This window comes from Canis lupus, chromosome 1, assembly GCF_011100685.1.
Source record: "Canis lupus familiaris isolate Mischka breed German Shepherd chromosome 1, alternate assembly UU_Cfam_GSD_1.0, whole genome shotgun sequence".
Taxonomy (NCBI): Eukaryota; Metazoa; Chordata; class Mammalia; order Carnivora; family Canidae; genus Canis; species Canis lupus.
Window position 1 is genome coordinate 70,367,732 of NC_049222.1, and position 144,179 is coordinate 70,511,910.

Here is a 144,179-nt window from a genome sequence, read left to right on the forward strand (position 1 = left end):
TCTACATGTGGTCGTATGTTAAAACCAAAAGAGTTAGTAATTTGGGGAGGGATGTTTTTGAGGCTATGCAAATATCCTGTTTGCCCTTAAAGTTTCATCAGCTAATTTTATTATTCATCAGTGGATCCTGCCTGTAGCAATTATCACTGTGGTGTTGTCATGATGACTTTCTATTCCTTCTCTCCTTCTCCTTCTAAGAATTCATCAGAATTCTCCTGAAAAAAATAGTTTTCCTTCCCCCTTATTTATTTTTTTCAATACTTTATATCAGTTTGGATTCATTCTTTGGGCTGTAACTAATAATCAGGTTATGTATTTTGTTGTTTTGTGATTGGGAGCTCTTTGAAATGGACTCCTCTCTCTTTTGCAATGCCCCCCATCTATATTTTACTTTCTTACTTTCTGGCATTACAAAATGCTCAGTACAAAAAAAACCTTAAAAGGTAAAGTGTGTCTAGGGATTATTGTCTAGGTTGGTGATCTGAATAAGAGGTTGGGGTAAATATGAAAGAAGTAAGGTAAATAGCGATTTTTCTCTTGAAAAGAGAGAAGATTTATTATTTTTTAATCATTTTTTTGGAAATAACTTCAAAGTTATAAAACATTACAAGAATAGTTCAAAGAGTTACCATATACCATTAACTCAGATGCACCTATCACCACCCTGTTTACTCTACTATTTGCTTTATTTATCTACATATTTTTTCTGAACCATTTGAGAATTAGTTGACTCATCATGAGCGTCCACCTCTAGCTAATTCAGTGTGTACTTCCCAAGAACAGATCATTCTCTTCCATAATTATAGCACAGGTGTCAACTTCAAGAAATTTAACACTGATGTGATCCTGTTATTGTCCATATTCCAATTTTGTCCATTGATTCAATATTGACCTTTATAGCACTTTGAAATTTGATTTTTGAACAGCTCAGCTAACTAGATTGATGTTTCTGATCTTGCTGGTCTTCATGTCCAGCTGGGTGCCTAGAGCTCCTCTCCTCTACAAACTGTTGTCTGAATCTTGATAAAAGGCTCCTAACCAAGCCCTCAGGGACTGTTAGGAATTGCTCTTGCATCTTGGGGTAATTATATTCTCTGGTAATAGACATAATTATCCGTATTTTTTTAGGGAAGATGAACTTTCCCCTAAATGAGTGGGGAAAGTGGTTCAAACTGTGGGAGGTGATGACAGGACCTTTGGAATCAGCATAGGTTTAGAGCTCAGCTCTAGCATTTACTGGTTCTGAGATTTTGACAAGAACTTAAACCTTCTAAGCCTGGCTTCTAGTCTGTTATCTGGGAAAATAATACCTACTTCCCAGAGCTATTGATATCATTAAATGAGATAATTTTCAAGATCTCATTAGCAACTGCAAAGCATGATTTATTGCCCACTGTTACTAATGCGTGATGTCAGCACTGGATGAGCAAACAGATGAGGGACTGTGAAATCAGTAGGTCTGGGTTAGATCCCTGACTCTCCCCCTTGTTAGCTCCGGGAGCTCTGGGACAGGAGGAAAGTCATTTAAATTCTCAGATTCACCTCCTCAACCTCAAATAAGGGAATAATAAAACCTACCACTATGTGTTGAGAATTAAATAACATAACATTTGGTGCTGTACTCCATGCAGTTTGTGAATACAAATATAAATGATGGTGATAATGATGAGAGTTTTTCCTTGGGCTAGCTATTACAATAAGTGTCTTGGGTGGTAATCTCATTTAATTCTTAGAACGATTAAGTTTTTTTACATGAGAAACTTAAGTTTTAGAAAGGTTATACAAATTTTCCAAGGTTACGTGGACGCAAAGCCCCTTCTTCACTCATATAATTATTAATTACTTACATAGTAATTGTTGGTGTCAGCCCAATTAATTCAGATAAGCTACACAGAAAATAAAAGGGCTGAATTATTATGGACACATTCCATAAAAACATTTTTTTGTATATATCTATTTTTAGTTAAAATTTCCAGCTACTCAAGAACTCACTCATACTGTCCCAGGTGGCCTTTTATTTCACCTGCACTTTTTCTTAAGACCCAAATATCACACTGTGGGCAAAACTTGAGATGGCTTTGAAGGATATTAATTGGAGGGAAAACTATTGAGACAGATTCAAGACTTAAATTCATTCAAATAACTTGACTGGATATTGGAAGGCAGGTAAAAATAAAAGTGTTTTTTTTTTTTCTTTTGAAAAGATACTACACTGAGGAGAACTTCTTTCACATAATGCTCCAAAATCTCTCTGTGAAGGAGGAGAGGAGAAGTGGGGTCTGAGGGTGGGATGGGAGGAAAAACCCACTGAAACATCTTAGGCCCATAATTAGTTGCTGTTATCTTAGAAACTGGACCTAGAAATATCATTCCTAAAGATATATATTTTCAGTGAAGGCGAAAAAAGACCACCTCAGAGGAAATGGGGTAATGTCTGTGTCCCTCAGCAGCTGCAGAGGCAGAATCTCCAGCTGTTAGAACGAGCATTCGGCAGAATGGTGAGAAGATGACATTTCATTAAGTGCTGATGCAGGAGGGGTTAGTGCACCATGTAGGTGTTTGTTTTAGTCCTCATCATGCCACACATAAAACAGGTAATAGTGAGCACCTCTGACAGGCTTTGAATTTGGCAAGGTTTCAATCCCAGCTCCACCACCATTGATGAAGTTGCCTTGGGCAACAGTGACCTTGGGCAATGGCTTGCCTCTTTGCATCTCTTCTGTCAAATGTGGATAAGAATACCGTGACAACTGAATGCAAGATGTAAAGCCCTTTGAAGAGTGAAGGGTATTCAGTAAGAACTCAATAAAGGGTATAAAACTAAGCCACAAATCATAGGCTAGCAGCCCACTAACCAGGTGGTGAATGTGTGGCATCAAGTTTTACTGGCCCATTGGTTGAGGGAGTCCTGCTCCATCTATGGACTCACTTTTTTTTTATTGTCCCACCAAGGCGGAGTATCCACTGCCAATACCCTAGTATCTATCTTAAAGAAGAGAAATGTATCACTGTACTTGTGTTTTTTAAATCAAAGTAGGATACAAAAAAGATAAGAACAGTGACTCTGATATATATTTTTAAAGGAGGAGAAGCAGATACTATTCCTAAGTGTTGATTATGAAACAAACCAGAATAACTCATTTATGGTAAACTTCTGGTCACTAGAGCAATTTAAATTTTCTGCTCCTGAGTTTTGAACCATTGGGAGTGAAGGACAACACAGCTCTCTGGGTATGAAGAAAAATAAGTTATCCTATATTCTTAGAGAATCTCAGGATTAGAGGGAACCAAAAATAAGCACATGCACTCACTTGAGAGGTCTATTCCTCTCCTTTTTTTAAAGATTTATTTATTTATTCATGAGAGACAGAGAGAGAGAGAGAGAGAGAGAGGCAGAGACACAGGCAGAAGGAGAAGCAGGCTCCATGCAGGAAGCATGATGTGATATTCAATCCTGGGATCACACCTTGAGCAGATGCTCAACTGCTGAGCTACCGAGGCATCCCAGTCTATTCTTTTCCAATCTGCACATACCATGAGAAGAAAGCAGCAAACTGAATTGCAGAAAGGATGAATGTAAAGATCTAAACTTGGGTTTATAAAAAATTCACTTGCACAAGAACAGAATAAAGACACTTGAGTTTGAAAATTTCCTCAGTACAAAATAGAAACTTAATATCAAGGGGGGCACTTGATGGGATGAGCACTTGGTGTTATTCTGTATGTTGGCAAATTGAACACCAATAAAAAATACATTTACAAAAAAAGAAACTTAGTCTCAAAATCTTTAAATGTGACTCAAGAGATTTCAGGTACCTGATGGATTTATGTATCTGCACATTCCTTAGTATTTCTATTTTGTGACTATAAAAGCACCACTGATCTGTCCCACAGGAGATCACACCAGCTTTCTTCTTTCTGGTCCTATTCAGAACGATTTGAGAAAGTGATACCTTTTCACTCTCATTGGAACATCTATTGGGGCAGAACCACATCCACAGAACATATGGTTGGTGGTTTTCTCCACCTAGACCAGTCCATGCTTAGGTTTCCCATCAGTACGCCCAGGGAAAACTGTATTCTTTTTATTTTCTGTTTCCTGCCTTATTTTGATATTCTTAGGCATGTTAGGTGTCCCTCAGTCAATGTGATTATAAGATCTGACTACAAAGATCCCCAAATATAACATCATAAATGATGTAAGAGTGAAACTCATCACCAAGAGCTTCTGCTAAAGGCTTCTCTGTATGCTTTCCAACACTGGACCTTGGACAAGAAGGGAAGCATCTTATCCCTGAGATCTAAAGCTATCTAATTCTGACAGCCCAGCAACAGAAATAAATAAACCTTAATTACATGTTGAGTCAATAAGGAACAAAGTATTTAATGTCATGCATAAACTAAAGACAAGAACTTACTTAGGTGGTGGTTCAAATCTCTCACCAGGGATAGGACAACAGATTGTGAACTCCCTCAGGGCAAGCATGTTCTAGGTTGGTAGATGAACATTTAGGGAATAAAAGGCAATGTATTTGGAACTTTTGTCTTTATTACTACGTTTCATCTCCACTTTATAGATAATAAAACTGGGGGTCAGAGCACATAAAGGGCTTATTGTCCAAAGTCACAATAGTGACAACAATCCTCTGCCCTCCTCAATTCCCAGGCCATCCTGTCTGTCAGGGCATACCATCTAGTCCTGGTGAGTGACAGTCCCTGTGGGACAGTAGTTGTGGTTGGCAGTTGGGATAGTTGTTTTCACACATCCTGTAGTGGATGAGGTGAGACCTGACGAAGAGTTCCAATCCTAGTTGCTTCACGGATAATGGCAAAAGAAAGACTGACCAACAAGGGTGGTATCCCATGCTCAGGTACAGAGGCAGGAAAGGGGCTACAAAGAGGTTAGCAGAAGGAAGCGAGCAGAGAGAAAGTGAAACAGTTCAGGTTGCCCTGTAGAGAAAGCACAGGGAAGAGATTTGAGAAAAGCTAAAAACAAACAAAAAAACAAAACAAACAAACAAAAACAAAAACAAAACAAAACATAGGGCCAAAGCTGCAGGTAGAAAATTCATCTCTTAAGAAGGGCAATGAGGGAACCCTTAAACTGCATCCATATGAAAGTCATCTTTCCTTTTGGCCAGCACAGTTTTCAACTCCTTCTTGAATCAAGTGTCTCTACAGATGATCCCAGTGCCCACCACTCTCTGTCACTTGGGTCCTGTAGCTTCACTCCTATATGACACCTACCTTGGCACTGAGGTATCTAAATTCATGACTCCGCCTTAAGTCCTCCCAAAGGTCACAGCCCCAGAAATGCTTCCTGATCCAAAGGGAACAGGAGATGGAACCAGCATGTATCAGATTCTCCAGAGCCTTCTGCTTGATTTCCTTTGGGCTCACCTTGATTTAATTTACTCTTTCAGTGTATGGACACCACCCTGCTTTCAGCTATTTCTCTTAAAGTAGCTCATAATTATGTAGCTACAGTGCCTTGTAGACTAAATCTTCCTTCCATATCTTCTTCCCAAATAGAATGAATGTGAAATGACATGATTATATGAGTAGTCTGTGTGCCTGCATAGGCTTCTTTTTTTTTTTTTTGGAAAAATTATTTAGAAAAATGTTAATTCTAAATTTCAAGAAAAGAAAATAATTCCAGTGAGCACCTATTTGACTAAACTATCCTTTCTCTGAATATGGAATACCTAATATGAACTTTAAATTCATATTCAATTTGAAATGTTTAGGAGCATTTTGTAATAAGGGAACATATGAATAAGTACTGCATTACTTTTGCTTTACTTAAGTTACAAGTTTGCAAGTTTGTCTGTTCAAAGCAAGCACTATTTTCTTATCAAACATTTATACAGGCAGAGTCACGTGAGGAAGATGAGAAAACTTCAGACACCTCTGCAGCTTCAAACAAATCCATAGGAAACCTAATTGCTACAGAGGATCACACCTAAACTCTAGTTCTATGAATGCTGGTATATATTTTTAACAACTCTTTTAATATTGAATGACTAAGAAGTTATTAGAATTCTTTGCACTAAATTTATTAGCCTGGGGGAGAAAATAAGTGGGAAATACACTCTTAGAAGATGGAGTATGTGCTAGCTCCAAGCTAGAGCTTCAGAACTCAAGTGGGGCTCTGAGAAAACCCAGAGAGGCTTCCTGAGACTACAGAAGGCCTTGAGCACATCCCCTACTCAGAAAGTGCAAAAGTCACGCTCCAGACCATCTGTCAGCATCGGAGGCCTTTGGCAATCCCAGGCCAGGTCTTTTTAGGAAAAAATTAACTTGACAAGTGTCATTTAATTTAATTTAATGAAGAATAACTAAGAACTTATTACATATTTCAAGATATCTAAAACAATAGCAAAACAGTAAGGTCCAGGTTCTTTCCAACCTCCAGCCAGGGCCAAAGCCCTTCTCTGAACAGGTACTTATCAGCAGACAGGAAAGGATCTTTTCTGCTGTCCTTTGCATCTGCCTGCTTGTTAAAGCCACTAAGATCTGGAAAATGGTCAATATTCACATAAGTAAATATTTTTGAGTATTAAACATGTGCACTTTCATGGGACACACATACATGTCACACAAGCTTGTTCTGGATGTGACCGTTTCCAGATATGCCAACCATTTCTTGTGATGAGAATCCCAGGGCCAGAAGTATCCACCTTGAAAATGGACAGACCCAGGTTCAAATTCCCACCACTTTGTGTTCAGTTATGAGGACATAGGCAAATTCTATTTCTCAGTTTCCTCGTCTGAACAATGAGTGTAGATCACCCAGCTCCCAGAGTTGTAGGAAGGATCAAATGTAAGTGTGTATAGAAAGCCTATCACATATTATGTGCTCAATAAATGGTAGAGGTTATTGTTATTCTGTGAGGAAAGACAGAAAGAGCATAACATCTCTCGATTATCTACTTGCCATATACTGTGTTTAGAGCTTCTGCATGTATATTTCACTTTGTGTACATATACACACAACTGTGACATAACTGTTAAGAATCATTTCTTTAAGTTAAAATCATAACTATCACGCAAATATAAAATGAACATGAGTCAAATATTTTATTTAACTTATTAATGAGAAAACTAGTAAGATATTACATTTATTAAAAACAATTAAAAACACGTATGTAGTCTATCAAGAATATTGAAATGAATTTAGAAGTATTTTAAATTGCTTGGTATCCACACAGCTATCAATTTCATTCCCCTAGACAAAATTTATTTGAATCTCTATGTTCAAGAATCATCTGCATTACTATATTCTTTCTATTATTTCAGAGTTGTAAAGCAGCTTGAAGACAATAAAATCAGATCATCTGTAGGGGTTATTAGCACCCTTTAAAATTTTTTTCAGGGATCCCTGGGTGGCGCAGCAGTTTAGCACCTGCCTTTGGCCCAGGGCGTGATCCTGGAGACCCGGGATCGAATCCCACGTCAGGCTCCCGGTGCATGGAGCCTGCTTCTCCCTCTGCCTATGTCTCTGCCTCTCTCTCTCACTGTGTGCCTATCATAAATAAATAAAATAAATTTAAAAAAAAAAATAAAAAATAAAATTTTTTTCATTTCAATTTTTTTTACATTTTCTGACAATCGTTATATTCCCATTTGCAATTGAGGAAACAAAATCATGGTGATCGTGAAATCTGTCTACAATCACAAAAAGTATAAATGGCAGGGGCTGGATTTAAACTCACCTTTTGAGGATACCTGCCTGGGTGGCTCAGCGGTTTAGTGCCTGCCTTAAGCCCATAGTGAGATCCTGGAGTCCTGGGATCGAGTCCCACATCAGGCTCCCTGCATGGAGCCTGCTTCTCCCTCTGCCTGTGTCTCTGCCTCTCTCTCTCTCTCACTCTCTCTGTCTGTCTCTTTCTGTGTGTCTCTCATGAATAAATAAATAAACTCACCTCTCATCACTCCAAAATTAGAGTGGTTTTATTTGAAGAACTGGGATTTGTTTTTTCTTCTATTTTTCAGGGGATGAACAATCAATATATCCGTCGGGAAGTCTTTTGCTGTGAAACTTGTCATGAGCTCAAAAGTTTCTGGGAAAAAGAAATTAGCAAACAGACTTGTTACAGGGAACTGGAGGAAGATCGTCAGGGAAGGAGCGCCCTGAGAAAGTATGTGGATTATTTCTCTACTATTTTTTAAATTGCCTTTCTGTAGAAATATACCAAATGTGAAGATAGGAGACCGAATGATTTTCATTCTTACTGTTGTAAGAATGAAAATATTCAATATGGTATGGTAAAGTCAGGGCAGCCATGAGAAGAAAGGAAGCAAGACCTGGAAGAAGTTTATTATATTCATAGTTCTAGAGAAATGTTCACTGCATACCACGCAGGGCCACAGAGGAAGCACCAGGTCTTGTGCAGTGGCAAAAGAAAGAAGCAAAAAAAAAAAAAAAAAAAAAAAAAAAGACAGAAGCATGGTGAAAATCTAGTCCAGAACTGTTATTGGAGTTTCTGAACAAAAATCAGGGCAGTGTAAACAGTTTAGGATTGGCTAGTTTGAATAATTCCAGAGGGCTTTGGGCTAAGACATGGTTTATAGTTGTATGGCACTTAGCCCTGGGATGATTTAGGAAATGTGAAATATGGCTTCATGTGTGAGTCTTAGGGGTGGTTGGGACCCCCGATTTGGGATTGGTTGACATGTTTACAGCAAGCCTTTTGATATCTCTAAGAAAAGGCAAGTTTTGGGCTTTTCCATGACCAACAAGCTTCTTAAGATGTCAAAACATCATAAATATAGAAAATTCAAGACACAATTAAGTCATCTACTCATTCAGTCTTATCACCACATATACCATGGTTTTTCAACCTTGTACTATCGACAATTAGGGCCGGGGTAGGGAGCTGTCCTGTGCTTGTAAAGTGTTTAACAGCATCCCTCATAACATTACAGTCCAATAGGACTCTCCCCTACCCATTTTGACAATAAAAAATATCTTCTAACATTACCAAGTATTCCTTAGAGGGCAAAGTCACCCCTTATTGAGAACCAGTGACATAGATAAGGATGAGCCTTTTATATATAAATAAAATGAGGTTCTATTATTTATACCTTGATAAACTGAAAAAAAACTTTCCTCGCCTTTCCTCTGTTGCAATCCCCAGGACATGAGGAACACTGAATTTCAGGGTTAGGTCAACAGATATATGTAAGTATAAAAGATCTCACATCTAGGATGATATATATTAATATTCTTGGGGAAAGGAAAATGTGGTCTTCCTCTCTTTGGCAAATAAACTGGTTTTTCTTGCCAAAGGAATCTGCTGAGGGGGAACATATAGTTATGAGAGGTCACATGTGTCAACAGAACTCTGAATAAAAAAGCCTTGCCCTCACAAGTGCAAAACTTTGGAGCAGACAGATCCAGATCAACCCAACTTTTTAGATATTATCTAGTTTCCTCTCTCCCTAAAATGGGAACAACCGAGCTAAGCTGTCTGTTTTGCCAAGATGCCTACTTCAAAGTGGAGTGGCAACTGAGCATTCTGCTAGCCACAAAAACTATGCCTCCATGTTTCTGATCATGCTGAGCTGAAAATAATTGTAATCCACATGTGTTGAACCAATATTAACTTCTAAAAACCCTTTTTTTTTTTTTTAATCTCTGGAGGGGGTATAGCTTCTCTCCATACCCAAAGAAGAGATATGCCACCATTCTAGCTACATTCTTGTTTATCTAGAAAGCAAAATCAGGCCTTCCTACGTGCTAGAATAGTTGCATATTAGAGCATCCAGTCCCGGTGATTCCAGGAGAGTGAGGAAAGTCAGTTGTGTGGTTCCTGCCATCTCCCAGCCTCCATGTCTTGGCCCCACAATCCCACTGGGAGCCAGATCCCAGCATGAACTCTCTGTACATCTTCTAGATGAACAATGTGAGTTAAAAGAATAATTTGTAATATCATTTTATTTTTCTCAAAATATATACACAGTCTATCTATATATACAAGCAAAAGATTAAAAGAAAATGCACTAAGATACGCAGTGATTTTTTTAAAGATTTATTTATTTATTTATTTATTTATTTATTTACTTATTTATTTGAAAGAGAGACAGAAGAGAGAGAGCACAAGCAGGGGGAGCAGGGGGAGGGACAGAAGAAAAAGCAGGCAACCCACTGAGCAAGGAGCCCAACTCTGGGCTCCATCCCAGGACCCTGGGATCATGACCTGAGCTGGAGGCAGACACTTAACTGACTGAGCCACTCAGCGCTCCTAAGAGTGATTATTTTTGACTACTAGAATGGCAGATTTGATGTGTATGAGCCCTCCTAGTATTTCCAAAGTTTCTACAAGGATGTTTTGCCATTTTGTAATTAGGCAAAATAATATTATAAAAAAGGCAACCAAGGGGAATCCCTGGGTGGGTCAGCGGTTTAGTGCCTGCCATCGGCCAAGGGCATGATCTTGGAGTCCCAGGATCGAGTCCCACATCAGGCTCCCTGCATGGAGCCTGCTTCTCCCGCTCCTATGTCCTGTCTCTGTCTCTGTCTCTCTCTCTCTCTCTCTCTCTGGTCTCTCATGAAAAAATAAAATAAAATCTTTAAAAAACAAAGAAAAAGGCAACCAAGGAAGGGGCAAGATTGCAGAAGAATAGAGGGACCTCATTTCATCTGGTCCCTTGAACTTATCTAGATACCTATCGAATCATTCTGAACACCCAAAATTCAAACTGAGATGTAAGAAAAGAATTGCTAGAACTCTACAAGTAGAAAAGTGGCCCCTTTCTGCAAAGTAGGAGGAGGTGCAGAGAAGTGAATCCCAAGAGATATATTGGAAGATACATGGGATGAGGGGTGGGGATCCTCAGTAACTTGGTTCCTGGAAAGTGATATAGTCCCCAAGTGCAAAATAAGGACCCTTAAAAATAGGCTCCAGTGAAAGATATCAATGCCTGAAAGATGTTCAGGTGGTGAAATGGGGCAGAATCCTGGTCGGAACAGTATGGTCTCGGGATCTCTGGAATCACAGAAAGAATGGGGGTGCTTGAACTGGTAGAGTTCCCAAGCATTGGAGCCAGGAAACTGGTTAGGTCTGGGAGGGGGCTCTGAGATCAGTTCACCATAAACTGTGAGCAGTGGTCCCATGGGGTGACTGCTTTCCATGTGAGGACTGTGCAAAGGACAGAAACATAGAGATCCTCTGCCTTCCCCTGAGAGGGGTGGAGCAAGTATGCACATGATAAAGAGCTTCCAGGAATAGACAGAAACTGAAAGAATATGTGACCACCAAACCGACTCTGCAATAAATATTAAGGGGGACCTTGTAATAGAAAGAGGGAGCAAACAGAAACAATCCACAAAAATAGGGACTGAATAGGTAATACGATGACACTAAATTCATATCTTTCAATAGTTACTCTGAGTGTAAATGAGCTAAATGATTGCATCAAAAGACACAGGGTATCAAACTGGATTAAAAAGAAAGACCCATCCATATGCTGTCTACAAGACACACATTTTCAGGATGCCTGGGAGGCTCAGCGGTTGAGCGCCTGCCTTCAGCCCAGGGCGTGATCCTGGAGTCCTGGGACTGAGTCCTGTGTCGGGCTCCCTGCATGGAGCCTGCTTCTCCCTCTGCCTGCATCTCTGCCTCTCTCTGTGTGTGTGTCTCTCATGAATAAATAAATAAAATATTTTTTAAACAAAGACACTCATTTTAGACCTGAAGACAGCTTCAGACTGAAAGCAAGGGGGTGGAGAATCATTTATCTTGCTACTGGATCTCAAAAGAAAGCTGGGGTAGCAATCCTCATACCAGATAAATTAGATTTTAAACCAAAGACTGAAGTAAGAGATGAAGAGGAACACTATATCATACTTAAAGGATCTATCCAGCAAGAAGATCTGACAATTATAAATATTTATGCTCCTAACTTTGGAGCAGCCAATTATATCACCCAGTTAATAACCAAATTAAAGAGATACATTGATAATCATACAATAATAGAAGGTAATGTTAACACCCAACTCAGAGCAATGATAGATCATTTAAGCAGAAGATTAGCAAAGAAACAGGGCTCTGGATGACACACTGGGCCTGATGGACTTCACAGATATATACAGAACATTCCACCCCAAAGCAATAGATCATACATTCTTCTCAAGTACACAAAAACTTTCACCAGAGAAGATCCCATACTGGGTCACAAATCAGGTCTCAACCAATACCAAAAGATTGGGATTATTCCAGGACGCCTGCGTGGCTCAGCGGTTGAGCATGTCTTTGGCGCAGGGCGTGATCCCAGGGTGCTGGGATCAAGTCCCACATCAGGCTTCCTCCATGGAGCCTCCTTCTCCCTCTGCCTGTGTCTCTGCCTCTCTCTATGTCTTTAATGAATGAACTGTTGGTGGGAATGTGAACTGGTGCAGCCACTCTGGAAAACCGTGTGGAGGTTCCTCAAAGAGTTAAAAATAGACCTGCCCTACGACCCAGCAATTGCACTGCTGGGGATTTACCCCAAAGATGCACATGCAATGAAACGCCGGGACACCTGCACCCCGATGTTTCTAGCAGCAATGTCCACAATAGCCAAACTGTGGAAGGAGCCTCGGTGTCCATCGAAAGATGAATGGATAAAGAAGATGTGGTTTATGTATACAATGGAATATTACTCAGCCTTTAGAAATGACAAATACCCACCATTTGCTTCAACGTGGATGGAACTGGAGGGTATTATGCTGAGTGAAATAAGTCAATCGGAGAAGGACAAACATCTCATTCATTTGGGGAATATAAATAATAGTGAAAGGGAATAGAAGGGAAGGGAGAAGAAATGGGTAGGAAATTAGAAAGGGAGACAGAATATAAAGACTCCTAACTCTGGGAAACGAACTAGGAGTGGTAGAAGGGGAGGAGGGCGGGGGGTGGGGGTGATTGGGTGACAGGCACTGAGAGGGGCACTTGACGGGATGAGCACTGGGTGTTATTCTGTATGTTGGCAAATTGAACACCAATAAAAAATAAATTTATTATTTAAAAAAATGAATGAATAGATAAAATCTAAAAAAAAAAGGTTAGGATTATTCCTACATATTTTCAGACCATAGTGCTTTGAAACTTGAACTCAATCACAAGAAGAAATTTGGTAGGAATGCAAACACCTGGAGGTTAAACACCATCCTACTAAAGAATGAATGGGTCAAGATTCATGCAAATGAATGAAAATGAAAACACAACTGTTCAAAACCTTTGATATACAGCAACAACAGTCCTAAAACAGAAGTACACTGCGATACAAGCTTCCCTCAAAAAATTGGAGAAATCTCGAATACACTAAGGAACCTTACACCAAAAAGAGCTGGAGCTATATCAGCAAATAAAGCCCAAACCCCCCAGGATATGAGGATTAATAAAGATTAAAACAGAAATCAATGAAATAGAACAGTAGAAACCAGAACATTAGAACAGATTTATGAAACTAGGAGCTGGTTCATTGAAAGAAGTAACAAGATTGATAAACGCCTAGCTAGACTTATCAAAAACAAAAGGGAAAGAACCCAAATAATAAAATCATGAATGAAAAAGGAGAGATCACAACCAACACCAAGTAAATTCAAACAATTTTAAGAACATATTACGAGCAACTATATGCCACCAAATTAGGCAATCCCAAAGAAATGGATGCATTCCTGGAAACTACCAAAACTCAAAGAGTCAAAGACTGATTAAAATTAATAAAAAATTTAATTAAAAATCAATAAAAGAAAGGACAAGAAGCATATGACCAGGATACCTGGGTGGCTCGCAGGTGGGCATCTGCCTTCAGCTCAGGGTGTGATCCTGGAGTCCCAGGATCGAGTCCCACATCAGGGTCCCTGCATGGAGCCTGCTTCTCCCTCTGCCTGTGTCTCTGCCTCTCTCTCTCTCTCTCTCTCTCTCTGTCTCTGTCTCTCATTAATAAATAAAATAAAATATTATAGAAATGTGTTAATTTGATGAGAAGCAGAGGGCAATGCAAGATTTGATGGGTATAAGATTTATTACGGGAAACACCTGTGAGAGAAAAATGGGGAGGAAGTTATGGTGTGCTAATAAATGTTTAACAATTGGCTCACTGTGGGAAAAAAATGTACATACATACATGTTTATCATAAATTTCACAGGCATAAAGGATGTATAGCACACAATTTATAAATATTAATAAGATATACAGTGCTCTTTATTATACATTCCATAAAGCCAACTGATTTTCATAGTATACTTTTATTGGTTTTTGCCAGCCTCTTTCATCTATAGCCAATCTGTAGTTGAAATTCAACCATAATTTGACAAAATCACACAATGAATAAATACTTAATTACTATTAATTTAACAAATAGGTCAAGGATAGTTTTCTAGTACTGGAAGACAATTTATGTATGTATGTATTTGTTTGTTTCATATTAGCAATGTAATACCTATAGACACACCATACTTCTAAATTTAATCTGCATTATTAAAATTATCTCCATTATTTCATAAGTCTAGATGAGGGGTCAACAAACATTTTCTATAAAGACAAGGTAGTTAATATTGAGGGGAGGAGACATGTGTCTCTGTTGCAACTACTTAACTCTGTCATTGTTGCGTGTAAGCAGCTATAGACAATATGTAATCAAAAGTTAGGACTGTATTTCAATGAAACTTTATTTATTAACACAAGCAGCTTGCCAGATTTGGCCTGAGGGACAATACTCTGTCCAGACAATGAACAAAGCAATAAATCAAGTCATGACTTATAGTGTTTGCCAACATCTGTGTTGTAAATAGTTTATTTCAAGCTTCCAATGAGATATCAGTGAAGATGAGTGGAGAATGCAGTGTACTCCATCATATAATAATTTCAGCATATAAATATAATAAGCCTAAATAACCTGAAGATCATAGATTATTGTAAAATGCAGTAAAATAATTAGAAAGTGATGAATCTCACATAGTTATGACTGTTTTTAATACAATTAGAATCAATGTAATTAATATAACATTAAATTAATCTTATAAATTTAATAGATTAACATAATTTAATTATAACTTTATAATTTACTTTTAATGATGGCCAAATTTAATAACCAGCTTACAAAATTTCTAAAAAAATTGATTTTCCCCACAAACTAAAAGTACACCACTAGGAAGAGCCAGAGGACACAGGTCTGGCCTCCATGAAGGAGAAAGGGAAGGAAGTGGAACAGGGTTAGGCAGCAGGGCAAGCCAGAAAATGTTTTGGTCAGACTAGTGTGAAGTTCTTGAGTCAAAGACAACTGTTAAAGACACTCTGCATCTTGCAGAGATAGGCCTGCATTAGTACCTCTGCTGTGCTCAGTCACTAGTGGAAGGTAGCCCAAGAAAAGTTGGCTTTTTGCAAATGCTTGAGGCAGATGTAGATGGAAAGTAGCTGCAGATGGGAAGTCAGCAAAGCAGCACTATATCCAGGAAAAGTTAAAGACTGTTTAACTAGTGAATGAGTCCACATTATATTAAGGAGTCCATCAAGTTCCATGAAATGCACAGATAGCACTTTATTTAAAAACAAATAGCCATTAGTGAGCTTTAAAAGATCTCAATGACAAAAGTCATGTACATTTGGAGGCAGATTTAGTTATAGAATCTTTCAGAGATGCTTAATAAGGGGAGCTTGTGAGCCTGGAGAGGTTACTTACAAGTTAAAATACAAGATAGATACTTAATAAGCATAATGAAGAAAAATAACTTATGGTTACTTTACTAATAGGTATCAACAGAAGGTCATATAAGCTCAATAAATCAACACTTCTTAAGTAAAGTGTGCAAAAAGACCTGTAAGGCAGCTGTCTGCTTAAAGGAGAGCAGGCACTCCATGTTTTATCTCACCTTTCAAACAAGCAAACTGTATTTTTATGTCCATCACTTTAATATAATTTCAGGTAGAATAAGGATATAACTGTCTTAACATTATTCCGCATATCCCTAATTCTTCTCTCAATACTTCAACTTTCAATCCTTGGTTGCTAATATGCTTAAGCAACAACTATCCCTAACAACAGGCCAATATACCAGATTCTTTCCATCCATCCTTGGGCCTATATTGAGTAGTTTTAAGTGAGAAGCTGCCAAGAACTGAATAGTAATAGGTGCCTAGATCCTCAACATATTTATATGCTCTAAATTACTTGCCCTTAGGAATCCCTCTGAGGAAAATAGAGGAGTATATGAAAAGAGTATTATTATTATTCTATTCATTTTTGAAATACATATGAGTGAAAAATTAAGGTAAGATCCAACTTTTTGGTTTTTTTTATTTTTTAAGAAAATTGCATTGTTTTTCAATTTACGTTTGTTTGTTTGTTTGTTTATTGGAGTTCAATTTGCCAACATATAGGATATCGCACAGCGCTTATCCCGCCAAGTGCCCCCCTCAGTGCCCGTCACCAAGTCACCCCAACCCCCTGCCCACCGTCCTTTCCCCTACCACTTGTTCATTTCCCAGAGTTAGGAGTCTCTAATGCTCTATCACCCTCACTGATAGTTTCACTCATTTTCTCTCTTTCCCCTATACTCCCCTTCACTATTTTTTATATTCCCCAAAAGAATGAGACCACATAATGTTTGTCCTTCTCTGATTGACTTATTTTACTCAGCATAATACCCTCCAGTTCCATCCACGTCGAAGCAAATGGTGGATATTTGTCATTTCTAATGGCTGAGTAATATTCCACTGTATACATATATCACATCTTCTTCATCCATTCATCTCTCGATGGACACCGAGGCTCCTTCCACAGTTTGGCTATTGTGGACATCGCTGCCTATGAACATTGGGGTGGAGGTGTCCTGCCATTTCACTGCATCTGTATCTTTGGGGTAAATCCCTAGAAGTGCATTGCTGGGTCATAGGGCTATCCTATTTTTAACTCTTTGAGGAACCCCTACACAGTTTTTCAGGGTAGATGTACCAGTTCACATTCCCACCAACAGTGTAAGTAGTTCCCCTTTCTCCACATCCTCTCCAACATTTGTCGTTTCCTGTCTTGTTGATTTTCCCCATTCTCACTGGTGTGAGGTGGTATCTCATTGTGGTTTTGATTTGTATTTCCCTGATGGCAAGTGATGCGGAGCATTTTCTCATGTGATTGCTGGCCATGACTATGTCTTCCTCTGTGAAGTTTCTGTTCATGTCTTTTGCCCATTTCATGTTGACTGTATCTTTTGTTGTGCAGAAGCTTTTTATCTTGAGTAAGTCCAAATAATTCATTTTGCTTTTGTTTCCCTTGCGTTCATTGATGTATCTTGCAAGAAGTTGCTGTGGCCAAGTTCAAAAAGGGTGTTGCCTGTGTTCTCCCCTAGGATTTTGATGGAATCTTGTCTCACATTTAGATCTTTCATCCATTTTGAGTTTATCTTTGTGTATGGTGTAAGAAAATGGTCCAGTTTTATTCTTCTGCATGTGGATGTCCAATTTTCCCAGCACCATTTATTAAAGACTGTCTTTTTCCAGTGGATAGTCTTTCCCGACTTATTGAATATTAGTTGAAAATAGAGTTGAGGGCCCATTTCTGAATTCTCTATTCTGTTCCACTGATCTATGGGTCTGTTTTTGTGCCAGTACCATACTGTCTTGATGATCATAGCTTTGTAGTACAACCTGAAATCTGGCATTGTAATGCCCCCAATATGGTTTTCTTATTTATTTATTTATTTATTTATTTATTTATTTATTTATTTATTTATTTATTTAGTTAATTTATTTTTTTAGGTGTTCAATTTGCCAACATATAGAATATCACCCAGTGCTCATCCCATCAAGTGCCCCCGTCAGTGTCCGTCACCCAGTCACCACCAACCCCCGCCCACCTCCCCTTCCACCACCCCTAGTTCATTTCCCAGAGTTAGGAGTCTCTCATGTTCTGTCTCCCTTTCTGATATTTCCTATTTTTTTATAAAATTATTTTTTATTGATGTTCAATTTGCCAACATACAGAATAACACCCAGTGTTCATGCCATCAAGTGCCCACCGCAGAGCCGGTCACCCAGTCACCCTCACCTCCCGCCCACCTCCCCTTCCTCCGCCCCTAGTTCGTTTCCCAGGGTTAGGAGTCTTTCATGTTCTGTCTCCCTTTCTGATATTTCCCACTCATTTTTTCTCCCTTCCCCTTTATTCCCTGACACTATTTTTTATATTCCCCAAATGAATGAGACCATATAATGTTTCTCCTACTCCGACTGACTTATTTCACTCAGCATAATACCCTCCAGTTCCATCCACGTGGAAGCAAATGGTGGGTATTTGTCGTTTCTAATGGCTGAGTAATGCTCCATTCTATACCTATACCACATCTTCTTATCCATTCATCTTTGGATGGACACTGAGGCTCCTTCCACAGTTTGGCTATGGTGGACATTGCTGCTAGAAACATCGGGGTGGGGGGCCCCTGGGTGGCGCAGCGGTTTAGCGCCTGCCTTTGGCCCAGGGCGTGATCCTGGAGACACGGGATCGAATCCCACATCGGGCTCCCGGTGCATGGAGCCTGCTTCTCCCTCTGCCTATGTCTCTGCCTCCTCTCTCTCTCTCTCTCTCTCTCTCTCTCTCTCTCTGTGACTATCATAAATAAATAAATAAAAATTAAAAAAAAAGAAACATCGGGGTGCAGGTGTCCCAGCATTTCATTGCATCTGTATCTTTGGGGTAAATCCCCAGCAGTGCAATTGCTGGGTCTAGGGCAGATCTATTTTTAACTCTTTGAGGAACCTCCACACGGTTTTCCAGAGTGGCTGCACCAGTTCACATTCCCATCAACAGTGCAAATGGGCTCCCCTTTCTACACATCCTCTCTACATTTGTGTTTTTCTGCCTTGTTAACTTTCTCCATTCTGGCTGGTGTGAGGTGGTATCTCATTGTGGTTTTGATTTGTATTTCCCTGATGGTGAGTGATGTGGAGAATTTTCTCATGTGCTTGTTTGCCATGTCTATGTCTTCCTCTGTGAGGTTTCTGCATGTCTTTTGCCCATTTCATGATTGGATTGTTTGCTACTTTGCTGTTGAGTTTAATAAGTTCTTTTTAGATCTTGGAAACTAGTCCTTTATCTGATACTTCATTTGCAAATATCTTCTCCCATTCTGTAGCTTGTCTTTTAGTTTTGTTGACTGTTTCTTTTGCTGTGTAGAAGCTTTTTATCTTGAGTAAGTCCAAATGATTCATTTTGGTTTTGTTTCCCTTGCCTTCATTGATGTATCTTGCAAGAAGTTACTGTGGCCGAGTTAAAATAGGGTATTGCCTGCACTCTCCTCTAGGATTTTGATGGAATCTTGTCTCACATTTAGATCTCTCATCCATTTTTAGTTTATCTTTGTGTACGGTGCAAGAGAGTGGTCTAGTTTCATTCTTCTGCATGTGGATGTCCAATTTTCCCAGCACCATTTATTGAAGAGACTTTCTTCCAGTGGATAGTCTTTCCTCCTTTGTCGAATATTAGTTGACCATAAAGCTGAGGGTCCACTTCTGGATTCTCTATTCCGTTCCATTGATCTATGTGTCTTTTTGTGCCAGTACGACACTGTCTTGATGACCACAACTTTGTAGTACAACCTGAAATCTGGCATTGTGAAGCCCCCAGCTCTGTTTTTTATTTTTAATTCCCCTGGCAATTTGGGGTCTTTTCTGATTCCACACAAATCTTAAAATAATTTGTTCTAACTCTCTGAAGAAAGTCCATGGTATTTTGATTGGGATTGCATTAAATGTGTAAATTGTCCTGGGTAACATTGACATTTTCATGATATTAATTCTTCCAATCCATGAGCCTGGAATATTTTTCTATTTATTTGTGTCTTCCTCAATTTCTTTCAGAAGTGTTCTATAGTTTTTAGGGTATAGTTCCTTTACCTCTTTGGTTTGGTTTATTCCTAGGTATCTTATGCTTTTGGGCGCAATTGTAAATGGGATTGACTCCTTATTTTCTCTTTCTTCAGTCTCATTGTTAGTGTATAGAAATGCCACTGAAAAAAAAATGCCACTGACTTCTGGGCATTGCTTTTGTATCCTGCCACACTGCCGAATTGCTGTATGAGTTCTAGCAATCTTGGGGTGGAGTCTTTTGGGTTTTCTCTGTAGAGTATCATGTCATCGGCGAAGAGGGAGAGTTTGACTTCTTCTTTGCCAATTTGAATGCCTTTTATGTCTTTTTGTTGTCTGATTGCTGAGGCTAGGACTTCCAGTACTATGTTGAATAGCAGTGGTGAGAGTGGACATCCCTGTCTTGTTCCTGATCTTAGGGGAAAGGCTCCCAGTGCTTCCCCATTGAGAATGATATTTGCTGTGGGCTTTTTGTAGATGGATTTTAAGATGTTGAGGAATGTTTCCTCTATCCCTACACTCTGAAGAGTTTTGATCAGGAATGGATGCTGTATTTTATCAAATGCTTTCTCTGCATGTATTGAGAGGATCATATGGTTCTTGTTTTTTCTCTTGCTGATATGATCTATCACATTGATTGCTTTACGAGTGTTAAACCAGCCTTGCATCCTGGGGATAAATCCCATTTAGTCATGATGAATAATCTTCTCAATGTACTGTTGGATCCTATTGGCTAGTATCTTGTTGAGAATTTTTGCATCCATGTTCATCCAGGGATATTGGTCTATAATTCTCCATTTTGGTGGGGTCTTTGTCTGGTTTTAGAATTAATGTGATGCTGGCCTCATAGAACGAGTTTGGAAGTACTCCATCTCTTACTATCTTTCCAAATAGCTCCAGTAGAATAGGTATGATTTCTTCTTTAAACGTTTGATAGAATTCAACCCAGATGGCTGGTAAGCCATCTGGCCCTGGAGTTTTGTGTATTGGGAGGTTTTTAATGACTGCTTCAATTTCCTCCCTGCTTATTGGCCTGTTCAGGTTTTCTATTTCTTCTTGTTCCAGTTTTGGGAATTTGCGGTTTTCCTGAAATGCATCCATTTCTTCTAGATTGCCTAATTTATTGGCGTAAAGCTGCTCATAATAAGTTTTTAAGATCGTTTGTATTTCCTTGGTATTGGTGGTCATCTCTCCTTTCTCATTCATGATTTTATTAATTTGAGTCTTTCCTCTCTTCTTTTTAATAAGACTGGCTAATGTTTTATCTATCTTATTAATTCTTTCAAAGAACCAACTCCTGGTTTTGTTGATGTGTTCCACAGTTCTTCTGGTCTCTATTTCATTGAGTTCTGCTCGAATCTTTATTAACTCACTTCTTCTGCTGGGTGTAGGTTCTATTTGCTGTTTTTTCTCCAGCTCCTTTAGGTGCAAGGTTAGTTTTTGTATTTGAGTTCTTTCCAGTTTTTGGATGGATGCTTGTATTGCGATGTATTTCCCCCTCAGGACTCCTTTTGCTGTATCCAAAGAGTTTGAAAGGTTGTATCTTCATTCTCATTAGTTTCCATGAATCTTTTTAATTCTTCTCTAATTTCCTGGTTGACCCTTTCATCTTTTAGCAGCATGGTCCTTAACCTCCACGTGTTTGAAATCCTTCCATACTTCTTCTTCTGATTTAGTTCTTTTTTTTTTAAGATTGTATTTATTTATTCATGAGAGACACAGAGACAGAGGCAGAGGGAGAAGCAGGCTCCATGCAGGGAGCCTGACGTGGGACTCAATCCCAGGTCCCCAGGATCAGGCCCCGGGCTGAGGGCGGCACTAAACCACTGAACCAGCAGGGCTGCCCATGATTTAGTTCTAATTTCAAAGCATTATGGTCTGAAAATATGCAAGGGATGATCCCAATCTTTTGGTATTGGTTAAGTCCTGATTTGTGACCCAGTATGTGGTCTATTCTGGAGAAAGTTCTATGTGCACTTGAGAAGAATGTGTATTCAGTTGAGTTTGGATTTAAAGTTCTGTAAATATCAGTGAAATCCATCTGGTCCAGTGTATCATTTAAAGCTCTTGTTTCTTTGGAGATGTTGTGCTTAGAATATCTGTCAATTGTAGAAAGTGCTTCATTCAAGTCACCAAGTATAAGTGTATTATTATCTAAGTATGTTTTAACTTTAGTTATTAATTGATTGATATATTTGGCAGCTCTCACATTCGGTACATAAATATTGATGATTGTTAGGTCCTCTTGTTGGATAGATCCTTTAAGTATGATATAGTGTCCCTCTTCATCTCTAACTACAGTCTTTGGGATAAAGTTATTTATCTGATATGAGGATGGCTACCCCTGGTTTCTTTTGAGGACCATTTAAATGGTAAATAGTTCTCCAACGTTTTATTTTCAGGCTGTAGGTGTCCTTATGTCTAAAATGAGTCTCTTGTAGATAGTAGATGGGTCTTGCTTTTTAATCCATTCTGAAACCCTTAGCCTTTTGATGGGGTCCTTAAGCCCATTTACGTTCAGAGTTACTATTGAAAGATATGAATTTAATGTCATCATAATACCTATTCAGTCCTTGTTTTTGTGGATTTTTCCCCTGGACCTCCTCTTTCTATTACAGAGTCCCCCTTAGTATTTCTTGCAGAGCTGGCTTGGGAATTTTCAGTTCCCAAATTTGGTGGTCACATATTCTTTCAGTTCCTACCTATCTTGGAAGCTCTTTATCTCTTCTTCTATTCTCAATGAGAGCCTTGCTGGATAGAGTATTCTTTGCTGCATGTTCTTCTCATTTAGGACCCTGAATATATCCTGCCAGCCCTTTCTGGCCTGCCAGGTCTCTGTGGAGAGGTCTGCTGTTAATCTAATACTTCTCCCCATATAGATTAGGGATCTCTTGTCTCTTGCTACGTTAAGGATTTTCTCTTTATCTTTGGAATTTGCAAGTTTCACTATTAAATGTCGAGGTGTTGAATGGTTTTTATTGATTTTAGGGGGGGATCTCTCCATGTCCTGGATATGAATGCCTGTTTCCCTACCCAAGTTTGGGAAGTTCTCAGCTATGATTTATTCAAATACACTTTTTGGTCCTCTATCCCTTTCAGCGTCCTCTGGAACCCCAATTAAATGTAGATTTTTTGAGATTTTCTGAGGCTGTCATTTATTTCCCTTAACCTTTCCTCATGATCTTTTAATTGTTTTTCTCTTTTTTCTTCAGCTTCCTTTCTTGCCATCAACTTGTCTTCTATGTCACTCACTCGTTCTTCTACCTCATTGATCCTCGTCATTAGGACCTCCCGTTTGGATTGCATCTCATTTAATTGATTTTTAATTTTGGCCTGATTAGATCTAAATTCTGCAATCATGAAGTCTCTTGATTCCTTTATGCTTTTTTCCAGAGCCACCAGTAGCTTTATCATTGTGCTTCTCAATTGGCTTTCTGTAATTGAATTGTAATCCAAATTCTGTAACTGTGGGAAAGAGTACTATTTCTGATTCTTTCTTTTGTGGTGAGTTCTTCTTTCTAGTCATTTTGCTCAGTGTAGAGTGGCTAAAAACAAGTTGTACTGGAAAAAGGAAGGAAAAAAAGAGAAAAAAAGGGAAAAAGAAACAAGGAACAAAAAACAAAAAACAAAGGAGGAGTATCCTCTGGTTCTATATAGTGGAAATCCCTCCACTTCCCCTGGAGATTTCCAGTGCTGCTCAGTCAAGAACTTGCTCTTCCCCTGTCCTTCCATCTGGTCTTCTGGGGGAAGGGCCTGCTGTGCTGATTCTCAGGTGTGTGCACCTGGGGGAGCTACCCCTCCCCCTACCAGGTGCACGGCTCATTAGGAGCTGTTTATCCTGTAAGGCCTCTGTTCCCTGGCATCCTGCTCTCTCCTAGGTACAGGGTCTCACAAGGAGGAACAACAAGACTGGCGGTGGCCAGGTCTCTAGCTCTGGAGTCAGCTCCCGTCGTAACTACCGCAGTCTCCTGGTCCGCGCGGGCTTGGATGCTCCGGGGGTGGGGAGCACTGATCTGCACAGTTCTGGGCCACCCGGTGGCCGGAACGTCCTCACTGTCCTGGGCCCTCCCGGGCTTCACCTGTCCAAAGGGGAGTGCAGGATCCTGGGCTGTGTCCCCCAGCACCCGGGCTCCAGGGTCTGCAGTGCTGGAACCATGTTCCCGGGGCCGTGCAGCCCCATCTGTGCAGAGCCACCACCTGAGCTGCCGCCTGAGCTGCTCCTGAGGCCCCGCCGGGCACATGCTCCAGTCCTTTACCATGCTCTGCCCACGGTGAGTGGCGTACTCTCCTCCGGGGCACAGTTCCTCTGTTAGTGACCCCGGGAACCTGGGAGCTCCTTTCACCCCCTGGGATCCTGCAAGTGCCTTTCCATCCAGGAAGATTGGTAAAGTTCCTGCTTCTCTGGGACTGGGCTTTCCTGTCCTGGATCTCTTGCCGCCCAGCCTTAGCCGGACTCCTCGCGGGGCCCCTCCCCCACTAGATTCTTTTTTATTTTCTTTATTTACTTTTTTTCCCATCTTTCTACCTTGTTAGAAACACAAACTCTTCTCACTGTAGCATTCTAGCTGTTCTCTCTTTAAATCTCAGGCAGAATTCATAGGTTTTCACGGTGATTTGAAAGCTACCTAGGTAAGTTGGTGGGGACAGGTGACATGGGGACCCTACTCTTCCACCATCTTGCCCGCCCCCTGTTTTTTGTTTGTTTGTTTGTTTGTTTGTTTATTTATTTATTTATTCATGAGAGACACACACACAGAGAGGCAGAGACACAGGCAGAGGGAGAAGCAGGCTTCATGCAGGGAGCCTGACTTGGGACTCCATCCAGGGTCTCCAAGATCAGGCCCTGGGCCAAAGGCAGCACTAAACTGCTGAGCCACCCAGGCTGCCCTGGATCCAACTTTTTAAATCCTTTATTGTATATTCTTGTTTTCCTACAGTAAGCATGCATTACTTTGCTTTAGCAATGTTATGAACTGAATTATATCCCCTCAAATTCATGTTAAAGTCCTAACCATCAGTATCTCAGAGTGTGACTGTATTTGGGGATAAGACCTTTAAAAGAGGTGACTTGGTTAAAGTAAGACCTTTAGTGTGAGCCCTAATCCAATCTGAGTGATGTCCTTATAAGAAGAGGAGATTAGGATGCACAAAGGGACACTGGGGATGCACACACACACCCCGAGGAAAGGCCATATGAGAATGAAGCAAGAAGGCCATCTGCAAACAAAGGAGAGAAGCATTAGGAGAAACCAAGTCTACTGACACCTTGATCTTGGATTTCTAGCCTCCAGAGCTGTGAGAAAATACCCTAGTCTGTAGTATTTTGTTATGGGAGCTCTAGCAAACTAATAACATTTACCCAATCATTTCATTTTGATTATTTTTATACTTATGAAATGAACACAAGTGCATATATATATATGTATACATATATTGTATATATTTTTTTAATTCAAGCATCACAGAAGGATATATAATTAGAAGTGAGTATCCTTACTTAGAGTCCTAGACTTGCTCTTTAGGAAAAGCTGACATCAACAGTTTCTTGTGTATCTTTCCCAAAACTTGTGAAGTTTCCCAAAACTTCAATTTGAATAAGCATATAAAAATATATTCTATATTTTTATGCAAAATGAGACTATCGTATCTTCACTAATCTGTGCCTTGTTTTTTTTTTAACTTACCTGGAAGTCTTTCTATATCAGTAAATTCAGTTCTTGTTTAATGTTTTCCATTATAAGAATGTTAACAATTGATTTAACCAATCACACCAAAGAACATTTATATTGTTTTTCACTTTCTGGCTTCACAAGCAATATTGTAATAAGAATATTTGTACGGGGATCCCTGGGTGGCGCAGCGGTTTGGCGCCCGCCTTTGGCCCAGGGCGCGATCCTGGAGACCCGGGATCGAATCCCACATCGGGCTCCCGGTGCATGGAGCCTGCTTCTCCCTCTGTCTGTGTCTCTGCCTCTCTCTCTCTCTGTAACTATCATAAATAAATAAAAATATTTTTAAAAAATTAAAAAAAAGAATATTTGTACATACATTTTTGTATATGTGGATAAGAATTATGGAATAAATTGATAGAAATGAAAATGTTAAGCCAAAAGATAAATTTTTGTTGTTTTTTTTTAAATTTTGGCTTCTTGACTTCTTATCTTGCAAAGATGTTGTTTTAATTTAAACTCCCACCCTGAATAGACAAGTGCCAATTTCCATAGCTGCTCACACTGTGTGTTATCAAACTCTTGATTATTGTCAATCTGACAGGTGAAAAATGACATCTCACTATTTTAAACTGAATTTAATTAATTGTAAGTTTGGTTGAGATCTTTAAAAAAAGATTTTATTTATGTATTTGACAGAGAGAGAGCACAAATAAGCAGTGTGGCGAGGGAGAAGCAGGCTCTCCACTGAGCTGTGAGCCCACTGTGAGGCTTGATTCCAGGACTCTGGAATCATGACCTGTACCAAAGGCAGATGCTTAACTGACTGAGCCACCCAGGGATCTTTTTATATGTATAGGAAACAGTTGGATTTCTTCTTCTGGTGCCAATTTATATCCTCTGTCCATTTTACCATAGATTTTCTTTTTCTTGATTTATAAGCACCATGACTTTCTTTTCATGTATGTATATACAGTTCTATGAGTTTTGACAGATGCTTAAAGTCATGGAATTACCATATAATCAAGCTATAGTATAGTTTTTTTTTTTACTGAAGAATCCCTTCATGATGTTCCTTTGTGATCAATTCCTCTACCAATTTCCAATCCCTGGCCACCACTGATCTGTTATTTATCATTATAGTGCCATATGAAATATATAATATGTAATCTTTTGAGTCTGGCTTTTTTTCACTCAGCAAAATATATTTGGGATTATTTATCGTTGTGCATATCAGTTGTCTATTCCTTATTATGTGGGAAACAAAGGCAGAAGAAAATTATTAATGTTCCTTACTACTGAGAATCTACTGACAAGTCTTTGAAACAGGTAGAGTGACATTCCTCTAGGGACTCAATTGCCTGATGTTGACACTTGCTAAGGATGAAAGGCAATCCTAGCTTGGCCTCCTGATCCTGTAAGCCTACTTCAACATATAAAACTTCCTTTAGAAATTTTCATTTATCACCAAGATACATGTTAGCAATCATCCCCCAAGTATATGACATATCGATATACATCTGAAGGGTCTTCCCAACAATAGCTAGCTCCCCTCAAGGTCCTGGAAATCTTATTTACAAAATTCCTTAGAGACTTACACTATCCCTAACCCCTTCCCAACTTGACAGTATATAATGGGCCATTCCTCACGACCCCATTGCAGCTCTTTCTGTCCATGGGTCCTGTCCCTGTCCTTTAATAAAAACCAATGTTTTGCACCAAAGACATCTCAAGAATTTGCTTGGCCATTGGCTTCAAACCCTAACATCTTTCCTATATCATTTATCGTTGCTGAGTATTAGTCTGTTGTGTGGACGTATCATAATTTGATGATCCACTCCCCACCTGAAGGACATTTAGGTCATTTCCAGTTTTTTATTATGAATTAAACTGTTGTAACGTTTGCATACAAATTTCTGTGGAACATAAGTTTCCATTTTTCTTGAGTCAATACCCAGGACTAAGATTGCTGGGTCATATGGTAAATGCCAAACTATTTTCCCAACTGACTATACCATTTTGCATTTCCATCACAATGTTACTCAGCTTCCTGACCAACATTTGATTTGAGTTTTGTTTTAAGGGTTTTTAAAATTTTGTCAGGGTTTTTTGGGGGAAAAGAGGACTTTTTTGTTTTCTTTTTTGTTTGGGTCATTCTATAAGGTTAGTGTTACCTCATTGTAATTTTAATTTGCATTTTCCTAGTTATGTTAAGCATTACTTTTAGGTGTTCATTTGCCATCTATACAACTTCTTTTGTAAAATGTTCAAACTTTTTGACCATTATATTATTTTCTTATCATTTAGTTTGAACTTTATATATTCTAGAAACAAGTCCCTTAACAGATATGTCATTTGCAAATATATTCTCCACTTATGGCTTGCCTTTTACTCTCTTTTACAGTGTATCACTTCGATAAAGACCCAAATTTTCTTTTTTCTACAAATCATGCTTTTTGTGTTGTCTCTAAGAAACTTTTCCCTAACATAGGGTAAATAATGAAGATATTATTTTGTGGGTTTTTATTTTCTAGAAGTCTTGGTCTTACATTTTATATGTAGGTCCATGATCCATTTGGGGTTAATTTTGTATAAGATATGGGGTATGGATTAAAGTCCATTTTTTAAAAATATGAATGTATGATCCTCCAACACCATTTGTTTAAAAATTCCTTCCTCCATTGAGTTGCATTTGCCTCTCTCATCAACAATCAATTGGCTATATTTGAGTACATTTATTTTTGGACTCTATTCTGTTCCATTGACTTGTTTGTTGTTTCCTTCACCAGTGCCATACTGTCTTGATTATGATAGCTTTATATTAAGTCACAGAATAAAATAATGTGAGTCTTCCAACTTTCTTATTCAAAAGTATCTTTCCTAGGGACATTTGGGTGGCTCAGCGATTGAGCAGTTGAGCATCTGCCTTCCACTCAGGGAGTGATCCTGAGTCCAGGGATTGAGTTCCTATCAGGCTCCCCAAGGGAAGCCTGCTTCTGCCTCTGCCTATATCTCTGTCTCTATGTGTCTCTCATGAATAAATAAATAAAATTGTTTTAAAAATGCCTTGCCACAAAAAATTTAGAGTCAGCTTGTCAACATCTACCAAAAGGTTTTGCTGGGATTTTGTTTGACATTACCTTGAATCCACACATCAGTTTAGGAAGGAACACATTTGTAAAACTATATATTCATAGATGTTGCTCATTTATTGATTTTTTCTTCATTAATTTGTAAAAGCCATGTGTTTTTCTTAAAAATATTTGTTAGGGGGTGGGGAAAAACAACCTCAATTGGACCAGCAGATATGGAGACAAAAGCACTAACCATTTGTATTTTTCCCTCCTCAGGCTCAGGGAAGAATGGAAACAGAGACTGGAGAAAAGGATGCAGATGCTGGACAATCCTAATGATAAGAAAAAGCAGGCAAGCACAGTGGGCTGAGACCCTCCAGCTTCAACCACTTCATTTTTTAAAAAAAATATTTATTTTTTTTTTCAGCTTCAGCAACTTCAAAGATAACAAGCCACCATAGGCACTCTTCTAGGAGAAAAATCTAACACCCAACCTATGTTGATTTACTAAGCAGGACACTCTCTATTTGCTTTCCCATTTGTAAGGGATTTATGTGTGAAATCTCCCCCAGTGCTAATGGGAGTCATTATCCAACTCAATCCCCTCTGCACAGGACAGAGTGACAGCCAATGTGAAAGGGAAGCTCAGGTTATCTAATATAAAAAGCTCTTAGAATTAACACTCCCCAAGTGTCAAAGATCCATGTAGTGTAATTTATTTCCACAATTTCTTTTCATTTTTAAATCTGAATATTGTATCTAAGCTTACCAAAGGCAATGACCTAGGTGGGAATTTGGCTTCCCTAGATCTTCTGGAAAAACAGAGTCAATCTTTTCTTCCCGTATCTGCTTTTTGGTGAATAAAATGCAAATACTTTAAAAAATAAAGCTATTATTATAAAAAGAATAATTTAACAATACATTTGAAAATGAACTGAACTAAGTATCTTTCTCTTCATATGAATTTTTTCTCATAAACATCTTTAATTAGAAATATGAAAACAAGATAATGCTTAATAAACTTGTTTGCTGTGTCCTCAACTGGTATGTGCCCTGTGTTAACTCCTTCATCATGCCTGTCTTGGTTAGCTCTCTGGTACTAGAGCAAGTGTCAGCTCCAGCTACCGCCAGACACATTGTGGAATTTAGCCATCCTCAGTGTAGCCTCTTCTCAGTTCTTGAGCATGACCACAGGCTGGGCAGGTTCTAACAGTCATGGTAACTAGGGTTCTTCTGCCCACAGTTTCCTCTCTGGGGGACAAGAACGGAGAGGGAAGCCCTGAGCACAAAGGAATGCAGATAGCCAGAGAGACCCAGGGGAGATAACTGAGGCAGTTCTGGGAAAGGCATCCATCTCTCACTAACACCCAGTGGTAGCATAAACTGCTTCCCTTGGAAAACTAAAAGGGCTTCTCACAGCTAAGAGAAACATGAGGTAGCCAGAGGGTTGGAGAGGGGATTCCACATCCCCACAGTTATGAGATCCAGACCCCTGCTACAGGTTCTTATTCAATTTAGATACAACATGTAAGCAGTAATCTACAGCTGGGAAAATCTGATCAAAGTTTGGGAAAAGAAGCTAGTAATAAAATACAGTTTTAGTAAGGACAAAGAACCATGGAAATACAGATCAGGTTACCTAACAATATAGAGCAGTTGGGGAAAGTCCCTGCAAAACTGGTGTTTAAGCTGAGCCCTATAAAAATGAGAAAGAGTCCATCCAAGAAAAGAAAAGTCATCAAATGATGACAGAGGGGAATAACACATGTGAAAAGTCAAAGAAGAGCGTGAGAACTGCAGAGCAGAGGGTGACTAAGGATCTACAAGGAAGTAAAAAACTGGGAAATGTGTGTCTGAGGGAGCTGTTTTATAGGGGGTAGAAAGGGGACAGGGGCCTCTAAAGCCCAGGCTAAAGATTCTGGATTGATCCACAGGAGAACAGAAAGCCACTGACACAGATTTTAAGGCAGAAGAATTAACTGATTAGATTTGCATTTTTAATTTTTGCAAATTTTGTGATACACATACACACACAATATAATTTCATAAATCATTATATCATATATGTTGGCATGCTTTTATTACAGTTTTTATTAACCCTGTGGCCCATAACACATGTTAATAACCTGGTGTGAGTCCTCCTATATTTTCTCCATGTTCACATAGCAGTGTACAGACGCACACATTCACACCCACACTTACACATTGATGCAAACATAAATATGCATGCATACTCGCACACACTCTACATCTAAAAGGCTTTGTATGAATATGTTTGTGTGGTAATATTTTACAAAATAAGATCATATGACACTCTTCTACATCTTGCTTTCCTCACTCAACCTTTCTTCATATAAATGCTAGGCCAATCTAACTCTAATTCATGTTTTTAATGGGATCACAGTATACCCTGATGTGGTTGTTCCATAATAAAGCCAACAATTTTTTTAGAGATGGACAGTCACATAATTTTCAGGTTTTGGTCACTCAAACACTGTGGCAACTTTCTTATTCAAAGAGTATTTATTTATTTATTTATTTATTCATTCATTCTATTAGTTCTGTACTAGAAAATAGATTCCCAAAAATTGGAAATAAGAACAAACAATAATGCAGTTCCTACTTTTTAAGTGCTACTAGAATGCTTTCAGAAAGGCTGGTAAAATTCCCATTTGAACAAGCAGTTATTTTGTTGTTGTTGTTTATTTTTTAAAGGTTTATTTATTTATTTATTTATTTATTTATTTATTTATGAGAGACACACAGAGAGAGAGAGAGAGAGGCAGAGACACAGGCAGAGGGAGAACCAGGCGCCATGCAGGGAACCCGACTTGGGACTGGATCCCAGGTCTCCAGGATCACACCCTGGGCTGAAGGTGGCGCTAAACCGCTGAGTCACCCGGGCTGCCCATGAACAAGCAGTTAATAAAGAGTTCATCCCTTCTCCCCATATCACTGCAGGAATAAGCACCATAGCATCATAGCTGTTCTTCTTTTTTTTTTCTAATCTAAGAGATGACATAACTTGGTTTCTTTGATTCTTAGTGATTGGGCTTTCTTTTCATGTGTTTGTTTATTAGCTTAATTTTCTTGTCTGTGAATTACTTAGCTAAACTGACTGCGTGTTTTTTTCTAAGGTTTGACTTTTTATATCAATGTGTATAAACCATTTATACATTGCAAAACCTAATTCCTGGATCATCCTTTGCATTAGGAGTCTGGAGGGTAGGGAGGGCTTGATTAAACACATATTATCAAGTCTGAAAACCTTAAAGCTATTGAGGAAAAAGTAGACATCTTTAAAATATGTAAATATGTAAACATAAAAAGCTTATATGTGGCGAAAGTTACCATAAGCAGTGGCTTTGGCAGTTTTGAAAATTTAAATGATCATTTGTTTGCAATTGGGACAATAGGAGAGGTGGCAGGAGGTGAATTAAGATGTTTCCAAAGTCTACATGGCAAAGAACAGGGTTGAGCAGATAGAGTGGATAGGTCATGCAGGTTGATCAAATGTAGGGTAGCAAGGCATGGAGATTCTAAAAATATAAATGTTCATTTGTTTTATTTAAGATTTTATTTATTTATTTATTTGAGATAGAGAGCACGGATGCACTAGTGAGGGAAGGGGCAAAGGAAAAGGGAGACACATACTCCCCGCTGAGCAGGGAGTCCAAGGTGGAGCTTGATCCCAGGACCCTGAGATCATGACCTGAGCAGAAGGCAGATGTGTAACCAACTGAGCTACCCAGGCACTCCTAAATGTTAATTTATTTTAACTAATGTTTAATTAACGTGGGTTAAGTAAAAAGAATATGAGCCTAAAGAGACATCAAAGCTGTATCTGTTACTGCTGGGAACTCAGAACAGGGCCAGATTCCCTGAGCTATGGTTTTCTCATCTATAGTAATGGGCATACCCCTCTGTTTCTCAAGGTGGTTGGGATTAAATGAGCAGATGTGAAAGCCAATAGACCAGGACCTGGTACAAAGCAAGACCTCATGTGTCACAACTCTCTGCCTCATCCCATCCCTTGCTTTCACTGGACTGGGCTCACAGAAAATGAATGACTTGTATGGGGCAGTAGTCACTAAGTCTGCCTGCTGGTCAGAATCACCCAGAAAACTTTTTTAAATTTATGGATCCCTAGACTTCAATCCCAGAGATTCGAATTCTATTGGTTTGGTTTGGGGCTCAGGAATTTTTGTATTTTAATCATGCTTCTCAGGAGATCCTGATACTTAGGTAGATTTGGGAACAGCTTTCCTAAAGGACACAGGTTCTAGTGGAAAAGACAAAACTGAGCCAGTCACCAGGCTGTACATTAAATCTCCAGAACTTAGTCATCCTGCACAACTGAAATTTTACACTTTTTGACCAATATCTCACTATTTCACCCACCTCACAGCCTCTGGCTACCACTGTAGTTAATAACACTGTATCGTATACTTGGAATTTGCTAAGAGAGTATAAACTTTAAATGTTAACACAGATACATGTGGTTTATGTGAGGTGATGGAAATGTTAATTACCTTGATTGTAGTAACCATTTCACAAAATATGTATGTATCAAAACACATTGTATTTTAAATATATGTAATTTTTATTGGTCAATTATACTTTGGTAAAGGGAGGGAAACTGAGTCAGGGTGGTAAGGCCATAAGAAAAGCATGTGAGGTGCTATAAATGGTCCCACCTCAGGGAGGTGTAAAGGTCTCACAGAAGGGGTGAGATCAGGCCTCGAAGAAGGAATCAACTGTAGTGTCAGCAGGAGGAGTGGAGGGAGGGAAAGGAGAGGTAGGTTGAGGTTAAACGGGAGGCTCTTGAAATGTTAGCTAAGGAGCTTGGACTTTAGCACAAAGGCAATGGAGACTCATCAAACGTTTTAAGCAGGGCAGTAACTTGCTAAGAACTTGTCTTAGTAACTGAGTAAAACAACCCTGGCAGCCATGTGGAGAATGCACTCTACAGATATTAGGGATTGTCTTTGTTAAAACTGTGATTATCCAAACAGCCTGATTTGGAAAATATACCAATGTGATCTTCTACTCGGTCCAAGGTGAGTGGAAGTACAAATAACAGTGTGGTCAAAGTGATGAAAAACACAGCAAATCTGTCTTATGCCCTGTCTCAAGGTCAACACCTTTAAAATTCCAGCCTTTTATTTTAAAATTATTTAGCACTTTTCCTTTAACAATTTTGCCTGAGATATAGACTGAAAAATAACAAAATCTTGAATTGCTCCAATTTAGAGGTGAGTTCAGCTGCTCAGAAGGCTTTACTGAATTGAAACCACAGCTTTATTTATGTCTGGCAATGAGCAGCAATAAAAGGTCCTTTTGTCTATCGGGCAAATGATTCAGCATTAATGAAGGAAGAAATTAGAACAGAACGTGTCCCTTTTTACAAAGTAATTCAAAGGTGAAATTGTGAAGAACTTTTGACTTTCAGTGCAGTGCCCAAGCCCATGCACTGTATGGTACAGACAAGCTGAAATGGTTGTGCCCAGCTAGGAGACACAATGGCACTTAGAGGATTTGCTACTGGACATCTTAAATGGAGAGGAGAAGGGAGGGGGAGAAAGACACTGGTTAGAAAGATTTACTGTCCTAATCATCAAATGAGATGGACAATACCCAAGACTATTGGGTAAATTGGAGGATTACTTTCAGTGCTGGGCCACCACCCCCAGCACCATGAGCACTAAAGCATAGCTAAAGTGCAAAGGAGGCACAGAGCCAGGCCTCCCCAGATGACCATGGGCAAGAGAAGAAGAACAAAGAGGAGCTCCAGCCAATCCCCTCAGCCTCTGCTCGCCAACATGCTCTTTGAAAAATGTACAGATTCTAAAGGAAAACAGTAGAATACTCTCACACCAGGAATCTTATATTAGTTTAGAAAACAATGAGTTTTCTTTGAAAATAGTGAATAATTGCAATTTCTCCAATTACAAAAATATATATGTTTATGATAAGAAATTCAGGAAAGCAAGAAAGCTTACAAAAATTACTCAAAGTCCATCACCCAACAATAAACACTGCTAATATATTTTTTTAAGTTTTTATTTATTTATTCATGAGAGACACAGACAGAGAGAAGCAGATACACAGGAAGAGAGAGAAGCAGGCTCCATGCAAGGAGCTTGATGTGGGACTCGATCCTGGATCCTGGGATCAGGACCAGAGCTGAAGGCAGGTGCTCAACCGCTGAGTCACCCAGGCATCCCTAAACACTGCTAATATTTTGAAAACTATCAATCATCTCCCCTATTCATGTAAACTGAAAAAGATCAATAGTTTTCCAAAAGTGGGCTCTTGTCACAAATAATTTTTGTAAGCTGTTTTTCCACTCAACAATATTCCAGACATGTAAAAAATGATAATTTACAGATCTACATCATTTCTTTGTCAGTTGCACAGTATTTGGATTTGTAGGAGACAAGGGCAGGTCATCCCAAGATAGGCCACTTGGCATGAAAATTATTTTGAGTTAAAAGCAAACAAACCCCAAAGAGTTAAGATAGTGGAATAGGAGACCCTAAATTCATCTGGTCCTTGGAACTCAGCTAGATAATTATGAAATCATTCTGAATACCTGCAAAATCAATTAGAGATCTGAGGGAAAAAAAATGCTTCAATTCTACCAATAGAAAAGCAACCACTTTTTTGAAGGTAGGATGTGCAGAGACTTGAATCAGGGGCAGTATATTGAAGGATACCTCGTGGGGAAGGAGCCCGCTTAAGGAAGCTACTACAAAGTATTGTAAGCAGTGGAAAACAAAATTGGAACTTTTGCGGGGCAGCCCCGGTGGCGCAGTGGTTTAGCACTGTCTGCAGCCCAGGGCGTGATCCTGGAGACCCGGGATCGAGTCCCACATCGGGCTCCCTGCATGGGGCCTGCTTCTCCCTCTGCCTGTGTCTCTGCCTCTCTCTCTCTCTCCCTCTGTGTCTCTCATGAATAAATTTTAAAAAATAAAAAAATTGGAACTTTTGCTGCTGGACATCTTAAATGGAGAGGAGAAGAACAATAACAGAACCAATAACAATAACAGAAAAAATAATTTTAAAAAAACAGAAGGAAAAATAAACAAAACAAAAACAGAGAAAAATCAAGTCAGAAACAAAAGAGTAAAACAAAATACTAGATCCTACTGTATTTCGGTCTGATTGTTAAAAAAGCAGGGATGCCTGAGTGCGATAGAGTTCCCAGGCATTGGAAGGGAAGCTGGCTGAAAACAGCAAATCTAGACACTGGCTTTCTGCTTAGTGTTGCCATAAACTCTGAACCACTGCAACAGTCAAGGGACCACTCTTGGGGCAGAGGTCCAGCAGAAGGCAGAAATGCCAGGAAACCCCCTCTCTCTCCCCCAGGGAGGAACAGCATTGGTCTGTGCCACAGGAGTCCATAAAACTTGGAGACTTGAAACTCAGTCATGCATCTGAGATAAAAATGTTTGTTCATAAAACTCTGAACACAGAGTTTGGTTGGAAACTAGGGAGACATGAGTGATTGACTGCTTTTCTGTAGGGGACCACTGAAGAGTGGGAGGCACAGAATTTGAGATCAGGGCACAACCATTTTCATCCCCCTATCAGTGCTGAATGCCTACAGGGAGCAAAACAGTGCCACATAGTGCAATCCAGAGCTGCTTACACTGAGCCAGGACCCCTGGTAAGGGAAGCATTTCTTCAAGAGTGCAAAGGCACTTGAGAATTAGACCAGCAGACCCCTTCATGACAAAACCAAGAGGAACAACTTGCTACACCAAGTTTACCAATCATAGAGAACTGCAAACGTCAGGTCTTGGGGGAAACAGTATATGGCATCTATGGGGCTTTTTGTTTCTTTTTTTATTCTTTAATCTTTCAGGTTGTTTATTTCAGCTATTTTCTTATTTTTTTAATTATTTTTGTTCTTACTTTTATATATACATTATATATATTTTAATCTTGATTTCCATTCATTGTATTTTATTTTATTTTAACTTTATTTTTGTATATATATATATATATAGAAGTTTTTCATTTTTCCTATTTTGAGATCTAGTTTCTTTTAACAATCAGAGCAAAATACAGCAGGATCTAGTATTTTGTTTTACTCTGTACTTGATTTGATTTCGTTTCTGACTTGATTTTTTTCTGATCTTGTTTTCTTTATTTTTCCTTCTGTCTTTTTTTTTAACTTTTTTTTTTCTGTTACTGTTTTTTTGTGTTCTCTTTTCTCTCTTTTCACCTATTCTTTTCTGGACATGATGATGAGATGGTGAAATACTCCACAATAGAAATATCAAGACATAGCACTCATTGCCAGGGATTTAATCAATATGCATATAACTAAGAAGTCTAAATTAGAATTTGAGATACTACCTTCGCTTGAGATACTACCTTCGCTTGAGAAAAGCATAGAAGACACTATTGAACCACTTACTGTAGAAAGAAAAGAACTAAAATCTAATCAGGTTGAAATTAAAAATGCTATTACTGAGATGCAGTCTAAAATGGAGGCTCTAACAGGATAAATGACACGGAAGAGTGATATAGAAGACAAATGATGAAGAATAAAGAAGTTGAAAAGAAAAGAGAAAGACAACTATCAGGTGATGAAGGGAGACTTCAAGATTTCAGTGACTCCATAAAATGAAACACTATCTGGTTAATAGAGGTCCCAGAAGATAAAGAAAGAGAGAGTGAGAGAGAGAGAGATAGAAAGAGAGGTGCAGAAGGTTTATTTGAACAACTTATAGCTGTAAAATTCCCTAATATGGGGCAGGAAACAGACATTCAAGTTTAAGAGGCACAAAGAACACCCCTCAAAATCAATAAAAATAATCAATACATTGACATATCATAGTGAAGCTTGCAAAATTTAAAGATAAAGAGAAAATCCTTAAAGCCACTAGGTATAAGAGATCCTTAACCTACAAGAGTAGACACATAAGGTTGGCAGAAGACCTGTCCACAGAGACCTGGCAGGCTACAAAGGACTGGCATGATATATTCATTGTGCTAAATGGGAAAAATAAGTAGCCAAGAATACTTTATCTAGTAAAACTATCATTAAGAATGGAAGAAGAGGGCAGCCCCAGTGGCCCAGCGGTTTAGCACTGCTTTCGGCCAGGGGCGTGATCCTAGAGACCGGGGATCGAGTCCCACGTCAGGCTCCCTGCACGGAGCCTACTTCTCCCTCTGTCTGTGTTTCTGCCTACCTCTCTCTCTCTCTCTCTCTCTGTGTCTGTCATAAATAAATAAAAAATCTTAAAAAAGAATGGAAGAAGAGATAAGGAGTTTCTAGGACAAACCAAAACTAAAGAAATTTGCGAACACTAAACCAGCTGTGCAAAATGTATTAAAAGGGATTCTTTGAGCACGAAGAGAGCTCAAAAGTAATGAAGACCAGAAAGGAACAGAGACAATATACAGAAACTATAACTTTACAGGGTAATATAATGGCACAAAGTTCATATCTTTCAATAATTACTCTGAATGTAAATGGATTAACGCACCAATCAAAACACACAGGGTATCATATTGGATTGAAAAAAAAAAAAGACCCATCAACATACCGTCTACCAGAGTCTCATTAGACCCAGACACCTGCAGATTGAAAATGAGGAGTGTAAAATTATTTATCATGCTATTGGACCTCAAAGAAAGCTGAAGTAGCCATTGTGATATCAGACAAATCACATTTTAAACCAAAGACTATAGTAAGAGATGAAGGACATTATGTCATAATAAAAGGATCTATCCAACAAGGAAAACTAACAATTTGTAAGTATTTATGCCTCTAACTTGGGAGCAACCAAATATATAAAATAATTGATAATATTGTTATCAATTATTATATTTAAGAAACATATTGATAATAATACAGTAATACTAGAGGACTTTAACACCACACTACAGCAATAGATAATCAAAGAAAAGAGAAACAAGAAAACAAGGGAAGTTAATGACACACTGGACCAGATGGACTTTACAGATATATTCAGAGCATTCCTTCCTAAAGCAACAGAATATATGTTCTTCTCAAGTGCACAAGGAACATTCTCTAGAATAGATCACATACTGGGTCCCAACTCAGGTCTCAACTGATACCAAAGGACTGAGAATATTCTCTGCATATTTTCAGACTACAATGATTTAAAACTTGAAGTCAATTACAAGAAAAAATTTGGAAGGATCACAAATATATGGGGGTTAAAGAGTATCCTACAAAAAGAATGAATGAGTAAACCACAAAGTTAAAGAAGAATTAAAAATTCATAGAAGCAATGAAAATGAAAACATGACAGTTCAGAACCTTTGGGATGCAGCAAAATATATAGTAATACAGGTCTGTCTCAAAATACAAAACTCAAAACCACAATCTAACCTTATACCTAAAGGAGCTGGAGAAAGAACAGCAAATAAAGCCTAAACCTAGCAAAAGAAAATAAATCAGCAAAACTAGGGGCTAGTTCTTTGAAAAAATTAATAAGATCAATAAACCCATAGTCAAACTTATCAAAAAAAAAAAGAAAAAAAGAAAAGGACCCAAATAAATAAAATCATGAATGAGAGAGGAAAGATACAGCTAACATTGAAGAAATAAAAACAATTATAATAGAATATTATGAGCAATTATATGCCAACAAATTAGGCAATCTGGAAGAAATGGATGCATTCCTAGAAACATATAAAGTACAAAAACTGAAACAGGAAGAAAAAGAAAACCTGAACAGTTCCATACCAGCAAAAAAAAAAAAAAAAAAAAAAAATTGAAGCACTAATCAAAAATCTCCCAATATGAGAGTCCTGAGCTGGATGGGCTCATAGCAGAATTCTACCAATCATTTAAAGAAAAAATATCATCTATTCTTCTTAAACTGTTTCAAAAAATAGAAATAGAAGGAAGGAAAACTCCCAAACTTATTCTATGGAGCCAACATTATGTTGTGCCCCAAACCAGACAAAGACCCCACCAAAAAGGAGAATTATAGGTCTTGGAGAAGATGGCGAAGGAGTAGGGGTCCTCAACTCACCTGGCCCCCCACCAACTTACCTAGATTACTTTCAAACCATCCCGAAAAACTAAGAATTCATCCTGATATTTAAAGAGAGAACAGCTGGAATGCTACAGACAGAGGGGTTTTCACTTCTAACAAGGTAGGAAAGCTGGAAAAAAATAAAAAATAATCTAATGGGGGAGGGGCCCCGCGAGGAGCCCGGCTAAAGCCAGGTGGTGAGAGCCTCTGGGACAGGAAAGCCTAGCCCCGGAGAAGCAGGAACTTTAAAAAATATGCACTGGATTCTTCCTGGATGGAAAGTGCTCAGCAGGGAAATCGAACAGAATCACAGGAGAAGCAGTGGAGCCTCCAGTCTCCCAGATTCACTAATAGAGGAAGCGCACCCTGGAGTAAAGCACACCACACACTGCAGCCGATCTTGGTAAAGGGCTGGAGCGGGCGCCCGGTGGCGCATCCGGGAGAAGCCGGTTGGTCAGGCAGAGGCTCCAGGCGGAGGGGTCTGCACCCTGCTTCTTGAAAGCAGGACATGCGGCCCTGGAGCGTGATTTCAGCAGCACTGGCCTCAGATCCCAGGGCGCTGAGAAGACACAGCTGGTGATCCTGCACTCCCCCTGGGACGGGCGGAGGCAAGGAGGGCACTGGAAAGTGAGGACTTTCCTGCCGCCAGGCGCCCCCAATCTGTGCAGATCAGTGAACCCATACCTCACCCAGAGCATCTAGGCCAGTGCGGACTGGGAGACTGTGGTAGTTACTAGCGGGAAGCTGACTCCATACCTGGGCACCTCGCCGCTGCCTGTATTGTTGTTCCTCCTTGTGTCACAGTGTGCCTGGGACAGTATGGGCTCACGGGTAAACAGCTCTCACTGAGCCCGGTACACGGCAGGGGCGGGGCAGCTCCCCCAGGTACACACCTGAGAATCAGCACAACACACCCTCCCCCAGAAGAGCAGCTGGAAGAACAGGGGAATACCAAGTTCTTGACCAAGCAGCCCTGGAAAGCTCCAGGGGAAGTAAAGGGATTTACAGTACATAGAACCAGAGGGTATCCCTCCTATTTTTTTTTCATCCTTTTTCCAGTACAACTCGTTTTTATATCAGACTGTAAATTTCCAATTTTTTTCTCCTTTCCCACCTTAACTACAATATTTTATCACCTCTTCATTTTTAAGATTCTTCCTTTTTGACTTTCATATTTTTACAATTACAGGTCCTAGATATATTTTCCACTTCTAGATTCCCTTCAACATAGTCAATTTTGAGAGATATACAAGATTTTTTTTGTTTTTAATTTTCTCTGCCTCATTTTGTTCTACAATGGCAAAAGTTAATGCTTTCTAAAACATGAAGAGCATACACCCAGAACCAAGTGGTATACCGAGCTGGCTCATTCTCTGAGATTCCTCATTCCCATTCTGCCCCCCTCTTTTACCTTATTTGTATTTTGGTGGTCAATACTGAAGCCTCTACAAGTATTTCTGATTTATATAAATTTGGGACTGAGCATCCGCTAACATACAGAACTGAATATAATCAGAAACAAGAGGATCACCCTCTAGAAGCCCTCAAGTAGACTACATTCTCCCTCCACTACAACTTTCTCACCGCCACTGACAGTCCCCTCTCCCCATTTTTCTTCTCCTTTCTTTTTCTTCTTTTTTCTTTTCTTTCTTTTTTTTTTTTCTCTTCTTCTTTGGGATTCGTGGCTTTATTTTTTAGTACTTTGTTTTAAAATTTGTTTTTCACTTTAGTGGTCCTTTTGTTTTATTTCTTTCTTATCTTTGTTTTTAATTTTGGGTCTCTGGCTTCTGCAGAATCATCTAGGGTGACATTTACTTACGTTGTCGTTGATATTTTTGATACAGCATGCTATACACCCACTCTGCACTGAGCAAAATGACTAGAAGGAAGAACTCACCCCAAAAGAAAGAATCAGAAATACTACTCTCTCCCAGAGTTACAGAATTTGGATTACATTTAAATGTCACAAAGCAAATTCAGAAACACAATTATAAAGCTACTGGTGGCTCTGGAAAAAAAAACATAAAGGATTCAAGAGACTTCATGACTACAGAATTTAGATCTAATCAGGCCAAAATTAAAAATCAATTAAAGGAGATGCAATCCAAACTGAAGGTCTGAATGACAAGGGTTAATGAGGTAGAAGAAAGATTGAGTGGCATAGAAGGCAAGTTGATGGCAAGGAAGGAAGCTGAGGAAAAAAGAGAAAAACAATGAAAAGACCATGATGAAAGGTTAAGGTAAATAAATGATAGCCTCAGAAGGAAAAATTTATGTTTAATTGGGGTTCCAGAGAGTGCCGAGAGGGACAGAGGGCCAGAAAGCATATCGAAACAAATCATAGTTGAGAACTTCCCTAATTTGGGGAGGGAAACAGGCATTCAGATCCAGGAGATAGAGAAGTTCCCCCTCCCAATCAATAAAAACCACTCAACACCTCGACATTTAATAGTGAACCTTGCAAATTCCAAAGATAAAGAAAAAAATCCTTAAAGCAGCAAGAGACAAGGTATCCCTAACTTATATGGGGATAAATATTAGATTAACAGCAAACCTCTTCAGGCCAGAAAGGGCTGGCAGGATATGTTCAGGGTCCTAAATGAAAAGAACATTCAGCCAAGAATACTCTATCCAGCAAGACTCTCATTCAGAATAGAAGGAGATATAAAGAGCTTCCAGGATAGGCAGAAACTGAAAGAATATGTGACCATCAAACAACCTCTGCAAGAAATATTAATGGGGATCCTGTAAAGAAAGAGGAAGCCCAAAGAAATAACCCACAAAAACAGGGACTGAATAGGTATTATGATCACACTAAATTCATATCTTTCAATGGTAACTCTGAATATGAATGGGCTTCATGATCCCATCAAAAGATGCAGGTTTCAGCCTGGATAAAGAAGCAAGACCCATCAATTTGCTGTCTACAAGAGACTCATTTTAGACCTAAGGACACCTACGGCCTGAAAATGAAAGGTTGGAGAACAATTTACCATTTAAATGGTACTCAAAAGAAAGCTGGGGTAGCCATCCTCATATCAAATAAAGTTTATCCCAAAGACTGTAGTAAGAGATGAAGAGGGACACTATATAATACTTAAAAGATCTGTCCAACAAGAGGACATAACAATCATGAATATTTTTTCCCCTATGTGGGAGCTACCAAGTATAATCAATCAATAATAACCAAAGTTAAGACATACTTAGATAATCATACACTAATAGTAGGAGACTTCAACATGGCACTTTCTGCAAATGACAGATCTCCTAATCACAACATCTCCAAAGAAACAAGGGCCTTAAATGATTCACTGGACCAGATCAATTTCACAGATATATACAAAACTTTGCATCTGGATGCAACTGAATACACATTCTTCTCAAGTGCACATGGAACTTTCTCCAGAAGAGACCACATACTGGGTCACAAATCAGGTCTCAACCAATACCAAAAGACTGAGATTGTCCCTGCATATTTTCAGACTATAATGCTTTGAAACTAGAACTCAATCATAAGAAGAAATTTGGAAGAAACTCAAACACGTGGAGGTTAAAGACCATCCTGCTAAAAGATAAAAGGATCAACCAGGAAATTAGAGAATTAAAAAGATTCAAGGAAACTAATGAAAATGAAGATATAACAGTTCAGAATCTTTGAGATACAACAAAAGTGGTCCTGAGAGGGCAATACATCGCAATACAAGCATCCCGAAAAAAAATGGAAAAAAACTCAAATACACAAGCTAACCTTTCACCTAAAGGAACTGGAGAAAGAACAACAAATAAAACCTACACCCAGCAGAAGAAGAGAGTTAATAAAGATTCGAGCAGAACTAATGAAATGGAGACCAGAAGAACTGTGGAAGAGATCAACAAATCCAGGAGTTTGTTCTTTGAAAGAATTCATAAAATAGATAAATCATTAGCCAGTCTTATTAAAAACAAAAGAGAAAAGACTTAAATTAATAAAACCACGAGTGAAAAAGGAGAGATCACCACCAATATCAAGGAAATAGAAACGATTTTAAAAACATATTATGAGCAGCTATATGCCAACAAATTGGGCAATATAGAAGAAATGGATGCATTTCTGGAAAGCCACAAATTACCAAAACAGAAACAGGAAGAAATAGAAAACCTGAACAGGCTGATAACCAGGGAGGAAATTGAAGCAGTCATCAAAAACCTCCCAAGAACAAAACTCCAGGGCCAAATGGCTTCCCAGGGGAATTCTATCAAATGTTTATTTTTTTTTTAAATTAGCAATGTATAATATTTATTTCCTTGACATTTGTCTTCCTTTTTTTTAATTTATTTTTTATTGGTGTTCAATTTACTAACATACAGAATAACCCCCAGTGCCCGTCACCCATTCACTCCCACCCCCCGCCCTTCTCCCCTTCCACCACCCCTAGTTCGTTTCCCAGAGTTAGCAGTCTTTACGTTCTGTCTCCCTTTCTGATATTTCCCACACATTTCTTCTCCCTCTATCAAATGTTTAAAGAAGAAATCATAACTATTCTACTAAAGCTGTTCCAAAAGATAGAAAGGGATGAAATACTTCCAAACTAATTCTATGAGGCCAGCATCACCTTAATTCCAAACCAGACAAAGACCCCACCAAAATGGAGAATTATAGACCAATATTCCTGATGAACACGGATGCAAAAACTCTCAACAAGATACTAGCCAATAGGATCCAACAGTACATTAAGAAGATTATTCACCATGACCAAGTGGGATTTATCCCCGGGATGCAAGGCTGGTTTAACACTCATAAACAATCAACGTGATAGATCACATCAACAAGGGAAAACACAAGAACCATATGATCCTCTCAATAGATGCAAAAAAAGTATTTGATAAAATATAGCATCCATTCCTGATCCAAACCCTTCAGAGTGTAGGGATAGAGGGGACATTCCTCAGCATCTAAAAAGCCATCTATGAAAAGCCCACAGGTAATACCATTCCCAATGGGGAAAAACTGAGAGCCTTTCCCCTAACAGGAACATGACAGGGATGTCTGCTCTCACCACTGCTATTCAACATATTACTAGAAGTCCTAGCCTCGGCAATCAGACAAAAAAAGAAATAAAAGGCATTCAAATTGGCAAAGTAGAAATTAAACTTTCCCTCTTTGCAGATGACATGGTACTGTATATAGAACACCCCAAGATTGCCAAAACTCATACAGCAATTTGGCAATATGGCAGGTAACAAAATCAATGCCCAGAATTCAGTGTCATTTCTCTACAGTGAGACTGAAGAAAGAGAAATTAAGGAGTGAATTCCATTTACAGTTGCACCGAAACCATAAGAGGTACCTAGTAATAAACCTAACCAAAGGGGTAAAGCATCTATACCCTAAAAACTACAGAACAGGGGCAGCCCGGGTGGCTCAGCGGTTTAGTGCCGCCTTCAGCCCAGGGCCTGATCCTGGAGACCCGGTATCGAGTCCCACGTCGGGCTCCCTGCATGGAGCCTGCTTCTCTCTCTGCCTGTGTCTCTGCCTCTCAATCTCTCTCTGTATGTATCTCATGATTAAATAAATAAATCTTAAAAAAAAAAAAAAACTACAGAACACTTCTCAAAGAAATTGAGGTTTACACAAAGAGATTGAAAAATATCCATGCTCATGGATTGGAAGAATTAATGTTGTGAACATGTCTATGCTACCCAGGGCAATTTACACATTCAATGCAATTCCTATCAAAATACCATGGGCTTTCTTCAGAGAGTTGGAACAAATCATCATAAGATTTGTGTGGAATCAGAAAGACCCCGAATGGCCAGGGGAATATTGAAAAAGATAACCAGAGCCAGGGCATCACAATGTCAGATTTCAAGTTGTACTACAAAGCTGTGATCATCAAGACAGTGTGGTACTAGCACAAAAACAGACCCATAGATCAATGGAACAGAATAGAGAATCCAGAAATGACCCCTCAACTCTATGGTCAACTTTTATTCGACAAAGCAGAAAAGACTATCTACTGGAAAAAGGACAGTCTCTTCAATAAATGTTGCTAACAAAATTGGACAGCCACTTGCAGAAGAATGAAACTAGACCATTCTCTTACACCATACACAAAGATATTCAAAATGGATGAGAGATCTAAATGTGAGACAAGGGCGGTCCGGGTGGCTCAGGGGTTTAGCACCTGCCTTCAGCCCAGGGCGTGACCCTGGAGACCCGGGATAGAGTCCCGCGTCGGGCTCCCCGCATGGAGCCTGCTTCTCCCTCTGCCTCTCTCTCGTCTCTCATGAATAAATAAATAAAATATTAAATAAATAAATAAATAAATAATAAATAAATAAATGTGAGAGAAGAATCCATCAAAATCCTAGTGGAGAAAACAGGCAACACCCATTTTGAACTCGGCCACAGCAACTTCTTGCAAGATACATCTATGAAGGCAAGGGAAACAAAAGCAAAAATGAACTATTGGGACTTAATCAAGATAAAAAGCTTCTGCACAGCAAAAGAAACAGTCAACAAAACTAAAAGACAACCTACAGAATGGGAGTAGATATTTGCAAATGACCTATCAGATAAAGGGCTGGTATCCAAGATCTATAAAGAAGTTATTAAATTCAACAGCAAAGAAACAAACAATCCAATCATGAAATGGGCAGAAGACATGACCAGACATTTCAGAGAAGACATAGACATGGCCAACAAGCATGTGAGAAAGTGTTCCACATCACTTGCCATCTGGGAAAAACAAATGAAAACCACAATGAGATACCACCTCATACCAGGGAGAATGGTGAAAATTAACAAGACAGGAAACAACAAATGTTGCAGAGGATGTGGAGAAAGAGGAACCCTCTTGCATTGTTGGTGGGAATGTGAACTGGTACAGCCACTCGGGAAAACTGTGTGGAGGTTCCTCAAAGAGTTAAAAATAGAGCTACTCTATGTTCCAGCAATTGCACTTCTGGGGATTTACCCCAAAGAGACAGATGCAGTGAAAAACTGAGACACCTGTACCCCAATGTTTATAGCAGCATTGTCCACAATAACCAAACTGTGGAAGGAGCCTTGGTACCCATCGACAGATGAATGGATAAAGAAGATGTGGTCTATATATACAATGGAATATTACTTAGCCATTAGAAATGACGAATACCCCCCATTTGCTTCAACATGGATAGAACTGGAGGGTATTATGCTGAGTGAAGTAAGTCAATCAGAGAAGGACAAACATTATATGATTTCATTCATTCAGGCATTATGAAAAATAGTGAAAGGGATTTAAGGGGAAATGAGAGAAAATGAGTGGGAAAAATCAGAGAGGCTGACAGAACATGAGAAACTCCTAACTCTGGGAAAGAACAAGGGATAGTGGAAAGGGAGGTTGGCGGGGGGATGGGATAACTGGGTCACTGGCATTGCAGAGGGCACTTGATGGGATGAGCACTGGGTATATTATATGTTCGCAAATTGAACTCCATTTAAAAAATATACAGAAAAGGAGAATTATAGACCAATATCCCTGATGAACATGGATGCCAAAATTCTTACCAAGATATTAGCCAATTCGATCCAACAGTACATTACAAGAATTATTCTCCATAACCAAGTTTGATTTATTCTTGGGTTGCAAGTGTGATTCAATATCCAGAAATCAATCAGTGTGATACCCTACATTAATAAAAGAAAGAACAAGAACCATTTGATCCTCTCAACTGATGCAGAAAAGGCATTTGATAAAATACAGCATCATTTCTTGATTAAAAAAAAACACCTCTCATCAAATTAGGGATAGAGGAAACGTAACTCAATATCATAAAAGCTATGTATGAAAGACCCACAGCTAACATCATCATCAGTAGGGAATAACTGAGAGTCTTTCCCCTAAGATCAGGAATACAACAGGGATGTCCACTCTCACCATGTTAGTCAACAGAGTACTAGAAGTCCTAGCCTCAGTAATCAGACAATAAAAATAAAATAAAGGCATCCAAATTGGCAAAGAAGAACTTAAACTCTTACTCTTCATAGATGACATGATACTCTCTGTAGAAAACCCTAAAGATTCCACCCCAAAATTGATAGAAATCATGGAGAAATTCAGCAAAGTGCTAGGGTATAAAATCAATGCACAGAAAACAGTTGCATTTGTATACACTAACAAGGAGACTGAAGAAAGAGAAATTAAGGAGTCCATCCCATTTACCTTTGCACCTCAAAGAGAGCTTACTTTGCTCAATATCGCATTTGAGATTAATCCATATTATTATATGTAGCTGAAATTAATTTATCTTCCCTGGTGATTCTAACCTGCAACCAGGGTTGAGAAATCTGTACCGGTGCTGAGATGGAGGATGGCACCTGCTGCCAGAGAAACATCTACTGCTCCCAAAGAGAAAAGATACTTCAGAGTTGGGCAGAAGAGCCCTCAGCAGATGCCACATTCCCAAGGAATTTTGTGTAACAGGCTAAGATGAGTAGTGGTGGGGGTGCCTCCTCTGAATGACAAGTTGGGAGAAGTTTATTTCTTAAGGCAGCAGAGCTTCTGTACTCACAAGTAATAACTTATGTCCCCTTTAATGCTTGATCTTAGAATTAATTTTTCAGAGAAGGGCATTGGCATCCCTTGAGTTCAACATCATTCTAGATAACAGCCCATATATTGGATGCACAGACATCAGTTGTTGAAAATATGATTTTCATGGGTAGGAAATATCAGAAAGGGAGACAGAACATGAGAGACTCCTAACTCTGGGAAACGAACTAGGGGTGGTGGAAGGGGAGGAGGGCAGGGGGTGGGGGTGACTGGTTGGCGGGCACTGGGGGGGGCACTTGACGGGATGAGCATTGGGTGTTATTCTGTATGTTGGCAAATTGAACACCAATAAAAAATAAATTTATAAAAAAATAAAAAAATTATTATTTAAAAAAAAGAAAATATGATTTTCAGACTTCCAAAGAAATTTTGACTTTTTAATTACTTAAAAAGTTATAAGCTGTTCCAATAAAATAACAATAACCAAAAATGTCAACTTATATATTTATGAGTCTCTCCCAAGACATATGTGCCTCTAGAGACAAAAGACATGAAATGAAATGAAAATAAGAGAAACTGGGATGCCTGGATGGCTCAGCAGTTGAGCATCTGCCTTCCACTCAGGGTGTGATCCTGGGGTCCTGTGATCCAGTCCCACATTGGGCTCCCCATAGGGAGCCTGCTTCTCCCTCTCCCTGTGTCTCTGTCTCTGTGTGTGTGCATGTGTGTGTGTGTCTCTTATGAATAAATAAATAAAATATATTTTTAAAAAAAGAAAGAGAAGAAGAGAAACTGAGTTTACCTGGGCAATGTGGCTCAGAAAAAATCCAGAGGACACCTGGGCAGTGTAGATATGTCTTTGCCCCTGCCATGAGCACAGTTTTTATGTATCTTAATTCAATTCAAGTCTGATATAAATACCTGGAGTTAGCATCAGACTCCACAGGTTAAAGGGCTTGGTCCCCAACAAGATTGTCCCCACTTACGATGCCAGCCACAAATTCATGGATCTCCAGGCCACCTGCACTTCTGACCAAATGACTATTAGTCCAGGAGGTTCTCCTGCTCACCTCTCCACCTTTATTTCATTAATTCACTACATCAATTCACAGAATTCAGGAAGTCACTGTATTTAAAGAGACAATTTTATTATCAAAGACTCAAATCATGGTCAAACAAGTGAAAAGATACATAGGCGAGGTCTGGAAGAGTCATAACACAGAGCTTCCATGCTCTGCCAGGAACCAGGGACAAAGGCCAGGCAAATTCTTTATTATACAACAAGCTTCATACTTTGTGACACAAGGTTGTAGAAGAGGTAAAGCAGGATAGCTACATTGTGAAAACTGAGGTTTGTCTAAGGCAAAAGTCCCATTTGGAATGGGACTTTGTTTTGTTTTGTTTTTAATATTTATGTATTTATTTGAAAGAGAGAGAAAGAGAGACAAAGCCTGTGAGAGCATGGTGGGGAGGGGAAGAGGAGCAGAGAGAAAGAGGATATCAAGCAGATTCCCCACTGAGTGTGGAGCCCAACACAAGGCTTGATCTCAAGCCCCTGAGATCCTGACCTGAGCCAAAATCAGGAGTCAGATGCTTAACCAACTGAGTCACCCAGGCGCCCCTGGAATGGGACTTTAAATAAATCTAATTAAAAATGTTCTTTTTAAACCAAAATATTATTAACTGGCAAGTCTGAAATGTCCTGCCACCCCACAGATTGTAGGCTCATGAGGAAGATCAGTTTAAAGGTTACGGAACTAGCACTGGGTGTTGGCAAATCAAACTTCAATAAAAACAAAAAACAAAAACAAATAATAAAATAAAGGTTATGGAACTGACTAGCACCAATTAAATTTACCAAAGAGTTTATATAAATCTGACTAACAATGTAGCAATTTACAATAAGGAATGTTTTGATTGGGTGATTGAGAATCATTGTACCAGGTTTTTGGCACCTCTTCCACCTACAGCAAAGCCAATATTCAGAGACAAATTAAATAAGAGAATTGTGCTTGGTGACTGTGGGATTGGTACAGGGGCAAAATCCCTTGTATTCTTACCTTTTGACCCTTTTTCCTAAACTCCAGGTGTACAATCACCTTTCTGTTTCATGGTAGAATGTTTCATTAGACATGCTTATAATATTTATTTTTTATATGTAACCTTTATTTACATCATATTGTATTTTCTCAAGGACATATCAAGGTCATCTTAATTGACATGTGTCAACCAAGATTTAACAAGTTTCTCTCAGTACATATTTACCATCAAATTTGAGGGTTTATTTCATACCTTTTTTTAAAGATTTTATTATTTTTTTTCAAGGGAGAGAGATAACGAGAGAGAGCACAGTGGGGGGCAGAGGAAGAAGCAGGCTCCATGCAGGGAGCCCAATGTGGGATTCGATCCCAGGACCCCGCGATCATGCCTTGGGCCTAAGGCAGATGCTCAACTGCTGAGCTACCCAGGCATCCCTTATCTCATACCTTTAATCTACTTTTAAATCAGTTATGACCAGTCACTTCCAGAGCATCAATTTCTGACCTTACCCCAGAATTTGGTCTGTACATCTTTGTACACTAGGAGAGAATTTAGTCTGTGAGTATAATTCAAATTTACCCTTCAAACTGGCCAGTATTTACTTCTTCAGGCATGTGTGACTAATTGTAGGCATTTATTACATGCTTGATTGCCTAGATGGTATGTCCTAAAGCCAGAGCCTTTAAAAACATTGATTTCTCGACACTTGATTGTTCAATTGAAGCCTTACATATCTTTCATAAGTGGGGCATGAAAAAAGAATGGAATTACTTCAGAATGACTCTTAGGAAAAAAAAAAAAAAAAGAATGACTCTTGGACAGTTCCAGGATTATGGAGAGGCCAGAGGCAGGAAAGAGAGCTCAAAAATAAAATGTTACTTCTCCCTGGGGTAGCTCTATCTCCAATGTGTATGTTTTTTATTTTCCAAAATCATTAAATGAAAAAGCAGTTGTTCCACGGACTCAAGCCTATGACCTGACATTACATTTAAATTCAGTTATTGATCACCCAGCATCTGCTTGATATACTGATGTTTCAGAAGCACTCATGATGGTCCCTCCTTGGATCTAAAGGCGCAGAGCTGGACACACAGATGGCATCCCAGCTGTGTATACTCAACCCAATTTTATCTGCCACCCACACCACATATGGTTTAATCAAGACTCTGTCACAAAGCCAATTGTCTTCTTTGAGAGCAGCCATTAGAAGAAGAAATTGTTTTTGTCAGCGGCCCAACTGAGCAGACCACCTACTACATGAGGCAGTCTGGGGGTTCCGTCTGTTTTCTCTTGGGAGTAGTCCTGATGCTTCACATGTCTACTATGTGGCATTTAACAAATATGCCAGGAAACAGCACTGTGCTATGAGCCAAGTAGTAACATGAGAGACTCTGACAGAAATTAGGGTGGACCTCATGAACCCTGAGTCAACACCTATATGGAGAAGCCCCTACACTGGAAGCTGCAAACCTCTAGAGACCAACAAACTCAGCACGTACAAAACAGAACCATGATACACTTCTCCAAACTCCTTCTCTATGTGCATAATTGACACCACTATCCATCAAAAAACATGCAAAACCCTCTGGGATCTCTTCCCTTGACCCTGAGGAATCCATCAAGTTCAGCCATTTGCTCCCCAAATCTCAAATCTATCCACTTGTCTCCATCCCTAATGCCCTAGTTCAAGTGGCACCCATCTCCCTCCTGAAGAACTCTGACACTTTTGAAACTGGTCAGCCTCATCTGCTGCTCCTCCACCTGCTCTCCACCCTAGTCAAGGGTGATTTTTTTAAAGCACAAATACATCACTGCCCTGATGAAAGTAAAGTCTTCCACAATCTCCCATTGGTTTCAGGACACAGATCAATATCCAGCTTTGATGTGGCCTCTGCCTGCAACCCCAGTTTCATCTTGAGCCACATACCACCCCCTAAATCTTGACAAACCAGTCCTACTGGCTTTGATCTCATTTACACTCCCTCTTCCCACTACACATTTTTTTAAATTTTTTTTTAAAGATTTTATTTACTTATTCATGAGAGACACAGAGAAAGAGAGAGGCAGAGACACAGGCAGAGGGAAAAGCAGACTCCATGCAGGGATCCTGATGTGGGACTCAATCCTGGGTCTCCAGGATCACGCCCTGGGCTGAAGGCAGGTGCTAAACCACTGAGCCACCCAGGTATCCCCACTACATATCTCTGCTTGTCATTCTCTCTGCCTGCAGCAGGACCTTCTCAACACCACTCGCCCCTTTATTTTATTATGGTAAAATAGACACAACATAGAATGTGGCATTTTAACCATTTTAAGTGTACAGTTGAATAGCATTAAATACATTTGTGTTGTCATGTAAAAAATGCAGAAGGTGTCACTAGTTTGCATGTCACTCTCATACAGGGACTATGCTGATCTTCTCTATATTGTTCCAGGTTTAAGTCTGTGCCCCTGAAGTGAGTACTCACCCTCTTTTGACTATAAAGGCTAACTCATCCTGCAGATGTTAGTTTCAAGTTACTTTTTCAGGGAAGCTTTCCAAGACCAAGCCCATCCCCTGTCACACAACCCCTCAACTGCACAGTACCCAGCATGAGTAGTTGACTTTGAGTGAGCTCCATGAGGGCAGCACTCAGGCCATAGAGGAGTGTTAGGCACACAGTAGCTCAGTGCATCCTAGTTAAATAAAAAAGTGAATGAATGAAGAAATGGAGAAATGCAATTCTATCCACAGTAAAGATCATTTTGGCATTATTGTAGTTCTATGTTGTCTTGAACTCCATTACAGAGTTGGATCTTGGCTTCATCTTTGGAAAACTAAACTAATAGTAAAAGAGGTATTTTTTTACCTTTCCTCAAACAGAAAAATTATAATTCAGACTTTACCTTTCATAAAAGAAGAAAAGGCCTGGTAGTCTTTAAGTCATGTGTTTTCCTTTAATTTTATTTATCAAGATTTCAAAACTATTGAATCTAGACTCAAAGCTCTGCAGAAATTTGTAATTTCTAAAAATTAATATAAATAGAACTTATTTTGCATAAGCCTGCAAGACAGTAAGACTGGCCCTGCCCCACAACATCTGCAGAGAAGTCTCTATCATCCATCAGGGCTACTAGTGGGGTCTGGAGATGGCTTTCCTTGGACCTGCAAGGAAAGCGTCTGCTTCCAGAACACTTTCTGTGTTTCTGCACAGAAAGCTTGCCAGGCTTACCTCCAGGAAGCCCTGCAGTGGGCCAGAGATAGATCTAGGCTTTCATGGGACCAAGGACTCCAACCCTGAGTTACAGCAAGAACAAATGACACATTACCCTTTGTTATTACCCATAACACTTTGTTATTCATAACACCAACAGCTAGGAATCAAAATCATCAACAACAGTATCCTAATTTTATAGATGAAAAGAAAACATTCAGAGGTCAAGCAGCTGGCCTAAGATCTCTCAGCTGGAGTTGGACCATATTTGGCATCTAGTTTTGATGCCAAACCATTGCTTTCTCTTCTCATTTCATTTTGCTCCATATGACATTAACTGCTGCATTTTTAGAGGCAACTTATATTATAATGGCACCCTTGAAGTGATATAAAGATTCTCTGGGTAAAGCCATAGAAAGTAGAAATAGATGTGGCCTATGTTATAAGGCCTTTTATTTTTTTAAGATTTATCCATCTACTTCAAAGAGAGAGGGAGAGAGGGAAAGAGAGAGAGAGAGAGAATGCAAGTAGGAGGAGGGGCAGCAGGAGAGAATCTTCAAGCAAACTCCCCATTGAGCTGGGAGCCAAACTTGGGGCTCAGTCCCACAACCCATAAGATCACAACCTGAGCAAAAAGCAAGAGTCAAATACTTAACTGACTGAGCTACCCAGGTGCCCCTATAAAGCATTTTAATATGATAGAACACTTAGCACTGAGAACACACTGTGGTTATTTGATGTGTGTTGACTCACTGGTTGATGAAAAGTCTGAGAGGAGGTATCACATGATGATCAAGACTGTCTGGTAACACACAAAACCCTAAAAAGCCCTGGGCCCATGAGTTGTCCCCCCCCTCCCCAGGCTCTGCCTCCACTGTAGAGAATGTCCTTGTACAGACACAGGCTGGGAGTTGGTTCCTGTCCTGGCTATCTTGTTTCACTTTATCTTGGGTGCAAAACTAGAATGCTCTCTGCCTCTAAGCATAGGCAGGTCCCCTGGGTTTCCTCTAAATCCTGTCTGTCCCCACTCTCTTCATAGAGAATGTGGTGAAGAGCACACTAATCTCTTGGATCAAAGCAAGAATGAAATGTGTAACACTCCTGCTGTAAGATCAGAGCGTGCTTAGATAACCCTGTGAGCTCCTGTCTGAGGAGGTGATGAGAGAGAGGCGCCTCTGTGTCCTGAGGTCACAGAGTGAAACCTTCTGACACCTGTCCCCTTGCCACCACCATCCCTGTCCAGCCTCGGCCCCACTGAGCCAAAGGTTTCAGTGACCAAAAATGTCCCTCAGCCTGGCATCTCCTATCTCCCCATTTTTTCCTTTTTTTGTATCTACAAATCTGCCTTTCATCACCTCTGCCGAGTGTTCTCCTCAGCACCATGTTCCCTGTAACCCTCACCTCCTCTTCCCTTGACCACAGCTCATTTCCTTTCATATCGACTGTCAAAACTCCAACTGGAGCACAATATGGATGACAATGTGTACTTATTTCCCCCAAACTTTATTATCTACCTTCATTTTATGTTTTCCAAAGCTCCTTTAACAAAGAAATCTTTCCAGAGATTCTTCATCTTACTTCAGTGATATCATATTCCATTTAATTCTGAAAGCACTTAAAACTGTTGGGGCAGTTGGGAAATGGGAGAGGTGTTTTGTGTTATTTTCATGGTTTTTAAAATTACTGTCACTATCATTATCATTATTATTAAGCATTAATTCCCACTGTGATTCTTACTTATAAACTGTCTCCTGACATTAAAAAAGTCTGCTTTTGTATTTCTTGAAATTAATGGTTTTATGGTTGAGTCATAACTTTGTCAGCTTAAGAATAATTTTCGCTGAACTGCATATTATCAATTCCTCCTAAGGTGTATGTTTTCACATAAGGTCACACTGTGTACATAAAAAGCATCAAGAAAAACATCCTGAACACTACCTTGTTCAGGTATTTATTACTGTTCTTTAACTTTTCCTTGCTTTTCAGAGAAAACTGATGCTCTGAGAAAACCAGAAATGGTTATAGGGAAATTCTAATGATCATTTGAGGGGAAATTCTTATATGTCCATTATCAAATGCTTGTTTCTAGTACTTACAGTTTAAATCATTTAAAATGATTTATTATCATGTATTTTAAAGGGCTCATTTAACAAGCTTACTGTTGAAATTATGGACTGAATGGAAAAGCTGCAGAAGAGGCATGGAACACTGGCACACTGAGTTGGAAACATCTGTGCAGCTTTCTTTCCACTAATGCTGAAAGGGTTAATATGAAGAAGTCTGGGACTGCAAAGCATGGCTTTTTTTTTTTTTTTTTTTTTTTTTTTTTTTTTTTGAGAATTAAATTTCTTAGTTCACTGAAAGCAAAAAAGAGGATTGCCACATATTGCTATAATGTGATCATTCAGTGTGTGTAGGAGGATTTATGTCTTGTAATAACAACAACAAGCTCTAAGTAGCTCTGAAAGCTGAATTTGAGGGGCCCATAAGCACAGGAAGCTGGCCAGAGAGGAGCTGTGGTGATGGAGACACTGTCCTTACCAGACATTTATCACTGGGTAAGTACCAGCCTGACTTCTTGGTGCTTCAAAAGTATAAACAAAAAGATGATTTATGGGGGCTTAAATCTAGTTTATAAGAACAAACTTAGTATAATGAGATCAACATGCAATTGCTTAGAGACTAAGAACTGTTTCTGGAGAGGGGGAAGTTTCCTTCCACTTCTTTATCATCCTGTCACTTTGATATGGGGGGTCCTCAATCTTTATGCCATGGTTTGCTACCATGGAAAAATTCCCCAGAAAGTAACTTTAGTATTATTCTGTCATTCTCACTCTAGTTTGTTCTGTTACCCACCATGGCTATAGAAAACCTATTCTGAATATGTAAAGAATTTGTAATCATTTGGAGTCCAAAAGTGGGAAGAAACACTATAAAAAATTTTAATTTAAATTTTGTTAGATAACAGGGCAATATTGGTCTCTGGAGTAGAATTCAGTGATTCATCACTTAGATACAATATCTAATACTCATCACAACAAATACCCTCCTTAATACCCATCACCCATTTGGCCTATCTCCCACTCACCTCCTTCCATCAACTTTCAGTTTGTTCTCTATCATTAAGAGTCACTTATGGGCTTGTTTCTCTCTCTCCTTATGCTCATTTCCTTCTTCCTGTTCACCTGTTTTTTTCTTTTATTCCACATATGAGTGGGACAGTATGGTATTTGTCTTTCTCTGAGTGACTTATTTCACTTAGCATAATACACTCTAGCTCTATCTATGTCACCGCAAATGCCAATATTTCATTCTTTTGATGGCTGAGTAATATTCCAGTGTGTGTGTGTGTATGTGTATACACCACATCTTATTTTGTCCATTCATCAGTTGATGGACATTTGGGGTCTCTTCACAGTTTGGCTATTGTTGACAGTGCTGCCATAAACATTGGGGTGCATGTAACCCTTGGAATCAGTATTTATGTATCCTTTGAGTAAATACCTAGTAGTGCAAATGCTGGATTATAGGGTAGTTCTATTTTTAACTTTTTAAGGAACCTCCATACTGTTTCCAGAGTGGCTGCACCAGTTTGCATTCCCACCAACAGTGCAAGAGTTCCCCTTTCTCTACATCCTTGCTAACACCTGTTGTTTCTTCTGTTGCTAATTTTAGCCATTCTGACAGGTGTGAGGTGATATCTCATTGTAGTTTTGATTTGTATTTCTCTGATGATAAGTGACATTGAACATCTTTTCATGCATCTGTTAGCCATCTGGATGTCTTCTTTGGAAAAATGTCTATTCAGAGACAACTAAAAATTTAATAACATAGTATTACTTGCATGTTTTACTATCAGATCTAGATATATTCTAATTTAAATAATGCCTTATACACAGTACTCAACACTGGTTTTCCAGATTACGACATGAGATATAAAGAACCCCAAACATTTCAATCATTTATAGTTGTGAACTATACTACTCAAATATAACCACTAACCCTGAAGACAGATATTATCTATTGTTTTACAATAAATGCCTCAAAATTTACTGGTTTAAAACAATAATACACATTAATATTTCTTGCAGTTTTGTGGGAGCATCTTAATCAAGTGATCCTGCCTCCAGGTCTCTCACAAAGTTGTAAGTCAAAATGCAGGTCAGAACTTCAGGGATCCAATGACTTGATAGGGTGGAGGACATATTGGCCAACTCACAATGCTGGCAAGTTGGTACTATTTGTTGGTTTGAGTTCTCAGTTCCACACCATGTATGCTTCTCCTCAAAGTTGCTTGAGTGTCTTCATAATGTAATGGCTGGCTTCCTACCGAGAAAACATTCTAAAAGAGGGAAATCCGGTGGAACCTACATCCTTTTTATGACTTAGTCTTATATGTCACACAGCACCACTTCTGTTCATTAGAACTGAATCATCATGTGAAGTCCACATTGTGGGGGTGAGGAATTAAGCTCCACATATTGAAGGGAGGAAAGTATCGGTGGTTATAGAAAAATGTAACTAATTTTTAAATCCTTATAGCTTATTCTGAGGTACAATTCATATAAAATAAAAGTTAATAAATCTTAAGTGTATGACTTTTTACATGAGTATCTACCTGTGTAACCACCACCTAGATCAAAATATATAACATTTTCAGCTCCATCATGTGAATTCCTTTGAATTCTTTATGTACACAATTGCCATTTACAAATAAAGACATCTTTAGTTCTTCCTTTTTGATCTTTATAATTTTCATTTCTTTTTATTAACTTTCTATATTTTCAGGACCTCCAGTACAAGATTCAATAGAAGGTGATGTGAGTGGACATCCTTGTCTTTTTTCCGATTGAGAGGGGATATATTTGACATTTCACCATGTTTATCAGTAGGTTATTTATTTTTTTAAGATTTTATTTATGTATTCATGAGAGACACACAGATCTTCTTATAAGGCCGCCAATTCTTTTTTTTTTTCTTTATAGATTTTATTTATTTATTCATGAGAGACACAGAGAGAGAGAGAGGCAAAGACACAGGCAGAGGGAGAAGCAGGCTCCATGCAGGGAGCCTGATGCCAGACTCAATCCTGGGTCCCCAGCGTCACGCCCTGGGCTGAAGGTGGCGCTAAACCTCTGAGCCACCCAGGCTGCCCCAGTAGGTTATTTTATAACTTTTATTAGATCGAGGAATTTCTGCTTTATTTCTAATTTAATTAAGCTTTGGTAGTACACTGTAAAAGGAATCACAACTTATGATTTTACTACTGCCCATAGCTTTAAACATTAATCAGGGTATTGCTGTTAGCTACTAATATCCTTTATCTAATTTAGAGAAAAATCATGCCAGATCTATACATGAAAAAATATTGTGCCTGCAGTCCTCAATTTCCAAATATATTGATCTTGAAATATGCCTTTGTTTGTCAGTTCTTCGAAAATTGCAAGACATTTTCATATGGAAGCTTGTTTATGCTCAGTACTTAATTATAGAGGTCAACTACAAAAGTGCATTGAATTTACCTTAAGTGCTACTGGTGGAAGCCATGGAGTTTTGAGGAGAAATGGGAGGGAGAACAAATGAAACTTAACACCAACAGCAGCAGCAGCAGCATGTGGGGGGTGGGGGGGCAGTGCTCACCACCACAGATTCCCAGAATTGTCCTAAAGCCAGATGTGGCTGACATTTGTTAATCAGCATCATGTGAATCAGAGATCTCTGAACCCTGCCACAGTGATAAAGAATTTTTAAGTGTCTCAATGCACAATTTACATACCTCTAAAAGCAATGAATTTTAAAATGAGGCCATTTTAATAGCACTGACAAAATGTTCTCAAGTTTATTGTCACATCTACTCTTCACAGCAGTCCTGTGAGGTTGACATCTACATTTTACAGAAGAGGACACTGAAGCTCAGAAATATTCAGTGACTTACCCAAGATCTCCCAGCTTGTGAGGACTGCTCCAGGACCTAATCCAAGCAATTTTTTTGCTGCATTGTTCTGATAATGGATTGCCTGACAACTTTTAACATTCTTTTTAATTGCTGAAGCAGGGAGTGTTCATACTTGAGGTAACTTTAATGTCACTTTGCTTAGTGTAAATTGAAAGAAGTGTTTTTAGATTCCCAGCTCTTGATAACAGGGCATTTAGCCATTTAGTTGAACAAATAAATGAATTCTTTCTTCCTCCTCCAGCACATGCATCTTTGTCTCATTTTAAGAATTCTGCTCCAGGCACCCAGGTATGAGAGTCTACCAAAGCTGATAAAAGAATAATTCTGTCATTTGACAACCCACTTAATAATGAATAAAATGATAATAAAAAATGAAAATCATTTAGCATCATCATTTCATTCATGTCAGCATATCTATTTATCCCTGTCTTGGGCACTGTTAAAGCCATGACTAATTCTTCATATAATAAGTCTTGATTTACTAATACTTCCTAATATAGCTGTTGGTATCATCCTTGTTTTTCAAATTAAAAAGAAAAAACAACACAGAACACACAGGACACTCTAGCACATTTTAGACATCAGATTGATTTTCATAGTAAGTAGTGGTCTGCAATGCTGCTGGAGAGGCTCCTTTTGATACTAGACAAGCAGGTAGCGGCGAGCCAAGTGAGAATGTCTCACATGTTCACGTGAGAGTGAAAGTCTTGTTTACCACAGGATACTCACATGAGGAGATAGAGGAGAATGGCATCAGGGTGCAGAGGGACCTGGTGAACTCATCACTAGATGACCCTGAAGTTTCTGAGGGGACTGCAGATCCATCTGAAGGACTGGTCAGAGGGCACCTGGCAGGGTTGGATGTGTGCTAGGGTAGCTGTGAGGTACAGACCCAGCAAGGACAACAAAGGGGGCTCTCAGTGTTTACATAATAAATGGTGGCCTTAAAGAAGAAGTCAAACTCTCTCTCTTTGCAGATGACATGGTACTGTATACAAGAAGCCCAAAAGACTCCATCCCAAGATTGCTAGAACTCATACAGCAATTTGGCAGTGTGGCAGGATACAAAATCAATGCCCAGAAGTCAGTAGCATTTCTATACACTAACAATGAGACTGAAGAAAGGGAAATTAAGGAGTCAATCCCATTTATAATTGCACCCAAAAGCATAAGATACCTAGGCATAAACCTAACCAAAGAGGTAAAGGATCTATACCCTAAAAACTATAGAACACTTCTGAAAGAAATTGAGGAAGACACAAAGAGATGGAAAAATATTCCATGCTCATGGATTGGAAGAATTAATATTGTGAAAATGTCAATGTTACCCAGGGCAATTAACACGTTTAATGCAATCCCTATCAAAATACCATGGACTTTCTTCAGAGAGTTAGAACAAATTATTTTAAGATTTGTGTGGAATCAGAAAAGACCCCAAATAGCCAGGGAAATATTAAAAAAGAAAACCATAGCTGGGGGCATCACAATGCCAGATTTCAGGTTGTACTACAAAGCTGTGGTCATCAAGACAGTGTGGTACTGGCACAAAAACAGACACATAGGGATCCCTGGGTGGCGCAGCGGTTTGGCGCCTGCCTTTGGCCCAGGGCGCGATCCTGGAGACCCGGGATCGAATCCCACGTCGGGCTCCCGGTGCATGGAGCCTGCTTCTCCCTCTGCCTGTGTCTCTGCCTCTCTCTCTCTCTCTCTCTCTGTGACTATAATAAAAAAAAAAAAAAAAAAAAAACAGACACATAGATCAATGGAACAGAATAGAGAATCCAGAAGTGGGCCCTCAACTTTATGGTCAACTAATATTCAACAAAGGAGGAAAGACTATCCACTGGAAAAAGGACAGTCTCTTCAATAAATGGTGCTGGGAAAATTGGACATCCGCATGCAGAAGAATGAAACTAGACCACTCTCTTGCACCATACACAAAGATAAGCTCAAAATGGATGAAAGATCTAAATGTGAGACAAGATTCCATCAAAATCCTAGAGGAGAACACAGGCAACACCCTTTTCGAACTCGGCCACAGTAACTTCTTGCAAAATACATCCATGAAGGCAAGAGAAACAAAAGCAAAAATGAACTATTGGGAATTCATCAAGATAAGAAGCTTTTGCACAGCAAAGGATACAGTCAACAAAACTAAAAGACAACCTACAGGATGGGAGATGATATTTGCAAATGACGTATCAGATAAAGGGCTAGTTTCCAAGATCTATAAAGAACTTTTAAAACTGAACAGCAAAGAAACAAACAATCCAATCATGAAACGGGCAAAAGACATGAACAGAAATCTCACAGAGGAAGACATAGACATGGCCAACATGCACATGAGAAAATGCTCCGCATCACTGGCCATCAGGGAAATACAAATCAAAACCACAATGAGATGCCACCTCACACCAGTGAGAATGGGGAAAATTAACCAGGCAGGAAATCACAAATGTTGGAGAGGATGTGGGGAAAAGGGAAGCCTCTTGCACTGTTGGTGGGAATGTGAACTGGTGCAGCCACTCTGGAAAACTGTGTGGAGGTTCCTCAAAGGGTTAAAAATAGACCTGCCCTATGACCCAGCAATTGCACTGCTGGGGATTTACCCCAAAGATACAGATGCAATGAAACGCCAGGACACCTGCACCCCGATGTTTCTAGCAGCGATGCCCACAATAGCCAAACTGTGGAAGGAGCCTCGGTGTCCATCCAAAGATGAATGGATAAAGAAGATGTGGTATAGGTATAGAATGGAGCATTACTCAGCCATTAGAAACGACAAATACCCACCATTTGCTTTGACATGGATGGAACTGGAGGGTACTATGCTGAGTGAAATAAGTCAATCGGAGAAGGACAAACATTATATGGTCTCATTCATTTGGGGAATATAAAAAATAGTGAAAGGGAATAAAGGGGAAAGGAGAAAAAATAAGTGGGAAATATCAGAAAGGGAGACAGAACATGAAAGACTCCTAACTCTGGGAAACAAACTAGGGGTGGTGGAAGGGGAGGTGGGCGGGAGGGTGGGAGTGACTGGGTGGCGGGCACTGAGGTGGGCACATGACGGGATGCACACTGGGTGTTATTCTGTATGTTGACAAATTGAACACCAATAAAAAATAAATTTATTAAAATAAAAAATAAATAAATGGTGGCCTTGAAGAAAGACAGACTCACATTTTCTCAAGATTTTCCATTTGTATCAGATGTACTCAGATTGTCAAATATGAAGGGGCATCTTTCCAAAGGCCACTGACACTAGTCTTGTTTGCTATGTAAACAAGGACTAAAGTCTCCAAAATCATTTTGTCATTACTACTTGGATTCTGAATGTTTGAGTAGAGCTGATTCCTCTGTTTTTATTATTATTATTATTACATCATTGATTGGATCATCCCATGAAACACAAGAGTTCATAGCAAAGACTAAGTTTTCCAAAACTTGCAGCAAGATTTGAGTTTGGCTTTCACCTCCTTAATTTTCTGATGTTTTCTTAGGGAAAAATTCAGTGATCTAAACAGTTGGTAGGTAGGATTTAGAAGGCTCTTTCAGGGCTCTAGATAGTCTGAAATCTTTTTTTTTTTCTCCATTTCAGCTCCTCCAGACATTTACATTGAAGTGTCCCTGCCATGGCTTTTATGACAATCTATTTAGGTTTCAGACAGCTCCCTTGTCCAGCATGCAATCGAGCATAAATCACTTCCCACAGGTAGAAGGCTGAAAAGTACCCCTGTCCCTTATCCCAGGAGGATCAGAGGATGAACTCTAGAGAGGACTTGATCCTTACTGGAGGTCATAATGGATGATGGAATCTGTCCTTTCATCATTCATTGACAGGTGATTTCTTGAGCTAATTACTTTCTTCTTTAAACAAAATCTCTATAAGATATCAGGAGAAATGAGGTTTTGACTCTTCCACCAGGCATTTCTTCAAGTTCTTTCCAATGAAATTTTCACCATTTATCACACTCTCATCTATTTTCAGTTTGTGGAGCTCTTTGGGCTCCAGTTTATATTCTTGCATGCTCTATTTTTGTCCTTTGAGATAATGCTTTCAGAGCTTTGCCATTCTGCGGTGAGGGCTTACTCATATCAAAAGAATTAATGCCAAGAGAGGCAAGGTCCCAGTTGTTTAATTTGGAAAGGCTCATGATTATTCATTCCTCTGAGGCCCTGCCTGAGACAGGTTTATCAAGTTCCTACATGTGATTTCTTATGCCTCTTCCATCTGAGTACAAAAGCAGGCATCAGCAATCACTTTATCAAATAAACTGACTCAGAACTTGAATAAAGACTAATATTAGTATGTTAAGAACTAAATTTTTTCTACTCTATTACTTTGTTGCTTAATTACTAATTTATAGTTAAAGAGCAGTTTAAAAAGGAGTAGTATAGGGTCATAGAGCAAAGTAAATGATTAAATGCTGGCATGAGAAACCTCCCAGTAAACATTTTAAAAGAGCATAGATTAAGGCTGAATGATGCAGACAAAACACCACAGGCTTTGATTCCTCTCACTTTTCATCTCTCTCCATTATTTACCACTTGGGCTTCCTTAGTGAAGAGGTTCTGTTCTGTTCCTCTGTAATTCTCACTCATCCATAATTTCACAATAGTTAATTCAGAAATGTCTTAAATGAGAAAAGGTCATGTCTATTTAGATTTCTAATCACTCCAAAGAACTTGAGTTTCACATAATTTAGAATTTTCTATTACTACTGTGATCGTTCTCTAATTATTAGTAATGGCTTACTAAATATCAAATGTTCATCTAGTAATTTATGTTCTTGTTTCACAGATTTCCTTAATCATTTTTACATAAATCGAAGAAATAGTAAGTTGAAGTATTGGATGCTTTGGAAGATTTGTCATCAGTTTATAACCTTTTCTGATAAAACCTAAAGTGCTCAACCAACAGAAATGAAGCAGTATGTTATTCAGAGGATCCTGCCTTAGAGGTGGCCATGTTTCCAGTGTCAGGCCAATAGACACAAAAGAGTCCACCTACTTCCTAGGAATGAGTGCTCTGCCACAAGAAAATATGTTAGTATCTTTGCCTTTCATATGGGTTCAAATCCCCTCATTACAAGCAATAACATGATATCCTTTTCTGCTTAAGGGCTGGATCGCGCACCTGGCGGGACCTCAGGAGAAGCTCAGGCAGCAGCTCTTGGAGGAGGGGGCTGTGCCCTGCTGCCTTCAGGAGCTGTGGCCCAGGGAGCCTGATTCCAGCAGCACAGGCCCCAGATCTCAGGGCAAGGGGGGACATAGCCCAGGATCTTGTGCTCCCCACAGGACAGGCAGAGCCCAGGAAGGCACAGCACAGTAAGAACTCTCCTGCTCCAGGCAGCCCCAAGCTGTGCAGGTCAGTGCCCCTGCCCCCAGAGCATCTAGGCCTGTGTGGCCTAGGAGACTGCAGTAGTTACTATGGGAGCTGACTCCAGAGCTGGAAGACTGGCCGCCACCAGTGTTGTTCCTCCTTGTGTCACCCTGTGCCTGGAACGGAGCGGGGCCACCAGGGTACAGTACTCTCTGCCACAGAGTTACAGAATTTGAATTACAATTCGATGTCAGAAAGCCAATTCAGAAGCACAATTATAAAGCAACTGGTGGTGGTGAGGAGCGCGTGGGTGGCTCAGTGGTTTGGTGCCTGCCTTTGGCCCAGAGCATGATCCTGGAGTCCCAGGATCAAGTCCTGCATCAGGCTCTCTGCATGGAGCCTGCTTCTCCCTCTGCCTCTCTCTGTGTCTCTCATGAATAAATAAATAAAATCTAAATAAATAAATAAATAAATAAATAAATAAATAAATAAAGCAACTGGTGGCTCTGGAAAAAAGCATAAAGAATTCAAGAGACTTCATGACTGCAGAATTTAAATCTAATCAGGCTGAAATTAAAAATCAATTAAATGAAATGCAATCCAAACTGGAGGTCCTAACAACGAGGGTTAATGAGGTAGAAGAAAGAGTGAGTGACATAGAAGGCAAGTTGATGGCAAGGAAGGAAGCTGAAGAAAAAAGAGAAAAACAATTAAGAGACCATGACAAAATGTTAAGGTAAATAAATGACAGCCTCAGAAGGAAAAATCTATGTTTAATTGGGATTCCAGAGAGCTCCGAGAGGGCCAGAAAACATATTGGAACAAATCATAGTTGAGAACTTCCCTAATTTGGGGAGGGAAACAGGCATTCAGATCCAGAAGATAGAGAGGTCCCTGCCCCCAATCAATAAAAACCATTCAACACCTCGACATTCAGGCAAGTCTACCACTACTGGCCATCTGATCTACAAATGTGGTGGGATCGACAAATGAACTATTGAAAATTTTGAGAAGGAGGCTGCTGAGATGGGAAAAGACTCCTTCAAGTATGCCTGGATCTTGGATAAACTGAAAGCTGAACGTGGTATCACCATTGATATCTCCCTGTAGAAATTCAAGACAGCAAGAATTATGTGACCATCATTGATGCCCCAGGACACAGAGACTTTACAAAAAACATGATTACAGGAACATCTCAGGCTGACTGTGCTGTCCTGATTGTTGCTGCTGGTGTTGGTGAATTTGAAGCAGGTACTCCAAGAATGGGCAGACCCATGAGCATGCCCTTCTGGCTTACACACTAGGTGTAAAAGAACTAATTGTTGGTGTTAACAAAATGGACTCCACTGAATCACCCAACAGCCGGAAGAGACACAGGAAATTGTTAAGGAAGACAGCACCTACATTAAGAAAATTGGCTACAACCCTGATACAGTAGCATTTGTGCCAATTTCTGGTTGGAATGGTGACAACATGTGGGAGCCAAGTGCTAACATACCTCAGTTCAAGGGATGGAAAGTCACCTGTAAAGATGGGAATGCCACACTGCTTGAAGCTCTGGATTCCATTCTGCCACCAACTTGTCCAACTGATAAGCCCTTGAGTCTGCCTCTCCAAAGACGTCTACAAAATTGGTGGTATTGGTGTTGTCTCAGTGGGTCAGGTGGAGACTGGTGTTCTTAAGCCTGGCATGGTGGTCACCTTTAGTCTGGTCAATGTTACAACTGAAATAAAGTTTGTTGAAATTCACCATGAAGCTTTGAGTGAGGCTCTTCCTGGGGACAATGTGGGCTTCAATATCAAGAACGTATCTGTCAAAGATGTTCATCGTGGCCACGTGGCTGGTGAGAGCAAAAATGACCCACCAATGGAAGCAGCTGGCTTCACAGGGTGATTATCCTGAACCATCCAGGCCAAACCAGTGCTGAATATGCACCTGTGCTGAATTGTCACACAGCTCACATTTTTTGCAAGTTTGCTGAGCTGAAGGAGAAGATAGATTGTCATTCTGGAAAAAGCTGGAAGATGGTCTCAAGTTCTTGAAATATGGGGATGCTTCCATTATTGATATGGTTCCTGGCAAACCTATGCCTGTTTAGAGCTTCTCTGACTAGTCTCCTCTGGGCCATTTTGCTGTTCATGACATGAGACAGATGGTTGCTGTGGGTGTCAACAAAGCAGTGGACAAGAAGGCAACTGGAGCTAGCAAAGTACCAAGTCTGCCCAGAAAGCTCGGAAGGCTAAATGAATATTATCCCCAATACCTGCCACCCCAGTCTTAATCAATGGTGGAAGAATGGTCTCAGAACTGTTTGTGTCAATTGTCCATTTAAGTTTAATAGCAAAAGACTGGTTAATGATAACAATGCATCGTAAAACCTTCAGAAGGAAAGGAGAATGTTTTGGGGACCATTTGGGTTTGTGTGTGTGTGTGTGTGTGTGTGTATGACACTTTTAAGTTATTAGTTTTTAAAATCAGTAATTTTTAATGAAAAAAGTTGACCAAAAATCTGTCACAGAATTTTGACCCATTAAAACAAAAGATTAATGAGAAAAAAAAAAGAGAGAGAAGAAAGCAGGGGTAGCAATTCTCATATCAGATAAATTAAAGTTTATCCCGAAGACTGTAGTAAGAGATGAAGAGGGACACTATATCATACTTAAAGGATCTATCCAACAAGAGGAACTAACAATCATGAATATTTATGCCCCTAAAGTGGGAGCTGCCAAGTAGATCAATCAATTAATAACCAAAGTAAAGATATACTCAGATAATAATACACTAATACTGGGAGACTTCAACATGGCACTTTCTGAAAATGACAGATCTCCTAATCACAACATCTCTAAAGAAACAGGAGCTTGAAATGATACACTGGACCAGATGGATTTCACAGATATTTACAGAACTTTCCATCCAAACACAACTGAATACACATTCTTCTCAAGTGCACATGGAACTTTCTCCAGAATAGACCACATACTGGGTCACAAATCAGGTCTTAACTGACACCAAAAGATTGGGATTGTCCCCTGCATAGTTTCAGACCATAATGCTTTGAAACTAAAACTCAATCACAAGAAGAAATTTGGAAGAAACTCAAACACGTGGAGGTTAAAGAGCATCCTGCTAAAGGTTGAAAGGGCCAACCAGGAAATTAGAGAAGAATTAAAAAGATTCATGGAAACTAATGAAAATGAAGACACAACCATTCAAAATCTTTGGGATACAGCAAAAGCAGTCTTAAGAGGTAAATACATTGCAATACAAGCCACCCTCAAAAGGTTGGAAAAAACTCAAATACACAGGCTAACCTCACACCTAAAGGAACTGGAGAAAGAACAGGAAGTAAAACCTAGACCAAGCAGAAGAAGAGATAAAATAAAGATTCGAGCAGAACTCAATGAAATAGAGACCAGAAGAACTGTAGAACAGATCAACAACACCAGGAGTTTGTTCTTTGAAAGAATTCATAAGATAGATAAACTATTATCCAGCCTTTTTAAAAAGAGAAAAGACTCAATAAAATCACAAATGAAACAGGAGAGATCACAACCAATACCAAGGAAATACAAATGATTTTAAAAGCACATTTAAGCACATTATAATGGCACATTATATATGCCAATAAAGTAGGCAATCTAGAAGAAATTGATGCATTTTGGGAAAACCACAAAATACCAAAACTGGAACAGGAAGAAATAAAAAATCTTATAGGCCAATAACCAGCATGGAAATTTAAGCAGTCATCCAAAACCTCCCAAGACACAAAAGTCCAGGGCCAGATGGCTTCCCAGGGGAATTCTATCAAACATTTAAAGAAGAAATAATACCTATGCTACTAAAGCTTTGGAACTAAAGCTGTTCCAAAGGATATAAAGGGACTGAACACTTCCAAACTCACTTATGAGGCCAGCATCACCTTGATTCCAAAACCAGATAAAGACCCCACCAAAAAAGAGAACTATAGACCAATATCCCTGATGAACACAGATGCAAAAATTCTCAACAAGATACTAGCCAATAGGATCCAACAGTACATTAAGAAGGTTATTCACCATGACCAAGTGGGATTTATCCCCAGGATGCAAGGCTGGTTCAACATTCGGGAAACGATGAACAAAACAGATCACATCAACAAGAGAAAATACAAGAACCATATGATCCTCTCAATAGATGCAGAGAAAGCATTTGACAAAATACAGCATCAATTCCTGATCAAAACTATTCAGAGTGTAGGGATAGAGAGAACAATCTTTAGCATCTTAAAAGCCATCTATGAAAAGCCCACAGCAAATATCATTCTCAATGGGGAAAAACTGAGGGCCTTTCCCCTGAGATCGGGAACACGACAAGGATGTCCACTCTCATCACTGCTATTCAACATAGTACTGGAAGTTCTAGGCTCAGCAGTCAGACAACAAAAAGAAATAAAGGCATTCAAATTGGAGAATTTGAAGTCAAATTCAAAGAAGTCAAACTCTCCCTTTTTCAGATGCCATGATACTGTATATAGAAAAGCCAAAAGCCTCCACCCCAAGATTGCTAGAACTCATACAGCAATTCAGCAATGTGGCAGGATACAAAATCAATGCCCAGAAGTCAGTGGCATTTTTATACGCTAACAATGACACTGAAGAAAGAGAAATTAAGGAGTCAATCCCATTTACAATTGCACCCAAAAGCATAAGGGGTACCTAAGAATACACCTAACCAAAGAGGTAAAGGATCTATACCCTAAAAACTACAGGACACTTCTGAAAGAAATTGAGGAAGACACAAAGAGATGGAAAAATATTCCATGCTCGTGGATTGGAAGAATTAATACTGTAAACATGTCTATGCTACCCAGGGCAATTTACACATTCAATGCAATCCCTATCAAAATACCATGGACTTTCTTCATGGATAAATCAGGAAAGACTATACCTTGGAAAAAAGACAGTCTCCTCTATAAATGGTGTTGAGAAAATTGGAAAGCCACATGCAGAATGAAACTAGACCATTCTCTTACACCATACACAAAGATAAACTCAAAATGGATGAGAGATCTAAATGTGAGACAAGGGCGGCCCGGGTGGCTCAGGGGTTTAGCACCTGCCTTCAGCCCAGGGCGTGACCCTGGAGACCCGGGATAGAGTCCCGCGTCGGGCTCCCCGCATGGAGCCTGCTTCTCCCTCTGCCTCTCTCTCTGTGTCTCTCATGAATAAATAAATAAAATATTTAAAAAAGTAAATGTGAGAGAAGAATCCATCAAAATCCTAGAGGAGAAAACAGGCAACACCCTTTTTGAACTTGGCCACGCAACTTCTTGCAAGATACATCTATGAAGGCAAGGGAAACAAAAGCAAAAATGAACTATTGGGACTTAATCAAGATAAAAAGCTTGTGCACAGCAAGTAAACAGTTCACAAAACTAAAGGAGAACCTACAGAATAGGATAGGATATTTGCAAATGACATATCAGAAAATGAGCTAGTATCCAAGATCTATAAATAACTTATTAAACTCAACACCCAGAAACAAACAATCCAATCATGAAATGGGCAGAAGACATGAATTGGCATTTCACCAATGAAGACATACACGTGGCCAATAGGCACATGAGAAAATGCTCCACATCACTTGCCATCAGGGAAATACAAATGAAAAGCACAATGAAATATCACCTCACACTAGTGAGAATGGTGAAAATTAACAAGACAGGAAATAACAAATGTTGAAGAGGATATGGAAGAAGGGGAGCCCTCTTGCACTCTTGGTGGTACAGCCACTCTGGAAAACTGTGTGGAGGCTCCTCAAAGAGTTAAAAATAGAGCTACCCTATGACCCAGCAATTGTACTACTGGGTATTTACTCCAAAGATATAGATGTAGTGAAATGCTGGGACACTTGCACCCCAATGTTCACAGCAGCAATATCCAAAATAGCCAAACTGTGGAAGGGGCTTCAATGTCCATTGACAGATGAATGGATAAAGAAGATGTGGTGTATATATACAATGGAATATTACTCAGCCATCAGAAGAGACAAATACCCACCATTTGCTTCAATGTGGATGGAATTGGAAGGTATTATGCTGAGTGAAGTAAGTCAATCGAAGAAAGACAAACATCATACGGTCTCACTCATTGGGAGTATATGAAATAGTGGAAAGGATTATAGCGGAAAGGAGAGAAAATGAGTGGGAAAAATTAGAGAGAGAGAGACAAAACATGAGTACCTCCTAATTCTGGGAAATGAACAAGGGGTAGTGGAGGGGAGGTATGTGGGGGTATTGTGGGACTGTGTGATGGGCACTGAGGAGGGCACTTGATGGGATGAGCACTGGGTGTTATACTATATGTTGGCAAATTGAACTCCAATAAAAAAAATATTTTAAAAAACAGTTTTGTTACCACACGCTAACAACAAACTATCTGAGAAAAAGAAAAAAGGATTGGAAAAAAAAATTCACTTATGGTAGCAACAAAAATACATTTAACCTGAAAATGAAACCAAAAACTGTAAGACCTTGATGAAAGAAATTAAAGAAGACAAAAATAAGTGAACAGATATCTTACATTCATGGAGTAGCAGAATTAATATTGTTAAAATGTCCATACTACCCAGATCCTCCTACAGATCAAATGAAATCCCTATCAAAATTCCAATGGCACTATCACATGAATAGAAAATTTTTTGAAATTCATATGAAACCATAAAAGACACAAAAGTACAAAAGCAATCTTAAGAAAAAACAAAGCTGTGAAGCCTACTTGAGATTCTCTCTCCCTACACCCCTCATCCTTTACTGGGGCAAAGACATGTGCACACTCTCTCTAGCAGGGGGCAGGGGGAGAGGGAAAAATTAAGACTTTTCCAGATAAAAGCTAGGAAGTTTGGTTTTTTGTGTATATATATATATTACTCATCCGTAAAAAAGAATGAAATCTTGCCATCATTTGCAATGACAAGGATGGAGTTAGAGAGTATTATGCTAAGCAAAATACATCAGTGAGAGCAAGACAAATACCATATGATTTTACTTATATGTGGATTCTAAGAAACAAAGCAGATAAACATAGGGTAGAAAAAGAGAGGCAAGCCAGAAAACAGAATCTTAACTATAGAGAACAAATTGAGGGTTGCTGAAGGGGAAGTGGGTAGTAGGGATGGGTTAAATGGGTGATGGAGATTAAGAAGGGTACTTGTGATAAGCACTGGGTTTTTTAAGTGATAAATCACCAAATTCTATACCTGAAACTAATAATTAACACTATATGTTAACTAACTGGAATTTAAATAAAAACTTGAAAATAGTAAATAATAAATATAAATAAATACATACATAAATATACAAATGTAGGTAGATTGAAAGTAAAAGGATGAATAATGTGTGCCATGCAAACATCATTCAAATGAAAGCTGGAGGGATCCCTGGGTGGCGCAGTGGTTTAGCGCCTGCCTTTGGCCCAGGGCGCGATCCTGGAGACCCGGGATTGAATCCCACGTCAGGCTCCCGGTGCATGGAGCCTGCTTCTCCCTCTGCCTGTCTCTGCCTCTCTCTCTCTCTCTCTCTCTCTCTCTCTCTCTATCGTAAATTAAAAAACAAACAAACAAACAAAAAAAAAAAACAAATGAAAGCTGGAACTGCTATATTTGTATCAAAAATAGTATGCTTCCTAGTGAAGAAAGTTTTAAGAGATAAAGAGGGACATTAATTACATAGTAATATAATCATCTACCAAGAGGATATAATAGTCTATACACATTATAAGATGTGTATGCCCCTAACAAGATACTTTCAAAATAGATGGATTAAAAAATAATGTGATTGAAAGGAAAATGGGCAAATGATAGTTGAAGGCTTCAAAATTTTTTTCAGTAATTGGCAGATCAAATTGATAGAAAATCAGTAAAAGTATTGAAGAACTGAACAAAACCACCAGCCAATTAGACCTAACCTACATTTATAAAACATCCCACCCAACAAGGAAAGAATATTTATTCTTCTCAAGTGAATATGGTGCACTCGATAAGAGAAACCTTGGATATGGTCATATCATGGGAAGACATTCAACATATTTAAAAGATGTAGAATCATGCATTAGTGTGATGTAGTGTAGATGTCAAATACATTAGTGTGTTCTCTAACTAAAGGGAAATTAAGTTTGAAATTAAAAACAGAGCATTGGCAGGTAATACTGTTCCTGAAATGACCTCAGTCTAGTTTTTCTGCCTATAAATAACTTAAAGTCCAGTCAAATCTTGCCGACTTTTTTCCCCAAAGCTTGTACTTATTTATTCATGAGCAACACAGAGAGAGAGGCAGAGACACAGGCAGAGGGAGGGAGAAGCAGGCTCCCTGTGGGGATCCCAATGTGGGATTGGATCCCAGGACCCCAGGATCATGACCTGAGCCAAAGGCAGATGCTCAACCACTGAGCTCCCCAGGTGTCCCAAACGTTGCCAATTTTAAAACACATATTTTCAATTCAGTTATTGTGTCAGTGGTCCCCAAGACCACTGTCAGGTTCAATGATTTGCTATGAATACACAGGACTCAACATACAATCATACTTATTTATTTATTACAGTGAAAGGATACAAAACAAAATGAGGAAAGGGAAAAGGCTCAAAGGACCAAGTCTCACCACGGGACCCAGGATCCCCTGATCCCGTCTTCCCCCAGCACAGTACCCAGTATCCACTAATCTAAAAGCATGAGGGTGGGATCCCTGGGTGGCGCAGCGGTTTGGCGCCTGCCTTTGGCCCAGGGCGTGATTCTGGAGATCCGGGATCGAATCCCACATCGGGCTCCCGGTGCATGGAGCCTGCTTCTCCCTCTGCCTGTGTCTCTGCCTCTCTCTCTCTCTCTCTCTGATGACTATCATAAATAAATAAATAATTAAAATAAAATAAAATAAAATAAAAGCATGAGGGTGACAGCATGTGCATGTGATCTTGACCAGGGAAGCTCATTAGGGATTCCAAGGTGTGTATTAGGGGCTCCTTACATAGGTACTCTATGCTTAGCACTTACCAAAATTCTAGATTTCCAGAAAGAAAGCTGGTATTCAGCATAAACCACATTTTTTACACAGTTTTGGCATGATGAACCATTCCTATCACTTAGGGAAAATTTCATATTAATGTAGAGAACTATTTATCAACTAATTTCCCAGACACCAACCAAGCACCAGTATTGTAAGCCAGGCTTCCTAAGGAGAGCAATCTCAACACTACTTCATTAATTCTGCACAGTCACCTTTATATATCCTGTTTCCACAGCTTGGATTGTCTTTCCAGTCTTGAAGACTTATCTCAAACACTGCATTTTCCATTAAGCTTTTCTTTTTCTCTTAACAGGAAATAACTCTTCCTCCCTTGAATCCCATTAGCATTTGAACATGACTCATGGTAATGACCTCACTTTATTTTGTATAATAACTATTGATTATTTTCATTCCTCATGTCTTTCCACTGTGGCAAAGTATAAGATGGCTTTATGGGGCCAAATCCCAGTTCTCTCAGATGATTTCCAAGGTGAATGAACTCTAGTTATAGTTATGGGAGTTGAAAAGTAGCTTCTCTCTTCCTGGGTTTGAATTCTAACTTCATTTAAAGCTGTGTGGTCTTGGTCCTGTTTCTTAGCTTCTCTGAGCCCCAGTTATCTCACCTGCAAATTTGTTAGAATTATGCCAAATACTGTATGGAAAAATAGCTTGGCAAATAGTCCCTCAATACATTTCATTTCCTGTCTTTCTCCTTTCTACCTTAGAAGGTCACCAGGCACACAAATTGAATTGTCCCTCTAATTTTGGACTTACTTGACTGAAATTCAGCTGTGTGAACCATGGCCCCTCTTGACACTACTTCCCTCTGTTGCTCTACAATCAACTCAGGTTTGTTGAGTTGAGTATCAGAGGTCAGGGATATTGGAGAAAGTTCATCTGATCAGCCCAGTCTGAAAGCATTCAAGGCTTAATTGCAGAGAAATGAAACATCTTCATATTCTACAGAGCATATTCAACAAACCAGAAGTGATGAGGTAGAGAGGGGTGGGTATTCGCATCAGGGAAATGGTGCAGTGTGAGGTCCCGCCTAATACATGAAGAGATTTGGGCAAGTAAACCAGACCAAAGAGGACTCTAGGCAAGGGGACTTGTAGAAGCAGAGAGCTGGCAGGGTGAATTAACCTATGATATTGTGAGGATGAAAAAATGTGTGAGTTAGAACAGAAAGGTTGTGATGAAGGGCTATGAGCAAAATGTATGTAGGTCATTTGAGGACATATTCCCAAAGGGAAAATAAACATTTTCCTCCATTAAATAAATACTTTAAGTAAAAAATAATTTTGTGCAAGTGTATCTTCCTGTTACAATTAGATTTAAAAAGTAATTGTGTGCAAATGAGCACAAAGGATCTTTTCGGGTCATGAAAATGTTCTAAAACTACTATAGTAATAATTTAATTATATACTTCAAATGGGTAAACTTTATGACATGTAAATCATCACAGTAAAGTGGTTTTGACAAAAAGATAATTGGACAAAAGAGTGCATTAAGTTATGAGCTCTGATTGCCAATTCATGCTAGGTCTATATGATTTCTAGTAATCTCAGTTGCTCAAAGCAGACCCTTGATTCATACTTATTGAGTGAATACATGTTTTACAGGCAACTAAATTATATGCAGTGCCAAATAAATATTTTCTTCATTATCTGTTTTATACATAGGCTATTCAGGAAATTTTCCCTTTTAAATGTGTCTTTTAAATTCCTGTTACAATTTTTGGAAAATGATTTTGTTTAAAAAAATTCTTTTCTAAGAGAAAAGCTTTGAAGGTACAGTCATGGCATCTATCTACACCAACAATGATTTAGGCTGAGATCTAAACTAACAGGCAGCAAGTGTATCTGGGCAAGGAAACTATCAAAAATCCTTCCAACCATTTTCTATTATGATATTCTTAATCATGAGAGAAGACAAGTAGGAAAACATAGGAAGAAACCACATTGAAATGATTACTGTATGTGGGATAACATACCATGAGAAGAAGAAAAAAGAATCACAAAACACTTATTTAAAAAATAAAATGTGTCCTCTCAGACTGGCAACGTATTGTAGAGCTTGATGGTCTCAGACACCATATAAAAGCACAGTGCTGGGCTGTCATCTAGTGGCTGAATTGCAAATGATAGATACGAATGTTAAGAAATTGAAGCAGTATTTCTTATCAGAATCTACTCTAGAATTGACTAGTCTTAAATCATTTTATTTGTTTCTTTGTGCATTTCAGATCCTCTCATGATTGCTGGTTATTTTTCTAGTGCTACAAACCCTGGAGGCCAAATATCCAAATAAATTAAGTCTATCTTTGTCAGAGTCTTATAAATCCTTTTTTTAAAAATATATATCCTCTTAAAATTTTGCTTTTATTTGGAAGTGCCTGGGTGGTGCAGGCGGTTGAGCCACTGACTCTTGGTTTTGGTTCAGGTCGATCTCGGGGTTGAGAGATCGAGCCCCGCATTGGGCTCCACATTCAGCTTAGAATCTAGTTGAGATTCTCTCCCTCTCTCTCTGCCCCTCCTATTTGTGCTCTCTCTCTCTCTAAAATAAATAAATCTTTTTTAAAAAAGGGTTTTTTGTTTGAATATAGTTGACACACAATGTTAAATTAGCTTCAGGTATACAATTTAGTGACTTGACAAGTTTATGTGTTATGCTATGTTCATCACAGGTGTAGTTATCATCTGTCCTGTCATGTTGCCATTACAACATCATTTACAGTATTTTTTATGCTGTAGCTTTTATTCCTGTACTTTACTCATTCCATTACTGGAAGGCTATATTTCCCCCCTCCCCTTCACACATTTTGCCCAATCTCCCACCTCCTTATGGCAACCATCAGTTTGTTCCCTGTATTTTTTCTCTGGTTCTGTTTTTGTTTATTTATTCATTTGTTTGTTTTTTAGAATACACTTATGAGTGGAATCATTATATTTCTCTTTCTCAGTATAACTTATTTCACTTAGCATAATACCCTCTAGGTCTATCCATGTTGTCACAAATGGCATGATCTCACCCTTTTTTATGGCTGCATAATACTTCTTTTTTTAAAGACTTTATTTATTTATTCATGGGAGATACAGAAAGAGAGAGGCAGAGACACAGGCAGAGGGAGAAGCAGGCTCCATGCGGGGAGCCCAACATGGATGGGACTCAATCCCAGAACTCCAGGATCACGCCCTGGACTGAAGGTGGCACTAAACTGCTAAGCCATCCAGGCTTCCCAATACTTCATCTTCTTTATTCATCTATTTATGGACACTGAGATTGCTTTTATATCTTGGCTATTATAAATAATGCTGCAATAAATGTAGTGACACATCTTTTTGGATTAGTTTTTTGTTTTCTTTGGGGAAATACTCATAAGTGGAATTACTGGATTATATGGTATTTCTATTTTTGATTTTTTGAGGAATCTCCATACTGTTTTCTACAGTGGCTGCAACAGTTTACATTCCCAAAAGTTCATGAGGGTTCCTTTTTCTCTATATCCTTGCCAACATTTGTTATTTCATTTTTATTTCAAATCTTTTTTTTCCTCCTTTGTCTCCACACATTGAAACCCCATCTCCTCCTCTACCCCTTATATGCCCACAGGTCAACCCTAGCTTAATGAGGTATTCAGAGGAAAGCTGCTGACCACAACAAAGTGGGCATGGCTGCTGGCTTTAGATTAATTGGATTGGTTAAACAAATAAATCCCTAATCAAAAGTTGAGACACAATGACAAATATTGTAATATTGTCATTTCAGGGGAAAATATTCAGAGGCAGCAGTTGCTTCTAAGAGCTCCTCTTAAGCCTGGCTCTGCCTCCAGAGTGTGTTTAAGGAGAGGTAGGAGGGGAAGTTAAACCTTCTTTTTCAACTTTGAAAAACAAGCTCAGGGAAGCAGACACCCACACTCACTACCCTGCAGTGAACACAAGAGCCCAGCAGTTGAAGGAGGTAGGAGCAATTGTCATTGATATGCATGAAAGATGTGAAAATCTAGGTGAGATCCAGGGCTACTACCCAGTAAGCTTCCCAATTCACCCACCCTGTGGCCCAATAGGCATTTTTATTATGTTTCTTGTTTCTGTTCTTCCTTTAACAGCCTCCATTCCCTCAACTCTTCTAAACAATAGAAATTGTATCATAAGCCCAGAGGAGTAGCGCTTCGTATCATGCCTTGTCAGTCATGCAAGTAGAGTCTTGTTTTGATCAAACAACCTATACCAGGCACGGGTCAAGCATTTTATTTCCTTTCCTTTGGTTGTTGTTCTAAGTGCACATTCCTAAGGCAGAGGAAGGAGCAATAACAAACACGTCTGAGAATAATTTTGTGGTTGACTCAGCAGCATAGTATTATATTAACAAAAAAGAATGAAATGCACAGATAATCCAGAATTTTAGAAATCACCCTAAGTGGAACTTTCTTAGGGAGGAGGAATCAACCAAAAGACCTTAAATGACCCAAAATCACACAAAACAGTGTCAGGAGCCAGAGCAAAACTAGAGGCCAGAGCTCTAGATACACCATAGACTTTATTTCATTAGATACATGTGTGCTTTTAGCTTTAGTGTATCATAGGAAAATACTATATCTAAAATATACCTTAATAGGGAAATTTCTTTTCTAAGTTTGGTATACTGTTAATGAAAACATACTCTACACAACCATATCCAAATATTTTCTCTCATGATCTAAGATCCTGAGTACTCTCAGGTCAACTCTTGGGTGCAAAAGTCACTGCTTTGAATTTTAAAGAATAAATGTATGTACATGCACTTTTACATCAATGTTGGGCTTCAGATTTGTTGTTTTTTTCTACAAAGTTCTACTTTAAGCAGACTGTCTTAGCTGCATGTATAAAAATAGAAATGTCTATTAACTTGCCTTAATTGTAATAGTTCTATTTTTTATTACTTTAAATCATATGAAATGGCTATTGTTTCTAGTCAAAAAAAATCATTGAATATCAGCAGATTTTAATGTTCAACCTAAAATATTGGGTAAAGAGCAAAAATTTAGAGAACTTAGTTTGTGAAAGAATTGTTTACATAGGCCTAACACTTTTTCACTAAACTTTTTTGCTTTTATTCACAAAATCTTGCCCTGATATTCTAGAAGTTCTTCAGGTGTTACCATAAGAATTACTTTTGTAGAAAATAAGATACAACATAAAGAGTTCCCAATAATTTCTGCATTTACTTTTTCTCCTCCCAAAAGAAAGTAATATCTTAATGAGATTGAACAATCATCCTTCCATCACATTGGAGCAAACATCAATAAGTTAAGGAAATGAGAGAAGAAATATATTTATTTAATAAATAAGTCTATTTATTTCATATGAATCATCTCATTATGTAGTTCCAGTTGAGTCTGCTGACTCTGCCAGGCTGATGTTAGTTTTTACCTATTTATTCTTATAAAAGCCACAGCTCTTCTCTTTTTAAAGCCTTTCTGCAATCTGAATGGGATGTTCATAAAGCCTAATATAAATCTAAGAGAGAAAGTTATAAAATTCTTAGAATAAAAAGAGGCAAAACAATATGTTCTCTAGGTAAGTCTCACATTTTCTGTGTCATGTTCTGTATAAAAAACATAAGTGGTTTCTCTTCACATGAGTGTACATGTAACTATGTGCATAAACCATAGAAAAAACACAGTTTGTTAAGCTTTTCCATCATTCTGTCAAAAAGCATAATTATCTAATGGGCATCCAACCACACCAAAATATGGCTTAAAGGTTTATTGATTTGGATGTAGTGACATAGAAGGTAGTCTATGATATGAGCGAAAAATCAAGTTGCAGAAAATACATGCAGCATGATACTATTTTTATAAAACAAAAACTGCACACAACCAAAAACAAATGCATATAATCAAAGATGTTAGAATTCCACTCTGAATATGGAATTGAGGAGTCATGACTCAAAGTACTTCTGTATTGTTTGCATTTTTACAATGAGCATATATTATTTTTATGATGAAGTAAATATGTTTCCGTGTTTCAGTTCCATGGCCTTGAATACTTCTCTGTTCTCTGGACTAATGAAGTTCTGTTCATCTCATAAGATCCAAATCAAATGCTTCATTAATGTCTTATCAATAAAAAGCAATTTCTTCCTATACCAACTTGGTAGCATCTTGTATTTATTCACCTCTATCCTAGCAGTTAATGAAAGGAGCTGTTATATTTCTATTCTGATATCTCCGCATCACCTGTCCTGAGCATATTATCTTGTCCTTAGTAGAGGTTAATAAATATTAAGTGAAAGTTTATGTAAGTAGTAGGTAGCTAGATGAAATTCAAATTCAACTCATTTAGGCTGTCAGACAATATTAAGCACTAGCCTCTGATACCTGCCCTCAGGGGACAGGAATGAAAAATGTCACCCCTGCCCTGCAGGAACTGAGAGTTTATTTAGGGAGATGATCACAACAAACTATTACAATACATTTTAAAGACTTATGATAAAAATGAGCACATATTTGGGCAGCTAGGCCAGAAAGATGAGGAAAGAAAAATATTTAAGATGGAAGAAATGAAACTGAAGCTAAATAACTAAGGATAAATAGAAGTTCAAAAGAAGATGGGGGCAGAAAGAGGTTCTAGGCAGATTCCTGAGAACACTCATCCGAGTTCCCTGCCCCTGGCTGGAGTGAAGGCACCTACTGGGGAATTGGTTTGAGCCAGGGTCAGAGAGGCAGGAGGGACCAAGTCAAGGTGAGTCTTGTTTGTCACTCCAAAGAGTTTGGATTTGATGCTGTTGTCAATGAGAAAGTTGTGATAGCATAATTTATAAATTATGGAAAGAATATTTTACCCCACACCATTTCCTATACTTGTTGTTGGACAGCACTGTATGACGAAAAACAAGCAATGTGTATTAACAAGCATCATTTTTCTCTTAAATTTGTTATTTTCCATTTTGGAACAAGTTACAGCCTAAAGCAAGTAACAAAAACAAAACTCTGAAGAGGAAGAACAACTGAATTTCCAGTGATACTACCTTATAATATTTAAAATGGCTTAAGTATTAACAACAACAAAAAAAAGTATGACGCATACAAAGAAACGCTAGCAATGAGCAAATGAAAAGTAAATTTAAATAGTATCCAAAAGGGGCACCTGGGTGGCTCAGCGGTTGAGCATCTGACTTTGGCTCAGGGCATGATCCTGGGGTCCTGGGATCAAGTCCCACATCGGGCTCCCCACAGGGAGCCTGCTTCTCCCTCTACCTGTGTCTCTGCCTCTCTCTCTCTGTGTCTCTCATGAATAAATAAATAAAATATTTTTAAAATCTAGTATCCAAAAGAATAAAATACTTAGGAATAAATTTAAATAGGTAGGTGAAAGACTTGTATCCTGAAAACTGCAACACAACGCTAAAAGAAATTAAAGAAGACACAAATAAACAAAAAAATACATGTTGTATTCATGGGTTGAAAGACCTAATATTATTAAGATGGTAATATTAGCCAAAGTGATCTGCAGATTCAGTGCAATCTGGTTTTTTTTTATTATTATTAGATTTATTTATTTATTTATTTGAGATACAGGAAAAGAAAGAGAGAGAGAGAGAATAAGGGAGGGGCAAAGGGTGAGGGAGGCAAAGTCCCAAGCAGACTACATACTGAGAGCAGAGCCTGATGCCAGGTCTATCCCATGACCCATGAGATCATGACTTGAGCCAAAACCAAGAGTTGGACACTCAGTGAATTGCATCAGCCATCACCTCTTGGTGCAGTCTTTATCAAAACCCCAATGGTGTTTTTTTTTTCTTTTTTCAGAAATGGAAAAGCTGATCCTTAAATTCATGTGGAAATCTAATGGGCCCCAAATAGGCCAAACAATCTTGAAAAAGAACAAAATTGGAGACCTTACACTTCTTGATTTCAAAACTAACTACAAAGCTACAGTAAACAAAATGGCATACTAGAATAAAGATAGACATATAGAACAATGGAATAGACGAGAGTCTAGAAATAAACCCATACGTTTATGACCAATTGATATTTTTTAAAAATTTTATTTAAATTCAATTAAAAAAATTTTTAAACTCAATTCAACATAAATTTAATTTAGTCAACATATACTAAATTATTAGTTTTAGGAGTAGAATTTAGTGATTCATCAGTTGCATATATCATCCAGTGCCCTCCTAATGCCCATCACCCAGGTACCCCAGCTCCCCTCCCCCTCCCACCTATCTTGTTTCTTATAGCTAAAAGTCTCATAGTTTGTCTCTCTCTGTTTTTATCTTATTTTATTTTTCCTTCCCTTCCACTATGTTCATCTGTTTTGTTTCTTGAATTCCACATATGAGTGAAATCATGTTACTTGTCTTTCTCAGAATGACTTATTTTGCTTCCCATTATAACCTCTAGTTCCATCCACGTCATTGCAAATGGTAAAATTTCATGTTTTTTAATGGCTGAGTAATATTCTGTTACATATATATGATATATATCACATATATATCACATATATATATATATATATCACTTCTTCTTTATCCATTCAGCTGTCCATGGACATCTGGGCTCTTTCCTTTTTTTAGGTATTGTGGACATTGCTGCTAAAAAACATTGGGGTGGGTTCATGTACCTCTTTAAATCACTATGGTTGTAGCCTTTGAATAAATACCTAGTAGTGCAATTGACGGGGCATATGATAATTCTTTTTTTAGATTTTGAGGAACCTACATACAGTTTTCCAGAGTGGCTGCACCAGTTTGCATTCCCACCAAAGGTGTACAAGGGTTTCCCTTTCTCTGCATCCTCACCAATATCTGTTGTTTCCTGAGTTGTTCATTTTAGTCATTCCAACCACTGTGAGGTGGTAGCTCACTGTGGTTTTGATTTATATTTCCCTGATGCTGAGTGATATGGAGCATTTTTTCACATGTCTGTTAGCCATTTGTATGTCTTCTTTGGAGAAATGTCTATGCATGTCTTCTGCCCATTTCTTGACTAGATTTTTTGGTTTTAGGGTGTTGAATTTGACAAGTTCTTTATAAATTTCAGATACTATCTCTTCATCTTATATGTAACTTACAAATATCTTCTCTCATTCTGTAGGTTGCCTTTTAATTTTGATGAAGAGTTCATTTATAATCTGAACTGACCCATACCAGTAAGGAAGTTGAAATATTAATCAAAAACCACCCAAAAAACAAGTGTCCTGGGCCAGATGGCTTCCCAGGGGAATTCTATCAAATGTTTAAAAAAGAAATAATACCTATTCTTCTGAAGCCGTTTCAGAAAACAGAAAGGAAAGGAAAACTTTCAAACTCTTTATTTTTTTTTTAAATGACTTAATGTGTGGTTTTATTTCATATTACACACTTATTAACTAAGCAGTTAATAATCAGATGCCAACTTTCAAACTCTTTAAATGATGCCAGCATTATCTTGATTCCAACATCAGACAAAAACCTCATCAAAAAGAATTACAGGGGTGGGGGGGTGAATGGGTGACGGGCACTGAGGGGGGCACTTGACGGGATGAGCACTGGGTGTTATTCTGTATGTTGGTAAATTGAACACTAATAAAAAATAAATATATATAAAAAAAGGAGAATTACAGACCAAAATCCCTGATGAACATAGATGCCAAAATTCTCACCAAGAGGCTAGCAAATAGGATCCAATAGTACATTAAAAGGATTACTCACCATAACCAATGGGACATGAACAGACATTTCTCCAAAGAAGACATGCACAAGGCCAACAAGCACATGAGAAAATGCTCCACATCATTTGCCATCAGGCAGATACAAATTAAAACCACAATGAGATACTACCTCACACCAGTGAGAATGGCTAAAATTAACAAGACAGGAAACAACAAATGTTGGACAGGATGTGGAGAAAGGGGAACCCTCTCACACTGTTGGTGGGAATGCAAACTGCTGCAGCCACTCTGGAAAACAGTGTGGCATTTCCTCAAGAAGTTAAAAATAGGGTTCCTGGGTAGCTCAGTCGTTTAAGCATGTGTCTTTGGCTCAGATCATGATCCCAGAGTTGGGCTCCTTGCTCCACAAGGAGTCTGCTTCTCCCTCTGCCCCTCCTCCCACTCTTTCTCTCTCATAAATAAATAAAACCTTTTTTAAAAAGTTAAAAATAGAGCTACCCTACAACCCTGCAATTACAGTAGTAGGTATTTTCCTCCAAAGATACAAATGTAGTGATCCAATGGGGCACCTGCCCAACAATGTTTGTAGCAGCAATGTCCACAGTAGCCAAACTGGAAAGATTTGAGATGTTCATCGACAGATGAATAGATAAAGAAGTTGTGGGATATATAGACAATGGAATATTACTCAGCCATCAGAAAGGATGATTATTTACCATTTACATTGACATGGATGGAACTGGAGGGCATTATACTGAGGGAAATAAGTCAATCAGAGAAAGATAATTATCATATGGTTTCCCTCATATGTGGAATATAGGAAACAGCACAGAGGATCATAGGGGAAGGGATGGAAAACTTAATGGGAAGTCATCAGAGAGGGAGATAAACCATGAGAGACTTAACTATAGGAACCAAACTGAGGGTTGCTGGAGGAGAGGTGGATAGGGGGATGGGGTACCTGTGTGATGGGCATTGAGGGCACTGGATGTGATGAGCACTGGGTGTTATACACAACAGATGAATTATTGAGCACTATATCTGAAACTAATGATTTACTCTATAATGGCTAATTCAATTTAAATGTTTTAAAAATGCAAATAAGTGAAAGGTGGACGTAGAATTTTTTTTTGAAAAATGTCTGTTTATTTTTGCTACACTACATAAAGTCCAGTTAACATGGGTTATGTTTGGAAAGTGGAGTAGACAGTGAGAGGAAACTTCCAATATCCCATTGTGCGTTGAATTTTAATCAACTGAGCAGATATTTATAACTTTCAAATAAATATTTAAAGAAAAACAGGAAAAACTCTGTGAAGTGTTTAACAGGCTTAACAGAATTGTTCAGCACAGAACTTAAGGATGATTAAAAAAAAACAAGTTGCAAAGTGTTGGTGCTCATGTCAAGCCACTCCATAATAATTCCACGGTGGAATATTGATTTTTTTAATTAAAATTTAATTAAATTTAATTAAAATTACTTAAGAAACAGCCAGTACAAGAATACTCTCTTTGTTTTGCCCATTCCTCACAAATTATTGTTTCTTTTTTAAAAAGTCTAAAAGCTGCCTATCTCGGTCACTTCTTTAGGTCCCAGATCTCTTTATATGTGTGAATCTTTTTTTCCTCCTGCTAATGTCTTTTTCCATTTCATTATTAGAACTGACAAAAGAAATCAAGAAGGGGAGGAGCGTCCCTCTCCCCACAAAAGCTTATTCTTGATGTTCTAAGTCTACATAAAAACGAAGAACAAACTGCATGAAATGAATAAATGCTAGTGGGTCCACACTTTATTAAACTGTCACTACTATTGCATTTATCTTTTGCATTAAAGCTTCATGCTTTTGCATTTCTTGCCTTTCCCAAAGGAAACCACATGGCACTTAGTAGAATCCATTTTTGCAAAAAATTGGAAACTTCAATCTGTACAACAGAGCAAATCCACGACCCTGGGGAATTGGTGACATAGAGGATTTGGTTCCTCGCTAAGATATAGACCAAGACCCATTCACTGTGGCCTGGGAGCGGCCGCAGAGGCACCCCTGCACCAGACCTGCAGAAGAGCCTGGAGCACCGCTAGAGGACTCACCCAATCTCAGCGGAGCGAGGTAGCAAGACGTGCCCAGGAGCTGCGGAGATGGCCACTCCACCTCCTCGAGCCCTCCAGGTAACCTGGGCAAGTACTCCCTTCCCACCCGCTCCCCACCTGCCACCCCCCCAACCCACCCCACCCCCCGCCCCCGCCCCCGCCCCCGCCCCGCGTCCCTAACTCCTAGATGGGAGGCGGAGGAGGCAGAGCGTGATTCCCACGCCAGACTCCTGAGCGCTGAGCAAGGCTTAGGGTGGGGTCCCAAGTGCAATGAGGGGGAACGTTTTCCAGAGAAGCTGCTTAGTATAAGAACTTTATGCTTGTGTTCACAAATATTGCACTTCTTGATGAGTATTCATAGCCTCCTTCAGTTAGAGTAGGATCCATTTTTTTAAAAATCTGTCATCGTCATAGAAGAAATGATTAATGAAAAATAATACTAAGCAAAAAAAAAAAAAAAGCTCGATATGTGTAATTAGTCAAAAGGTTGTCTCTACTATGCCCATCTCTGGAAGATGCATTGATTGTACGATAATCATTTTCTTATCTTCATTGTGTGTATTTTTGTATATTATTTCTGAATTTCCAAAAAGTTATCTTGCTTTTTTTTCCCCTTTTCCGAGGTAAAATGTTGGTCACAGATGCTATTATTTTATCATAATGCTATGCTCCATATTCTACCCTTTTATTTACATTTCACAGCTTTATTCCTAAGAAATGTGTACCTTGATTTCTTTTGGCAGTTTTGAGCTTAAAAGGCACACTAGTAGAGCAAAATCCATATTTCTGAAGTTTTATTCCAAAGAAAATTTTGTACCACAAAATTTTTCAAGCAGACAATTAGGGTTTCTACATAACCCTACATTATTTTTATAATTACAAGAGTGATAAAAATAAACTGAAACATTGTTGAGTCATCTAAAATACAGTGGACACTGAGGAAATACGGCCTCTACAAGCCTTCTGTCTCAAGTCTCAGAAGAATGATGAATTTGACTAGTTGCCAACTTGCAAGCAGCTTGGATCAACAGCAGCAGCGTGCAAGCATGGAGTTCAATGGACTTTCTGCCTAGCACCAACCTTACCAAACAGCTGTGTACAGAATAGTGTTACTGTAACCGTGCCAGTAGCAATCATTAAAAAAAAAAAAGAAAGAAAATTATGTAATGTGCCTAAATTCCTCCTTCCCCTTTAAAAAATCTAAATCTGTGTCTCCCAAATTGCAATTCCAAACACCCACCCTTAGTTTTACAGCTTTGCTTGATTGTTTTACAGCCTTGCCTTTTCTTATTTGGCAAGAGTAACTGTAATTTTCCTTAATATTTCTAATATCCTGACCATATTCAAGTTTCACTGACATCTTCCATTTTTAAAATGCAGAAAAGCCGTAGAAATCACCTCAAGCTCAGGGGACAAAGTTCATAAGGAATATAGTCCTGAATCGCACCCACTCATACACAGAATTCTGGAACCATTCTCTTTGGCTCCTTGGAATCATGGATCCCTCATTCCACCTCTATCCTCAGAGACTCAAGTATTTGCTGGCTGGGTATCTCCGAGCTCTGGTGTCTTTGCACCTGTGGAGGGTTGGCACTTCAGCTGACAAGGTAGCGGAGCATGAATTCTCTGAGGCCAGGAGACCACCTGGTATGGTCCTTGGAAGTCCCAGTTACCCCCTTAGGGGTAACTTAGTCACAACCCTTAGGACCTTTTCGAGACCAAAGGCAGGGGGAGTGACTCCAGCTCTGGGGATGCAGGTGGGGCAGAGTCTTCCTCAGAAGCAGGTGCTCGTGAGAACCAGGGTGCATGGGGACTATGTGCCTGAGTTCTATGTCTGTCACCTGTAAGGCAGGTGACAAATCCAAAAGGACAGAAGGAACCTGGCTAAGTCTGGTTTCTTACCTGAAAACAAGGACATTTATAATGACTGTCTCTTGGCAATTTGAAAAATGTCACCTGTAAAGCATGTAGCCAAGTATCTTCACTAAGAATAGTGGTAACAGCTGTTACTTTTGTTGAGTAGTTATTAAATCGACAACTATCCTGTGAGGCAGAATTATTTACATTTTTAGAAAATACTTCATTATTTAAAAAACAAGCTGAGGCTCAGATTGGTGAAATGATATGCTCGGGTCACAGGCTGGCCAGTGAAGCAGCTTACATGCAAATGTGTTGTTTTATACCCAATCTTGCACTCTTTCTAATATCACAGCATTAGGAAACTCAACTGTCCCTAAATCCGCAAGGGTAAAATTCTAAGTAAATATGGTTGAACTCTCACCACATGACAAATGTATTTTGAGATTTCTAGTGTCTCTTCAGATCCCTTGGGTCATATTAAGATTTTGGTCCCCTCTGCTCTACAAGTGGTTTATGTTTTAACTCCGATATTCCAGGAGAATATGGCTTGTGACTTTAAAATTAATTTGAGGGGGATCCCTGGGTGGTTCAGCGGTTTAGCGCCTGCCTTTGGCCCAGGGCGTGATCCTGGGGTCCCGGGATCAAGTCCTGCATCGGGCTCCCTGCATGGAGCCTGCTTCTTCCTCTGCCTGTGTTTCTGCCTCTCTCTGTCTCTCATAAATACATACATACATACATACATACATACATACATAAAATTAATTTGATTCCCAGGCTCAGGTGCCAACTCCCTTGGAACAAAGCCACTCTTGTAGGAAGGCAAGGGGGGCGGGGAAGCCTCCGATAACAAGAATCTTACCTGGAAGATAGCATCCTTTTTAATTGTAGATTTCTCTACAGGGCTTCAGAGAAGAAGGGAGCAGACACTAGATTTTCATGGCCAGAAGCAGCTCTTGATCCCTCTACCCAAAATGAGCCAGTCTAAGTGATAATGCCACCTCCAGAAGCCACCACACTATGTGTCAATGAGGGTTTTGAACTACCCTTGAGAAGATCAAGGTGAGCGGGGTGGCCCAGGGGCAAGCCGCTTAAGGAAAGTCCATTTTGCTGGAGAGCTAGTGAGGGTAGGGTCTTGGTGTAAGGAATAATCAGGCGGAGGGAGGAAATTCTGTCTCCACTGTCCCTGAAAGTCCCCTAGTCCCTTCTTCACTCTTTATAAATGCTGTGCTGCTTTCACACATGTATACTAGTACATGTATACTGACCTCACAGAATCCCAGAATGATAGTTCCATGGTCATCTTTGTCTCATTTGAAAGCTTTAAAGAAATTGGGCCTCCAAACATCAGTGAATTGTCCAGGGATAGATACCCAGGTTGTGACAAAGCCAGGAGGTAAAAACTGCTCTTCTTTCTCTTTCACAGGTAAGTCACCAAAAGCATCTTACTATAAGAGTCTTATGAGAAAGTTCAACCCATTTAAAAGTTCTTTAAAAAAAAAAAAAAAAAACTTGCCTTACAGTACCCCATAACAATTTTTATGAAAGAATAAGTAGCTTCCCACCAGCTGCTATTTGCATAGATTTGATTTTAGTCATAGATATGCATTGAGTTATATCAAATACTTTTCTGTATCTACAGCAATATTTAGCTTATTTGCTTATCTTTTCATGTACTTTAATTTTAATAATCCTGTTTTCTTAGTTTTTCTGTTAATCATAAACACACATAAATTATTAAGTAAATAGGAAAAAAGTTTTTATGCAACTCAAACCTTAAGTTCCCGTGATCACTTCATATCCATACATGAATGAGTAGTGCCACCTGGTCCTTCCTGTGCTTTTTCAAGTTTCAAGGCTCTTTCCCTGTAGGGGGGACCACTCTCCAGCAAGGGTGTGTTTTTGGGGAGGTGAATGTAGGAGTTGTAAGGTAGGCCTGATCTCAAGACCCCATCCTCTTTCTGTCCCCTCAGCTGGACCCTCACAGTTCTCTACCCTCTCCCAAGGCTCAGAAAAAGAATGTATCTCAAGTGAGCCTTATGTTCATTCTTCATTTTGTATTATAATGGATTTATGAAGTTTAGAAGGTCCATGTATTAAATGGAAAAGTAAGAATAAAAATAGATCAAGTTAATCTTGAGGGAAATCATATACAATTTCCCCATTAACTCTGATGTTTGCTGTTGGCTCTTGGTAGGTAACCTTTGCCAGAATAAGTAAGTTACCTCTAATTTGCTTAAATTTCAACTTAGTCATAAATGTACAATGAGTTATATTGAGTACTTCTTCTGTATCTATTGAAGGAAAGGTATAATTTATTTTCTTTATAAATATTATGAATAGTATGATGGAGTTTCTAACATAAACTTATTGAATTACTGCATAGAACCTACTAGCTATTGAGTATGGTGAGTTGTGCTATATTATATACATATGAATATTGTGAGGGGCTTTTCCCCAATACTTTTTTTTTTAATTTTTATTTCTATATAACAAGTTAGTTAAGTCTATAATTTTTTAACATGCATGCCCAATTATGGTATCATGTTTTTTAGGCTCACAAAAGGAATTAGGATACTTTCTTGCCCTTTCTTTTCTCTACTTTGTTTTTTCTAATAATTTATATGAGAAAATTACCTCTTATTTGTAGATTTTCTGAAACTTATACTGAGGGTCTTGTGGGGGCTACAGAATCACACAAAACTGAAGATTTTGATTATTGAACGACTTTATTAAGTGATCATGGGTTTATCCTTCTACTTTTTAATATTTGTCATTACAAATTCATAAAGAATTATAGTTTTTTGTTTTTAATGTATTTTATAAATTTATATTATTCTCATGATTTTTTTTAAATTTTTATTTATTTATGATAGTCACACAGAGAGAGAGAGAGGCAGAGACATAGGCAGAGGGAGAAGCAGGCTCCATGCACCGGGAGCCCAACGTGGGATTCGATCCTGGGTCTCCAGGATCGCGCCCTGGGCCAAAGGCAGGCGCCAAACCGCTGCGCCACCCAGGGATCCCTAGTCTCATGATTTTAACGTTATTTTATCTGGTATAAAAACAATTCCTATTTTCATTATTTTTGAAATTTCATTTTAATACAGAGACTGAATTTTTTAAAAAAGCAAAATATGTTCATCTATTCATAAGGTTATAAAATCTAAAAAGGTATTGCAGTTTGAGAGGTCTGCAAGTTTAATCATTTCCTAGAAGGATTTACAGAACTCAAAAAATTCATTGTACTTAAGGATATGGTTTATTACACAAAAAAGATACAGAAAAATCAGCAAAGGAAAGATACACATAGCCCAGAATCCAGAAGAGACCAGAGGTCAACTTTTCAGTTGTCCTCTCCTGGTGGTCATGTGGGCACTGCATACTTCCAGCAACAATATGTGGCAGCAAACATGGAGTATCACTAGCCAGGAAGCCCACCCAAGCCTTGATCTCCAGAAATTTAATTGGCAATTAGTCACATGGGCATGGCTGACTTCCCACATGGCTGACCTTTGTCTCCAGAGGTCACACTGAATAAATAAAGATTTTATTTATTTATTTATTGAGACACACAGAGAGAGAGAGAGAGAGGCAGAGACACAGGCAGAGGGAGAAGCAGGCTCCACCTGGGAGCCCAACCTGGGATTCACCTCGGGTCTCCAGGATCACACCCCTGGCTGCAGGCGGTGCTAAACCGCTGCGCCCCTAGGGCTGCCCAGAAACTACTTTTATTGTAAGTTTTTTGTATATCCTTCCATTGTTTAATTATGAAAAAGGCAAGCAAATATGGTTACATATACCCTAATTCTTAGTCAACAATCTGTACACTATATACCCTGTTCCATACCTTGGTTTTTTGTTTTTTTTTTTTTTTACATAAAGTATTCTAGACACTTTTCCTATCAGTATTTAGTGAAATTCTTTATTTTCTTTCTGAAACTGCACTGTATTCCATTTTATGAAAGTACCATTGATTTTTTTTTCAACGTATTGAAAAGCTTAAGAATAATACTTAAATTGTTTACAATGAATGACTTTATATATAGATACTTCCAAATGTGTGTGTACAAGGGTAGGGGAAGGAGAATTACAGGATAAATGCTAGAAATTGGGTTACTTGGTCAGGGGTAAATGCATTTTTAGTTTTGATAAATACTGCACTGTCTCCCATAGAGATTGTAACATTTTGCATGCAAAGTATTTGTTGATTCATCATTCATTTAATTTAGACACTGGGGGGCAAGATGATGGAAGAGTAGGGTCCCCAAGTCACCTGTCCCCACGAAATTACCTAGATAACTTTCAAATCATCCTGAAAACCTACGAACTCGGCCTGAGACTTAAACAGAGAACAGCTGGAATGCTACAGTGAGAAGAGTTCCTGCTTCTATCAAGGTAGGAAGACGGAAAAAAATAAATAAATAAAAAGCATCCAAGGGGGAGGGGCCCCGCCAGTAGCTGGGCTAAGGCCTCGGGGCAAGTGCCCCCAGGACAGGAAAGCCCCGTCCAGTCCTGGAGAAGCAGAAGCTTCACCAATCTTCCTGGAAGGAAAGGCGCTCCCAGGGAGTTGGAGCAGGGTCCCAGGAGGGGCAGGGATGCCCTCAGGCTCCCAGGGGCACTAACAGAGGATGGGTGCCCCAGGGGGAGAGCACGCTACACACCACGGAGGAGCTCCCTAAAGGGCTGTAGCACGTGCCCCACTTGACCTGGGAACAGCTCGGAGGCGGCTCGGCCCGGAGGGGGCTGCGCTGCAGGGAGCCGCAATTCCAGCAGCGCAGGCCGGAGCCCAGGGAGCCGGGGGACCCAGCCCAGGATCCACGCTCCCCCCGGGGACAGGCAGAGGCCGGGAGGGCACGGGACAGCAAGGAAGCTCCTGCCACTGGGCGCCCTGAGCTGTGCAGATCAGCGCCTCCACCCCCCCCCCCCCCGCCCCCCGTAGCATCCAGTCCCCTGCGTACTGGGAGCTGCGGTAGTTACTGCAGGAGCTGACTCCAGGGCTAGAGAGCTGGCCACCGCCACTGTTGTTCCTCCTGGGGCCTCAAGGATAAACTGAAACTCACAAAGGCCTCACAGGATAAACAGGATAAACAACTCCCACTGAGCCGTGCACCAGGCAGGGGGCTGAGCAACTCCCCCAGGTGCTCACACCTGAGAATCAGCACAGCAGGCCCCTCCCCCAGAAGACCAGCTAGAAGGACAGGGGAAAGGAAAGTTATAGACCAAGCGGCACTGGAAAGTTCCAGAGGAAGACGAGGGATTTAGACTATACAGAATCAGAAGATACTGCCCCTTGTTTTGTTTTGGTTTGGTTTGCGTCCCCCTCAACACCCCCCCTTTATTTCTTTTTTTCTTCTTCTTTTTTTTCTATTCTTTTCTTTTTTGTCTTCTCTCTTTTACTCCTTTTCCCAGTACAACTTGTTTTTGGCCACTCTGCACTGAGCAAAATGACTAGAAGGAAAAACTCACCTCAAAAGAAAGAATCAGAAACAGTCCTCTCTTCCACAGTTACAAAATTTGGATTACAATTCAATGTCAGAAAGCCAATTCAGAAGCACTATTATAAAGCTACTGGTGGCTCTAGAAGAAAGCATAAAGGACTCAAGAGACTTCAAGGGCAGAATTTAGATCTAATCAGGCAGAAATTAAAAATCAATTAAATGAGATGAAACCCAAACCAGAGGTCCTAATGACAAGGGTTAATGAGGTAGAAGAACGAGTGAGTGACATAGAAGACAAATTGATGGTAAAGAGGGAAACTGAGGAAAAATAAAAACAATTAAAAGATCATGAGGATACATTAAGGGAAATAAATGACAGCCACAAAAGGAAAAATCTACATTTAATGGGGGTTCCCGAGGGTGCTGAAAGGGACAGAGGTCCAGAATATGTATTTGAAAAATCATAGCTGAGAACTTCCCTAATTTGGAAACAGAAACAGGCATTCAGATCCAGGAAATAGAGAGGTAGCCACTAAAATAAATAAAAACTGTTCAACACCCCGACATTTAATAGTGAAACTTGCAAATTCCAGAGGTAAAGATCCCTAAAGCAGCAAGAGACAAGAAATCTCTAACTTTTATGGGCAGAAATATTAGATTAACAGCACAACTCTCCACAGAGACCTGGCAGGCCAGAAAGGGCTGGCAGGATATATTCAGGGTCCTAAATGAGAAGAACATGCAGCCAAGAATACTTTATCCAGCAAGGCTTTCATTCACAATAGAAGGAAAGATAAAAAGAGCTTCCAAGATAGGCAGAAACTGAAAGAATATGTGACCACCAAACCAGCTCTGCAAGAAATATTAAGGGGGACTCTGTAATAGAAAGAGGAAATCCAAAGAAACAATCCACAAAAACAGGGACTGAATAGGTATCGTGATGACACTAAATTCATATCTTTAAATACTAACTCTGAACGTGAATGGGCTTAATGACCCCATCAAAAGGTGCAGGATTTCAGACTGGATAAAAAAGCAAGACCCATCTATTTGCTGTCTACAAGAGACTCATTTTAGATATAAGGATACCTACAGCCTGAAAATAAAAGGTTGGAGAACCATATACCATTCAGATGGTCCTCAAAAGAAAGCAGGGGTAGTCATCCTTATATCATATAAACTAAAGTCTATCCCAAAGACTGTAGTAAGAGATGAAGAGGGACACAATATCATACTTAAAGGATCTATCCAACAAGAGGACTTAATAATCATCAATATATATGCCCCGAATGTGGGAGCTGCCAAATATATCAATCAATTAAAAACCAAAGTTAAGACCTACTTAGATAATAATACACTTATATTTGATGACTTGAATGTGGCACTTTCTACAATTGACAGGTCACTGAGCACAACATCTCCAAAGAAACAAGAGCTTTAAATGATACACTGGACCAGATGGATTTCACAGATATCTACAGAACTTTACATCCAAACACAACTAAATACACATTTTTCTCAAGTGCACATGGAACTTTCTCCAGAATAGACCACATTCTGGGTCATAAATCAGGTCTTCACCGATACCAAAAGATTGAGATCGTCCCCTGCATATTTTCAGACCATAATGCTTTGAAATTAGAAATAAATCACAAGAAGAAGTTTGGAAGGATTTCAAACATGTGGAGGTTAAGAACCATCCTGCTAAAAGATGAAAGAGTCAACCAGGAAATTAGAGAAGAATTAAAAAGATTCATGGAAACTAATGAGAATGAAGATACAACCATTCAAAAATCTTTGGGATACAGCAAAAGCAGTCCTGAGGGAGAAATACATCGCAATACAAGCATCCATCCAAAAACTGGAAAGAACTCAAATACAAAAGCTAACCTTGCACCTAAAGGAGCTAGAGAAAAAACAGCAAAGAGATCCTACACCCAGCAGAAGAGAGTTAATAAAGATTCGAGCAGACTCATGAAAGAAAGACCTGAGGAACTGTGGAACAGATTAACAAAACCATGAGTTGGTTCCTTGAAGGAATTAATAAGATAGATAAACCATTAGCCAGCCTTAAAATCATGAATGCGAAAGGAGAGATCACCACCCATAGCAAGGAAATACAAACGATTTTAAAAAATGATTATGAGCAGCTATACGCCAATATATTAGGCAACCTAAAAGAAATGGATGCATTTCTGGAAAACCACAAACTACCAAAACTGGAAAAGGAAGAAATAGGAAACCTGAACAGGCCAACAACCAGGGAGGAAATTGAAACAGTCATCAAAAACCTCCCAAGACACAAAACTCCCAGGGCAGATAGCTTCCCAGAGAAATCCTATCAAACACTGAAAGAAGAAATCATACCTATTCTACTAAAGCTGTTCGGGAAGATAGAGATGGAATACTTCCAAACTCGTTCTATGAGGCCAGCATAACCTTAATTCCAAAACCAGCAAAGACCCTACCAAAGAGGAGAATTAGAGACCAATATCCCTGATGAACATGGATGCAAAAATTCTCAACAAGATACTAGCCAATAGGATCCAAGAATACATTAAGAAGATTATTCACCATGACCAAGTAGGATTTATCCCCGGGATGCAAGGCTGGTTCAACATTCGTAAAGCAATCACTGTGATTGATCATATAAGCAAGAGATAAACAAGAACCATATGATCCTCTCAATAGATGCAGAGAAAGCATTCGACAAAATACAGCATCCATTCCTGATCAAAACTCGTCAGAGTGTAGGGATAGAGGAAACATTCCTCAACATCTTAAAAGCCATCTATGAAAAGCCCTCAGCAAATATCATTCTCAATGGGGAAGCACTGGGAGCCTTTCCCCTAAGATCAGGAACAAGACAGGGATGGCCACTCTCACCACTGCTATTCAACATAGTACTGGAAGTCCTAGCCTCAGCAATCAGGCAACAAAAAGAAAAGGCATTCAAATTGGCAAAGAAGAAGTCAAACTCTCCCTCTTCGCAGATGACATGATACTCTATATAGAAAACCCAAAAGACTCCACCCAAGATTGCTAGAACTCATACAGCAATTCGGCAGTGTGGCAGGATACAAAATCAATGCCCAGAAGTCAGTGGCATTTTTATACACTAACAATGAGACTGAAGAAAGAGAAATTAAGAAGTGAATCCCATTTATAATTGCACCCAAAAGCATAAGGTACCTAGGAATAAACCTAACCAAAGAGGTCAAGGATCTATACCCTAAAAACTACAGAACACTTCTGAAAGAAATTGAGGTTTACACAAAGAGATGAAAAAATATTCCATGCTCATGGATTGAAAGAATTAATACTACGAAAATGTCAATGTTACCCAGGGCAATTCACACTTTTAATGCAATCCCTATCAAAATACCATGGACTTTCTTCAGAGAGTTGGAACAAATTATCTTAAGATTTCTGTGGAATCAGAAAAGACCCCAAATAGCCAGGGGAATTTTAAAAATGAAAACCATAGCTGGGGGCATCACAATGCCAGATTTCAGGTTGTACTACAAAGCTGTGGTCATCAAGACAGTGTGGTACTGGCACAAAAACAGACACATAGATCAATGCAACAGAATAGAGAATCCAGAAGTGGACCCTCAACTTTATGGTCAACTAATATTCGACAAAGCAGGAAAGACTATTCACTGGAAAAAGGACAGTCTCTTCAATAAATGGTGCTGGGAAAATTGGACATCCACAAGCAGAAGAATGAAACTATACCACTCTCTTGCACCAGACACAAAGATAAATTCAAAATGGATGAAAGATCTAAATGTGAGACAAGATTCCATCAAAATCCTAGAGGAGAACACAGGCAACACCCTTTTTGAACTCGGCCACAGTAACTTCTTGCAAGACACATCCACGAAGGCAAAATAAACAAAAGCAAAAATGAACTATTGGGACTTCATCAAGATAAGAAGCTTTTGCACAGCAAAAGAAAGAGCTAACAAAACCAAAAGACAACCTACAGAATGGGAGAAGATATTTGCAACTGACGTATCAGATAAAGGACTAGTATCCAAGATCTATAAAGAACTTATTAAACTCAACAGCAAAGAAACAAACAATCCAATCATGAAATGGGCAAAAGACATGAACAGAGATCTCACAGAGGAAGACATAGATATGGCCAACAAGCACACGAGAAAATGCTCTGCATCACTTGCCATCAGGGAAATACAAATCAAAACCACAATGAGATACCACCTCACACCAGTGAGAATGGGGAAAATTAACAAGGCAGGAAACAACAAATGTTGAGAGGTTGTGGAGAAAGGGGAGCCCTCCTGCACTGTTGGTGGGAATGTGAACTGGTGCAGCCACTCTGGAAAACAGTGTGGAGTTTCCTCAAAGTGTTAAAAATAGATCTGCCCTATGACCCAGCAATTGCACTGCTAGGGATTTACCTGAAAGATACAGATGCAGTGAAATGCCGGGACACCTGCACCCTGATATTTATAGCAGCAATGTCCACAATAGCCAAACTGTGGAAGGAGCCTCAGTGTCCACCGAAAGATGAGTGGATAAAGAAGATGTGGTCTATGTACACAATGGATAATTTTCAACCTTTAGTAACGACAAATACCCACCATTTGCTTCGACGTGGATAGAACTGGAGGGTATTATGCTGAGTGAAATGAGTCAATCAGAGGACAGACATTATATGGTCTCATTCATATGGGGAATATAAGAAATAATAAAAGGGAATAAAGGGGAAAGGATAAAAAGTGAGTGGGATAAAAGATAAGGATATCAGAAAGGGAGACAGAACATGAGAGACTCCTAACTCTGGGAAATGAACAAGGGGTGATGGAAAGGGAGGTGGGCGGGAGGTGGGGGTGACTGGGTGATGGGCAGTGATGGGCACTGAGGGGGGCCCTTGATGGGATGAGCACTGAGTATTATGCTATATGTTGGCAAATTGAACTCCAATAAAATAAATAATAATAATTTAGTCACTGGTAAGATAGTAGTGAACACAATAGACAAAAATCTTCATGTAGCATACATTCTAGTGACAAGTAATGGACAATAAACTTTAGAAAATATGTCATAGTATGTCAGAAGTTGAAGAATTGCCTTTGGGAAAAAATAAAGATGTAGAAGTTTCATGGAGAGGGTTTAGTAGGATAAATAATCATTTCATTTTTGTTTTGTTTTGCTTTTTAAATTTTATTTATTTATTCATGAGAGACACAGAGAGAGAGGCAGAGACAGGCAGAGGGAGAAGCAGGCTCCATGCAGGGAGCCTGATGTGGGATTTGATCCTGGGACTCCAGGATCATGCCCTGAGCCGAAGGCAGATACTTAACCACTGAGCCACCCAGACGTCCCTAAATAATCATTTAAATAATAGATAGGCTTTCATGAGAAGATATTTGAGAGAAACTTTAAAGAAAATGAAAAAAAAAGACAATGAAATAATAAGCCACTTAGATAAATAGCCATTCTCTAGATAATGTTTTATCCTGAGAAAGTAATTAGTGCAAATGTCCTGAAATAGGGTAATATCCAGGACAACAGGTGGGCCAGAGTGACTAGAGCAGAATAAGTAATGGAAGAGTAATAAAACAGACTAAGAGAGATGGGTCATGTGGGCCCTCAAGGCCATTGCAAGGAGCCGGCTGTCAATCCAGCTGTTGTGAATAGTGACATGGCATGGACCCTGAGACCACAGTTTGAGTGCAGGTGGTATATGTTAGAACAAATTCCCAGGAAAAAGGTGTGAGGAAAGAAAGATTAAAACAGGAAAAAGGGGGATCCCTGGGTGGCGCAGCGGTTTGGCGCCTGCCTTTGGCCCAGGGCGCGATCCTGGAGACCCGGGATCGAATCCCACGTCGGGCTCCCGGTGCATGGAGCCTGCTTCTCCCTCTGCCTGTGTCTCTGCCTCTCTCTCTCTGTGACTATCATGAATAAATAAATAAAATATTTAAAAAAAAAAAAATAAAACAGGAAAAAGGGGAAACAGTCAGGAATGATCATAGTGATCACAGTAGGTTGTAGGCTGTCTCTGTGGGAACACTCCAAGGAAGTACAGGAGATGCCTTTCAGAGGGTTCCTTCTGAGAAAGGAGAGAGTATTTATCACCTGATTTTTGTCCTTAGTTGACAGCTATTCTGGGCAAATTCATCCCCCTGCATGTGCTGCTGCATTAATCAGTACTAGTTCCTTTGGGCTGGTAAACTTACTGAGTGGCATCCATTACTACCTTTTAATGGCTAATGTCTCCTAAATTTTTGTCTTCATCTTAGACATCCATTGTGAGTTCCAAAGTTATATAAACAACTGTGATGTGGATAATTCCATGTTTTTGTTCATAGAAATTTTGAGTATAGTATAGTACGAGCACAATTGCCTCACTATAACCCTCTGCCCAACCCTATTCTCCTGTTCTTCCAATCTTAGTTTATGGCATAGCACCCACCCAATTGCTCAGGCATTTTCCCTCTCTAGCATTTTCTCTCTCTAGCTACCCAAGAAATTAATGACCAGAAGTTTGTAGAGGAAAATTTGTTTCTTTGCATTTTCATTGTTTCTAGAGGCCACCACCTATTCCTTGTCTGACATCCACCTTCCTCCATCTTCAGAGCCGGAATGTCACATTCCCTAAGCCATCTTTGTTGTCAGACCAAACTATGACCAAAGCTGGGAAATGTTCTCTGTTTTTAATGCTGCATGTGATTAGGATGGGCATACCTAGGTCATTTAGGAAAATATCCTCACGTCAAAGTATTTGACCATAATCACGAAGTAGGGGTGGTGGAAGGGGAGGAGGGCAGGGGTGGGGTGACTGGGTGGCAGGCACTGAGGGGGGTACTTGACAGGATGAGCACTGGGTGTTATTCTGTATGTTGGCAAATTGAACACCAATAAAAAATAAATTTATTATTAAAAAAAATTAAAAATAAATAAAAATTTTTAAAAATCACATCTATAAAGCCACTTTTGCCATGGCAAATATCTTTAGGGCACATTATTCTGTGCACAAAAATCATTATATTATTAACTGGCATTATATGTATATGATATAAATAAATACAAATTGGCAAATTGAACACCAATAAAAAATAAAAAGGACAGGAAGGTCTCCTTCCACAGGGGAAGGGGTCCTCCCTTGGCTCTAAGCCCCTGATTGCTGTTGAAAGTTCAATAAAGTGTTGTTGTGTTAAAATGCAAAAATAAATAAATAAATACATACATACATACAAATTAATTAGGGCATAAGAATAGTGTTTCTACTAGTTGTATGAGTACCCCAAAGTATAAGACAAAGTTAGGGCCATAATTATCATCTTTTGTAACATTTTGTCTGAACTCTCAACAGTAAACAGAAGCCCAAAGATATTTTCCAGGTCTCCCGTTTCTGAACTCTTCAGATTGATCAGAAATGTGCTATAACAGGCAGCAGTGTTACACAAGGATGTGACTATAAAGTTCACTCTGGAGGAGGGGAAGCCCCTGGGCCCTGCTCAGAGAACGCTGGAAAAAGATGAGATGCTGGAGAACTACAGCCTCTTGTCCCAGTGTATGAGCACACCATACCATATGATTCCTTCAAAAATATAATCTATTTGTTCTTTTTAAAAATATTAATCACATTTGAGAGGTATATTTAACAGAAAATAAAACTTAGCAATTTTTATTGTACAATTCGTTGTTTTGAGCAATATATGCACTGATTTCTAACCAAAATCATAACATAACATAATATTTCCATCATCTCAAAAAGTGTCCTTGTAGCCCTTTGCAGTCATTGACATCCTTCAACCAGCACTCCTCAGGGCCCTAGCAGCCACTGTTTGGCTTCCTGCCATAATTGTTTTAAAAACATAAAAAATTATATATAAATGGAATGATACAATGTATACTCTCCTTTGGCTTATTTCATTTGGCAGAATGCTTTTTTCCCTGCAGAATGCTTTTAGATTCATGCATGTTGTTTTGTATATCAGTAGTTTATTCTTTTTAATCCTGAGTCATGTTCATTTGTGTGCATATACCACAATATGTTATGCCCTTAACAACTGATACACATTTGGGGTGTTTCCAGTTTGAGGTCATTATGAATAAAACTAATGAATGTTTGAGTACAAATCTTCATGTGAACATGTCATTTCTCATGTATAAATACTGAAGTGTTGACTCCTGGGTTATATGCTAAGTACATAGGTAATTTTACGAAAAACTGCCAATTATGCCATTTCCTATGCCTGTTAACAATGTATGAGAGTTCTAGTTGCTCTACAATTTAACATTTGGTATTCTAAGTCTTACTATTTTTCGGCACTCTGTTGGATGTCTAACTGTAGGTTATTAGGTTTGCATCTACATTCTCCTAATCACTAATGAGGTTTTATATGCTTTTTGCATCCTATTTCAGAAATCTGTCTAATGCAGAGTCATTAAATGCAGTTTGGGTGGTCCTGTAGATCACCTGCAGGTTTAGCAAATCACTAGAAGGACTCACAGAACTCAGAAAGGCCATGTACTAATGATTATAGTTTATTACAGCAAAAGGATGCAGACTAAAATCAACAAAGAGGCATGTAGAGCAGGTTCCAGGAGACACCAGGCATAAGCTTCCATGTCATGTGTACAGTTTTTTTTATGATCAGTAATGTACGGCAGTGCATACAGAGTATTGCCAAACACGGAAGCTCAACTCAAGCCTTGGTATTCAGGATTTTTATTGGGGGTCAGTCATATGAGCATAACTGACCATCTGCTATGACCTCAAGAGGTCAAACTATGATACCATGTGAACCAAACCCCACCCACCATAGATAACGTAGTATAGTCCTCAGGTAAATAAAATCTGACCACGTAGGATATCCCAAGAGCATAGGGCTTACCTCTCCAAGAGCTGGACAAGGGCCAAACATTTATCAGGTGAGGTGAATTCTCTCTACACACTAAGGTTTTCTCTTGTGTTCCTTGAGAAATTTTATAATTTTAGATATAATATGTAGTTTATAATCCATTGCCAGGTAATTTTATGGTATAAAACTAGAGTTGGGGGTCCATTTTTCACATTTTGCTATCCAATTATATCAGCAATAATGGATGCACAGATTATGCTTCCCCCTTTGAACTGCCTTGGCACATTTGTCAAAAAATAAATTGACTGTAAAGTGTGGGTCTGTTTCTGAACTCTTTTGTTTCATTGATCTATATGTCTACCTTAATGCTAATATCACACTATTGATTAATGTAGCTTATAATAAGTTTTGGAATCAGGAAGGCTAAGCCCTCTGACATTTCTGAAGGAGACCAGAGCACACCTCATAACAAAGCACCACATTCAGGCCAGGGGCACAACATTACACACAACACACAAAATAAGCCTCGCAGATGATGGACCTGATGATAAAACAGCCAGGACAAAACAACAAAGCATACACAGCACACTTTAGGGATACTCCCAGAAGCAACAGGCCCTGGAGAACAGGGGATACTACATAGCACAACACCGGAGGACCCCTACTTCATGAAGCTACTTACCTCAAGAAGAGGAAGATGTAGCTGACTTTTTAAAAGATTATTTATCCAAGAGAGACACACAGAGAGAGGTAGAGATGAGGCAGAAGGAGAATTAGGCTCCCAGCAGGAGCTTGATGCAGGTCTTGATCCCAGGACCTCAGGATCACAACCTGAGCTGAAGGCAGATGCTCAACCACTGAGCCACCCAGGCACCCCTGTTGCTGACTTTCTTAACACAAAGAAATAGACACAGAGACTCAGAAAAATGAGAAAACATAGGAATTTGTGCCAAATGAAAGAACAGGACAATGCCAGGGCAAGAGATCTAAGCAGTGAGACCATTAACACATAAATTAAAAAAACAAAGCATAGCAGGGATAAAAGGGTCAATAAATAAAATGAGCAACATGCTTGATGGGATGAACAGTAGGCTGAAACAAGCAGAATAATGAATTAATGACCTAAAAGATAAGTAATCAAGCTGAGCAAAAGATAGAAAATGATTATGCAAAGCAAAATAGACTTAGGGAACGCAGTGACCCCATCAAACATAACAACATTTGTATTATAGGGCTCCCAGAAGAAGAGAGAAAGAAGGAGGAAAAGAATTTATTTTAAGAAATAATAGCTGAAAACTTCCCTAATCTGGGAAAAGAATAGAAAACCAGATCCAGGAGGCACAGAAGACCACAACAAAATCAACAAAAACAGATACAGACTAACATATATTAAAATGTCAAAATCTGGGATGCCTGGGTGGCTCAGCAGTTAAGTGTCTGCCTTAGGTTCAGGGCATGATCCTGAAGTCCCAGGATCGAGTCCCACATCGGGATCCCTGTATTGAGCCTGCATCTCCCCCTGCCTGTGTCTCTGCCTCTCTTTCTATGTCTCTCATGAATAAATAAATAAAATCCTTAAAAAAATAAAATAAAATAAAATGTCAAAATCTAATGATAATGAAAAAAATTTTAAGGTAGCAATACAAAGGAAGACATTTACAAAAGAAAGCTGACAGCAAATTTTGCAGCAGAAATTTTCCAAGCCAGAAAGAAGTGGCATAACATATTCAAAGTATTAATGGGAAAAACCTGCAGCCAAGAATACTCTAACCAGGAAAGCTTTCATTCAGAATAGAAGGAGCACTAAAGAGTTTCTCAGTAAAACAAAAACTAAAGGAGATCATGACCACTAAACTAAGCTACAAGAAATATTAAAAGAAACACTTTGAGTGGAAAGGTAAGACCATAAATAAGAGTTTAGAAAGAGGGGGATGCCTAGGTGGCTCAGTGGTTGGGCATCTGCCTTCAGCTCAGGTGTGATCCTGGGTCTGAAGATCGAGTTCTACATTGGGCTCCCTGCTTCTCCCTCTGCTTGTGTCTCTGCTTCTCTCTCTGTGTCTGTCATGAATAAATAAAATCTTTTTTAAAATAGTTTAAAAAGTGGGACAAAAGAAGTAAAAATAAACATCTGTAAAAACCAGTCAAGGGATTCACAAAATAAAAGGATGTAAAACATGACACCATATACCTAAAACATGGGAGGAGAGGAATAAAGAATGGATTCACGCTTAAGCAACCATCAACTTAATATAAATTGCTATATGCAGAAGATATTATATACAAGCCTAATGGTAACCACAAATTAAAAAAAAAAACACTAATAAATATGCAAATGAGAAAGAGAAAGAAATCCAAATATATCACTAAAGAAAACCAGTAAACAATGGAAGAAAAAAGACAAAGGATCAAAGAAAATCTTCAGAAACAACCACAAAACAAGTAACAAAATAGAAATACATGTGTATAAATAATTACTTTAAATGTAAATAGAATAAATGTTCCAATCAAGAGACATCTGGTGTCAAAATGGATTTAAAAAATCAAAATTCACGTATATGCTGCCTACAAGAGACTTATTTTAGACCTACAGACACTTGCAGATTGAAAATGAGGGGATAGAGAAACATTTATCATGTAAATGGAAAAGAAAGAAAGCTGGAATGGTAGTATTTCTATCAGACAAAATAGGCTTTAAAACAAAAACTGCAAAAAGAGACAAAGAAGGACACTACATAATTTTAAAAAGATACTCCAACAAGGTACAGCAATTGTAAACATTTATGCACCCAAAATGAGAGCACCCAAATACATAACACAGTTGATAACAAACACAAAGGAACTAATTGATAAAACAAAGAGCAGGAGACTTTAACATCACTTACATCAATGGACACATAATCTAAACAGAGAATCAACAAGGAAATAATGGCTTTGAATGATACACTGGACCAGATAGAGGTGACAGATATATTTAGACATTCCACCCTAAAATAGCACAATACACATTCTTTTCAAGTGCACATGAGACATTCTCCAGAATAGATCACATATTAGGCCACAAAAGAAGCCTCAACAAATTCAAAAAAAACAAACTCATACAATGCAATTTTTATGACCATAATGCTATGAAACTAGAAGTGAACCACAAGAAAAAAATCAAGCAAGTCCACAAATACTTGGTGGTGAAATAACATGTTACTAAGCAATGAATAGGTCACCTAGAAAATCAAGAAGAAATTTTAAAACTAAATGGAAACACATGAAAATGAAAACACAATAGTTCAAAATCTTTGGGATACAACAAAGTCATTTGTAAGAGGGGAGATTATAGCAATATAGGTCTAATTCAAAAGGCAAGAAAAATATCAGATAAACAACATAACCTTACACCTAAAGGAGCTAGAAAAAGAACAACCAACAAAAAACTAGCACAAAAATGAAATAATAAAGATTAGAGCAGAAATAAATTCTATACAAAGTAGAAAAATAATAGAACACATCTATCTATGAAACCAGGAGATGATTCTTTAAAAATTTAATAAATTTGATAAACTTCTAGACAGACTTATAAAATGAAAAGAGGAAGGTCTCAATGAAAATCACAAATGAGTGAGGATAAATAACAACCAGCACCATAAAAGCACAAACAATAATAAAAATCACAAATGAGAGAAGAGAAACAACCAACACCATAAAAATACAAGATAAGAGAATATTATGAAAAAATATATGCCAACAAATTGGACAACCTGGAAGAAATGGATAAATTTCTAGAAACATGTAAACCATGAAAACTGTAACAGGAAGAAATAGAAAATTAGAACATATGGATTAACAGCAAAGAAATTGAACCAATAGTCAAAAATCTCCAAACAAAAGTCCAGGACCAGACAGCTTCACAAAGGAATTCTAACAAACATTTAAAGAAGACTTAATACCTATTCTTCTCTAATTATTCCAAAAAATAGAAAGGAAGGAAAGCTTCCAAATTCATTCCATGAGGCGAGCATTTCCCTCATACCTAAAATCAGATAAAGACATCATAAAAAAAGAAAACTAGATGGCAGAAGAGTAGGATCCCCAAGTCACCTGTACCCACCAACTTACCTAGATAACTTTCAAATCAATATGAAAACCTATGAATTTGGCCTGAGATTTAAAGAGAAAACAGCTGGAATACTACAGAGAGAAGAGTTTGTGCTTCTAACAAGTACAACTCGTTTTTAGCCACACTGCACTCAGCAAAATGACTAGAAAGAAGAACTCACCACAAAAGAAAGAATCAGAAACAGTACTCTCTCCCACAGAGTTACAGAATTTGGATTACAATTTGATGTCAGGAACCAATTCAGAAGCACAATTGTAAACCTACTGGTGGCTCTGGAAAAATGCATAAAGAATTCAAGGGACTTCATGACTGCAGAATTTAGATCTAATCAGGCCAAAATTAAAAATCAATTAAATGAGATGCAATCCAAACTGGAGGTCTTAACGACAAGGGTAAATGAGGTAGAAGAACGAGTTGATGGCAAGGAAGGAAGCTAAAGAAAAAAGAGAAAAACAATTAAAAGATTATGAAGAAAGGGTAAGGGAAATAAATGACAGCCTCAGAAGGAAAAATTTACTTTTAATTGGGGTTCCAGAGGGCGCCAAAAGGAACAGAGGACCAGAAAGTGTATTTGAACAAATCATAGCTGAGAACTTCCCTAACGTGGAGAGGGGAACAGGCATTCAGATCCAGGAGATAGAGGGATTCACCCCCAAAATCAATAAAAACCGTTCAACACCTCAACATTTCATTCTGTAAGAAATATTAAGGAGGACTCTGTTAAAGAAAGAGGATGCCCAAAGAAATAATCCACAAGGGCAGCCTGGGTGGCTCAGCAGTTTAGTGCTGCGTTTGGCCCACGGCCTGATCCTGGAGACATGGGATCAAGTCCCAAGTCAGGCTCCCTGCATGGAGCCTGCTTCTCACTCTGCCTGTGTCTCTGCCTCTCTCTCTCTCATGAATATATAAATAAAATATTTTTAAAAAAAAAAAGAAATAAATCACAAAAACAGGGACCGAATAGGTATTATGATGACACTAAATTCATATCTTTCAATAGTAACTCTGAATGTGAATAGCCTTAATGATCCCATCAAAAGATGCAGCATTTCACACTGGATAAAAAAGCAAGACCCATCTGTTTGCCATCTACAAGAGACTCATTTTATTTTATTTTATTTTATTTTATTTTATTTTATTTTATTTTATTTATTTATTTATTTTTATTTATGATAGTCACAGAGAGAGAAAGAGAGAGGCAGAGACACAGGCAGAGGGAGAAGCAGGCTCCATGCACCGGGAGCCCGACGTGGGATTCGATCCCGGGTCTCCAGGATCGCGCCCTGGGCCAAAGGGAGGCGCCAAACTGCTGCGCCACCCAGGGATCCCAAGAGACTCATTTTAGACCTAAGGACACCAACAGCCTGAAAATAAAAAGTTGAAGAACCATTTGCCATTCAAATGGTCCTCAAAAGAAAGCTAGGGTAGCCATCCTCAAATCAGATAAATTAAAGTTTATCCCAAAGACTGTAGTAAGAGATGAAGAGGGACACTATATCAACTTAAGTTCTCTCCAACAAAAAAACCTAACAATCATGAATATTTTTCCCCTATGTGGGAGCTACCAAGTATATCAATCAATTAATAACCAATTAAGACATACTGAGATAATACATTTATACTGGGAGACTTCAACATGACGCCTTCTGCAAATGTCAGATATTCTAAGCACAACATCTCCAAAGCAACAAGAGCTTTAAATGATACACTGCACCAGATGGATTTCACAGATATTTACAGAACTTTACATCCAAACACAACTGAATACACATTCTTCTCAAGTGCACATGGAACTTTCTCCAGGATAGACCACATACTGGGTCACAAATCAGGACTTAACCGATACCAAAAGATTGGGATTGTGCCCCCACATAGTTTCAGACCATAACAATTTGAAACTAAAACTCAATCACAAGAAGAAATTTGGAAGAAATACAAACACATGGAGGTTAAAGACCTGCTAAAAGATGAAAGGGCCAACCAGGAAATTAGAGAAGGATTAAAAAGATTCATGGAAACTAATGAGAATGAAGATACAACCATTCAAAATCTTTGGGATACAGCAAAAGCAGTCCTGAGAGGGCAATACATCGCAATACAAGCATCCCTCAAAAAACTGGAAACAACTCAAATACTCAAGCTACCCTTGCACCTAAAGGAACTGGAGAAAGAACAGAAAATAAAACTTACACCCAGCAGAAGTGAGTTAATAAAGATCCGAGCAGACCTCAATGAAATAAAGATCAGAAGAATTGTAGAGCAGAGCAACAAAACCAGGAGTTGGTTCATAAGATATGATAGATAAACCATTAGCCAGTCTTATTAAAAACAAAACAGAAAAGACTCAAACGAAAAGACACAAAATCACGAATGAAAAAGGAGATATCACTACCAATTCTAAGGAGATACAATTTTCAAAACATATTATGAGCACCTATACACCAATAAATTAGGCAATCTAAAAGAAATGGATGCATTTCTGAAAAACAACGAATTACCAAAACCTGAAGAGGAAGAAATAGAAAACCTGAACAGGCCGATTACCAGAGAGGAAATTGAAGCAGTCATCAAAAACCTCCTGAGATGCAAAACTCGAGGGCAAGATGGCTTTCCAGGGGAATTCTATCAAACATTTAAAGAAAAACAACACCTATTCTACTAAAGATGTTCCAAAAGAAGTAAAGGGATGGAATATTTCCAAACTCATTCCACGAGGCCATCTTCACTTTAATTCCAAAACCAGACAAAGACCCCACCAAAAAGGAGAATTATAGATCAATATCCCTGATGAACACGGATGCAAAAATTCTCAGCAAGATACTAGCCAATAGGATTCAACAGTACATGAAGAAGGTTAGTCACCACGACCAAGTGGGATTTTCCCCAGGAAGCAAGGCGGTTCCACACTCATAAAGCAATCAACGTGATAGACCATCTGAACAAGAGAAAAAACAAGAACCATATGATCCTCTCAATAAATGCAGAGAAAGCATTGGACAAAATAAAGCATCCATTCCTGATCAAAACTATTCAGAGTGTAGGGATAGAGGGAACATTCCTCATCATCTTAAAAACCATCTATGAAAACACCACAGTAAATATCATTCTCAATGGGGAAGCACTGGGAGCCTTTCGGCTAAGATCAGGAACAAGACAGGGATGTCCACTCTCACCACTGCTACTCAACATAGTACTAGAAGTCCTAGCCTCAGCAATCAGGCAACAAAAAGAAATAAAAGGCATTCAAATTGGCAAAGAAGAAGTCAAACTCTCCCTCTTCGCAGATGACATGATAGACTCTACATAGAAAACCCAAAAGACTCCACCACAGGATTGCTAGAACTCATACAGCAATTCGGCAGTGTGGCAGGATACAAAATCAATGCCCAGAAATCAGTGGCATTTCTATACACTAACAATGAGACTGAAGAAAGAAAAATTAAGGAGTCAATCCCATTTACAATTGCACCCAAAAGCATAAGATACCTAGGAATACACCTAACCAAAGAGGTCAAGGATCTATACCCTAAAAACTACAGAACACCTCTGAAAGAAATTGAGGAAGACACAAAGAGATGGAAAAATATTCCATGCTCATGGATTGGAAGAATTAACATTGTGAAAATTTCAATGCTACCCAGAGCAATTTACACGTTCAATACAATCCCTATCAAAATACCATGGACTTTCTTCAGAGAGTTGGAACAAATTATCTTAAGATTTTTGTGGAATCAGAAAAGACCCTGAATAGCCAGGGGAATATTAAAAAAGAAAACCATAGCTGGGGGCATCACAATGCCAGATTTCAGGTTGTACTACAAAGCTGTGGTCATCAAGACAGTGTGGTACTGGCACAAAAACAGACACATAGATCAATGGAACAGAATAGATAACCCAGAAATGGGCCCTTAACTCTATGATCAACTAATATTTGACAAAGCAGGAAAGACTATCCACTGGAAAAAGGAAAGTCTCTTCAATAAATGATGCTGGGAAAATTGGACAACCACGTGCAGAAGAATGAAACTAGACCATTCTCTTATACCACACACAAAGATAAACTCAAAAAGGATGAAAGATCTAAATGTGAGACAAGAAGCCATAAAAATCCTAGAGGAGAACACAGGCAACAAACACCCTTATTGAACTTGGCCACAGCAACTTCTTGCAAGATACATTTATGAAGGCAAGGAAAACAAAAGCAAAAATGAATTATTGGGACTTAAGATAAAAAAGCTTCTGCATAGCAAAAGAAACAGTCAACAAAACTAAAAGACAACCTACAGAATGGGAGAAGATATTTGCAAATGACGTATCAGATAAAAAGCTAGTATCCAAGATCTATAAAGAAATTATTAAACTCAACTACAAAGAAACAATCCAATCATGAAATAGGCAAAAGACATGAACAGAAATCTCACAGAGAAAGACATAGATATAGCCAACAAACACATGAGAAAATGCTCCGCATCCCTTTCCATCAAGGAAATACAAATGAAAACCACAATGAGATACCACCTTACACCAGTAAGAATGGTGAAAATTAACAAGACAGGAAACAACAAATGTTGGAGAGGATGTGGAGAAAGGGGGAACCTCTTGCACTGTTGGTGGGAATGTGAACTGGGGCAGCCACTCTGGAAAACTGTGTGGAGATTCCTCAAAGAGTTAAAAATAGAACTACTCTAAGTTCCAGCAATGCACTCCTGGGGATTTACCCCAAAGATACAGATGCAGTGAAATGCCAGGACACCTGCACCGCAATGTTTATAGCATTGGTTTTGATTTGTATTTCCCTGATGGCAAGTGATGCAGAGCATTTTCTCATATGCATGTTGGCCATGTCTATGTCTTCCTCTGTGAGATTTCTGTTCATGTCTTTTGCCCATTTCATGATTGGATTGTTTGTTTCTTTGGTGTTGAGTTTAATAAGTTTTTTATAGATCTTGGAAACTAGCCCTTTATCTGATATGTCATTTGCAAATATCTTCTCTCATTCTGTAGGTTGTCTTTTAGTTTTGTTGACTGTATCCTTTGCTGTGCAGAAGCTTCTTATCTTGATGAAGTCCCAATAGTTCATTTTTGCTTTTGTTTCTTTTGCCTTCGTGGATGTATCTTGCAGGAAGTTACTGTGGCCGAGTTCAAAAAGGGTGTTGCCTGTGTTCTTTTCTAGGATTTTGATAGAATCTTGTCTCACATTTAGATCTTTCATCCATTTTGAGTTTATCTTTGTGTACGGTGAAAGAGAGTGGTCCAGTTTCATTCTTCTGCATGTGGATGTCCAATTTTCCCAGCACCATTTATTGAAGATACTGTCTTTCTTCCAATGGATAGTCTTTCCTCCTTTATTGAATATTAGTTGACCATAAAGTTCAGGGTCCACTTCTGGGTTCTCTATTCTGTTCCATTGATCTATGTGTCTGTTTATGTGCCAGTACCACACTGTCTTGATGACCACAGCTTTGTAGTACAACCTGAAATCTAGCATTGTGATGCCCCAGATATGGTTTTCTTTTTTAAAATTCCCCTGGCTATTCGGGGTCTTTTCTGATTCCACACAAATCTTAAAATACTTTGTTCTAACTCTCTGAAGAAAGTCCATGGTATTTTGATAGGGATTGCATTAAACGTGTAAATTGCCCTGGGTAACATTGACATTTTCACAATATTAATTCTGCCAGTCCATGAGCATGAAATATTTTTCCACCTCTTTGTGTCTTGCTCAATTTCTTTCAGAAGTGTTCTATAGTTTTGAGGGTATAGATCCTTTACATCTTTGGTTCGGTTTATTCCTAGGTATCTTATGCTTTTGGGTGCAATTGTAAATAGGATTGACTCCTTAATTTTTCTTTCTTCAGTCTCATTGTTAGTGTATAGAAATGCCACTGATTTCTGGGCATTGATTTTGTATCCTGCCACGCTACCGAATTGCTGTATGAGTTCTAGCAATCTTGGGGTGGAGACTTTTGGGTTTTCTATGTAGAGTATCATGTCATCGGCGAAGAGGGAGAGTTTGACTTCTTCTTTGCCAATTTAAATGCCTTTAATGTCTTTTTTGTTGTCTGATTGCTGAGACTAGGACTTCCAGTACTATGTTGAATAGCAGTGGTGAGAGTGGACATCCCTGTCTTGTTCCTGATCTTAGGGGAAAGGCTCCCAGTGCTTCCCCATTGAGAATGATATTTGCTGTGGGCTTTTCGTAGATGGCTTTTAAGATGTTGAGGAATGTTCCCTCTATCCCTACACTCTGAAGAGTTTTGATCAAAAATGGATGCTGTATTTTGTCAAATGCTTTTTCTGCATCTAATGAGAGGATCATATGGTTCTTGGTTTTTCTCTTGCTGATATGATGAATCACATTGATTGTTTTACGGGTGTAGAACCAGCCTTGTGTCCCGGGGATAAATCCTACTTGGTCATGGTGAATAATTTTCTTAACATACTATTGGATCCTATTGGCCAGTATCTTGTTGAGAATTTTTACATCCATGTTCATCAGGGATATTGGTCTGTAATTCTCCTTTTTGGTGGGGTCTTTGTCTGGTTTTGGAATTAACGTGATGCTGGCCTCATAGAACGAATTTGGAAGTACTCCATCTCTTTCTATCTTTCCAAACAGCTTTAGGAGAATAGGTATGGTTTCTTCTTTAAACATTTGATAAAATTCCCCTGGGAAGCCATCTGGCCCTGGACTCTTGTGTCTTGGGAGGTTTTTGATGACTGCTTCAATTTCCTCCCTGGTTATTGGCCTGTTCAGGTTTTCTATTTCGTCCTGTTCCAGGTTTGGTAGTTTGTGGCTTTCCAGGAATGCGTCCATTTCTTCTAGATTGCCTAATTTATTGGCGTATAGCTGTTCATAATATGTTTTTAAAATCGTTTGTATTTCCTTGGTGTTGGTAGTGATCTCTCCTTTCTCATTCATGATTTTATTAATTTGAGTCTTCTCTCTCTTCTTTTTAATAAGGCTGGCTAATGGTGTATCTATCTTATTAATTCTTTCAAAGAACCAACTCCTGGTTCTGTTGATCTGTTCCACAGTTCTTCTGGTCTCGATTTCGTTGAGTTCTGCTCGAATCTTTATTAACTCTCTTCTTCTCCTGGGTGTAGGATCTATTTGCTGTTTTTTCTCTAGCTCTTTATATGTAAGGTTAGCTATTGTATTTGAGTTCTTTCCAGTTTTTGAATGGATGCTTGTATTGCGATGTATTTCCCCCTTAGGACTGCTTTTGCTGCACCCCAAAGATTTTGAACGGTTGTATCTTCATTCTCATTAGTTTCCATGAATCTTTTTAATTCTTCCTTAATTTCCTGGTTGACCCTTTCATCTTTTAGCAGGATGGTCCTTAACCTCCATGTGTTTGAGGTCCTTCCAAACTTCTTGTTGTGATTTAGTTCTAATTTCAAGGCATTATGGTCTGAGAATATGCAGGGCATGATCCCAATCTTTTGGTATCGGTTCAGACCCGATTTGTGACCCAGTATGTGGTCTATTCTGGAGAAAGTTCCATGTGCACTTGAGAAAAATGTGTATTCAGTTGAGTTTGGATGTAAGGTTCTGTAGATATCTGTGAAATCCATCTGGTCCAGTGTATCATTTAAAGCTCTTGTTTCTTTGGAGATGTTGTGCTTAGAAGAGCTATCGAGTATAGAAAGAGCTAGATTGAAGTCACCAAGTATAAGTGTATTATTATCTAAGTATTTCTTCACTTTGGTTAATAATTGATTGATATATTTGGCAGCTCCCACATTCGGGGCATATATATTGAGGATTGTTAAGTCCTCTTGTTGGATAGATCCTTTAAGTATGATATAGTGTCCTGCTTCATCTCTCACTACAGTCTTTGGGGTAAATTTTAGTTTATCTGATATAAGGATGGCTACCCCTGCTTTCTTTTGAGGACCATTCGAATGGTAAATGGTTCTCCAACCTTTTATTTTCAGGCTGTAGGTGTCCTTCTGTCTAAAATGAGTCTCTTGTAGACAGCAAATAGATGGGTCCTGCTTTTTTATCCAGTCTGAAACCCTGCGCCTTTTGATGGGGTCATTAAGCCCGTTCACATTCAGAGTTACTATTGAGAGATATGAGTTTAGTGTCATCATGATATCTATTCAGTCCTTGTTTTTGTGGATTGTTCCAGTGAACTTCTTCTTAAAGGGGAATTTTAAGAGTCCCCCTTAAAATTTCTTGCAGAGCTGGTTTGGAGGTCAGATATTCTTTCAGTTGCTGCCTGTCTTGGAAGCTCTTTATCTCTCCTTCCATTTTGAATGAGAGCCTTGCTGGATAAAGTATTCTTGGTTGCATGTTCTTCTCATTTAGGACCCTGAATATATCCTGCCAGCCCTTTCTGACCTGCCAGGTCTCTGTGGAGAGGTCTGCTGTTACCCTAATACTCCTCCCCATAAAAGTCAGGGATTTCTTGTCTCTTGCTGCTTTAAGGATCTTCTCTTTATCTTTGGAATTTGCAAGCTTCACTATTAAATGTCGAGGTGTTGAACGGTTTTTTTTATTTTAGGGGGGGATCTCTCTATTTCCTGGATCTGAATGCCTGTTTCCCTTCCCAGATTAGGAAAGTTTTCAGCTAGAATTTGTTCAAATACATATTCTGGCCCTCTGGCCCTTTCGGCGCCCTCGGGAACACCAATTAAACGTAAGTTTTTCTTCCTCGGGCTGTCGTTTATTTCCCTTAATCTATCTTCATGGTCTTTTAATTGTTTGTCTCTTTTTTCCTCAGTTTCCCTCTTTGCCATCAACTTGTCTTCTATGTCACTCACTCGTTCTTGCACCTCATTAACCCTCGTCGTCAGGACTTCTAGTTTGGATTGCATCTCATTCAATTGATTTTTAATTTCTGCCTGATTAGCTCTAAATTCTGCAGTCATGAAGTCTCTTGAGTCCTTTATGCTTTTTTCTAGAGCCACCAGTAGCTGTATAATAGTGCTTCTGAATTGGCTTTCTGACATTGAATTGTAATCCAGATTTTGTAACTCTGTGGGAGAGAGGACTGTTTCTGATTCTTTCTTTTGAGGTGAAGTTTTCCTTCTAGTCATTTTGCTCAGTGCAGAGTGGCCAAAAGCAAGTTGTATTGGGCAAAGGAGCAAAAGAGAGGAGAGAAAGAAGGAAAGAAAAGAGAAAGAGGAAAAAAAAGGAAGAAAAAAACGGAAAAAAAAGAAGAAAAAGAGGAAGAAAAAGAAAAAAATGGGGTGGGGGAAGGAAACAAATCAAAAAGCAAAACAAAACAAAACAACAAAAAAAAAAAAAAAGAAAGAAAGAAAAAAAGAACCACAGGGGAGTATCTTCTGATTCTGTGTACTTTAAGTCCCTTGGCTTCCTCTGGAAATTGTCCATCTAGCTGGTCTTCTGGGGGAGGGGCCTGTTGTGCTGATTTTCAGGTGTTAGCAGTTGGGGGAGCTGCTGTGTCTCTGCCTGGTGCAGGGCTCAGTGGGGGTTGTTTACCCGTGAGGCCCCAGGAGCAACAGCCCCAGTGGCGGGGCCAGCTCTGGAATCCTGGATTCAGCTCCGGCAGGAACTCCGGAGCTCTCGGTCTGCAGGGCCTGGAGGCACCGGGGCGGGGCCGCTGATCTGCTCAGCTCGGGGCAGGAGCGTCCTTGCTGTCCTGGGCCCTCCCGGCCTCTGCCTGTCCCGGGGGAGGCCGGATCCTGGGCTGTGTCCCGTCGCCCTGTGCTCCGGGGCCTGCGCTGTTGGATTCGCGCTCCCGGGCCGCGCAGCCCCCTCCGCGGAGCCACCGCCCGAGCCCCCCCGAGCTGCTCCTGGAACCGCGCAGCCCTCTCCGCACGGAGCTTCTTCCTCCGCCCGAGCCCCTCCGAGCTGCTCCGGATCCCGCCGTGTGCGCTGCAGCCCTTAGGGAGCTCGGCGCACTCTCCCGGGGCGCACTCCTCTGTAACTGTCCCAGGGAGCCCGAGGGCACCCCCGCCCTCCTGGGGTCCTGCTCCAACTCCCTGTGAGCCCCTTTCCGCCCGGGAAGGTTGGTGCAGCTCCCGCTTCTCCGGGACGGGGCTCTCCTGTTCTGGGGACACTCGCCCCGGCCTCAGCCCGGCTTCTTGCGGCCCCCCCCTTGGATGCTTTTGTTTCTTTATTTCTTTTTTCCTGTCTTCCTACCTTGATAGAAGCACGAACTCTACTCACTGTAGCATTCCAGGTGTTCTCTCTTTAATTCTCAGGCCGAATTCATAGATTTTCAGGATAATTGAAGGTTTTCTAGGTAATTTGGTGGAGACAGGTGATTTGGGGACCCTACTCTTCTGCCATCTTGCCCCTCCCCCTCCACCATTTGCTTTGATGTGGTTGGAACTGGAGGGTATTATGCTAAGTGAAGCAAGTCAATCGGAGAAGGACAAACATTATATGGTCTCATTCATTTGGGGAATATAAAAAATAGTGAAAGGGAATAAAGGGGAAAGGAGAAAAAATGAGTGGGAAATATCAGAAAGGGAGACAGAACATGAGAGTCTCCTAACTCTGGGAAACGAACAAGGGGTGGTGGAAAGGGAGGTGGGCGGGAGGTTGGGGTGACTGGGTTATGGGCACTGAGGGGCATACTTGATGGGATGAGCACTGGGTGTTATGCTGTATGTTGGCAAATTGAACTCCAATAAAAAAAATTTTTTAATAAATAAATAAAAATTTAAAAAGAGAACTACAAGCCAGTATCTCTGAAGAACATGGATGAAATATCCTCAACAAAATACTAGCAAACTGAATCCAACAATACATTAAAAGAACCATTCACTATGACGCCTGGCTAGCTCAGTCAGTTAAATGAGCCATTCTTGGTTTCAGCCTAGGTTACCATCTCAGGGTCCTGGTATCAAGCCCCACTTTGGGCTGCATACGGATTCTCTCCCTCTTCCTCAGTGTGGAGTCTACTACAGATTCTCTCCCTCTTCCTCTCCTTCCCCTACTGCTCCTCCCCCACTCACACTCTCACTCTAAAATAAATAAATAACTAATTAAAATCTTTTTTTTTTTAAAGGAATCATTTGCCACAATCAAGTGGATGTATTCCTGGGTTGAAAGGGTGGTTCATTATTGACAAATCAATATCTTGATATTGATTCTCACCAGTAAGAGAAAAGATTAGAATGATATGATCATTTCAATAGATCATTTCAATAGATATGTTTTTGAGAAAGGGTAATATCCATTCATGACAAAAAAAACCTCAGCAAACTAGGTTTAGACGGAACATACCTCAATATAATATAAGCCATCTATGAAAACTCCACAACTAATATCAGCCTCAATGGGAAAAACTGAAAGCTTTTCCCCTAAGGTTGGGAAAACAATAGGGATGCCTACTCACACTACAGTTGTTCAACATAGTACTGGAAGTCCTAGCCTCAGCAATGAGACAACAAAAAGAAATAAAAGTCATTCAAATAGGCAAGGAAGAAGTTTCAATATTTGCAGATGACATGATACTTACTATATGTAGAAAACCCCAAAGACTCTACTAAAAACCTGCTAGAACTGATAAACCAATTCAGTAAAGCCACAGGATATTTAAAAAAAAAAAGCATGCAGAAATCTGTTGCATTTTTTTAAAGTATTTTATTTATGTATTCATGAGAGACACAGAGAGAGAGGCAGAGACACAGGCAGAGGGAGAAGCAGGCTCCATGGTGGGAGCCCAATATGGGAATCAATTCTGGGACTGCAGATTCTCACCCTGAGCTGAAGGCAGACTCGCAGCTGCTGAGCCACTCAGGCACCCCTCTGTTACATTTCTATATGCCAATAATGAAACAGCAAAAAGAGAAATTAAGAAAACAATCCCACTTAAAATTGCACCAAAAATAATAAGATACTTAGGAATAAACCTAATCAAAGAGGTGAAAGACCTGTACTCTGAAAACAATAAAACACTGATGAAAGAAATTCAAACTGACAGAAAGAAACAGAAGGACATTCCATGCTCAATTGAACAAATATTGTTGAAATGTCTACACTACCCAAAGTAATCTACACATTCAATGCAATTACCTACCAAAATACCAACAGCATTGGTGTGCCTGTGTGGCTTAGTTGGTTCAACATTCGACTCTTGATTTTGGCTCAGGTCATGATCTCCACGTTGTGAGACTGAGCCCCATGCCAGGCTCCACGTTGGGAGCAGAGCCTAGTTAATATTCTCTCTCTTTCTCTCTCGCTCCCTCTGCCCCTCCCCCCACGTGCACTCTCTATCTAAAAAAAAAAAAAAAAAAAATTCCAACTGCATTTTTCATGGAGCCAGAATGAACAATCCTAAAATGTGTATATAACCACAAAAGACCCCAAATAGCCAAAGCAATTTTGAAAAAGAAGAGCAAAGCTGGAGGCATCACAGTTCCAGACTTCTAGTTATATTATAGAGCTGTAGTGATCAAGACAGAATGGTGCTGGCACAAAGATAGTCACATAGATAGACATAAGAACAGAATAGAGAACCTATAAATGAACTCACAGCTATATGGTCAATTAATCTTCACAAAGCAGGAAAGAATATCCAATGAGATAAAGACAGTCTCTTCAACAAGTAGTGTTGGGAAAACTGGACAGCAACATGCAAAAGAATGAAATTGTACCACTTTCTTACATTATACTCAAAAGTAAATTCAAAGGAGATTAAAGACCTAAATGTGAGACCTGAAACCATAAAAATCCTAGAAGAGAACATAGGCAGTAATTTCTCTGACATAAGCTGTAGCAACTTTTTTCTTCATTGTCTCCAGAGGTAAAGGGGAAAAAAGCAAAAAAAAAAAAAAAAAAAAAAAAAAAAAAAAAAAAACTACTGAAAAAATCAAAATAGAGAGCTTCTGCACAACAAAACTAAAGGGCAAACTATGGAATGGGAGAAGATATTTGTAAAGGTCATATCTGATAAAGGGTTAGTATCCAAAATATATAAAGAACTTATAAAACTCAACACCCTAAAACCAGAGAATCCAGTTTAAAAATGGACAGAAGACACGAATAAACATTTATCCAAAGAAGACATCCAGATGGCCAACAGACACGTGAAAAGATGCTCAACATCACGCAGCATCTGGAAAATACAAATCAAAACTACAATGAGTTATCGCCTCAGGCCTGTCAGAATGGCTAAAATCAACAACACAAGAAACAGGTATTGGGGAGGATATGGAGAAAGGGGAACCCTCCAGCACCATTAGTGGAAATGCAAACTGGTGCAGCCACCCTGGAAAACAGTATGAGGTTTCTTCAAAAAGCTAGTAATAGAACTCCCTATGATCCAGCAATTGCACTACTAGGTGTTTATTTAATACAAAAATACGGGACGCCTGCGTGGCTCAATGGTTGAGCATTTGCCTTCAGCTCAGGGCGTGATCCCAGGGTCCTAGGATCAAGTCCCACATTGGGATCTCTGCAGGGAGTCTGCTTCTCTCTCTGCCTGTGTCTCTGCCTCTCTTTCTGTGTCTCTCGTGAATAAATAAAATCTTTAAAAAGAAAAAAGAATACAAAAATACTAATTCAAAGGAATACATGCACTTCAATGTTTATAGCAGCATTATCTACAATAGCTAAACTAGGAAACAGCCAGTGTCCAGCAACTGATGAATGGATAAAGAAGATATGAGATGATAGATGACTGATTGATTGATAGATCGATAGATCATGGAACATTACTCAGCCATAAAAAAAGAACAAAGTCTTTCCATTTGCAATGATATGGATGGAGGGTATTATGCTAAGTGAAGTATGTCACTCATGTGGAATTTACAAAACAAAACAAACAAGCATAGTGGGGGAAAAAGAGAAAGAGAGGGGCATTCTACCTCATTAAAGTTTCTAGAGGCCTAATGATATCCCTTCCAAGGTGAAAAAAATCAGTCACCACATCTGGCCTTACCTGCAAGCAAAAACAAGGTATAGCCCCTTCTGGGCTTCTTTGGATTTTGGAGGCAATATGCTCCTCATTTGTGTGTGCTATTCCAGTCCATTTAACAAATAACTGAAAAAGTTGCTAGTTTTGAGTAGGGCCCAGAACCAAAGAAGGCTCTACACCAGCTCCAAGCTGCTATGCAAGCTACTCTGATACTTGGGTCATATGATCTAGCATATCCAATGGTGCTTGCAGCGTTACTGGCAGATTAGAGATGCTGTTTAGAGCCTTTGGCAAGTCCTCAAGGTGAACCACAATGCAGACCCTTAAGATTTTTGAGCGAAACCCTGCCATCCTCTGTGGACAAGTACTATCCCTTAAAATGGTTAGTCCATTTTCAGTTGTACATAGGACAGTTATATCATGTTAAGAGGAATCATGAACTTGTTGTCTTTATTTGGTGATTAAGTATAGTTTAAGGGAATGTGTATGGGTACCAAGTTGACAAGGCATGAACAGTGATGGTTAATTTTATGTATTGATTCACCTAGGTTATGGTGTCCAGTTGCTTGGTCATACCTCTAAAAGTTGCTGGGATGGTATTTCCTAGATGTGATTGACATTTAAATCAGTACACTAGGAGTAAAACAGATTGTCTGCCTTATTCTATGTAGACTTCATTCAGTTAAGACTGTCTTCAGACTTGACTGAACCTTCACTCCTGTCAGAATTTCCAACCTACCAGCCAGCTGTACAAATTTCAGACTTGCCAGTTCCTAATCACATGTCCCAATTTCTTAAAATAAATGTCTATACATCTTGTTTCTCTTGAGAACCCGGACTAAAAAAACGCTTCACTCTCAGTAATGAATAGACCAATGAAATAAAAAATCTATCAGGCTATCAAAGATTTTTAAAATATTTTCAGGGGACTTGACCTGACCAGTGTTTCAAATGTAGATATAACATTTACAGACAGTCCATATTATGGGTCACAGAAGTCTCAAAAAATTCTCAAAGACTGAAGTCTTAGAAACTTTTCTGATGACAGAGGAATTTTATTTTTTTTAAGATTTTATTTATTTATTCATGTGTGTGAGAGAGAGAGAGAGAGAGAGGCAGAGACACAGGCAGAGGGAGAAGCAGGCTCCACGCAGGGAGCCCGACGTGGGACTCGATCCGGTGTCTCCAGGATCACGCCCTGGGCTGAAGGTGGCGCTAAACCGCTGAGCCACCCGGGCTGCCTGACAGTGAAATTTCAAAATCTAAAATCTTGTGTTATTGTGATCTCTAGATTTTAGATATCTTAATTCTCATGTACTGTTTCACCGGCACATTCCACAGGCAGTTTCTTTCTTTCTTTTTCTTTTCTTTTCTTTTTTTTAATTTTTTTTATTTATTTATGATAGTCACAGAGAGAGAGAGAGAGAGGCAGAGACACAGGCAGAGGGAGAAGCAGGCCCCATGCACCGGGAGCCCGATGTGGGATTCGATCTCGGGTCTCCAGGATCGCGCTCTGGGCCAAAGGCAGGTGCCAAACCGCTGTGCCACCCAGGGATCCCTCTTTTTCTTTTCTATTGAAGTATAGTTAACATAAAATGTTGTATTTGACAAGCAGTTTCTTGATCAAAAGTCAGTAAAATAACAAAATTGTGTTCGAAGTGTTTATTCTATGAAGGCAACTCTACCACATAGAGTGACTGTTTCTGAGGTGACCTAACCACATCAGCTGGGAAGGGCATCTCTCTCCCCAGTAGCAGCAGTATCCTCCTGTCTTCTGGGAAGTAAAAATGCTAAGTGTATATAGAGAAGCTTCAGATATTGGTGCTGAAATTATGCTTCAAATAATAAAGAACATCAGGAAAGATAGAACAAACAACTTCATGTATTCAAGCCTTAATTCCAAGGACCACACCAATCCTTTCTCCCAAGTCTGTTTTAGAATAGAGAAGGCTTTACTAGGGACCATCTATGTGTCAGCCCCTTATTTTGCCTTTACAAACATAAAAAAAAGCCAATAAACTTCTTCTTAAGGACACTTTCATATCCTGGAGGTCTAACTTCCTAAAGAAACTGGTATTTTAAGGAAAATCACATATTTGTTTATATAGCCAGTCTGATCTACTATTATGTTCAAAGGAAGAAGAACATAAATCAGGTTATCAATTCCTGAAATAAAATATATAAAAGCTTCTGAGTTGGACTACAGAAAGAGAATATATTTATTTAAGATTTTATTTATTCATGAGAGAGACAGAGAGAGAGAGAGAGGCAGAGACACAGGCAGAGGGAGAAGCAGGCTCCATGCAGGAAGCCCGACGTGGGACTCAGTCCTTGGTCTCCAGAATCACGCCCTGGGCTGAAGGCAGGCACTAAACTGCTGAGCCACCCAGAGATCCCCCAGAAAGAGAATATTTATTCACACATATATTCTAGTAGACTCATATGAGAAGTGCCATTTTTAGGTCTTTACTGTAAAGAATCCAATAAAATGCTGAAATATGCAAAGTATAATTTTAACAACTGAAGCATATATTAAACATGAAAATGCACAGAAAGCATAAAAAAAAAAAAAGAGGAAAGACAGTTTCAGGACATGGAGGGCTCTCCAGAGCCTGCCACCCAAATTCATTTGAACCCCTATTTACGCTCTACACAGTATTACCATCTTAGCATTTGCTACTGAAGACTATAGAAAGACATATCCCTCCCCAGCAGTCAACCTCAGAGATCCAGGACCAGAGCAGAATGTCCTAGAGAGAAAACTGTATCAACCTGTTTATAGATCCACCTGATAAACCACAGTTTCCTTTCCTGAATTTACTCCCCTGAGATGGACACTGGGAATATCCACTCTCCTTGTGGGCCACAGCAGGGAACTGGGCCTCAGCACATAGCCATCTCAAGCAAGGCATAAGACTTCATCTTATGACCCGCAACCCACATCTCAGGTCTTAGTCCTGCCTCTGGTTATGGTGCCCGTTCTCAGCCTGTGGCCCTCACTATAGTTGAAGACATCATCATGTTAAGGCTAGGGCCAGCAATTAGATGACAATTTTCCAGCTTCTTTTAGAACTGCTGTTCAAAACCTGCTTTTTGTTTTTTTATTGTTTTGGTTTGGGTTTTAGAGGAAATTATATATTTTTATTAATGACAGCACTATTGGGCTTAAAATATCACAGTTGTCTTTGATTCTCCCTAAACATCTACATCTAACATGATTCCAGGTTTAACCCCATATGGTTTTCTTACCCTATTGCCTTCTGTTACCATTACTTACACCTTGTCAAGGGCCTTGTTACCTGCTGCATGGACTGTTGCACACATGTGCTTGTGTGCGTGATGGGATGGGGTGTGTGACAGAGGGTGAGAGAGAGGATCATAAGCAGGCTCCACAACCAGTGCAGAGCCTGAGGTGGGGCTTAATCTCACAACCCTGAGATCATGACTGGAGCCAAAATCAAGAGTCACTTAACTGAGCCTCAAGTGCTTCACACACCAGATGCACTCAGATATTCAGCATTTGCCAAATTTAACCTTAATTTTGCATCATGGTAAGTGCTTTGGGATTACAGGGGTAGAAACATGGACTTTGGGGGTAGAAAGGTTAAAGTTATAATTATGGCATCAGCTGTACTTGCATGAAAACTATTGAGCCTTGGGTTTATCTTATATCATCTGTGAATGATGACTACTTTGAATGGTTGTTGAGAGGTTAAGCAATATGGCATGTAGCAAGCATCCAGAACGATTCCTGCATAGAGTCAATGTTCAATCAGTTCCACTGCCAGATTTCTGTCTTTCAGCTAGAGTGGACCTGTATGATCCTGCTTAGATATGCAAAGGTTTATTTTATATTATTACCTACTTGTGGAATATATCTTTAATTCCTCATTACTGACTTTAATCCTTTCTTCATTGATTTTCCATAAACACATCTTAGTTCTATTTTCAGCATTTATTCTGTTCTATATTGTGTTGTGGTTCATTTTAAAAGAGACTAAAGGGTAAAGAAGTGAACAGAAGAGAGGATAAGCAACTGTTCAGAGGAGGGAAATGCAGAGTGCTTAGAAAATAGGGTACAGTGGTCAGTAGAATTGTATAAATTGGTGGTAGGACACAGGCAATGAGAATAAAAAGTAAATGAGAAGTAGATCTAAACTTCCTTTCATGCCATGCAGTGAATTTCTGATATTATTCCATGAAGCTGAATTCTGACAGGTTGTTGCTTCATGTTTATGTGCGGGGCTGAATGCAGTTGCTTCCATCTGTTATGCTCAAATCCAAGACCATATTTTGGATGACAAAAATATAATTGTCTAACAATTTTGTTTGCCCATCTCACAGCTCTTCCAACTGTACATGTTTGGCTGTGCCTTTCACTCTACTTTTCATTCTTGTCTGGAAGTGGTTTATTAGTTTCTACTTACCTTTCAAGACAGCCAATTCTAGATTACCACTTGTTCAAAATAATTTGTGAGATATCTCTTCATTTTCTTGTAAATGAAAGTAAAGTCAGGATGACCTGATTGGGAAACATCCCAGCTTTACATTAAAGATTCAGTTCCCACTCACCTTCACTAGCCATGTGTACTTTTCTTTCACCCAGTCTTCTCAAACTTTAACCCAATATGCCAAAATATAATAACCAGAACATGAAGTTGCCTATAGGTAAAAACAGTTTTTTATAGGTACAACAGTTTTTTAAATTTTTATTTATAAAGTAATCTCTTTCCCCAACGTTGGGACTTAAAATCACTACCCCAAGATCAAGAGTCGCATGCTCTACTGACTGAGCCAGCCAGACATTCCTCCTAAGTACAACTTTTAATGAGTTGAGATAGTTCATAGTCACTACTCAAAAGGCAGGTTGTGCAAATGAAAAGCCCCCAGCTCACACTCTAAAACTACATTCCAACCTAAGTCACCTAGAACATATTTAACTCCAAAAGAGAATATTGCCACTGGCATGTTCCTAGAAATTACAGCAGCCATATTAGGAAAAAATCAGACGAGTGAGGCTTTTTCTGTGGGTTTCTAATAAGGATGGATTTAGGAGGTTCTTATGAGTTGAATTGTGGTCCCCCACAAAAGATATGTTGAAGTCCTAACTTCAGTCCAGTACCTCAAAAAGTGACCATATTTGGAAAAAGGATCTTTACACAGATAATCAAGTTAAAATGATGGGCCCTTATCCAGTATGTCTGATGTCCTTATAAGAAGATGAAATTAGGGGGATCCCTGGGTGGCGCAGCGGTTTGGCGCCTGCCTTTAGCCCAGGGCGCGATCCTGGAGACCCGGGATCGAATCCCACGTCAGGCTCCCGGTGCATGGAGCCTGCTTCTCCCTCTGCCTGTGTCTCTGCCTCTCTCTGCCTCTCTCTCTCTCTCTCTCTCTCTGATTATCATAAATAAATAAAAATTTAAAAAAAAAAAAAGAAGATGAAATTAGGACACAGAGACAGACATGCACAGAGGAAAGACAATATGAAGACATGCAGGGATATGATGGCCATGTGACTAGAGTGGTGGATCTAGAAGCCAGTGAGCGCCAATGATTACCTGCAAATGCCAGAAGCTAGAAGAGCTAGGAAGGATTCTCCCCTAGAGCTGTGGCCTTGCCGACATCTTAATTTTGGAAAGATAAAAATATTCTCTTCTGGTATTTATAAGATCACTAAAGGGAGATATTATTGAAAGGTGTTTTTTTTTTTTTTAATGACCTGCATACATCACAGAATTTCATATATTTCTCAGAAAACAAACCAACCAAAAAACACAGGTTTAGAACAAGACCTCTGTGTCAGATTTCCAAGATAAACCCCAGCTTGATGATTCAATGATTCACTTGAAGGACTCACAGGACCCAGAAATTGTTATATTCCATAATTACTGTTTTTTACAGCAAAAGACACTGTCTTTCCTCAGTGAGCCACTCAGGCTGCCTGCAAGCAGATCTTTCTAAAGATGATGTCCCAGGCCTGATATAATTTTCTTCAGCAAAGTCCATCCCTTGGCCCTTAGCCAAACTGTCTTTATCAGTAGGACTCCACGCAGGAGGATGAGATCAGTATTGTTATTAATCTCAGTTATGCCCCTTGAGATTTAACACAAATCCCATTAATTACAAACTCTTTATTAGAAAGTGAGGAGGCTTCCTCCTCAAGTTTTTGTACGAATCTTTTTTATGTGACCTAAGGCATCAATTCAGGCACAGAATCACCTGGCCGTAGATTGAAGCTACGTAAATGCTGCCTAGCTGAGATAGTGTCATAATGATCAGGGGCCATACAAAATAAGTACAACCTCTGAGGGCATATTTCAACTGTTAGTGCACCCTAAGTAGGACACACAGTAGGTCCCCAGGTTAACAGAGCATCCAGTGGACCCCCACTGGGCCCTCCAGCCCCAGGATTTTCAGTTTAATTGGAAAACTTTAGTTGGGTCCTTGGTTTTAGAGGGACTGCATGAAGGCAGTTCCAGTTTTGTTTAGCTATGACATCAGTTCACCCATCCTTTGTGTTTTGCATAAAAAGCGCAAGAGCTAGGGCCACCCAATCTGTCCCATTGCCAGCACTATCAGGTGTGATCTACCATCAGCTGTCTGAATCAGAGCATTCTCAGCAGTTTCGAAAGGCAGCACAGGGAGTTTCCTTCCAGAGGGGAAAGTTTCCAGGAACAGTTTTGAAAAACAAAGGTTATAATGCTGCCCCCCACTCCCATGCCTACTGGGGTTTTGTTTTTCTCATTGTTGCAAAATCAATGTGTCCTTTTCAACAATCATGACTTTATGTTTTTTAATCTTTCCCTACTCTTATGCAAACATTTCATCAGGAAGGGTTGTATGCAAGGGGAATAAATGTATTTTCACAGGAAAAAAAATATTTTTAAACAACTCAAATAGAGAGAATTGGCATATTCAGGAATCCATGAGAAAATCTTGAATTTTTAAAAATTTTAAAATGGCTTTTCATAAACTCCCACCCCTCCCACCCTGATATTTTATTCAGTGAGCACCTAGAAAAAAAATTAATCCCTTATGAGGAACAGCTGCACTTCATGATCATTTTGCTTTACTAAATAAAGCTTACTTAATGATCAGATGCAAACTGCAGCTAATCTGAAAAGCCAAATATAATCATCAACAACAGTGAGCCACCCCCGAGAGGGGGTCAAGAGTCCATTCTGCTAGGAGTGGGCAGAAAGTTCACAGTCCTTTCAATATGTCCTTCCCTACTTGTACATAGTTCTTTTTTTTTTAATTTATTTTTTATTGGTGTTCAATTTACTAACATACAGAATAACCCCCAGTGTACATAGTTCTTAGCAGAAATCACAGGTTAGAATGCAATTAGTTTTGTGTTAGAAATATAGAGCTAATCAGCAGCCTGATTCCAGATGGTCCTAGTAGAGAACAATCTCTTTCCTGTGGACATTTGCATGTGACCCAAGCAGCTCAGACAGTGTCCATGATGTTTTCAGCCTGTAGCCCCATGCAGGGGTGCTCTGAATCTGCAGTGATACCCCAGGCTAAGTGATGTCTGCTTTTAGCCTAGCACAGTTTGTGCTGAGGCTGAAGCAGCCCCCAGCAGAGAGTTTCAGGTTTTAGCTTACAATCAGGTTCAGGCAATTAGGATCTGTGAGTTAAATTCCAGGAAAAAAACAGCAGCATTTGTTCTGCTGGTAGCAAAACAAACACCCCATGCACCAGCAGCAGGTGTTTTAAGTCCCAGTAACAAGCCAAGGCTTTCTGAAACCCTGGTCATCTTGTTTTCCTAGAACCAAACTGATCCATTCAAAAATATGTGCAGCAGCCAGAAAACTATCAGTCTCTATCAAAGGTCTGATTTTACAGGAGCTCATTAGTAACTAAAAACAGCATTTTAAAATTCTATAAGTGTATCTACATTTATAAATTATCTCTTTTCATGGTGCCTTCCTTGTTTCAGACTCTAATAGGCAAAAATTAGAGCACATACCTCATGTTACACAAAAATTAAACCAAAGTGGATCATTAAAACATTCTTTTTTTTTTTAATTTTATGTATTTATTCATGAGAGACACAGAGAGAGGCAGAGACACAGGCAGAGGGAGAAGCAGGCCCCTTGCAGGGAGCCCGATGTGGGGACTCGATCCTGTGTCTCCAGGATCACGCCCTGAGCTGAAGGCGGTGCTAAACTGCTAAGACACCCAGGCTGCCCTAAAAACATTATTCTAAGAATCCAGAGACAAAGGGCCAAATATTATATGATTTAATTTATATGAAATGTTCAGAATAGGCAACTCCTATTTAGACAGATAGATTAGTGGTTGTCAGTAAGTGGGATAAGGTGTGACAGCTAATAGGTACAGCATTTCTTTAGGAGAGGATAAAAATGTTCTGCAATTATATAGTAGTGTTGGTCCCATACCTTTGTGAATATAATAAAGACTGAATTGTCTATGTCTGTGTCTATGTCTTGTACTATGGTATGTGAATATCTCAATTTTAAAATACCTAGTGCTTAAAAGAAGTTCTCAAGGCAGTGATAGTAAGTAGAGAAAATTAGAAAATAATCTAGAGATAGGAAATTCAATAAATTTTGTCAGGTTAACATGACAATATGTTCAGATGTCAAAATTATGTTTAAAAAGATCTTTTATGGGGCGCCTGGGTGGGTCAGTTGATTAACCATCCAACTCTTGATTTTGGCTCAGGTCATGATCTCGGGGTTGTGAGATAGAGCCCCCGTGTCAGGCTCCACAGTGGGCAGGGAGCCCACTTAATTTTCTTTCTCTCTCTCTCCCTCTGGCCCTCCGCCCTCTCATTCCCTCTTTAAAAAAAAAAAAAGCCTTTTACACAACACCAAAGGCACATCCATTTTTAAGAAACTAATTGATAAGCTGGATTTCATGATAATTAAAAATGTCTCCTCTACAAAAGACACTGTCAGGAAAATAAGAAGACAAGCCACAGACTGGGAAAAAATATTTTTAAAACATATACCTGATAGAGGACTGTTTTCCAAAACATACAAAGAATTTAACAATAAGAAAACCAACAACTCAATTAAAAAATGGCCCAAATATCTTGACACCTCACCAAAGAAGATAGATTGCAAGTAAGCATAAAAACAGATGCTCCACATCTTATGTCATTAGGGAAATGCAAATCAAAGCAAAATTGAGATACCAGTACACATCTATTAGAATGGCCAAAATCCAGAGTATTAACACCATCAAATTCTGGTAAAGATGTGGATCAACAGAAACCCTCATTCATTGCTGGTGTCACCAGCTAGACCCCAAGACCTGACTTAATGCCTGCCTGCTGGTACTCACTGAAGCTTGTCCCATATTTTTCCTTAAGCTTTTATTTCCAGCTTCTCTTAACTCAGGCAGAAGTGAAACCGCCCCCTCAAGCAATAGCACCTGCCCTAACAAGACCTCCAGCTGGCCCAGACCACCCAAACCAGTTTGAACTTAAGCCTTGACTTGCATCTGTGCAGATGGGTGATGAAGTGACCTCAAGAATAATTGACAACTACTTTGCCTCATTATAATACTAAAATCTCAGCCCAAGGAGCAGCACAAGCCTAATTTACATAACATGCAGTGTGTATAGACCTGTTTCCTTAAGGCACATGTGTGACCTTATGTCCACCTGTACATGGATTGACAGGGCTTCCCTACCTAAATACTCATCTTAACCATAAGTAAAAGGAACCCATTCATCCTTGCTTGGGGAGTCATGACTTTGGAAGCCATTACCCGTAATCTCCTTATTTGCTACAAATAATTTTCTTTGTGTGACAAGTCTACCTGGCACAGTTTCTGACTCACTGAGGAGTGAAATCAATGATTTGGTTACACTGGAAGGAATACAAAATGCAACCACTTTAAAGACATTTTAGCAGTTCCTGACAAAACTAAATATATTCTGACCATTCAAACTGGCAATTGAGGTATTTGGTATTTACCCAATAATTTAAAAACATGTCCACACAAAAGCCTGAACATGGATAGTTATGGCAGTTTTATTCATAATTGCCCAAACTTGGAAGCAACCAAGATGTTATTTAGTAGGCAAATGAAAAAATTGTGGTCCATCCAGACATTGGAATATTATTCAGCACTAAAATGAAATGAGCTATCAAGCTATGGAAAGACATGGAGGAAACATCAATTTATTTTACTAAGTGAAAAAAGAAACAATCTGAAAAGGCTGGTAAGTGTATGAATCCAACTATATGACATTCTGGAAAAGACAAAACTATGGCAATGACAAAAAGATCAGTGGTTGCCAAGGGGTTGGGATTCAGGAGGAATGAGGAGGTAGAACAAGAGGAATTTTAAGGCAGTAAAACTATTGTGTATGGTACTACAATGGTAGATATATGTCATAGTTTTTTCAAAACCCATAGAATATATACAACACCAAGAGTGAACCCTAATGTAAACTCTGGACTTAAGGTGATAATGATGTGTCAATGTAGATCTATGGATTATAAAGAATGCATCACAGTGGTGCAGGATGTTGATAGTGGGGAAGGCTTGCGTGTGTAGAGATGGGGGCTATATGAGAACACTTTATACCTTCTACCTTCTGCTCAATTTTGTGGTAAACCTAAGACTGCTCTAAAAAATTATATATATATACACACACACACACTGCATGGCACATTCCAATGAGAGACAAAATGATTACTCAGAGTCCAATATCTTGAAACAAAGAGAGGCCTGAATGAGCTACATATGGTAAGACACCGCCAAGAAGTGCAGGTACAGAGGTGAAGCCCCGAGTCCAGACTGGCTCTCAGTTTTATCATAGAATGTAAAGTATGTGGAAACAAGGAAGGAAAAAGAACTCAAGAAACCAACCATGTAAGGGCAGCAGGGAACTGCATACGTGACTATCTGCACAGGTCTCAGAGAAGCATTAACTAGGGGGTTGCAGGAGATGGGAGAACCGACCTTGGCAGGCCTGGCTATCTTATCCATTGTCATTGCTATTTGCAATATGTACTGTTTTCCGTACCAATGGATAGCAGAAATAATTGGCTTTTGCTATACACATAAAGCTGTCGTCATTTATGCATGTCTATGTTATTATTGTTTTTTTTACCCATTGAGGTCTTGCTCTCCCACATATATAATATATATAAATATATATACACTGCGTATTCAGTATATATATTCAATATGTACATATTTTTCAGTATATATATATATACTGTATATTCAGTACATTCAGTATACTGTATATATTGAATTCTTCAGATAAATTTGAATTCTTCTATTTTTCTAAGATTTTATTTATTTATTTATGAGGGACACAGAGAGAGAGACAGAGACACAGGCAAAGGGAGAAACAGGCTCCCTGTGGGGAGCCTGATGGGAGACTCGATCCCAGGACCCCAGGATCATGACCTGAGCCAAAGGCAGACGCTCAACCACTGAGCCACCCAGGTACCCTTAAGTTTGAATTCTTCTTCTTCTTTTTTTTTTAAGTTTGAATTCTTCAGATAAGCCCTATTTGGTTTGAATTCTTCAGATAAGCCCCATTTGGTCAGCATATATTATTCGTTTTATGTATTTCTGGGTCCCATTTACTATTATTCCACTAAGGATTACCATATACAAGGAATTTTGGTGAATTGATTCAGTGATTGCGTGATTTTGGTGATTTTAGTTTTGTTTTCTTTGAATATCTTTGTCTGGTTTTGCTATTAAGATAATGCTGGGGAGGCAAGATGGAGGAAAAGGAGGGGTCTTCATTTCATCTGGCCCTCTGAATTTAGCTAGATATATCCTGAACACCTATGAATGCAACCTGAGGAGTAAGAAAAGAATGGCTGGAACTCTACAAATAGAAAAGCGACCACTTTTTGCAAGGTAGGAGTGCAGAGTAGAGAAATGGAAGGGATATATCCAAAGATAAACAGCAGTGAGGGGGCCTCTATGAGCTGGCTACTGCAAAGTGATATAGCTCAAGTGGGCAAAACTGGGACCTTTAGGAATCTGTTCCAGTGAGAGACATCCCTGCCTGAAAGGGGCTTAGTGGTGAAACAGAGCAGAATCCCAGGTGGAACAGTGAAGTCTCAGGATCCCTGGAGTCACAGAAAGAACACGGGTGCCTGAGCCTGCAGAGTTCCCAAGCATTATTGGAGCAGGGAAACGGTTTAAGTCAGCCAGCCTGGGAGGGGCTCTCAGCTCATTAGTCATACACTTCAGTCAATGGTCCAATAGGGTGACAAGTCTCCTTGTTGGGTCCTTGCAAATGACTGGAACACAGCAACCTTCCACCTTCCTTAGGGAAGGCAGAGCAGGTGCATGAATGACTGGGCAAACTCTTTCCCTACCAGAGCCCTGCAAAGTAAACAAATCAGCATGGCTCCACTCCCCCCCACCCCCCACCCAAAGATCAGAGTGGACATACACCATAGGAGTCTGCAAGGGTGGCACATACCTCAATCTTTCAGCACTGGGGGAGAGATCAGGTTCAGGCATTTATATATTCACCCTCTCAAGAGGCACAGAAAGCCTTCAGGAAACAAAAGCCTTACACAGCAAACACCTTAAACTGAGCTCAGCCCCCTGGCAAGGGGTGGTGCAATTCCACCCAGGCACAGACACCAGAGAATCAGGGCAGCAGGTCCCTCCCCCAGAAGAACTGCTGGAACAACAGGTGAATCCAAAGTTTACAGACCAAACAGGATTGGAAAACTCCAGTGCTAGGGGAGAATAGTATATAGAACTCGAGGTTTTTATTCTTATGAATCATTTATTTTTCAGTTTAAAATTTTCCAATTTTTTTTCTTTTTCCCTGACTCAACCATTTTCTTATTTTATCAACTCTTTGTTTTTAAGTCTTTTTTAACTTTCATTTTTTACATTTTCATTTTATAGATATATTCTTCATTTTTGCCTTCCTTTCACTTTATTCAATTTTATTTGTTATTTATTTATTTATTTTATTATTTATTTATTTATTTATTTATTTATTATTTATATAATTTTTGCTCTCTTTATAATTTTAAAATTTAGTGTCTTCTAAGACACAGACCAAAATTTGATCAGGACCAAGTGGATCACCCTGTTTTGTTCACTCTGTTAGATTAAATTCTCTCTCCCCCAACCACATTTTTTTCTTCATTCCTCCTTTTTTGTTTATTTTTTTCTTGTTTTATTTTCTTTGTCTATCTTTTCTTTTCTGGTTTCTCACCTCTTTGGATTTCTCTAGGGTGTATTTCTCTAGGGACATGGTTGAGATTTTTTATAGTGCTTACTCGTTCATCCATTCTCTTCTGGGCAAATCACTAGAAGGAAAAAGCAACAAAAAAAGGAAAGCCAGACGTAATATTCTGCCACAGATCTAATTGATATGGATATAAGTAAAATCCCTTTTATCTCTAAGGATAAAAAATATAAAGTTGCTAGCTGGTCTTGAAAAAAAGCATAAAAGAAACTAGAGAATCTTGTAATGCAGAAATAAAATCTAATCAGGCTGAAAATAAAAATACTCTGAGATGCAGTCTAAACTGTATGGTCTAACAGCTAGGGTAAATGAGGCAGAAGAGAGAGTCAGTGACATAGAAGACAAGTTCGTGGAAAGGAATGAAGCTGAGGAAAAGAGAGAAAGACAACTAATGGACCATAAAGGAGAGGCTTAGAGAAATTAGCGATGGCATAAAATGAAGATATATCAGAATTACTGTGGTGCCTGAGGACAAAGAAAGAAAAAGGGAGCCAGAAGGTATATTTGAGCAAAGCATAACTGACAACTTCCCTGATCTGGGGAAGGAAACTGGCATTCATGTCCAAGAGGTAGAGAGGACCCCTCCCAAAATCAATAAAAATAGATTAACAACCTGACATATAATAGTGAACGTTGCAAATGTCGGAGACAAAGAGAAAATCTTGAAAGCTGCTAGAGACAAAAGGTGGCTTACTTACAGGGATAGGAACATCAGAATAGCAGCAGACCTCTCCACAGAGACCTGGCAGGCCAGAAAGGGCTGGCATGATATATTCAGAGTACTAAATGAGAAAAACATGCAGCCAAGAATACTTTATCCAGCAAGGCTGTCATTCAGAATGGAAGGAGAAATAAAGAGCTTCCAGGATAGACAGAAACTGAAAGAATATGTCACCACCAAGCCAGCCCTGCAAAAGATATTAAGGGGAACCCTGTAAGTGAAGAGAGAGCCCTAGAGTAACATAAACCAGAAAGAAACAAAGACAATCTACAGAAACAGGGACTTTACAAGTAATACAATGGCACCAAATTCATATCTTTCAATAGTTATTTCGAATGTAAACAGGCCAAATGCTCCCATCAAAAGACATAGGGTATCACATTGAATAAAAATCTAGACCCATCAATAAGCCTACAAGAGATTCATTTTAGACCTAAAGAGACCTTCAGACTGAAAATTAGGGGGGTGGAGAATGAGTTACCACACAAATGGACCCCTATAGAAAGCCAGGGTACCAATCCTCATATCAGAAATATTAGATCTTAAAATAAAAAAACAACACAGAAATATTAGATCTTAAGCCAAAGATTGTAGTAAGGGATGAAGAGGGACACTGTATCATACTTAAAGGGTCTATCCAGTAAGAATATCTAACATTATAAATATTTATGCTCCTAATTAGGGAGCAGCCAATTAATAACCAAAGTAAAGAAACACATTGATAATACAATAATAGTAGGAGACTTCAACTTCTCACTCAGAGCAATGGATAGATAATCTACGCAGCAGATCAACAAAGAAACAAGGGCTTTGAATGACACAATGACCAGATGTATTTCACAGATATATACAGAGCATTTCATCCAAAATCAACAGAATACATATTTGCCTCAAGTGCACATGGAATTTTCTTCAGAATAGACCACATACTGGGTCACAAATCAGGTCTCAGCCAATATCAAAAGACTGGGATTATTCTCTGAATATTTTCAGACCATAATGCCTGAAACTTGAAATTGAACTCAATCACAAGAGGAAATTTGGAAGGAATTCAAACACTGGAGGTTAAAGAGCATCTTCTTGAAAAATGAATGGGTCAACCAGGATATTAAAGAAGAATTTTTAAAATTCATAGAAATGAATGAAATGAAAATACAACTGTTTAAAACTTTTAGGATGCAGCAAAGGTGGTCCTAAGAGGGAAGTACATTTCAATACACGCTTCTCTCAAAAAATTAGAAGAACCTCAACTATACAAGCTAATCTTATACCTAAAGGACCTGGAGAAAGATCAGCAAATAAAGCCTAAACCAAGAAGGAAAAGAAATAATAAAGATTAGAGCAGGAATCAATGATATAGAAACTAAAAAAACAAAAACAGTAGAACATATCAACAAAAGCTAGGAGCTGGTTCTTGAAAGAATTAATAAGATCAATTAACCCCTAGCCAGACTTATCAAAAAGAGAAAGACCCAAATTAATAAAATCATGAATGAAAAAAGAGAGATCACAACCAGCACTAATGAAATACAAATTACTATCAGAACATATTATGAGCAACTAGTTGACAACAAATTAGGCAATCTGAAAGAAATGGATGAATTCCTGGAAAATTATAAACTACCAAAATTAAAACAGGAAGAAATAGAAAATCTGAATAAACCCATAGCAGCAAGGAAATTGAAGCAATAATAAAAAATCACCCAAAAACAAGTGTCCAGAGCCAGATGGCTTCCCAGGGGAATTCTAACAAACATTTAAAGAAGAACTATACCTATTCTACTGATGCTATTTCAAAATATAGAAATGGAAGAAAAACTTCCAAACTCTTTCTATGAGGCCAGCATTATCTTGATCCCAACATCGGACAAAGACCCCATCAAAAAGAAGTATAGACCAAAATCCCTGATGAACATGAATGTCAAAATACTCCCCAAGATGCTAGCCAATAGGATCCAACAGCACATTATAAGGATTATTCACCACGACCAAGTGGGATTTATTACTGGGATGCAAAGGTGGTTCAACATTCATAAATCAAACAATGTGACACATCACATTAATAAAAGAAAATACAGAACTATATGATGCTTTCAATGATGCAAAAAAAAAAAAAGGTTTTGACAAAATATAGCACCCTTTCTTGATTAAAACTCTTCACAGTGTATGGATAGAGGTAATATACCTCAATATCTTAAAAGCTATCTACAAAAGCCCACAGTGAATATCATTCTCAATGGGGAATGATAGAGTGCTTTTCCCCTAAGATCAGGAACACAATAGGGATGCCCACTCTCACCACTGTTATTCTACATAGTACTAGAAGTCCTAGCCTCAGCAATCAGACAACAACAACAAAATAAGTAAAAGGCATTCAAACTGGAAAAGAAGTCAAACTTTCCCTCGTTGCAGATGAGATGATACTTTATGTGGAAAAGCCAAAATACTCCACCTCCAAATTGCTAGAACTCATACATCAATTCAGCAATATGGCAGGATATAAAATCAATGCACAGAAATCAGTGGCATTTCAATACACTGACAATGAGACTGAAGAAAGAGAAATTAAAGGGATCCCTGGGTGGCGCAGTGGTTTAGCGCCTGCCTTTGGCCTGGGGCGCGATCCTGGAGACCCGGGATCGAATCCCACGTCGGGCTCCCGGTGCGTGAAGCCTGCTTCTCCCTCTGCCTCTCTCTCTCTCTGTGACTATCATAAATAAATAAAAAAAGTTTTTTTTTAAATAAATAAATAAAAGAAAGAGAAATTAAAGAATCAATCCCATTTACAATTGCAGCAAAACCCATAAGATACCTAAGAATAAACCTAACCAAAGAGGTCAAGGATCTGTACTCTAAAAACTACAGAAGGGGGATCTCTGGGTGGCTCAGCGGTTTAGCGCCTGCCTTTGGCCCAAGGTGTGATCCTGGAGTCCCGGGATCGAGTCCCACGTCGGGCTCCCAGTGCATGGAGCCTGTTTCTCCCTCCTCCTGTGTCTCTGCCTCTTTCTCTCTCTCTCTCTATGTCTATCATAAATAAATAAATAAATCTTTTTAAAAAAAAAAATAAATAAAATAAAATAAAAACTACAGAACACTTCTGAAAGAAATTGAGGAAGATGTAAAGAGATGGAAAACATTCCATCCTCATGGATTGGAAGAAGAAATACTGTGAGAATGTCTAACATTTTAACAGATGTACATGTCAGAGCAATCTACACATTCAGTGCAATTCCTGTCAAAATACATTGACATTTTTTACAGAGTTGGAATAAATAATCCTAACATTTGTATGGAAGCAAAAAAGACCATGAATGTTGAAAAAGAAAACCAATGCCAGGGGCATCACAATGCCAGACTTCAAGCTCTATTAATAAGCTATAATCAGGACAGTGTGGTACTGGCACAAAAAAAGACACATAGGACAATGGAAGAGAATAGAGAACCCAGAAATGCACCCTCAACTCCATGGTCAGCTCATCTTCAACAAAGCAGGAAAGAACATCCAATGGAGAAAAGACAGTCTCTTCAATAAATGATGTTGGGAAAATTGGACAGCCACGTGCAGAAGAATGAAACTAGACCATTCTCTTACACCATACACAAAGATAAACTCAAAATGGATGAAAAATCTAAATGTGAGACAAGAACCCATCAAAATCATAGAGGAGAACACAGGCAGGAACCTCTTTGACCTCAGCCACAGCAACTTCTGGCTAGACACATCTTTAAAGGGAAGGGAAACAAAAGCAAAAATGAACTATTAGGACTTCATCAAAATTCAAAGCTTCTGCACAGAGAAGGAAATAGTCAAAAGAAAAAGGCAGCCTATGGGTAGAATGGGAGAAGATACTTGAAAATGACATATCAGATGAAAGGCTAGTATCTAAGATATATAAAGAACTTATCAAACTCAACACCCAAGAAACAAACAATCCAATCATGAAATGGGCAAAAGACATGAACAGAGATCTCACAGAGGAAGACATAGACATGGCCAACATGCACATGAGAAAATGCTCTGTATCACTTGCCATCAGGGAAATACAAATCAAAACCACAATGAGATACCACCTCACACTAGTAAGAATGGTGAAAATTAACAAGCCACGAAACAACAAACATTGGAGAGGATGTGGAGAAGGGGGAACCCTCTTGCACTGTTGGTGAAAATGTGAACTGGTGCAGCCACTCTGGAAAACTGTGTGGAGGTTTCTCAAGAAGTTAAAAATAGAGGTACCCTATGTTCCAGCAATTTCATTACTAGGTAATTACTCCAAAGATACAAATGTAGTGATCCAAAGGAGCACTTTCACCCCAATGTTCACAGCAGCAGTGTCCACAATAGTCAAACAATAGAATGAGCCACGATGTCCCTCGACAGATGAATGGATAAAGAAGATGCAGTACATATACACAATGGAATATTAGTCATCAGAAATTAAGAATACTTATCATTTACATCAAGGTGGATAGAACTGGAGGGTATTATGCTGAGCAAAGTAAGTCAATCAGAGAAAGACAATTATCATATCGTTTCACTCATATGTAAAATATAAGAACCAGCACAGAGGATCATAGGGTAAAGGACTATACCTGAATGGATAGTCCTTAGAGTAGGAGAAAAACCATGAGAGACTCTTAACTATAGGAAACACACTGAGGGTTCCTGGAGGGGAAATGGATGGGAGGATGGATTAATTTGGTGATGGGTACTAGGAGGGCACGTGATAGGATGAGAACTGGGTGTTATAGGCAACTGATAAATCATTGCACACTATGTTTGAAACTAAGTATGTGGGATACCTGGGTGGCTCAGTGGTTGAATGTCTGCCTTTGGCCCAGGTTGTGATCCTGGGGTCCTGGGATCAAGTCCCACATCAGGCTCTACACAGGGAGCCTGCTTCTCCCTCTGCCTATGTTTCTGCCTCCCTCTTGTGTGTCTCTCATGAATAAATAAATAAAATATTTTTTTAAAGGAATAAATTGGTTAATTGCATTTAAAGTTAATTAATTAAATTTTTAAAAGTATAATGCTAGCCTCCTAAAATGAATAAAATATACAACCATACAAAGGAGTAGCTAATACACATAACTGTATTGATAAATCTTAAAAGATTATGTTAAGCAAAAGAAGGCAGACACAAGAGAGTACAGGGATCCCTGGGTGGCGCAGCGGTTTGGCGCCTGCCTTTGGCCCAGGGCGCGATCCTGGAGACCCGGGATCGAATCCCACGTCGGGCTCCCGTGCATGGAGCCTGCTTCTCCCTCTGCCTGTGTCTCTGCCTCTCTCTCTCTCTCTCTCTCTGTGACTATCATAAATAAATAAAAATAAAAAAAATAAAATATTAAAAAAAAAAAAAAGAGAGTACAACTCTATGACGATAGTTACACAAAATTATCAGACAGATCAATCTAATCTAGAAGGATAGAATACAGATCAGCAGTTGCCTGAGGGTAGACGTGGGGATTGACTAGGGAGGGAATCAGGGGACCTGTTGGGATGATGGAAAGTTTTAAATATAGATGGTGGTGAGTACATAGAAGTATAAATTTTCAAATCTCATCCAAGTATATGGAAAATTGGTATTTATGGTATATAAATCATGCCTTTAAATATACTTTAAAAAAGTATATAGGTGAGTTTCAGGACTTCATTTTGTGGTGAGACAGTCAATTCTAAACTAATCAAATTGCTTATTGTCCTCACTTGGTTATTATTCCCTGCTCCACCCCCTTCCAGGTGGTTATATGATCCTTCGCAAGTCATGTCTCACCACTAAAATCCAGTTTCCTCTTCTACAAAATGGTCAATAATGATTCTTATTAACTACAGTTCTTTTAGGGAATATTTTCTAAGGTAATCTGCACCAGTCACTTAAAACAATGCCTGACACAGAATAAATACCAGAAAGTAGTAACTTTAGTAGTTATCTATTGCTATATAACAAATCACCACAAACTTCGCGGCTCAAAACAGCATATATTCCTTATCTCACAGTTTTTATGGGGAAGGAGTCCAGACACAGCTCAGCAGTTCCTCTGTCCTCTCGTAAGGCTGTAATTCTGGCATTTGACCAACTTAGCCACCTGAAGTCGTGGCTAGGATATAATTCTGTCACACTTACACAAGGGCTAAGGGGCTGGGGGCTTCTGTTCCTGGTGACTATTGACCTGAGGTTGCCTGCAGCTCTCCATACATGGGTGTGTGAGATTTCTCAGTCCTGTGTAGTGTTTGGAGAGAGCATGTGAGCAGATAGCACTGGAGGGCTTTATAGAAGTAATCCAGGGTAAGGAAGCACTGGCTGTTTAGATGTGAAACTGTCCATCTAAATGGAGCAAAATAAATACTGAGAGGGCAAATTCATTTTCTACTGATATATACTTCTTTGTCCAAAATAGCTACTTTGCCTCAATTTTTAAATTATTGCTTATTTTCCCAGCTGTTGGAAGTGGACTGCCCATCATTGTGAATGAAAATGAATAAGGCCTTCCTACAACTGTAATTCTTTCTCATTTGTTTTAATTTCAAAGGAATACATTGGAAAAAAAAGAAATGTAATACATCAAAATACAAAATAACATTAAAAGAAGCTCCTAACCTCCCACCCCATCATTACTAGCAATAGTTTGCTACGTATTCTCATGGACCAGTGTTTCTCAACTTCAGCACTATCCACATTTTGAGCCAGTTAATTCTTTATTGTAGGATCTGTCCTATGCACTGTAAAGTGTTTAATAGCATCCCTAGCCTCTACCTAATAGATGTCAGTAGCACCCTTCCCCAGTCATGAAATTCAAAAACATTTGTAGACATTGCCAAATGTCCCCTGGGAGGACAGAGCAAAGTCGAGTACCACTCTTCTAGACTTTATGCATATACCTATATATGTTTATCAAAATACACATACACCATTATCTTTTTTGGTTTTTAATAGAATTAAATTATGAAGTATTCTGAAGTTTGCTTTTTGCACTCAGTTATATCATATCCTTGACACCTTTCTATTACACACAGATACATCTCATTCTTTTTTTTTTAAGTTTGTATTTATTTATTTATTTATTTATTATTTATTTGAGGGAGCACAAGCAGGAAGGAGGGGCAGAAGGAGAGGGAGAAGCAGGGAGCCCAACATGGGGCTTGATCTCAGGACCCTGGGATCACGACCTGAGCCAAAGGCAGCTGCTTAACTGACTGAGCCACCCAAGTGCCCCACATATCATTGCTTTAAACTTTTTTTTTTTTGAGAGTGACACAGAGAGAGAGAGACAGTGTGCATGGGGGGGAGGGGCGGCGAGGAGAGGAGGAGCAGAGGGAGAGGAAGAGAGAGAATCTCAAGCAAACTTCATGCCCAGCACAGAGCCCAATGTGGGGCTCGATATCATAATCCTGAGATCAAAATTTCATCAATATACCAGCAAATTCCCATTTTTCCACACTCTTAAATATCATTAATCTTTTTACTTTTGCAAAACCAAGAGGTTAAAAATAGAAAGATAGCTTATTTTAATTTGCCTCACTTTCATTATGAGAAGGTAAGTATCTTCTGGTATTTTCTTCTCCTTTTGCCCATATTCAGAACAAGACAGGCCATGAGGTGGAATCTATGGTGGGAACAGCATTTCCCCTTGATTTCTTGACTCAGAATGTTTTCATCAGAGAAGCAAAAGCACAGGAACCTCAATGACATCTAAGATGAGCAGTACATTGAAATGTTTTGAAGGACTCTGCAGGAAAATGTAAATAAATTCTGAAAGGGAGTCTAATAGAGGTTTGTAAGGGCTTTGATAACTGGAGAATGATGATGTTATTCACATTTGTAAAAGTGTTAATGATTATGCAGACTGAATATTACTTGTCTATGAGTCAGATTTGGCCACAAATTTGCAACCTGATCTAAAATGACAAAGAATCTAATTGTTCAAAGAAATACATATAAGAATTAGATTTTGGCCTCTGTAGAAAAAAAAAATCTCTTATGTTCAAAATTCTAATATTTAGCTAAATCTTTTTGTTTTAAATTTAAGTTCAGGTTTTGACTTAATTTTGTTTAAAAATTAAGATTAAACTTAATTTTTTTGGAAAACATATACTGTGTTTTTTTTTTGACTCACTTATACCCATAAAGAAAGATCAACTGAAAATAACTATGAATTTGCCAAGAAGCAAGTATTCCACACATTCGATTCAATTCAATTCCACACATTCCAATTAAGAGAATTCTTAATTTTTTTAAGTTGAACTACATGAAATTGACATTTTGAAGGTCAGAAATAGTTGAATGTCAGCAATCTCCTATGTAAATCAAAAACTTTTCTGTAAACTTGTCTATGCCACATTACCTTATTTTAAAAGGTCCAGACCTTTCAACAGGAGAGTAAGAACAATACCATTGAAGTGATAATACTCTTATGAATTAGTTTGTTTTTATAGCTGATTCAAACTTCTTGCTTCAGCTTTTGTTTATTTGATTGCCAACTCATGAGAGAGCCAGATTTTGGTTGTAGCCTTCACCAAAGGAAACAAACTGTATGTCTCTAAGAGTCTATTTACAGTTACTATCCTTCAAAAATTCTACCTTTCTGGGGGTGACTGGGTGGCTCAGTCAGTTAAGCATCCAATTCTTTTTTTTTTTTTTTTAAGATTTTATTTATTTATTCATGATAGACATAGAGAGAGAGAGAGAGAGAGAGAGAGAGAGAGAGAAGCAGTCTCTATGCCAGGAACCTGACGCGGGACTCGATCCCGGGACTCCAGGATCTCACTCTGGGCCAAAGGCAGGCACTAAACTGCTGAGCCACCCAGGGATCCCCAGCATCCAATTCTTGATTTCGGCTCAAGTCATGATCTCAGGGTCCTGGGATCAAGGCCACACCCAGGCTGGTGCTCAGTAGGGAGGCTGCTTGAGGATTCTCTCTCTCCTCCTGCCCCTCCCCCCAACTTGTGCTCTCCCTTTTTCTCTAAAATAAAATAAATAAATCTTTAAATTAAAAAAGTTCGACTCTCTTCAAAGATGGCTTTTTGGCTCTGACTGGAAATAGTAACACTGACAGGCAAAATGCTTTGTGTTGCTTTGAGGTATGAAACATTACCTGTTTGGTGAAACATTACATAACTCCTGTACCTGGCCTCTTCCATCAAATGATTCATCTGTTTGATGAAGTCATTTGTCAACATCATTATCCTGATCATGACCAATTAGCATTTGTAGAGCAGCCACACAGAGATGACACTGTACTTGATGCTTGACAGAGTACAAGGTAGACAAAGAGTCCAACTTATAAAGTAAACTACTGGAACTGTGCATTTGAATATGAAACATAACACAAACATACCTATGAATCTTAGCGTACCTGGGTCACACATGGTAAGAATAAACTCATGGAAACTCACCTTGAGCTTCACCGTGATTATTTGTGTTGCATCAGAGGATGGAGCAGATGGTCTTCCCACATGAAAGATCCTGAAAAAGGTTCCAGAATCACACTAAAGGTTTGGGATGGCTTTTGCTGACTCTGAGCTGAAATCTCCACAATCCTTTTACAGTGCCCCTGGCCAGGGAGTGACCACCAAGTCTCTAAAGATTTGAGGAATTTGAGGATTCCAAAGAAGATTCAGTAGGTTAAGCTATGGAAATTTCAAAGACTTCTATTAAAAAAAACAAAAACAAAACAAAACAAAAAAACCCTGGAACAAAAACACACTTGAAATTTTCAGGGGAGAACCGTGATACAAATGTTTTTACTTAATAGCTTTAATTAGAGACTTGAAGTGGGCACTGGAGTTGAACCAAGACTATTTTTCACCATTGTTACCATTCTGATTTTAAAGTATTCCTTGATGCTGTATATTTTCTTTCATTCTATCTTGTACTAGGATAGAAGCAGGATAAAAACACCAAACAACAAAGTCTACTAGCACCTGAGAAACTCACTCAAAGCTTCCTAGGAGATTAGGACAGGGTAACCCCAGGTGACAAGCAGGTTGTGCCCTTAGTGTGCATCCAATGGGATGTTAGGAAAATAAGATCTGTTTTCCTCCAGGACTGAGCTCCTGGTGGTTAAGCCCTGAGACTGGAACAGGACACTCCACTTACCTGGCAGTGCACCAGAAGTGGTGCCACATGATGTCACCTAATGGAACCTAACTCCTGTGAGCTACAAGATCTCCCTGGGAAGCCAGGTGCACATCTGTTCCAGTGCAGATGATCAAGACTTGACCTTCTAGCTGCCCCAAGTGGGGCAGCAGGAAATGTGGGCCCTTCCTGGCACCCTGGTAGGACAGTGCAGCCTGACAAAGGAGAGAGATCAGAGTGGCATCCAGGCAGCCTCTGATGACCTTGCCTAGTAGGTTTCCCATCACCCTCTTTGTTTCTGCAGGCCCACAGATCTGCACAGGGGTTCCTTTTCACTAAGGATTTAGAAGTGGCCACTTCAGAGAATGCCCCACCCTCCAGAGGTTTCCTGAGTGTTTATGGCAGATAATGAGGCAGAATGAGATGAGGGCAACAGTCCCTTCCCCACCCCTTGGTACAGCCCAGTGAACAGAACTACAAGGCAGCTTGTCTGCAGGTTTGAGCAAATCCAGGCTTTGGCCATGAAGGGTCTCTAGTCCCAGGGCTGGGGTACAGGTTTAGGGACAATGAGCAGGCCCAGGGCTATACCTCTGCTGCTAGGAAACCACCCCCCCAGTTGGGTGCCAAGGAGCAGGGGTAGAAGCAGTT

At 39.1% G+C, this 144,179-nt stretch overlaps 1 protein-coding gene, 1 long non-coding RNA gene and 1 other non-coding gene across 3 annotated transcripts; 2 read left to right on the top strand and 1 right to left on the bottom strand.

Moving 5' to 3' along the window:
* Positions 1–5,912: 5,912 nt before the first annotated feature.
* On the top strand, positions 5,913–29,512 carry FAM240B (family with sequence similarity 240 member B). The gene is made up of 3 exons (XM_038526807.1): positions 5,913–5,987; positions 7,996–8,141; positions 28,862–29,512. The coding sequence occupies exons 1-3, from the start codon at positions 5,982–5,984 to the stop codon at positions 28,953–28,955; spliced, it is 246 nt and encodes an 81-aa protein (XP_038382735.1). The 5' UTR covers positions 5,913–5,981; the 3' UTR covers positions 28,956–29,512.
* A 23,014-nt stretch (positions 29,513–52,526) lies between these two features.
* On the bottom strand, positions 52,527–52,631 carry LOC119869879. The gene has a single exon (XR_005354874.1). It is a non-coding gene; the product is annotated as a U6 spliceosomal RNA (small nuclear RNA).
* A 3,149-nt stretch (positions 52,632–55,780) lies between these two features.
* Positions 55,781–58,219, top strand: LOC119870805. The gene is made up of 3 exons (XR_005353936.1): positions 55,781–55,920; positions 57,454–57,507; positions 58,151–58,219. It is a non-coding gene; the product is annotated as an uncharacterized LOC119870805 (long non-coding RNA).
* Positions 58,220–144,179: the final 85,960 nt, after the last annotated feature.

Bases quoted from the DNA above. Each gene is read 5' to 3' on its own strand.
- FAM240B (XM_038526807.1), top strand. The intron at 8,142-28,861 runs GTATGTGGATTA...TTCCCTCCTCAG, and splicing joins GGAAGGAGCGCCCTGAGAAA to GCTCAGGGAAGAATGGAAAC.